The sequence below is a fragment of the Lichenostomus cassidix genome, chromosome 8, assembly GCF_008360975.1.
Source record: "Lichenostomus cassidix isolate B80296 chromosome 8, HeHo_3.0, whole genome shotgun sequence".
In the NCBI taxonomy this organism is placed as follows: Eukaryota; Metazoa; Chordata; class Aves; order Passeriformes; family Meliphagidae; genus Lichenostomus; species Lichenostomus cassidix.
In genome coordinates this window covers 13,666,169-13,794,821 of record NC_139489.1, presented here as the reverse complement: position 1 = coordinate 13,794,821, position 128,653 = coordinate 13,666,169, and the positions used below count along the sequence as shown (strand labels likewise).

The 128,653-nt window shown below is 40.6% G+C and overlaps 7 protein-coding genes and 1 long non-coding RNA gene across 15 annotated transcripts; 6 read left to right on the top strand and 2 right to left on the bottom strand.

The window, feature by feature from the left end:
* Positions 1-1,708: 1,708 nt before the first annotated feature.
* Positions 1,709-14,056, top strand: LOC146433878 (uncharacterized). 3 transcript variants are annotated; one of them, XR_014853743.1, is made up of 5 exons: positions 1,709-2,089; positions 6,044-6,153; positions 9,273-9,426; positions 12,786-12,854; positions 13,300-14,056. It is a non-coding gene; the product is annotated as an uncharacterized LOC146433878 (long non-coding RNA). The 3 variants fall into 3 exon arrangements; XR_014853742.1 differs by having other exon boundaries at positions 1,714-2,089; positions 12,786-14,056; XR_014853741.1 differs by lacking the exons at positions 12,786-12,854; positions 13,300-14,056 and having other exon boundaries at positions 1,716-2,089; positions 9,273-9,616.
* An 8,327-nt stretch (positions 14,057-22,383) lies between these two features.
* Positions 22,384-43,813, top strand: SSX2IP (SSX family member 2 interacting protein). 3 transcript variants are annotated; one of them, XM_085067960.1, is made up of 15 exons: positions 22,384-22,493; positions 22,774-22,896; positions 30,279-30,412; positions 31,151-31,317; positions 31,570-31,770; positions 33,391-33,501; positions 34,799-34,934; positions 36,535-36,610; positions 36,688-36,859; positions 37,542-37,692; positions 38,884-39,020; positions 39,399-39,566; positions 41,438-41,549; positions 42,408-42,528; positions 42,734-43,813. In XM_085067960.1, the coding sequence occupies exons 3-15, from the start codon at positions 30,370-30,372 to the stop codon at positions 42,885-42,887; spliced, it is 1,749 nt and encodes a 582-aa protein (XP_084924086.1). In that variant the 5' UTR covers positions 22,384-22,493; positions 22,774-22,896; positions 30,279-30,369; the 3' UTR covers positions 42,888-43,813. The 3 variants fall into 3 exon arrangements, with proteins under 3 accessions (XP_084924086.1, XP_084924088.1, XP_084924089.1); XM_085067962.1 differs by lacking the exon at positions 22,384-22,493 and adding an exon at positions 22,560-22,606; XM_085067963.1 differs by lacking the exons at positions 22,384-22,493; positions 22,774-22,896 and adding an exon at positions 22,967-22,986.
* A 4,046-nt stretch (positions 43,814-47,859) lies between these two features.
* LOC146433876 (vitellogenin-2-like) lies at positions 47,860-70,195 on the top strand. The gene is made up of 35 exons (XM_085067318.1): positions 47,860-47,929; positions 48,044-48,064; positions 48,169-48,320; positions 49,609-49,860; positions 50,371-50,532; positions 50,619-50,767; positions 51,366-51,516; positions 51,642-51,799; positions 51,890-52,055; positions 52,903-53,028; positions 53,376-53,594; positions 54,555-54,772; positions 54,909-55,006; positions 55,278-55,402; positions 55,513-55,614; positions 56,273-56,392; positions 56,479-56,668; positions 57,369-57,462; positions 57,574-57,759; positions 58,295-58,439; positions 58,559-58,781; positions 58,860-59,035; positions 59,393-60,196; positions 60,674-60,724; positions 61,615-61,704; positions 62,751-62,963; positions 63,060-63,202; positions 63,600-63,738; positions 64,230-64,365; positions 64,805-64,991; positions 65,321-65,409; positions 66,507-66,604; positions 67,352-67,511; positions 68,883-69,044; positions 69,915-70,195. Exons 1-35 carry the CDS (start codon positions 47,860-47,862, stop codon positions 70,031-70,033), a joined length of 5,694 nt encoding a protein of 1,897 aa, XP_084923444.1. The 3' UTR covers positions 70,034-70,195.
* Positions 70,196-73,821: 3,626 nt separating this feature from the next.
* On the top strand, positions 73,822-95,405 carry LOC146433875 (vitellogenin-2-like). Its single transcript, XM_085067954.1, has 35 exons — positions 73,822-73,890; positions 74,242-74,262; positions 74,445-74,596; positions 76,050-76,301; positions 76,444-76,605; positions 76,736-76,884; positions 77,285-77,435; positions 77,537-77,694; positions 77,775-77,940; positions 78,457-78,582; positions 79,598-79,816; positions 80,230-80,447; positions 80,562-80,659; positions 81,077-81,201; positions 81,833-81,934; positions 82,527-82,646; positions 82,741-82,930; positions 83,269-83,362; positions 84,106-84,291; positions 84,484-84,628; positions 85,404-85,632; positions 85,716-85,891; positions 86,151-86,453; positions 86,733-86,780; positions 86,941-87,027; positions 87,500-87,712; positions 87,805-87,947; positions 89,262-89,400; positions 90,077-90,212; positions 91,387-91,573; positions 92,826-92,917; positions 93,397-93,494; positions 93,574-93,733; positions 94,812-94,973; positions 95,105-95,405. The coding sequence occupies exons 1-35, from the start codon at positions 73,851-73,853 to the stop codon at positions 95,218-95,220; spliced, it is 5,163 nt and encodes a 1,720-aa protein (XP_084924080.1). The 5' UTR covers positions 73,822-73,850; the 3' UTR covers positions 95,221-95,405.
* A 45-nt stretch (positions 95,406-95,450) lies between these two features.
* Positions 95,451-101,818, top strand: CTBS (chitobiase). 2 transcript variants are annotated; one of them, XM_085067958.1, is made up of 8 exons: positions 95,451-95,648; positions 95,962-96,100; positions 97,044-97,252; positions 97,876-98,047; positions 98,632-98,729; positions 99,420-99,581; positions 100,492-100,673; positions 101,705-101,818. In XM_085067958.1, the coding sequence occupies exons 1-8, from the start codon at positions 95,523-95,525 to the stop codon at positions 101,778-101,780; spliced, it is 1,164 nt and encodes a 387-aa protein (XP_084924084.1). In that variant the 5' UTR covers positions 95,451-95,522; the 3' UTR covers positions 101,781-101,818. The 2 variants fall into 2 exon arrangements, with proteins under 2 accessions (XP_084924084.1, XP_084924083.1); XM_085067957.1 differs by lacking the exon at positions 101,705-101,818 and having other exon boundaries at positions 95,453-95,648; positions 100,492-101,672.
* A 1,168-nt stretch (positions 101,819-102,986) lies between these two features.
* On the bottom strand, positions 102,987-118,430 carry SPATA1 (spermatogenesis associated 1). Of its 2 annotated transcripts, XM_085067955.1 has the most exons (13): positions 117,318-118,430; positions 116,348-116,454; positions 112,822-112,939; positions 110,753-110,806; positions 110,331-110,655; positions 109,971-110,216; positions 109,408-109,534; positions 109,196-109,256; positions 108,494-108,611; positions 107,576-107,701; positions 105,568-105,734; positions 104,433-104,531; positions 102,987-103,638 (listed from the first exon to the last, which is right to left on the bottom strand). In XM_085067955.1, exons 1-13 carry the CDS (start codon positions 117,351-117,353, stop codon positions 103,534-103,536), a joined length of 1,689 nt encoding a protein of 562 aa, XP_084924081.1. In that variant the 5' UTR covers positions 117,354-118,430; the 3' UTR covers positions 102,987-103,533. The 2 variants fall into 2 exon arrangements, with proteins under 2 accessions (XP_084924081.1, XP_084924082.1); XM_085067956.1 differs by lacking the exon at positions 110,753-110,806.
* Positions 118,431-118,993: 563 nt separating this feature from the next.
* GNG5 (G protein subunit gamma 5) lies at positions 118,994-122,526 on the top strand. 2 transcript variants are annotated; one of them, XR_014853740.1, is made up of 4 exons: positions 118,994-119,184; positions 120,248-120,403; positions 121,049-121,136; positions 122,286-122,526. XR_014853740.1 is itself a non-coding variant. In XM_085067959.1 (3 exons), the coding sequence occupies exons 1-2, from the start codon at positions 119,104-119,106 to the stop codon at positions 120,371-120,373; spliced, it is 207 nt and encodes a 68-aa protein (XP_084924085.1). In that variant the 5' UTR covers positions 118,998-119,103; the 3' UTR covers positions 120,374-120,403; positions 122,286-122,526. The 2 variants fall into 2 exon arrangements, 1 of the variants encoding a protein (XP_084924085.1); XM_085067959.1 differs by lacking the exon at positions 121,049-121,136 and having other exon boundaries at positions 118,998-119,184.
* Positions 122,527-123,480: 954 nt separating this feature from the next.
* On the bottom strand, positions 123,481-128,400 carry RPF1 (ribosome production factor 1 homolog). The gene is made up of 9 exons (XM_085067316.1): positions 128,089-128,400; positions 127,951-128,007; positions 126,961-127,041; positions 126,489-126,584; positions 126,069-126,222; positions 125,465-125,547; positions 124,457-124,638; positions 124,244-124,370; positions 123,481-123,896 (listed from the first exon to the last, which is right to left on the bottom strand). The coding sequence occupies exons 1-9, from the start codon at positions 128,398-128,400 to the stop codon at positions 123,855-123,857; spliced, it is 1,134 nt and encodes a 377-aa protein (XP_084923442.1). The 3' UTR covers positions 123,481-123,854.
* Between the last annotated feature and the right edge of the window lie 253 nt (positions 128,401-128,653).

Sequence of the window (128,653 nt, the reverse complement as noted above, 5' to 3'; positions counted from 1 at the left end):
AGTGAAAAGGCTTGATCTCCAGAGATGGAAATGTTACTAATGCTTAAATGATTCTATTCAAATCCCAGTTAACGCATCAGTTGTTATGAATGTTAGTGTATTGGCTTGTGCAGTGCACTCTGTGATACTGGGCTGGGATTTTCCCACAGGTGTAAATGAGTTAATTTAATTAGAAACATAAGGGTTTGTGCCTGTAGGGATAAAGGAGCTGTGAACGGTGAGCTTGCAGTTGCTCACCCCATGCTTTAACTCTGTGCACAGTTCCACTGCTCTCAGTGGAGCCTTTTCTGTGAAAGGAGCCCTGTGTGTGTCAGCAGCAGTGGGGTGAAGACATTTAATGGGTGTGGTTTCAGTGGTCTCTGCTATGTGGGGAGCTGTCCCTATAGCAAGAGGCTGGCTGATAAACACACCAGCTCCTCTCAGACACAACCACTGATTTTAAACTGGAAACATTTGTGCCCATAAGAACAAATTTACAGTGCTGGATTATGTCCCAAATTTGACCTACATTGTTTTGTCCTATTTTCTCCTTTATAATCTCTTTTCGCAGTCCATGTAATTTTTTGTGTGTTCTGCTTTGTTCTTCAAAGCATGGATTAAACCACACTTCTCTCTAAACAGATAAATTCCAGCAGTATTGGGTCCTAGAGCAACCCTTCAATTTCACAGACCAGAGAGCCACAAAAATAAATAAAGATGGTTGAGCAGAGATTTCAGTCTTGAGTTTTTGCAAGGTCAGAATACCAACAATAACAAAAATAGTTATGTTTGCACATATTAGAGATGTTGGAGAAAAATACTTTGTCAAAAGAAAAGGAAACCCTGAGCTTAGGACAGATTTTTGCAGTGAAAATGTGAGTTGGGAGCTCTAACCTTTTGATTTGTGAGTTTTCTGGACAACAGAAACAAAGAAATTTCTTTTGTGATTGGCTTCTCTGAACTGGAGAGAAGATGACATGTGCATGCAGCTCCTTTCCAGCACGAGGGGATCCAGGCAGGAGGGCTTGTAAGCCCTTTTTGTCTGAATGGGATTGGGCCATCCTGGTGCTGTGGATGTTCAGGGCCTCAGCTGTCATGTTCAGGGGCAGCAGCACCAGCTACAGATGTTCAATGCCCTGACACAAGGGTAGGAAGCTGAAAAGAACAGTAGGTTGATACCTCAGTATCTCAAGGGATTTAAGCCCAAATGAATCAGTGAGGGCTGCCAGACAGGAGTTTCTGGTGGATGACAATTCATTTCTCTCTCTCTCTTCTTGTCTTTCCCTCTGTCCCTTCTCATCCTTTGCAACAGCAGTACAAGCTTCAGAGCTGCAGTGCAAAGAACTTTCAGCCAGTGAAGCCAAACGTTAATTAGAAGAGGTGCCAGGGATGAGATAACACTCGGATTTGGTATGAGTAGTTCATCCTCCCCTGAGGCAGTCAGACCGAATATTTTGACTTGCTACAATAATTTCCTGTGGGCTGATAACCACTGATTCGATACAAATTGTAGTAACAGGCTCTATCAGGAGCTGTCCTGAAGGGCTGTTGATTCATTTAATCCCACAATGAAGATTGAGTGAGCTATTATTTCGAAAGGCAAGTTGGATCCAGCATGTATTTGTATCAACACGCCAGAGATGACACAACCAGTGCCTCACCCAGCCCAGCAAAGTGGGGTTTTGCTAATGTTTTATTTGGTCTCCATGTTTGGCTGGAAGACAAGCAATGCTCTTTTGATGTGCTGTTTCTATGAACAGTAAACCAAAAACATTTTCTGTGACAGGGTGGCACTGCTGTGTTCTGCTCACTTGATTTCTGTGCACCTCCCTTCTGCACAGGTTCTAGCGGGAAATGTCACTGTGAGAATAAGGACTTAGGGCTTCCTGAGCTGCCACAGTGACTGGGACTGCCTGCCCACCAAATGCAGCTGGGAGCTCCTTACAGTTCCTGCCACATTTTGGAAGCAGTGAAGAGAGCCTGTGAGTGGTCTCGCTGAAGGAGTCCTGGTGGTCCTGGTCAGACAATGTGCAGCAGCATGTGGACTCTTGGCAGGTTCCTCATGACTGCTCTCCTTGGAGAGCCCCCAGGCAATCAGGCATCTTTCCAGGTAAGAGGTTTAAATTTTTTCCTCTTTACGTTTCAAGGAACATTTTTGACATTGTCAAAGTCAAACTGGAGCTTTCTTTGATCCAGGAGTGAAGTTGACTCAGCTCTGCTTTGCCCAGTATTATTTAAAGACCATGACTACTACTAGTGAAATATTACTCATGAATGCTGTTATTGCATTATCTGCTTTTCCATCTGTTAGATGCCATGGCCCCAGCAGCACAAATACCTAACAGTAGCAGCTGTCAAAGGTCTATTTAGGTATCTTCAAAAAGTAGTAAAACTTGATACCACTAAAGATAAGCCAAGTTTTGTTACAATGAAGTATTCTTTGGGTGTGATTTTAGAAATGTTACTATTTATAGCCCCTCTGGAATTTTAGTTTTATAGGTGGGAAGTTGTACTCATCTATCATTTTAAGTACAATTATTTGCTTATTCCTGGTTTGAACAATGTTACGTTATTGTTTATAACCCATGTACAAATATATAACCCTCTGGTATATCTGTACTCAGCCTTCTGTTTGGTTGCTTCCCAACTCTGGGAGTTCACACAGGATAAAAAATGACTTGGGCCAAACCCATGTCTCATCTTCTGAGTAACCCCCATGACTTCACGACAAATCAAAAGTCTAATTGTAAGCATAGCTCATGAAGCAGGAGATGCTCTGAGCCAAGTCCTGTGTATCATTTAGAAGTGTAAGATTACAATTCTGTAGTGAAGAGTGCATTTAAATATAAATGATAATCGGAACAACAAATCAAACAAAACCTTGTTTATATGAATTGAGTAGATCTGAAGACTCCTTGAAGCCAGGTGTCCCATTAATAAGCATTGCCTAATGGACGGTAGTTCCTTCAGAAGTCTCACAGCCCTGACTGTGCACAAGGAAACAACCAAAGAGTTCTGCAATGCCGTGGCTCCAATATGCTGCACACAGACAAGCTGAGTGTCTGCAGGAGGCCTGGGCACCCTGTCCCTGCTCCTGGCTGCTCTTGCACCCTGTCCCCACCCCTGTCCACTACTCAGCACCTGCTGGTCCTTCAGCCAGCCTGGAAAATTGTAGGAGAGCACAGCTCTTCCAGTCACAGCACAGCAGGTGCAGGGGCAAAGATTTTCTTGGGTTTAGGTCTGTCCCATGAGCAGTCACAGAGGTGAGTGGTGCCCTATGGCAGCTTCTGCTTCCCTGAGAGCTGAAAGACACGGCAGCAGCACCAGCAGCTTTTTCCTGCATCTCCTGGGCATCTCCCTGCTCACCACTGTGGATGGCTAAAATGTGCATTGGAGAAATGCATGTTTTAGGGCTAAAACCAGAGATGGGAGGTGGTTGTGCTGGGGCTCAGGCTACAGTCTGCAATCTGTCAGGTAAGGTGTACTTTCAGCGTGGATGTTTCTTTCCCCCGACAGTGCACCCTCGGTGCTGCCATGGGGCAGCCGGCAGGAGCCACTCTGGGAAGTGGCACGGCACGTTCCCTGCAAGGTACACGGCACTCCTGGTCCCCTCCTCCCCGTTGCCTGGAGTCTGCCGGGACGGCCCAGCACCTCGATGGCATCATTGTGTGGTGCCTGCTGGCCATATGCCACCCAAGGGCTCCCTCACCACCCTGGGGACTTTGCACGCAGTGCTGATCCTGCGCAGCCCTTGGAAGCCCCTCACCAGGGACTGGCCGGGGGGTGATGGGGTGGTTTAGGGGGAGGGCAGGCAGAGGAGTGTAAAGATGTGGTTGTTGATAAGACTCCAACCACCAAACCGGTCTGGAACCGTGTGATTTGGCACAGTGCAGGGAGCTGTAGCTAACAACACAAAAGATGAATAATTGCAGGTCATGGCATTCATTCTCCGAATTTAAAAATGATTAAGCTCTTGGTGAGGGCAGGCAGCTGCAGGTTCGGGCTGCCTTTGTCCCCCCAGCCATGGTTAACATGGCACTGACGTCTGGCTGGCAAGCAGGCAACTGTCCTCCTCCAGCCCTTCTCCCAGAGCAGGGCTGCTGCAGGGCCTTGCTGTGCCCCTCCTGCCCTGCCTTCAGAGGGGACTGTGCATGGCATGAACACCAAAGGTTCTTCTCCTGCTGCTCAGTTCTCCACCCGAATCAGCTGAGGTGATGTAAAGCTGTGACATGGGGTAAGTCACAGCCACTGCACGTGCCTGTCTCGAGGAGCTGGAAATGAAAGGGGCAAGAAGGACATACATCAACTCCCAACAGGCACACAACAGCCTGGTGCTCTGCTCTGCTGCTGCCATAAGTCATGTCCCAGGCCACAGAGAGAGAGCTTTAGAGGGGTTCATGGACCTGCCTACATTGAGTTTAGTTCTGTATTTAAAACTAACGCATATGTTGAGTTAAAGTGAAATAGTTAATGGCTGGGAGCAGGGAGGTTTTTATAATGTTGTTGAAGGGAAAGTAAAAATTAAAGGGCTGGTTTCCAATTAGAAAACTGTAACCTATATAAAACTACATCTTATCAGAATTGTCATATCTATTTTACATTCTCTCTCAGTGCTTGAGGGGTACCACATGTGCCGACAAGTGAATGTGTCCTTGGAAAAGAAACAGTAGCTACTGTCATTTCCTGTAGAGGGCTTGAAGAGAAATCCCGAGGATACTGCTAGTGTTAGTGTAAAAAAGTTCACTTTGGAACTGATGCTGTATGTTTTGAGCTAAGAATCTGTGTGAATTTTGCCCTCTATCTGCAGGTGCAATGCTTTGGTACAGTTAAGGTGGCACTTCAAAGCCTGTGAATCCTGTGAGCAGGAGGCTCCTTTCAGAGTTGCGGCATTGCTGACTCAGGAGAATTAATTCTTTTCTTTTGTCCTCCAATTCTTTTTCCCCATTTCACTCAGCAACCCTTTGAGAACTCCCTTACTGTCTGTCCATCTGATTTTAATGTGCCTTTGCTGCAAAGCTTGCAGATGTTTCCCCCTCCAGCTAATTCTTTACAGCAACAAGGGATGGTGTACAGTCGTGGGGAAGAGGTGAAGTCTGGGATTGTGAGCAAGGCTTAAGATTGCTATGCGTGGGGGAAAAATGATGCCTAATGGAGCAGCAGTTTCAAGTCCAGGGTGAAAGCAGACTTGCATGAGAGCAGACTTGGAGAAGTCTGTCACTTGCTTTGTCTATGTGTGGGAGAATTGGGGGATGCACCAAGTAACAGCCTCTGTACCCAGGCTGTCAAAGTGCATTTGACATTGCATAAAACTCATAAAAAAGCTTGCTTAAGGTGCTCTGTGATGCGCAGAAGCCTTGACGTAGCTATGAGTTTCTCTTGAGTGTTCCTCAGGAGAGGACCCTTCTGTATGAGATTATGGCCACAGCTTCCAAGCACTGCTGCTGTTGCAGATGTCTTTGGCTTCCCCTGGGGAAAGCTGACTGCAGTTGCATTTCAGTTTACAAAGAAAATAAAGCAAAAAGGAAAGAAAACACCCTAACAAACAAACAAACAAAAACCCAAAGAAATAATCAAATGCAAAATAGAAAGGACTGTTGCAAAAATAAATCATTGAAACCTACTGGGTTACAAACTGAATATAAACCATTGGTGTTGGGGTGTTGCAAGTAGAGAAAAAAAGGCAAGTTTTGTTCTGAGATCTGTTAATGGGATGAGTGCACTAGCAGCATGGAGGCTTGACAGTGGCAGGTCACATCCAGGACACTGGGCTGAATGTTCTGGACAAACTGGGAGGTGCCCAGCAGACAGCAACTAATCTGGCAGTTGTAGAAAATATGACCACTGGGGAAATCTGAAATGACTGAGCGGGGCACTAAGCCTTTCTCATTAGAGAGGATAAGCACCGTTACTGAGATGAGTGTGCATGCTGGAGCCTCAGGTATGGTTAGGAGTGTCTTAGAGAGAACAATCTTAGGTTTCATCCAGTACTGTGTTCTGGGATCTTCCTGTGTTATTGCAGGTGCTGAACTGGGGCTATGAAATTTTCAGTCTTCTTGTTTTGTAGGATGAAATGGGAGGAAGGCAGACTAGCAGCCACAGCACAAGACCTCACAACCACTGCTTCCAGACCACACTTCTGGTTCCACTGCTGGTCCTGAGCAGCATTATCTGCAGGTAATAATCTTACAATTCCTGTCCTTCTTGAAAGGGTTAACAGCTAAACTCTTTCCTGAAATGGGCTGAGGTCTCTGTGTGAGTGGAACTAAAGATCTGCAAAGTAATATTATGTTGCTGTTAAGGCGGCAGGAGGGATAAACTATCCTGGCTCATACATAAATATTTGCACTTATAAACAGGAGCAAGGGTAACTGGAGAAAAATGTGAAAGACTCATGTTGTTACTGTTGTTTCTTGAAGTTTGCCGTCCTGCAATGAAATACCTTTTAAATAATTCTATGGCAACAACAGCATAACAAACCCCACATTGCCTTCCACTCAGTTACTTTGACCAGCACCAAATTGCAGGTTGGTCACGGAAACTCAAAGGCTGCTGGTGCTTTAGCCAAAACACAAGTCTGCAGGAGCTGGGTCCTGCTTCTTTCTTTTCCCAGTTTAAGAAAATAAAAATCAAATAAAAGATGTTATATACCAGGCAGTTACAGCAGGGGAGATACAGAAATAACCTGTTTTATTACAAAAAGATACCTCTGAGCATCCAAATGCTAGGCCACTCAGTAATTAAAAATCATCGTAGAACCATGAAGAAAGCTGTGCCCTACACACTCCCATTTCAGACAAAACAATTATAGAAAACAGCTTAAAACAGATACTAAAACCAGCAGACAGTCGGTTAATAACCATAGGGTACATTAGGCACCTATGTACATTAGGGTACATTAGGCACATTAGGGTACATTAGAAAATGAGAGATTTGCCTGTTTATTTGCTTTTTCTTTGGTATAAAGAAATAACATAGTTCATAAGCCTCTCCTCTTCAGGGCTGACCACGTTGCTGGTGCAAGGCTAAGATGGGAAATCAGCAGAGGTTCATGACTGCCAGTTGCAAATCCTGTGGAAAAAGCACAGGCAAAAGAACTCCAAAAGTTGTTAAGGGTCATCTTCTCAGAACCAGGGCTGGGAGTGGTGAACCCTGGAGCATCCTGCTCTTTTACCAGCACCTTGTAGGTGGATGAGGTGGGGTGCAACGGGATGAATGTACACAGAGCATCCTGGAAGGAGAGGGTGCTAGGGCAGAAACTACTCCTGCACACCATGAGACTGTGGGTGCTGTGGCTCGGGTGGTGCAGAGCTGTCTTTGTGTTGCTCTCCACAGTCATGAGTGAGGTGGGTCTGGTTTTGCCAGCCAAGGGGAATGCAACTTCTCTTGGAGATTAAAATAGCTGGAGAGTGAATAGGACTTATGAACCACCACCACCACCTCTGAGGTACAGCTGCTCCTGGCAATATATTTCCAAGCATTTTATTAGATTTAGTTTTAAATGCCTCTCTCACTGTGATGTTCTCTGCTTCCTCCCAGGAGGTTTGGTTCATTAGGTCCATTAGTGCAATTAGGGATCCAACACATCAGATCACTTTGTAAAACATCAGTCCAAAGGGCATCTCACTGACAGCTGATATGGCTTCTCTCTTATTCCACCAGAAAAGCTGCAGGAAAAGAAAAGAATGTCTGAGTGTGTCCTTTTCTGGGGTGGATGTTAATCATGACCCACATCCTACCATGGCTGCTCTTGGAGAGCAGGGGGCCTGGGAGTGAATCAGGGATCAATTTTCAGCCTCCCTTAAGCATCACTTTTCTTGTCTCACACCTAGAGGGGTGCTGGTCAGGGTGTGGTGCAGTTCTGGCACCATTTTGACCAAGCTGGGAGCCAGAACTGAGTTATTTCTTGCTTTGTTCATTTGGAAGAGGCACATTCTCCAGGCTGTCCTGCTAGTAATCTGCTGAATCAGAGGACAGTCAGTGCAATGAGGGGAAAATCACTTGTCAGGGAAAGAGTGATGGCGTATGCTAGAGCTGTTAGGAGAATTTTGCCTGGCTTTGGACAACAAGTTTTTGTTTGATAATGTGGGAGATGATCAAGATCCATATTTAGATTTCAGTATGGAATAATCTAAGACAGCAACTCTTGATGTCAGTGGGAAATGAGCCTATTTATGCTAGACAGAATTTGGGCATGGCAGACCAGAACAGCCATATGTTGTACAGTATTATGCCACCCTCCCATGTACTTTTCTAGTCTGTTGCTTAAAATTCAATATGCTCAAAGTAGAAGCAGGCTGTGCTGTGTTTCGGGAACTTGTGCAAGCAGAAAATCCTGTTAGGAGAATAAAGCTGCCTAACCCACAGATTGCTTGTTGCATGCTTGGTGCCATCAATCACTGCCATGCCATGGCAGCTGGGCAAGGTGAGAGGGTGCCAGAAGTGTTTTGGCAAAGAGCAATGCCATCAGGGCTCATGGCCACAGTTCAGAGTGCTGGAGCTGCAGCCCCTGGGTGACCACCTTGCCCCTCCCATGGATGAATGTTTTTGGGGGAGATGTGGCTGAAGAGAATGTACAGCTCCCCTGAGCCACCACATTTTACAGCTTGGTGTGTTAAACTAGAGCTTGGCAGTTTTCCTCTTGTGTTAATATGCAGGGCAGTCAGCTAGGGTAGCTGTTTGGCTTCCAGGAAGGGCAGGACATTCCCCTGTGTCTGGAATGGCTCCAAGGGCCACAGCTACATCCAGCTGCTGTTCAGCCTGCAAACAGTGTGTGCAGGGCAATTACCTTTCAGAAGGCTGCACGCTTCCATTAACTAGGACACTTAAGAATCTTCCAGAGATTTGAGTATTTTTCTCACGCAAACTTTATTAAATTGCACAAATTCTTCCTGAGACCATTTGTCACATCACATCCTCAATTTATTCAATCTACTGTCAGTCACCAGCTTATTCCAGTTTATAAACCTGGCCAAACAGCTATACCCTGCACTATGTATGCACAGTGTTACACGGGCTGTCATCCCCTGCCAAAGGCTGTGGACAAGTCAGAGCTGAGGAGAAACTGAAAAAGCACTTAATTTAAAAAAACAAACAGAAAAACTGAAGAAAGAAAGAATCAGGTCAAGTTTCTATTGCAAAGGCTTGGGCTACAACTAAAATGCAGGTATTGGAACTTTCTAGACAATAAACACTCCTACAAAGACTTCTTTCATAAAATCTTTAAAAAGCTAAATTGTACAATAATACACACACACAGACAATTAATAGGATGTTTATTTTTCTATTTCATTTAGTTAAAGCCTGCAGTGGAGACTAATTCCTACAGCTGTGTGGATTGTCATCAGCCATGCTCTGCACTGGAGCCAAAAGTCACAGCCTTCTCACAACTTTTCGGACGGCTGCATCTCATGTTGCCATGGAAATGGACCTGAGCTTGCTGAAAGCTGGGTAATGGGCTCTAAAATCATTGCTGCTCATACTGAAAAATTGCTGGGGTGACCTTAGGTAGTTGTAGTAACACTTATAATGTCTAAGCTTGAGGAACCTTGGTCTTTGTTGGTTTTAGTTTGTAAAAGTGTTATGTTCATGTTTGTGTTTGAATTATCTGGTCAAATATAACCCTTCCATTTGCATTGCACTAACTGACCACTGTGTTGCAGCAGTCAGATACCATTCAGACCCAGCAACAGGGAGAGCATCACTAAGAAAATGGAATTGAGGAGGAGGATTGTTTGCTTTAACTGATCAGGCATAGGGACACAACTGACCTTTTCTTTTATCATGTCAGTCCTGTTGCACAACCATTTTCCATCAGACCAGAAGTGTTTGCTTGATCCACTGCCATTACAATATATGATAAAGTTCAGTATTATTATGTTCCACATTAATGTCCTTTCACTTTGCTGTGTTCAGCAATCTTCAGCTTTGCCCTAGTTTCACAGTGTTCTTAATTGTACTGAAAATGTTTGCCTCTAGCATCATAGTAACATCTTGCTAATCAAACAATACTGGCAAGGAAAATTATGCTATGCAGATAAATTTGACCATGAGAATTTAAACTGTAAAAAAGTTAAAGCTTTTAGGGAAAAAAATTGTGCCTGTAGTCACAGCATGAAATGCAGGGCTGCAAACAAAGAAAATCAGAGTTGGAAGCCATCTTCTCAGTCTATGGTTTTGTGGGAAAACCTTCTACACTTAGCAAGAGTCCTGCAAAAAAAAGTGCTTATATGCTACTCTTAGCCTTGACATATTTTAATAGGTTTGTCTTAAGTTATTCACCTTCACTGAATTAGCAGAAAGGTAATTTTTTACTTTTATATTAGCTCTAGAGGAACAGTATTGTCCACCAGAAAGTAGCACAGTTTTTTTTATTACTGTAGCATTTTAAGATATGATCTTGAAATGCTTTTAATTGAGTCTTGAGCATATCAATATATTATAGGAAACTGAGGTATACTCTTTTAATTCCTAGAAAAATCTGACCCCCTTGGAAGATCTGCAAACATCAAACATTGAAATACTGCTGAAAGTAGTAGTGTGTATGTACTCTCCACCTTAATATGTAATCTCATGGCGTGGTTATTTTTATTTACTGATCAGCTGATTTGTGGGTAGATTCATGGCATTTCAGGCTATTTGCTTTCAACATGTCCTTTGCCAATTCTCTGTCAAACTAAGAAAAAATTCTGTAACCATTTCAATCCATTTCCCAAATCTGACTTGTCTCCTTATGGTGCCTAACAGCACTGCTCAGTAGTATTTCCAAGCCTGTGCAGAGCATTCCTGTTGTATTCATTTAAAAAGAAGGCTGAATTTGGTCCATTATAGTTAGAAGAGCTCTGTGGCAGAGATGGGGTTTGCACATTCAGAGGGGAGACTGGTAATGAAGGTTGCTAACACTTCTGTAGGAAAAGTCATTAGGCATGCAGCCAAATTCAGATTTTATAATCTTCCTCTAGGCCAATGCTTGTGAGACTCAGGGTTGCTTTAATTATATTGGTTCTTTCAAATAGATTTTATAGGAAGAGGATTGCACTGTTTTCCTTCAGTGACTACTTTTTTTCAGAGGCTCAGAGGCTAAGGAAAAGATCTCTGATGGTTAATTAATTTCTGCAGAACCTTCACACACCCGTTCTTGTATGGGGTTCATATTTTAGAGTCAGGATTGTGACAGGGAGAGCTGAGCTCCTGCAGGCTGCCCCTTGCAGAAGAGGAAGTTCTCTGAGCCACTCTCCAACCAGCACAGTCACTGCAGCCACTACTGACAGCCACCACCAAACTGACACAGGGCTTCTTGATACTCAGAGGAAACTGAGGGACTGCCCACTGAGGAATGGACAGGCCAAGGGTGATCTCCAGAAGAGACACTCAGTGCAGAGTTCTAGCAAGGGTATTTCACAAAATTTGTCTTTCCTCAGCATGGTCGGAAAACTGCATCCCCTTTTCCTCATGTTAGCTCCCAGTTTCAGTTTGGATGAAGTTGAGGCAGATCTCCCACTGACTTCAAAGCAGCAAAGTCTAGGCATTTAGAGGAAAATCAATATGAAGAATAATGATGCAATATAACACTTCTGTTATAAATGCATAATGTAAATAAGACTCTTTTAAAGCATTTATTTAAATCCCCAGGCACTGGTGGAAAATAGGCCTCCAAATAACCTAAATAGTTTGGCACATTAAACTCTCAGCCCTTACAAATATTGGTAGTGTTTCAAAGAATGCATTTTTAAGTGAGCAATAAAAAGCAATTAGGCATGTAATTGTTGTTTTAGAGATTTAATCCAATTCCCACTGCAGTCAGTGGGAGTCTGCACTCACTTCAATGGGGACTGAGCTGGGACCTTACATATTTGAAGGCAGAGAAGGAAAAAGAAGGGGATAGGCAAACCTGATCAAAATCAGAACTGGGAATTTCATAAGCCTACATAAAATGCACAAAACATTTGAGATAGAAGACATCTTTTTGTTGGGCAGAAAGCATCTAACCACAACTGAGCAAGGTTTTCCCCTGTCCCCTGTATACAATGCCCCTCCTGTCACTTGACAGCCATATAATTAATTTATAGGATAGTAAACTTTTCTGAGCTTTTCAAAAAAGGTAACTCAGTTTCTCTGTCAGATGTCACACCACCTAATTATAATTAATTGTATATCTTTATTTGTCAAGTAGAACAAATGTTAAAAGACAATGTATAAACCTGAAATGGGCTAAACACTATGGAACTTACATTTGACATATTTAGGATAGACATGATTGCTATCAATACAGGCAGATGTAAGGCTTCAACATATTTTATGCTATTACTTTCACTGAAAGTAAAAACTGTATTTCATTTTTAAGGTGGACATTAGAAAGATATACTGTTCAGAACATTCACAATTACTTGTGAGAATCATGGGTGGTATATCAATATCTACACTGCAGAGATCTGAATCCAGGCTGTTAAGTATTTTGTTTTCCCCTTGGCTGATGTGCAAATATGACTATGAAGTTACACCACTCAAAACCAAGTTCCCTGTATGAATCTTTAAACTTTTGTCAGGATTATATCTGATGGCAAAAAATACTATGCTTGTTACAAGATGTTAGTGTAATTTTATTACATTTTCCTCCTAGGTATCCCACGATCTCATTTACAGCATTTTTTTCCCTGCAGAACTGACACTGCAGCCAAATATTTTGTCATCACTGAGTCAGAGTTAGGTTCATTGGTTTGGCTGAAATCTAAATGGAGTAAAGAGAAGATGGATGTAAATGGGCTACTCAGAGTTCTGGTGGAGGGAACAGCCCCTCTCTTTTGGTGCAGGAACAGAGGCAATGGGCATTAAGATGATCAGCCTGGTATGAATGGAAGCTCTCCATCCACAATTTAAAGGTGAGACTCTAAAACCAAATACAGTAAATCATATTATCTTAAAACTTGCTTTTAGTCTAGGAAAAAATTATATAAAGCTACATAACAAATTTTCCTAATATAAAAGATGGCTAGTAAGGAGACATGATGCAACTGACTTCAGCGACACGGAAAAATAAGTTTCCAAGGATTTACAGCAACCTAAGTATTACTCCTGGTGATTTATAAAGCTGCACACAGATTTTCTTTCAGACAGTCAGAGGAACCAAACACAGAAGATAGCTGCAATGATGTATGACTGTTTGTTTGACCTTGTTCGTCACAAGAACAGAGCCTTTAGATCAAATGTGTTCACACCAAGGCCGACTCTGCCCTCCCTACAGTTATTTGCCAACTGCAATGGGGCCTTGGAGAATTAACATTTTAATGATTGGACTTTGGAAAATGTTTTCTGCTCTTTCTACAGAAATGCAAATGCACTCGATTTCCGAGGAAAAGTACTATCTACCACCATTCAAAAAAAAAAAAAAAAAGCAATCAAGGACAGACTACAAGGTGTATGAGCAGATCACAGTCCCCCACTGAAACCCTGGAGAAGCAGTGCTTTGAATTTGCTGACTGACCACTGGATGCCACTATTGTTCCACTGAAATGAAGTGTAGTGTTATCTTCTGACTGGCTTACTATCCCACTGAGTTTAAATGGCACCACTATGTGCAATTTTCCGCAGAAAATAAGCAATTAGATTTGAAATTATTAATGCATTTTACCGTGTTCAGAAATTTGACTTTTCTCCCCACTCAGAACCCCTTCCCTGCAGGAATCACAGCACCAGTCTCTCCCTTTGAAGGCCCTGGCAGGCTACCTCTGTGTTTTGACCAAAGAGGAGCAATTCCAAATCCACAGCCTCACCATGCAGAATATTTAGGCATTATTCAGGAAAAGAGGAAGAGATGAACAACCAAGTATTAGCCTCCAAAAATTCAGAGACCTGAACTGGGGAGATGGTGATGGTACCGTGGTCCCCGGCTGGCAGAGGCTGCAGGGATGCTCAGAGCCTCTGTCAGTAACAAACTCAGTGTTGGCTTATACATTAGGTTTAGAAGACAACAATGTTAAAAAATTGTGCCATTTTCTATACATGAGTGGGTCTGGGTTATCTTCCTTTTAAAATCTCTTTACTGTTTTTAACATTTTAAACTGCATATATATATTTGAAGCCAGACCAGTTCTGCCTCTGTTTGCAGAATCACAGGACATGGATTGCTGTATTTCTCACCATCCTCAGGTCTGTGTGTGCAGCTCCTCAAGATCTGTGACCTCTAGAAGCTCACAGGGAAACCCTGCGGCTCTCAGGACATGGAGCAGCACTGAGGTTTGCCCATGAATGCTCTGAAAGGCATTAATTTCCCCCTGAAAGGTCTTTCCTTTTAGCCCTGAGATAAACACAGGGTGAAGCACTGCCCCAAGGACTCCACACACTTGCATCCCACGACACTGGATCTCTGTAGTATCTCATGCTGATGTTTTCCATGATTAAATTCCCACTTGGAGCTGGCACTGAGCCCTGCTCTAGTAACAGAAAGTGTGAGCAACGATGCCGCCTGTGAGCCTCTCTGCTCCCAGCTTTCCCTCAGCTGTTTTCCTGTGCAAGTTTTCCACACACCAACACCAGTCATCCTTTGCTGTCTCTCCCGTGCAGCCATATTGTGGTTTTTTCCATTTCCCGGAGACAACTCTGTCAGGAAGGAATAGACATTCTCCTCTTAACTGCTCTGCTTGATATTCCACAGGCAGTCACCTCCAGCAAGAGGTGAAGTACACAACTGCAGGTAGTAATGTCTTAAATCCTCTGCTCTAAAACTTTGCACTAAATCAAGGAATTATGTTACATGCTGGCACCTCACTGTACCACTAAAAAGAAGTTTCTCCCTTTCCTACAGATAGTATAAGAGGGAAATGAACATGTTTTTTTCCTTATGGAATTTGCACACACATTCCTTCTATTGGCAATTTCACACACACACACACACACACACACACACACACACACACACACACACACACACACACACTACTGGGTGTTTGAAATTAAAATCAAGATTGCTTTCTTCTAGCTGAGGAATTCCTAACCTCATTTTGCAGCTGCCTTTCAAAATCCAGCAAGTGTACTTTAGTCACCGGGGAAAGGTAACTGTCAGCTCTGTGGATATGGAGACAGAAATAACAGTATAATTTATGATTGAACCTAAAACAAATCACCTTGATTTTTTCTTTTACAGTTTTCAGAACTTCAAGTGATTTCAATATGACAACAAACCTTTCCCACCATACTTAGTGATCATTTTTATTTGAAAAAATGCCCTTTTTATTTATTGTGGATTCTCTTTATGCTCCAACGCAGATGTTAAAAAATATTTCTTTGGCTTCATTTCAAAAGAGCACTATTCAACTTTTTGTAAATCCAGTTGTACAATGCAGAATACCAGTTTTCATTCAAAAGAAACCTGATATAATAACAACAACAACAACAATGATAATAATAATAATAATAATAATAATCTAAGTGTTCTAAAGCACATGTCACAGCCCGGACAATGACTGCAGAGGTGCATAAGAGAGTTGTTACCATACCCACAGCATACAAGATTAGATGTTGTTTCTGCAGATATTCAAAGTAGTAACCTAAGCTCATGGAGTGGAATGTTCAGGTGTTTTCTGGAATGCAATTTCTGATAACAATTTTACAAAAATTATTTCACTTAAGGACATTTTTTAAGATCCATTTGTTGGCCTCAATCTGTTTTTTTTGTTAAGCAGTTCACTTTATTTCTTGAAATAACAGAAAACCATTCTTAAAATATTACCCTAGAGACATGTGAGAACAAGTTACTCATCATTGTCTTTCCAGTTCTGGACAGAAAGACATTCCACCAGCTGGACTTGTGTTTAAACTGTGAATACTGGTGAATGAGAAGTTTCTTTGTGGAGGCTTCACATTAAGAACTAAAGAGAAAACAACTCACATTACCAAGACTTTCTTATTATCTTTAAACATTTAGATTTAAAAATATTTTCTTTAGTTTTGGTTTGGATTTTGCATTTCTTTTGCAGACACAGTGTGCAAGAGGCAGGCCAGCTGTCTGCAGACACAGCATGTCTGGGCAGAGATAGCTAGGAAATACTGTTCACTTCCATATTAGTGTCCTTTAAATTTATTTTAAACTATAAGTATTTGATTATATTTTTAACATATTAATTTGAATATTGCATTTTTGCTAAATAGTTACAGAGTTTCCTTTCAGCTGGTAATCTATCTTGAAATTTCCTTTTCTTTTCCTAATGCAGGTGATGTCACTTGTGCACGTGAAGTTTAGGATGTACATAGGCACTTGAGCATGAGCACTCGCCAGACTGAAGGGTGATAGACAATCACATACACAAATGTTTCCTAATTCTTTTGCTGAGCTCATCCTAAAAGAAAAAGGAAAGGATTTTGATTTAAGTGTCTTTAACTCACCCTAGCTCATACTGTACTCCAGCAGAGTGACATGAAGCACCCCTCTAGGAAGAGGCTGGTTTCAGTTTCAACTGTTCAAAACTAGTTGCAGCTGAGAATGCTTAAAAACTGGAGTATCAGCTGTGTTCTGTGTGGACAACTGTAGTTTAATGGCTCTGCAAGCTAATCAGAGATCAGCTAAAGATACACAGGATTGGAATTATTACATTATGTTTCTTCTCTAACACTTAGTGTTGCTTTGTGGGCATCAGACTGGAAGGACTGTGTTGTGGTAAAATATCATTCTAGAAATTTTATTTTCCTAGATATTTCACTTGGTTGATAGTAGCACTGGGTGAAAGCTTTTAATTCTTCTTTTTACAGTCAATAAATTATGCTACAGTAAATTTTCTCATGGAAGGAGATTTGTATCTGCACGCAGTGTCACTCCTGGTAGCTCTGAGGCCTGTGCTGCTTCATAGGATTGAAAATTAATGGTAAACTCAGCTGAGAGTGTCAGCGACATATTTCTATTGAAATGGAATGTTCTAATAATCTGAAATTGGAGCTGAGAAAATAAATTAGAGCCCTTGGTTATGGAATGGATTTCTCTAAAGATACACTCAATACTTTGGTGCCTCAGTTCCCACGTGTTTAAAATTAACACCACTTCTGCTCCCTTTTCTCTGACAACCCTTCAGAGTTTGGGGTTCTGTGTTTTTGTGGTGCTGAACTGTGGCACATTTGCTTATTTGCTGACAGTAAAAAAGTCTTGTCTTCATGACTGCTGAGAGATCAGATAAACCACACTCTGTTTCTGCAGACACCAAACTAACACACTTCATTCATTGCTTTCCTCTGAAATGCTATTTTGCTGCTTTTCACAAGCTGTGGAGCTTCTCTTCATTTCCCTGGTGCTACCTTTGTCTCTTTCTTCTTTACAAACACACTACAACAATTTCAAACCCTTTTGAGTGGTAGTGTTTGATAAGGGCATTTGCACAAGTACCTCAGCAGCTGCTCTAATGAAGGAGAGCAGTTAGATGCACAAGATTCAGTGACATTTACCCCTGCCTATAATGTTATTTCAGAAGTGAGATGCTGAACAAATTTTTGTAAAGCTTTTTCAGATGAAGATTGAAGCAGACATGCAAAATATTGCACATATTCTCCAAAGATGGTGTATGTGTAGTACAGGACACGGTGGGAAGGAGAACAGCTGTTTCATGGCATGGGTTGCTATAGCTACTAACATCAAAATTTGTCATGAAGTATCTTCATCACTGAAACTCTTCAACATAGTTGAACTAAATGGCATTATCTGTGCTGCTCCTTGCCTCATGGAAGAGGTCCCTTGAACTACTAATAGTCTGAACGATTTCAGAAGGGAACCTGAGTTGCTGCAGGCATTGTAGCCATTTGATGTTTTATCTTCCTCCAAAGGTCTTTGGGGCAAATCCAATGAGAGCCTGCCTCCCAGAATGGAAGGAAAAACTGAGTGCCTATGGTACCCATATAATGTGTAGAGACAGTTAAATGAGGTAAATATCTGCTCCCATCTTTAATCAGAAAGAAGATTGCAGAGAGAGAAATGTGTGGGTGTAGCCCCCTGAAAGGGATTAGCATCTAATGCCTCATTGACACTAAAACTGGGGAGTCCCATTCCTCTTCCCGTTCTTTCTTTTCTCTCTCTTCTCTCCTAGATTGTTTCATACTTGCTCCAGCATATTTGGAACACTCTGTGAGCCAATTCTCTTGCTAAGCTGCTGAATTCTAGCCTAACCAAAAAATTAAAACAAATAGAATTAATGAGCTGAACTGACTCAGATGAAAGTGCAGTAAAAACCAGGTCCTGTGCAAAAGCATAACTGTGCAGACAGTTTTGGGGAGGAGCAGTGAAATAGTGGCAGTCCGTGTTTTAGTTGGCATCTTGTCACTCACCCTGAGGCAGTCTTGTTCAAAAGTTTTGGCTGTGGTTTCTTTTCTGTGGAGTCAGCATCCTCTTTGTGTTGCACCAACTTGCATCCCTGAAGCTTAGTTTGCTTTTTGTGTCTTTGGCTCATCACAAAGACTTACTACTCTGACAGGTAACAACAACATCTAATCCGTGGATATTTTGGTGACTCTTGGTGTCCTTGGCCAAACCCCTAGGGAAAGACAGGCATCTCTTTCTCTGCTTTTTTTAACCTAACAGGGAAATCTCACTGCCCAAGTGCAAGAGAAGAGGAAACTTTCAGCCAGAAGTTGAATGTCTTTTAAACACTGAGCCAAGTGACTCTCACAAAGTGGGACACTGAGGGAGAGGAGGGACTGGATCACACACGTGGGCTTAAGAATGTAAAGTCCTGTAACCTGCCACAGGTCTCTTCATCTTTGGAGCCTCCAATGGGCTCCAGAAACATCTATTAAGATCACTGCATGACTGGAGTTTCTAATGTGTGAGCTGTAACTGAGAGCAGACCTTAAAGCGCTTACTAGAGCAGAGCACAACCCACAGACTGGCTTATGAGGTTATTTTTATGCATCTCCACAAAGAGACATGAAAGCCCTATGAGCTGGGCTTTGTCGAGACACAGTTCTTACACCAAGAGACAATAAGGGAGTCACAGGCTGCCACTGGCCTATTGCATAACAGGATCAGACATTTTAATGAGCTTCTGCTAGTCCAGGGTTCGTCAGCCCTGCTGATTTGTAATCAAGCAGGACACTGCTATAGAAACCACTCCAGCAAACAGCATTTTTGAATGTACTTAAGAAGATGAGTTTGAATTCAAATGCAAACAAACTGTGGATCAGTCCATCTCTTTCTGAATTGTAGGAGGCTGTTGTCCTACCGTTCATGTTACAGTTTCATCCAGCTTGAATTTAAGCTTTTAGAGGTATTTAGTAGATTTCATTTCATAAAGCAGTTTCCTCTGGATCTTTAATATTTTTCCCATTATAATTCTTAATCCCACTTTTTAGCAAATAATTACAAAGAGGAAATGACAAACACATCTTCAAAGTTTCTCTAATTTTTTCTGTAAAATACGTTTATAAAAGAAATTGAACTAAAATTAATTTTTAGGATAACATGACAGAGCAGAACAGAGCATGACAGAGCAGAACAGCTATGAAATAACACAAGTTGTTTGATTATTTTTAAACTGAATTATAAAGTAAAATAAAAGGAATCTCTAGATAATTCAGTTGAATAGATTCAAGCAAGCCCAAGTAAAGAAGGAAAAAACTGTTAAAGGAGTTACTCTCTTAAAATCTGGGTTATTGTCAAAGACCTGACATCCACTACAGGTTATTTATGATATTACTCAAGAGAGTAAAATAAATAGTTAATGTTATCTTTTACTGTATCCCTTAGGACCCTAAACTTCCAAAGACACCACCCTTTCTCTAGACCAAAATCCTCCTTATGTCACCGTGCTATGAATCACTTTGGAAAGCTGTGTTTTACTTCTCACTGTAGTTTCCAAAGACTACATAATACCAAACTGGTGCATTATCAGTGAAGGACTATGTTGGGCTACAGTTTGTCATAAGGTAAAATTTCCTCTGATACTTTTGCCTGAATGCATCCCACAAAGACTTTTCCTTTCCTGGCTAGCCTTTTAAAAAAACATAAGCCAAACCCGATCCATGATGCACAGCAGAGTGCTTGGGGAGTTCTCCCTTGAATAGCATCAACTTCAGGAACAGCTGCTAAGATCAAATGGACAAAGGGAATTCAGCACCACCCACCCCTGTATTATGTTTTAAAGCTCCAGGAGCTTAATCCTTCCTGTGAACAAGGTCTGTTGTCCCACTCACCATTATCACTAACATATTCTGTGTAAGTCTGCTTCCTCTTCAGGGTGCACCTGTGGCAAAGCTGCAGTATAAAGGTCCAAAGTCTGCGTTAACCTGAGTGATAAAATGAAAATTTTCTTCTGCACTGTGAGGAATGATTTCCTATGACCTAAATAACACTAAAAAAATTTAGTTAATAAAAATGTTTATTAGTGCTTTTGTAAAGGTACTAAAGGCCAAAGCAACAATCAGTATTTTTGCAAGCTGACAGAATGTCCTTCTGACAGCAAGAAATTATCAGTTTACACACCCCACGTTCTTTTTCACCTGCCTGGAGAGGTAGTTATGGTCTGCTCATAAATGACAGAAACAGCTTTATTTCCAATATCTATGACAGGAGTATATTTTGCCTCTGGAAGTTAAATTTTGTTGACTTTTGAAAGACTGATTTTTTAACCTTACTCAGCATTTTTCCATTCTCAAGCTGACCTTTGAAAACCAGAAATGTTGAATGAAAAAGAATCTGGAAGCAGGGCAAGCAATGTGTGAGAGATGTAGGGAGATTTATCACGGCTGTGTTTGTGGCAGAAAATCCTACAAGGCTCATTTTCTTTCTCAGTTCTATCCCTTATTGCACACAGATCATTGCTCTGTCTACTTGGTGACCCTAACAGTGAAAATGCTAATGTACTACTTGTGTCCTATGTTATCACTTTCTAAAATTGAAAACACTCAGGAAATAAGCAAAATTGGCCAACTTGGGGAGAAAACTGAATTTAAGAAAGGATATATAACTATAATCTATTAAAAATAAGTATTTTACAGCCTAATTGCTGCTATTTCTCTGTGGTGGTGTCTTTCCAGTCATAACAGTCATTCTGTCTACTGCATTCTGTCAGTAATTTTTCTTTTTTTAAATTTCTTGGTCTGGTCTATAACACCCTAGCTTTTGAAGAAAAAATGGCAAGAATAATCATCACTCTCTTACTTAAGTCACCGAAAACCAGGAAATAAAGCACTACCAATGAATTTACTAGGTTAGAAAGATGACATTAGTTTATTAGCAGTGCTGGATGCATGGCGATTTCTCCTCAAAGCATTCATGAATAGCAACTTAACAGACAAGGTTACATCCATGGACTAATGCATATTCATCACATTTCTATTGCATATTCATTACATTTCCTGAATACATGGGTGTATGCTAATTATTTCCATTAACTTATTCGAATATGAGGTCTACTGAGGGTCTTTGGCGGTTGTTTGTGAACATCCCATGCCTCAAAATTTCCTTTTTATGGTCCTGGATTTTCTGATGAATCTCCTTTCCTTGAGATCATTTTGTTTAATGCTTGTGATTACTTGCACTGAATCCTCCAACAAAGTACTTTCCTCAAAGCTAAATGTAAAGAGAATATCAAACCTGTTGTGGTGACCTCAAAAAAAATATCACAAGAGATTAAGGTTGATAATATTGGAAATTATTGTTTATTAAGCTGGAAATGCATTAGGATGAATATTTCAAATTTTGAAAGGCAACACGTCACATATTTAGTGGTCTGGTGTTAGCACGTTTAATTGATGTTCTCTGCGCAATAAAGCATGTGCCAGGCTGGGTACGTTGGTAATCCCCCAACCATCACTCCCTGCCACAGAAAAGGCTGTCAGTCTTCCTCATTTTCAGGCATTTTTGTGACATGGGACTGGGAGAAGAACCCTTTGGGAGCAGCTGTGGAGAAGCACTTGGGGTTTCTGGTGGATGAAAAGCTGGACATGAGCCAACAGTGTGTGCCCACAGCCCAGAAAGCCAACCCTACTCTCCCAAAGAACCGTAGCCGGCAGGTCGAGGAAGGGGATTCTCCCTCTCTGCTCCCCTGAGAGCTCACCGGAGCACTGCACCCACCCTGGGGCCTCAGCACAAGCACAGTGCTGTCCCGTGACAGCAGCTCCAGAGGAGACCACCAAGGGCCGGAGCACTCTGCGATGGAGACAGGCTGGGAGAGCTGGGGCTGTTGAGCCTGGAGATGGCTCAGAGCAGACCTCATCGCACCTTCCCTTACTGGAGAGAGCTTATAAAAGAGAGAGTGACTCTTAAGACAGGCAGAGAGCGATGGCCCGAGGGGAACGAGTTTTAACTGCCGGAGGAGCCGGGCCCGTGCTGTCGGCGGGCCGCGGGCAGGTGGCGGAGGCGCGGCCAGGCCGCCCCGGGCGCGGCAGGTGCCGCTGAGGGTCTCCCGGCAACCGCGCGGCCAATGGCGGCGGGGCGGGGCGGGGCGGGGCGCGGCGCGGGTTTAACCCCGTGGGGCCCGGCCAGGGCCGCACCGGCCGCGGGGCTCGCTCGGCAGCCGCTTCCCTGCTGCTCCCTGCGGCCGCAGCAGGTGGGGGTGCGCGGTGCGCGGGCTCCTCCGCCCCGCGGCGGGCGGGGCGTTGGGCGCGGCGGGTAACGGCGGCCGCCGGCGGGGCGCGGGGGCGGCGGCGGCCGGGGGCGGAGGTAGCGGCGGTGCTAGCGGCGGTGCTGCGCTGGGCTGCCCTGCGAGCCCGGGGCTTGCGGCGCTGCCGTGTCTGGGCTCGCCCCGGGCCGGAGGAGGGCCCCGTGCGGGGGCAGCAGCCTCTGGCCCGGGCGGGGTTGCGGTGCTGACATGTGCTCCCTTCTCTCAGGCTCCGGCTGATCCGCGGGGACGAGCGAGAGCCGCGGCGGGGCTGGGCTAAGCCGGCTCTCCCCCCGGCTCCTGAGGCCCGGCGTTTGCTATCTCTGAAGCTACAAGCGGCAGATGCTCGGAGGTGAGAGCCGTAAAGCTTTCTCCTGAGTCAGGGAATTGGTGACTGCTCGGGCTGAGCTGGCGGCTCACGTGATGGGAGAGTACAGGTTCCGTAAGTGACTTGGGCGTTTTTTAAACGTGGTTTAGAATTGTATTTATTTGCAGCACAGCTCCTTTCAAATTGAAGATCAAATCGTAGTGCGAGACCAGTTTGAAGTGTTACTGCATCCCCAGATTCTGTAGAATGCTCTGCCGCTTGCTGTGCTGAGTGAAATAGTTAAGCAGGGCTCCATAAGCTGCCAAGGTATGATAGGAATTTCAGGGCAATGACTTTAAATAAGAGGCATTCGAAGTAAAATGTGAATGTATTAGGTAAGTTTTAATAATGAACTTAGAAAGGAGACCTAGAGAAATTATTTGATACAATTAATTGAGATTTAAGATTAGAAGTGTTTATGGGGGAAGGTGATGTTGTTTCTAGGGGTTTTTGGGGGGGCTATGGGGGCAGAAAGCTGAGGTACTAATATCAGTTATAATTTGGACTGGAAAGATCATAGGAGACAGTAACACCAGGCTCATGGGGTTCAATATCTTGGTTCTGAAGCTGGCAGCAGATGCCATGGAAAAGATGTTAAGTATAGTTTGGTTGTACAGCAATGCTTTTATCTGTGTATCCTCCCAAGATGCTGCAGTCTGAAGCTGAAGGATTTCTGAGCAGAGGCTGAATCTGTCTTTTTAAATGTAATAGCTGCTGATGGATGTTTTTTAAAAACTGGAGGCAGTTAATACATTTAGTATTCACAGCACCTCATGGTGATGCAAGTCCACAGTTGTGTTTTATATGGAAAAAATGCCCTTATTTTCCAGCTTTTACATTGACTGTTTCATTGCGTTCTTTTTCACTGCTGTGTTAAAAGAAGCAAACAGTATTTGTTTTCTGTGTGTTGGTCCTGTTTCTCCAGCTGTTTCCTCTTCTAGCTGAAAAGCCACAGCTTATTAGTTTATTGCATGAAAGCATTGCTTGACCTTTCTTGTACCATATTCAGGTATATTCTGTCGTTTTGTACAGGGAAGGTTGTACCTGTGTGTGATATTAAAGGTGGAGAAGCTTGGTGTTCAGAGAGAGACATTATGGTGGTCTAATCTGTCCTCTGCTCCTGTGTTCTGCTAACTCCCTGGGAGCTGTTATTTCCAGAGGACTAATCATAGGGACCTGGGATCTCTTCCTGCATGATAATGCCTAACTAGAGTCTGTTGGTTTAAGTACATAGCAGAGTTGTCTTTTTCATTGTGTTAGTTTGTGTTTATGAACAAGGAATTTCAGCTGCCGTTTTTTTATCATCCATTTGTTCCATATGAGGACCATCTTCTGCAGTTTGTCATTCAGTCTGGATTTATTTGTGTGAGTAACTCTATATAGTACATGAGTATTTTACCTGTTCATCACTTTTTTTTTAATTTACTGAACAACAGAGATGCCTGCACAGAGCCCTTTGGGACTCTGTTTTTTGTCTCTTTGGGACTTTCATACACTTTCCTCACCCTTCTATAACTTGTTCCTACACTTTACCCTTCCCTGTTTATAACTGGTGATTAACAAATTCCTTCACATCTTAGTTTAATAGCTTTTGGAGGGAGCATTGTGAAAAGCTCTTTGCAAATCCAGTTACGCTGTCTTGCCCAGGTGTGGTGGAATATTCCGTCATCCAGAGCACTGTGGCAGACTTGTTAGTGTTCGTTCCTTCCACAGAGGGTGTGCTGACATTTCACCAGTCCTATTTGTTTGCAGTTGCCAAGTTTGTTCTGTGACATGTTTTGATTAACAGAAGGCTAGAATTTACATGAGAATTATTCCTTTAATTCCCGTGTAGTCTCTAGAGAAAGGATGTACTTATCTTCTTGCATTCCATGCCTTTAACTTGCAGGTTAAATGCTACTGAAACTTGTAAGTTTCCTAATTTCTGATATCTGGAATACTAGTTCTGGCTCTGCCCAATAAGTATCTCACCAATTTTAGGAGCTAATAATATAGTGCTTTGTTTTTCTTTTTAAAAGTTGTCTGCTATAAAGTTTGGCAAAAGCTGACCTCAGGAAGAAGGGGAGGACATGTAGAAGACAGTTCATGAGGTTTTCCTCATGTCAGTGACATAGGGAGATTTGGTTACAGAATGTTCTGCTCCAGATACATATAGTAAGTGGTTTGTGAATGCAAAGAGAGAAATGCAGTTTTGAAGATTAACAATAGAGTTATTGTTTAGTGATAGGAAAATGCTAATGTGAAGTCCATCATGTTAGTTCAAAATGGGGTAGGAATTTGGGAGGCAGATAAAATGTTTCCATGTTTCAATTTTTTCAGTGATTGAATTAACAGAATTTCAGTCATCTGTGTACATAAAATTTGGCGTTGAATCTTGAGGTTTTACATCAGATTATATTCCTTATAACCTGAGTGTTTGAGACAAAGACCATGACAGCACAATCATTGAACAGAGATTTCATATCCACAGGCTGGGTGGTTTGACTTGCTTTTTTCATGTTACTTTTGACAATATTGGGTAGTTCAGCTGGAAATCTGATATTACTTCATGTTCCCATGGAATGTGGATAAGTGGAGGGTTTCCTTCACCCTCATTTTGAAGCTAATAGATTAGTGATTAAGTTGCCACAATTTTGTAAGCGTGGGAAGAAAAATCTGGGCTCAGCTTTAGTTGTAAGACCCTTCATTAAAATTACAATATTAAGTGAAGGTCGCTAAAACTGTAATAGATTTTTAGAGGAAGGAAATCTTTTTACTTTACTATTATCACTGAATAAAATATACAAATTAGTGCTAATTATAAACTTATTAAAAAGTCTGGAGAGACAATAAATGTCAGAATTTTATGGAGGAAATGCAGGGACTTTCCTGGTGATTACATGAATTGAAGCAAGTATATGTCATGACATTACCAGGGATGTGTTTGTAAACCTACAGTGTCATGACTGGAAGGTACCCTAAATTTACCTAGACTTTTGTCTCTTTGTGTCTATCCAGATAAAAGCCATCTGTGTGGCGTCTGTGGATTACTAGACAAATGTAAAAGCTTTAAACAGCTTCATAGCTCCCTTTGGGTATTATTTTAGTAGAAAAGAATCACGTTGGTCTTTAAGTAAATGCTAAGTACATACCCCCCGCAATTTCGCAAGTTGAAACACATGCATGTCACGAGTTGTAGTATTTGAAATATATACAGAAGGACTGTTAGACAATTTCTGGTTGATGCTAACTCTTCAGACTTTTTTAAGCATTGAACCTCTCCAGAGGTTCCTTTCTATATCCTCCCCACCTTGGGGAAGGTAAAAGTTTTCTGGGTTAGCAGATACATTTCCCACTTGTCATACCCTGTGTAGGTTAGGGGTAACCAGATGGTGCAATATGATCACAGCACTGTGCTGTGACAATTCTGTGCTAAATGAGTGTGTTTTACAAACCCTGTTACAACTGCTCCTTTTCAAGTTTAACTATGATACTTAGAAATTTTAAGTATGCTGTGTTGAATTTACAATTCTACTTCTTCCTGATTATGATTTTCAAGTTTTTATATGGCCTGAACTTGGGCTTACTTAATCAGATTTCTGTCTTAAATTTTGGCACAATTATTGTCAATTCCTCTCCTGTCCCCCAAAACACAAACCAGTAATTTTATGAACAGCTTCTTTCAGCTCTTTGGGCTTATGAAATATGCTATTTTGGAATTTAAATCTTGTTCTTGAAAAGAAAGATGTCTTCATTAGTGAATTGTCTAGAAGTTTCTGGAAATATTTCTGTAGGTTTTTTGTCCAAAATTCCCAAGGTGGCTTTCAAAGAAGTTCTGGTATATTATTACCATGAGAGTTCTTTGGGGTTTTTGTACTTCACTTGTTCCAACTAGCACTTGAATGCCTTGGTTTAAATACTGCTTCCTTGGTATTAATCAAGCTCTCTGTGATTTTGGTGGGATGTATGTTGGGGTTTTTGTTCAATATAAGATTTCTTTTTGCAGTGAGATGGCTCTGCTGTTATACTCACACTTCTGAAGTTGGGTTCCAGAGGCTCCTTTTTGGACAATCCATCTATGCCTTGGCCTGTCCAGGAATTTCTTGCTTAGGAGAGGAAGTGACTGCCAATTGGGGCAATTATATCTAGAAAGCACTGGATGGTTACAGGTTTTTGGGCAAGTGGTTGAACCTGCTAGAGAACTATAACAAATCCCTGTGTACAGGGAATGGGCACAGAAGGAAAATCATTAAGTGATTACAGCCATTTTGGCTGTTCAGTGATTCTTTTTTCTCACCTGCACTCAGATTTCTGGCATTAGAATGAGGTGCTGGGAAACAGCAAAATTAGATTTTTGCTTCCTGTTACATACTTTCCGTATCAGGGCTGAGGGGAAGGAACAAAGATGGACACAAAACTTTCTTGCAACTTTGTTTGGTTAAAGCCTTTTCTGTTAACTATGATAGCCTACGGAGGTCCTTAAAATACATTTCAATCTTATGTGCTGTTTTATTATTCTTCCGTAATTACATGAGCTATTGCTTCAGAGTTGTATATTTTCATCCTCTACATGAATATTGCCTGGTATATTAAGGTGGTTAAAGAGAGCATTATAGTGTACAAAAGGTGAAGGGTCCCTTCTGAATACACTGTATCTAAATTTAATTTCACATCTACTCTGTATTCATTGGGAATGTTCATCTTTTTTTCTTGCATACTTCAGAGAAGCTTTGAGATGGGTTGTTCCAGAGAAACTACCTACACTGGAAAGGAAATGCATCTCATGGATATTAATCACTAGATAGCTTTAGAGGTCATTGCTGAGGTGCTGAACTGGCAGTAGAAGCCATGGGGAGCTTATGAGATGATCTTAGCATGAGGCTAAAGGCTTGTAGCATTCTCTTTTGCAGTTGACATGGGATTGTCTTCTTCTTCACATCTGAACTTAATTCAAAATACGGTAAATAAAGATGAATCAAGTACAAAATGCTGACCATTTCTTGAAATTATTACTTCTTCAAAGCTACTGCACTTGTCTGATGACACATAATGATTCAAGATACTTTGGGTTGGTGGTCTAGCAGATGAAGGAAGTTTTTGAGTTGGGTGCTTCTCAGGTCTTGAAGTTGCTGAGGGTGGCTTTCAGTCTGTTGTATTTAACTGTGCAGTGGGCTTCTCAAGGCTTTAGAGCTTTGAAGGTTGAGAGGAGAATATGGTTGTATTACCTGGACGTTATTATACTTAAGTATTTTTGTTTTCTCTGTCTTCACTAGGCTTCCCTCTGAGCCTGAGTTTGTGTGTCAATTTTCTATGTGTCCTATTGTTAAGTGTGTCACTACAGAGTCGTCTTGCTAAAGCATTTGCACTGAATGAATCTGCATGTGACTTGCAGGGTGCAAATTTAGAGAATCATTGCGTTCCTATACCTGGATTAGTTCTGCTTCCAGTCAGACATTGTTTAGGGTGATAGATGCAGTGTCAGAATAGTATTGTCAGAGTAGAGAGACCGGTGGGTTGATAATACTGTACATTCAGTGAATGTGGGTGATAAGACCTCGTGATGGGGATGCAGTCTCTTAAAGACTAAAAGCCAGTTGTTTTGGAGGTGGCAGCATATCTGAAAGGAAATCAGTATTTTTGTGGGCTTTCCAACAGCCATTGATAGGAATTTTGTCTTGAGGTTCTTAATAGTTTGGAATATCTTATTAGAGTGCAGGACTGCAATGTCAGTAATGAGAACATACTTGTACCTTAGTTTGCTGCCTTTTCCCCTTATGTTTCTGCGTTTATCTATCTGATGGATCCAGCAGAAATTAAAGTAGCATGTAGGAAGTGTGTCCTCTTAATACTTACTGACTTTGAATTCCATTTTAAAAGCACTTTTTTAGTTAATTTGTGGACATCTTGGTTTTACGGGGGGGGGAAAAGAAAAATATGCATAAATTAATGTGTAGAAAGAAAGCAGAAAAAAACCCATTTCTTAAACAAGAACAGCAGCTAGATTGTTACATTGACTGTTCTTTTGCTGCCTTATCTGTACTTTCTGATCTGAAAGTTTTCCAAAACTGCTAAATTACAACACATGAAAAAAACTCTTTACCTTTTTTCTCATGAACATTTATGAACCTGGAGAAATGTTCATCCAGCTGGATACTTATTTAGATTATTTTTTTAGTGCTGAGCATTCTGTTATATGACCGTGCACCAGTATGATCTCTTAAAAACTTGGTGTTACTTTAGATACTCTATTTTGTTCTTTGTCATGTTGATAAGGATTTTTACTGTCTCTGTGTTCTCAAGAGGCCTTAGGGATAACAAAACATTTCCCCCCCTTCCCTCCTCCCCCCTAGTGATAGGGTTTTTTTTCCACAGTGATAAAAACACAAGGTTTTGGTATCAGAAATTTAGAAGTTGCTTATCCAGAGTGTGTTTATTGGAGCATTAGCAAGGGGCTGGGGAAGAACAACGCTGTGCTCTAAAAGTCTACTGAATCCATCTAAAGCAGACTTTAGACTTCGTTCCAAAGTGTTGGTTGAAACAAAGGGGCCTTCTTTTCTGTCAGGTGGAAAGTTTGTTTCCCTGAAGTATCATTGTTCCCATAACAGCTGATGGGTTGTGCTGTCCAAATCTTAAGCATCCAAGCTGGATTTAAAGTTTCCAGCAGAGAGATAACTAATGCTATTATGTGCCTTCTTACTGAGGGGTGGAGGTGGGGTGAGGGGACAATCAGTTTGTTCTTTCTTACGAGTGGGTGGCTTCCCTTTGGTTTCCAGAGGGACAGTGCTGTACTGAGGGGCTGTGCCAACAGGGTAAGGCTTCTCCTGTTTGTTTCCTTTGATAATTCTGGAGTTTCTGCAAGGAAGCAGGTGCCTTGCTAGCAAAAGGCAATATGACTAAATGTATAAGTAAATTTAAATGGTTAAATATTTAATAAAACTTCCTTTGTCAATATATCCTCTCTAGAGCCTTTGTAATACATCTCTTTAACAATCCTATTTAGACAGACGTGTTAAAACTTCATGCAAGTTTGCTGTTATAAAATTGCTTCCTGGTTATATGGCAGGAAAAAACTTAATATTTGGCTTGCTGTGTCTTCTCTGATGTATATTACCAGAAACAACTGAGTTATCTACAGTGTGAGTCTTTATTTTCATGTGTGCATGGCATTTTGGCTTTAGTTAATGGTTTACAAGACAGTTAAGCCTAAATATAGATGCATCATTTTTACAGTGTGCTATTTGCTGTGCTTACTGTGCTCCAAACTCAGTGTACAGAAGTAGAAGTTTTTGACGTGGTTCAAATTCAGTAGTCACTCTCTCCTGTGCCTAGTTGAACCTTCTAGCTGTATTAGCTGCTTTTGTTAATCTAAAATGCTCTTGCTATTTTAGGAGATGCCTACGTAACACACGTTGCCAGCAATTGTACTAAATACTTCACTGCTGAACCAGTTGCTCAGGTACCCAGCCTGTCTCTGTTGCTATGGGAGATTGGAAGGCTATTACTGTGCCGGTGCTGTCATCAGGTAAACTGCTAATATTCTGGATTTAGTCAATTTGCTGGTTTTTTGTCAGCGATGTTATAGCTGGTAAAGAGAGAGACTGAAGGTTGTGCATAACATATTTGAGTAGTTAAACAGCATGGTAAATAGTATAGTGCAAACAGTGCTTTGTCTCAGATTGGGTGCTTACAGAAATGCTACTGTAAAATACTGTACTTGCACATATATGGGAAGGTTTTAAGAACTTTCAGTCACATTTTATTTTTTATAATCACACCTGCCAATGTATCTTGTGTTTTCAAAGGTTTCTTTACTTGTTCTGTTGGGGTTTTTTTGCCTCAAATTGGTTACAAATTTGTTAAAAGAGGAAATATTTTCTTGCCTATTTCTGCCTAATGGAAGAGTAAATGACAGCATACACTTAAGAATAATGATGCCATACGTTCTATAAGAATTTTACTGAATGCACATTTCTTACACCTGTGTTGTAGTGACAATAAAAAGGAAGTGTGGTCAGTTTTTTCTTGATGGATGAGTAAAATTTGAAAGATACAATACTTTAAAATGTTATTGCGTCTAAATCTTCAATGCAAGTTTATAATCATTTTTATGTATTGTGAATTATTTATTGTATTGCTAGATGAAATTCTGAGCTCTAGAATCTAAATTTCTGTAAATAATAACTTGAGTACATAAGGATTTGATTTTATGTGATGTGTTAAAATAATAGCCCTGAATTCTTTCTTAATGTTTAACTTTCAGATAGCAAAAATATATTTCCATATACCTCAGAAAGAAGGAGATCTCCTACAAGCATGAACTCACAAGTGCTCCACTTGCCACTGCCTTTGTCCAAAAACATGCACAGCTTTTACAGTGCCTTCTGCACAGAAGAGAATATTGAACAGAGTATATCCTATATTGATAGGGTAAGCCAAATCCTTTTGTTTATTGGAGGTTGTGTGGAGGTGACAATCAATTTTTGTGATAAAAAGATTGCCTGCGTTAAGAAGGTTTCTTCCTCAGTGCTCAGAAGTGGAAGTTGGTGGGGGAAGTAGGATTCAGGGTTTTCCCCCTCATACTGGCTTTCACCTGATACTGTTTCTGTCTTCTGGAGAACTGTGGGAGATTTATCCAATTATTGATCTCTTTTTACCCCCCACCCCCTTGTCTTTTGCCAGGAATTAACAACATTGGGGTTTCCTTCTATTTATGCGGAGTCCAAAGGAAAAGAATTAAATTTAATATCTATCATAAATTGTATGAATGAATTGCTTGTACTGCAGCACAAGAACCTTCGAGCTCAGGAAGAAGTAGAAATGCAGCATCTGAAACTGGGAAGTGATATGGATCACTTACAGAACTGCTATGCTAAGTTAAAGGTAGAAAACAAGATCATTCCATTAGTATTATGCAGCTCTCTACATTTTTAACAGCAAGTCCTTTCTTGGGTTTTTATTTATTCTTCCCAGTACTAATTTGGAGCTGTGTTTTCACAAATATTTTGGGACCTTTTGAAGTTGTTTTTCCAGATGAAAATGCCTTAAAGCCAATGGAATATGAGTTAATAAGAAGTTCTAATTACTTAGAATTTTAGCCTCCTTAATCAAGGAAGAGGGCAGACTGTTTGAATGGGAAGTGTTTACATAAACTTTGAGTTAAAATGTTAAACACTTGAGTTCCTATCATTTAGTGTTGCTTAAAAGGGTATGCCCAGCTCTAAAAGATAAATTCCCAATGTATTTGTAACAAGTAAAACCATAGATGATTCTTCTAGTCCATTACAGGGTTTTTATCAGTCTTTTTCCATATTGTTAGCTTTTTTTTTTTGTTGTTGGATTCTTTGAATATCCAACTACAAAGTCTCTTTGAAAGAATTGCTCAGAAGCTGTTGTCAAACCAGAAGTTACTAAGCTTCATTTTATCTCAGGATAAACACATGCTCAAGGCCAGTCACTGTGGAGTAGCTGATATATTGGAAGTTTGTGGGTGCACTTGTATGTGCAGTCATATTAGAAAAGACTTGACTTTTTCTTAATTCTATCAAGAAAATAAAAGATAAAAAAAGAGAAAAGATTTCAGTGCTTTTTTAGGCTTGCTTTTCACTTGGGCTGGTTGGCACAATCTCCCTGAGAAATATTTCTGTAGATTTTCAAAATCATAGTAGTCCTTCTGCTGAGATTGGTCATCCATGTAGAAGGATATTGATGACATTGAAATTAATCTGTAACTGCACTGATTTTTATACAAACACTATAAAATGTTAGGTTCTAGTACACTCTAGTTGCTTTCCCTAGATGAATAGCTTTAAGGGGAGAGAGGGCAAACTTTTTAGTATTACATTAATCCCAGGGTATTTAATTTGGCTGTCAGCTTGTGAGGTTTCTCATGTAGATTCTTTCAGATAGCATACAGCAATCCTCTTGACTTCTACTATTATGTTACCTGTATTTTACTGTGGTTTGCTTAGTTCTTGTTGCCTAAATATATCTACACATTTGTACGTTACTATGCATATGAAGGAAAAACTTTGTAATAGTATTTGGCTGTCATTTAAGTAGCCAGTTTCAGGTCTGAGTCTCATTTGTGGACAAAACTTTCTAAAATGCTACTTTTGCCTTGTCTGTTATAATGAGATCATCTGTCTAGCCTTCTCTGTAAATGTGAAATGTTCCATTTGCATTGTTATGGTCACAGTCTGTATATCTGTGTTAATTGTACCCTTGATTATTCAACAGAAATGTTCCAGTAGAACTGTAGTTCCAAATTCATACAGGTTGCTTAGTATCCACCTCACTCTCACAGTACAGATATGCTTACAAAATCCTGACTTAATGTAAAAGCCCTAGTGGGAAAATATAATATCTGTTAAATACCAAACCAAATCACAAGTGAGGTGGTTTGGCGGTTTGGTTTACATGACTTGTTTGTTTTGGTTGGTTGGGTTTTTAAAAAATCTTTTGCTATTCTTATTGATACTGAACTATCAACACTTTTTCTAGGAACAGTTGGAATTATCTAAAAGGGAAATAGTTGGGCTTCAGGAAAGAGACAGACAACTGCAAAGCAAGAACAGAAATTTGCACCAGTTACTTAAAAATGAAAAGGATGAAGTGAGTTGTTTTGTACATTAACACAAGTCATTACATAGCTATTGAAGAATTGTTTTTTGCATGGAGTCTTGTAATTGCTCATTTTGAATGTGGTTTCTTATTATTGGTAAATGTTGTCTTTCAAGGTGATTGGCATGTTGCATATGGATAAATAGGTTCTGTAAGGGATAGGTCTAAGTTACAACAATAGTAGAGAGTGCTGCAGAAATGCAGATACGCAGTTTTCTGAGACTTCCTGTGCAGATTTATCTTAGAATGCTCAGAAATTTTAAAAAGTAGGAGGGGCAACAGGATTCAGTCACTCAAACATTTGTGTATAGAGGCTTTTCTGGGGTTTTTTTAGTTTTTGGTTTTGGTTTTTATTTTTCAGTATTATAGAGGAGAGCAAAAGACCAATAAGAAGGGAGGTGGGGGGAATCCCAGCACAAAACCAAAGTGTCACTAAACTTAAATATCTCAAAACAACAAAGATCAGAAAACACTTTGATATCCATGACACTGCTTAGTTTGGGATTTGTTTCCTGTGTGCTCCTTCCGTAGCATTGTACTTCACATGGCTCCCATGTTTTTGTGAATGTGGCTCCTAAGTTTCTGTGAATGTTCTGTGTTCATAAATGTATCCATACAGTTGGGAATCACAGCACTAACTGTATATAGTGAACTTCCTAAAGTTCCATCTTAATATATTGAGTGTGCAGTATGTGTGTAAGGTTAAATCTGAAAATTTTAAAAACCCCAAACAGTACCACCCTAGGAATTGATAGTACATGGCCAAAATTTGTTTTATGATGTTTTAATATTCTTTTAGACCAAATGGAATAGTCTCTCTTTCAATGTCCTGCTGCCCCAGGAAGAGGAGTTAATTTTTTTAGTGTAAGCCTAACAAGTATGCATTAGAATGGGAGTAGACCTAGATCCTGAACATGAATTACTAAAAGTAAAGGTATCTTTCTCTGCTCTGTTCAATAAAGATACTAAAGAAGGTTATGTGACTTACCAGAACATGAATTAAGTTGTACTTCAGAGGAATTATAGTATTGTAATCTGTTGTTTATGATGGATAATCTGATGTTTGAGGTGTGTTTCTGCTGAAAAGAAACTACCTCTCCTGAAATAAGTCTGAAATCAGAATCTGTGGGTTGGGAGGGCTCTTCTAATTCTTTTTGTCACTTCCTTTCACCCGAAGTACAGTTTAATAGAAGTGTTATTTTGCCTCATGTGTTTTCGTTTTCTGAAGAAATTCGTGTTTATACTTTATTTTAGTTGAAGAAACACCTTTTTGTGGCATTGCTTTTAGGTTCAGAAGTTACAGAACATAATTTCAAGTAGAGCTACACAATACAATCACGATATGAAGAGGAAAGAGAGAGAATATAACAAATTAAAGGAACGCTTGCATCAGTTAGTCATGAATAAAAAAGACAAAAAGCTAGGTAAGTAGCTCTTTGAATTTTACCACAGCGAAATTTTAACATAAAAAGTATGTTAACCAGAGCCAATTTTAAGCATTTTTGTCATTAAAGGCAATGTGGCCCTCTTGCAAATTTTTATTTGGATCTTAGAATGTTAAAGAAAAGATGTTATATTTCATGTTAACTGTGTAAGACTTTTCTACATTGTGTTCCATGAGATCACTTACCAAGCACAAACCAAATGCTGATCTTTACAAAATGAGGTGGGGGAATTTTTTGGGGTTTTTTTTTTCCCTTACAAAGGGAATTTATTTGAAATCAATTCCTATGCTAGAGCCATCTCTCTTCTATTTTTGTGCAATTGTTGCCATTACAGGATTTTGGATAATGTCATAAACCCTATATTGTTCCAAGTAGTTGCCTTCAGGAAGGCACACTGCATGAGCTTTTTAATCTGGAGATACTACACTCTGCTTGTTGTTAGCACAAGTAATGAGAGGTTTTAGAGAGGAAGTAACACAAGGCAGGTGTAATATCCAGTACTAGTGAAATGAGGAGAGACCAGATCTCCTTTATCATATGAGTACTTGTATGTTGTACTGCCCAAGAATTGTATTCAAGACATTCATCAGTGCTGTTTACCATAAGTACAGTTTTCTGTGAAAAATCGCTGAAAATGGGTATTGTTATATATATTTTAAAAAACAGTACCTTTTGGTTCATATATCTGGCCTTAAAGTATTTTATCTCCAGTGGAAGGGAAGTCCTGCTCTTTTCCACCTGCCACCCCCAAACTCAGCTGTCTGCCAGCTGTAGTGCATGTTTTAGTAAGCTGATTTAGTTCACTAAACCAGAAGAAAACTATTCATGTTGTTGCCAAGATGGTTCTCTGCTGATTTTAATTTTCTGAAAGTCCTTGTGGGTAAACCAAACCAGGTTAGGACACAGTAGGTGGAACACCTGCTTTGGCTACAGAAGGCCTTTAGCTATCAGTTCAATATGCTCTAGAAACTTCACCCTGAGGTCAGCAAAACTTAAATATGCTTGGCTTCAGTTGGCTAGTACTAGTCAGGGAGGTGAAAATAGCAGGATTTTAAAACTAGTTACTGTCTGCTTCGTAGCTAAGTAGCTTGGACCACTAATCTGTAGTCGTACATTGGGTTTTGGGTTTTGTTGGTGGTGGGTTTGGGGGTTTTTTGATTTTACTTTATTTTTATTCAAATGTGGACAGAGAAGTTTTTGTTTTGAGGAATACCTTATAAAGCATTAGTAAGTTCCTTCCCCTAAACAGGAGATAAAATTGGCATTACTGGCAGAATAAGCATAGAGTTGATACATTGATATAAGGGCTGAAATATGGTGAAGGTGTCATTAAAAATGCATTAAAAAGATAAGACAGGATGAGAATACATCCTTATGAGTTTCCAAACTCAACTTTTTTTTTTTCTTTGACTGTGATATTTTTTGCTTTAAACAGGGCAGTGTGGTTTCATACGGGTCTGAAGATTGAGGGGGATATTTGAGTAATGTGGTCTCTATAATAACTACGTGTAAATGCAATGTCATCTAAATATATATTTGCATATTGTTTCACATTTTGAAATATCCTTTTCATTTGTAGCTATGGAAGTTCTAAATTATGTTGGTAGAGCTGATGGGAAGAGAGGTGCATGGAGGACTGATAAGACAGAAGCCAGGTAGTTGTCTTAGAACAACATTAATTGAAGCATGTATTAGGGCTGTTATGTTGTTACTGTAAGATTATTTTTTCCAGAAATGAAGAAGAAATGTACAAAGTTCTGTTAAATGATTATGAGCAACGCCAAAAACAGCTTTTACTGGAGAATGCTGAGCTAAAGAAAGTTCTTCAGCAAATGAAGAAAGATATTATTTCACTTCTTCCGCCACAGAAACAGAAACCTAAAGAAAGATCTGAAGATGGGCTGGTGAGTATTCTTCAGTTAAAGTTAAATGGCCACAGTAGCTTGGTATAGTGCTGGAGTAATTTGATAGTTATTAAAAAAATTAAACTTCTTATGAGGCTTTCAGTTAATTGCACATCATGTGCTTTGCTTGAAATCCATCAATGTGTAAAAGTTCTGCTCTCTGCAGTATTATATGTAATTCTGTATTGCAATGTATATTGGATTTTGTCTGAATGGGGATTTGTTTGTTTGTTTCTTTACACAAGGTGTTTTTGTAGAATAGTTTACTGCCATGGCTGTGTAGAAAAGCACTAGATTCTGTCTACTTCTTTGTAAGGTGTGGATAAACTCTTCTTAACTTGACTGAATGACTTGGCCCCATACTGGGGCAGCTACTTTAAGTTTGACAGCAGAACTCAGCACTTGTCTAGTGTGAAGATGTGAGAGTGAGTGAGTCTTGCTGGCTGACCCACTGTCTCTGTGGTGGGGTTCTGAGCACTGCCTGGTCACTTGTCTCCTCAGCATTATGCTGTCAGGGAGCTGAACTCCCTAAGAGTCAAATTTCCCTGGATGGAAAAATCTTTCCTTTATGTAAGGGTTTTCACTTCTTCAGTAAATTGAATCTGTGCACATACTTAGATAAATAAATACAGACGTTTGGAGCAGTGAAGTGGTTTGCAGCTTCTTATTTCTGTTTCTACAGGTGCTGTCAGACCAGGAGGAAGATATTGGAGAGTTAAATAAAGAGAATATGTGGGAATTATCTTGTGAAACTGTGCGAGAACAGCTTACCAACAGCATTAGAAAACAGTGGCGAATGTTGAAAAATCACGTTGAAAAGCTGGATAACCAAGGTTGATGTTTACTGCATTACGTGTACATATGAAATACAGTTTAAAGAAAGTAATGCAGACGTGGTACTTTGAAATAATTAGATGCAAAATATGTAATTCCCTCTCAAGAGTCTTGTCTTGCCTCTGAGACTTCTTGTGGCATTCTAAAGCAAACTGACCGATGGTGTGGTGCTGGACTATCCTCATTTCCAGCTGTTGAACAGCATTAAGGCAGCTAAAAATATAGAGAATTCTTTCCTAGTATTATTTTCCCATGCAAGTAAATGCAGCCACTACCACAGGGATGTTTTCTGTCAAGAGCAAGAAGGCCATACATGCAATTGCAAATAAAAGAGCAGATGGCCTTTGAGAGTATGTTTACACCCTGGAAAGGATTTCAGGAATGCTTGCAATACTTTTTGTTGGAATAACTCATTCAATAATAAGCATCAGGAAAAATGTTACAATTATTTGCTCTTTTCTTGGAGTCATCTTCTAGGTTTTTTGAGTTTATAGGGATGGCCATTGTATAGTCCTTTAGGATTCTATTAATATTCAAATACTAGCATCAGGGGATCAGAACTAGGCTCATTACAGTCATTGTGATTTAGTTATGCATTAAATTAAGTAGAATAGTATGTAGTTGTAATTGTACAAAATACAACTATTCCTGTAATTCATTCCCTTACTGGAATGAAAACGTGCATCCACTGTTTGTTAGATCCATTTCTCTTTCACAGGACTTGCAGGAAAAGGCTTTCTTTTTATATCTGTGATAAATATAGTTACTGTCATATTTTTATGAACACATAAGCCCTTCAAAAATGGGCTCAGAAGAATAGGCTAACAGCACATCAGTGAAAAAAATCTGTAGTTGTCTTGTTTTCTTTTAAATGACTGCTGAAGTAAGTGAGGATTTTGTGTAACACTTGTGTAACAGTGTAGATGGTTGGTTTAGCTTGGGGAATGTGAAACAGCCATGTTTTCATTGCTTGGTTTTTTTTTCTGAACTGGATTTGGTGGGTAATTACATGTGTAGCCCCGACTTTGGATCTCTTGTCTCTGATAGAAATGCTTTTGACTACACTGTGTATTTGTCTTTCAGGATGAATCAAATAGTCTAAAACCTTTTGGTATTCCTAGGAGTCTCTGATACGAGGTATTGGAGTTTTTTAAATTTGTTTTTAATATGCTTTTTTTCCCCCCACTTAGTGTCACGTGGACATTCAGGAGCTCTGAATGAAAAAGATGTCATTTCAAGAGAGGACCATGAACTGGAAACTGAAAAGCTAGAGTTAGAGATTCAGCAGTGTAAAGAAATGATTAAAACTCAGCAACAACTCTTACAGGTAGTAGGCTTTAATTTTTCTTGGTTTTCTCGATTCAATCCAAGTGTGTTTTATTTAACATGCCGCTTTTCTTGCCTCTGAGCTCTTCTCCATTCTTTGATACTGCTTTTAAAATAAAATAACTTAGTAGGTTGTCTGAGCATAGCTGTGCTAGTGGCTTGGTTAATAATTTAATTTTTTTAATTCTGATAGAAATAATTTTGGGGGCTAAACAAAGGTGAGGCTGCCTGAACAGAGATTTTGATTGCTATCTGAGATTTGCATTGTTTACATATTAAACTTCAACCATTTTTCTGATAAAACTGAACCTGTGGAAATACTGTATGTCCTAAGTCACTCCCAAATTAACATTTGTCTTTTGTTGCTTTATATCTACAGCAACAACTTACATGTGATGATGACACCACTCTGTTACTACAAGACTGCTATTTGTTGGAAGAAAGAGAGCGTCTTCAGGAAGAATGGAGATTATTTCGAGAACAGAAAAAGAATTTTGAGAAGGAACGAAAAAGTTTTACAGAAGCTGCTATTAGATTAGGACTTGAGGTATTAGAACCATTTTTGTTTCAGCTTTTGAGAAATCTTAAGTAATTCCAAGATCAGTAATTTGACTAAATCCCTTAGATACTGCTTAAGTTTGGCTTCCTACAAAAGTAAGGCCTTTGCAAATTTCAGTCAACTCTGGCTGCAGGGTTGAGTCTCAAAGGTACTTGATTGCTAAACTTCTGTGAAAACCAGTGACTTTTGCAAAACCACCAAGTAATTGCTATGTTTCCCTTGTCTGTTCTGGTTTTGTAGTTAAACTGGCCAGTAAGCCCAGATAGTGGCAGTCAGGGTAGATGTGTCTGTGAATGAGCTCCAGCACGTATCCTTCGGTCTAGCCCGTAGTTAGGGTCAAAAACATGAAGGGGCTTACCAGTTTGGCAGGGAAGGGTCACAATGATGTGATCATGAAACTAGGTTGGTACAGATATGACAGGAAAAAAGCCATTGAAGGAAAAGAGAAATTGACTTTATTGCTTACAGAACTGTTTGCTTTGATGTGCAGAGCAGAAAGCTGGAGTAGGATGTGATTAAAATTTATAAAGCTGTGGATTCAGTTTGAGCAGACGAAAGCACTACTGTTGTTCACCAAATCCCTCAAGATTTGGACTTGAGGGAACTTGTAATTTTGAAGTTAAGTCAAAAACATACCCAAAAAGGTAACTTTTTAAAATATATATCAGGTAGTTGACTTCTGAGTTGTTTTTTTTTTCCAAAGGAAATTGTAAAGGCAATGAATACCATCAAGCTCAAAAAGCAGTTGCCTGAGCTTATTGGAAACACACAGATAATAAAAGTGGGGCCCAAGAGGATGCCTTTCAGCATCTCTAATCAAATGGCTTTTGGGACTGGAAGCCTGTGAGGGAACACACTGCAGAAAGTGGCCATGCTCATATATACTATCTTTTGGGGCTAATGCTGCAGACAGAATACAGAGCTAAATGGAAAACCTCTCTGACCCAGAATATAAAATATTTTAGATTTTACTTAAGATACCGGGATGTCAGTAGTTCACGTGATAACATATACTGACTATGACTAAGTTACTTGCATTTTAGTGAGTTGGTTAATTTCATGTTGCACCTTGAACTCAGCTTTAAAAGTCGTGAGTGATAATCAACTGTAGTTGTTGTTTGTCTAGAAATATTTAGGACTACATTGCAGCCTAAGTGTAACTGCTCATGCTTCAGCTTGTCAAAATGCTGAAGTATGAAATGAGAAGCAATGCTGTAAGTTTTGTAGGTGGTTGTGAAAGTTTGCGTTGGAGTTCAGCTTCCTCTCTTTTTCTACTGACATAGAATAGGAGCATCCTGTTTTACTGGTGGTTTTGGGGATGAAATAGCTTGTTGCTTGATTGCAGAGCCATTGGATCTCTTGGAGCTTGTCTATTAGGCATTATTTTCCTTTCCTGTGCTCAGAGGGGCTGGAAAGTGAAACTTTTTTTTTCTTCCAGTTTTAGACAGAGGCAATCAGTGCTATTTTCAATGTAATTTTTCCCTGTTTAGAGGGTTTAAGCAGTAATCCTTCCTGGCACCTGCCTTGGATGAGGGCTGCCTCCGAGAGGTAGTGCTGCACTGAGGGGGAAGGGGAGCACAGGCGATGGTGTCACTGGAGTGTAGAGCAGTAAAGTGAAAGGATTGCTCAAACTTCTGTGGAACAAACCATGGGACTTGGCTTGTAAGTGCCTCCTCAGCCAATCCTTGTTGGGCTCAAAAGCTTGCTCATAGACACTATTGGTGTGTTAAGCTGCTGGCATTCCTTAGTGACATGGGAATGTTACAACTTTGGCTTTCTGAAATAAGAGTAGCATCAGTTTCATGTGGGCTAGGCTTGTTCCTGTGGTTGTAAGTGTAACCTGTCATTTCTTTTCCTAGAGAAAGGCATTTGAAGAAGACAGAGGAACATGGCTGAAGCAACAGTTCTTAAGTATGACTGCTGATTGCAAGCAGTCTGAAAATGTGACAACTCCAAGTGCCTTCTTAAGAAGCAAGTATTTGGTTCAAATTATGTTCTTGCACAGTGTTTCTTTTTCTTCCTTTCAACTATGAAAAAAACTATTAAAAAACCAAAATGTCTCAAGAAACATTTTACCATGTATCTGTATGCCTCCACATGTCAGGGCAACTGATGGTTCAGAATTTCCTTTTAAAAAGGAAATTTCAACTCCCTTCCTGGTAATTGCTTATGTACTGAATTTATATTTGTGAAACAATCTGGTGAATGTCAAATACCTGATAGCACAGCAGGTGACTTTCAGGTGCTTCCATAAATACTGCAAAATATATAATCATTCTATTTTTCCACTTCATATGAAAGCTTTGAAATTGAAATGTGAGAAGGGGTTGATCTGACCCTGCTAAGTTTGTCATGTCTTTCCATTGACTTGAGTGATGGTTAAGTTCATGTAAATGGTAAAGACATCTAACTTACTGCATTTTAATTTTGTTTTCTATATTCTGACAAGTTTGCAGGTTTTCATGTTGGTGTTAATTACTGTCTGTGCATGCTGGAGAAGCCTTTACTTAAGGAATAAAAAGGCTTTATCAATTGTAAAGTGAGAAAGTACATTTGAGTGACTTAATGTGACTACTTGCAGTGGTGGCTGTGTATGCAAATGCTGCGTTTTCAAACTAAGAGTTCTAATTTTAACACAACTGCATTCAATAGCATTACATATACTTATAAAATGTTATAACAGGTCTGTAACAACAAGGTTTATTATTATAGTTATGCTTTAAGGTATTTGTGTATTTTTTTTTAATTTTAAAGAAAAAGACACAAACATTTGAAAGACTTGCTTGTTTCCAGTGGACTGTAGTTTAACTGATGATGTGTATCTCTTAGGCTCTGACCCAGACATTCGATTAGTGAAGTCTGCATCTCGGCAAAGAAAACCTCCCTATGTGCTGAGTGCTTCTGCTTCAGCAGAATCTTACCAGACATCTCCATATATTGCACAAAACAGGTTTGTGAGACAATGTTGTAGATGGTTTTCAGAGTGCTGAACTCTGTGCAGGTCACAGGCTAAAAGTATAATCAAAGGCTTATGGTTGGTTCATAACAAAGGATACTAAATATCATATCATAAAAACAGTACTCTGTTTCTCAAACACAGTTTGAAAATGTTTCCATTAATTTTATTTGCATTGTAATTTTTTCTCTATTTTCAGTGTTGCATCAGAAAAGCCTGCTGCAGATAACATGCCAAATCTGTGGGTGGAAAGTGATGACAAAGAAGAAAGTGAAGAATGCACAAAGTCATGGGAAGACTCTGGAGTCGGCACTCTGCTATGTAGAAACTTGCACATGGAACAGCTGCCTTAGACTTCCTAGGGTTGCCTGCTGGGTTTTTGTTAGAGACTTGTCCATAAACTTATCATTCTAAATGAAACAGAATGCTGTGAGTTTGATCATTCTTCTAGAGGATTATGTAGTGATCTGAATTGTGGTGTGTTTCTATGTGTGTGCACATGGCTTTTATTTTTAGACCATTTTTTGCCTCTTTCTTGCAACTCTTGAAAGAAGATAATTTAAAAATATATAAAAGCTTTGATATTTTTCTAGTAACAGAAGCTCTAATTCTGTGAATAAAGCAATGGTCTGAAACTGACTGTAATGAAATACTGGATCCTAAGGTTACCTTTCATCACAGACAGAGATAGCACTTTTAGAAATTGTTTAATTATTGGAAACATTCATTTATGTCTCAAGTGTAACTGGCATTAAATTCTCTTTTGCCTCAACTTGAATGTACAGTATACTGTAGATTTTTAACAAGACAGGTTCTATATTTATTGTGATTTGAAAATACCTCTTTGATATCTCAATGATTTAAAGTGCAAAATCTTTATATATTTGTAAATAGAAGAAGTGGTTATGCTGAGAAACCATGAAATTAAACACGTGCATACATATCTATTATTTTACATGGCATTTTAAATTGTTTTATAGTGATACTCAGTTTACAGATCCATTAGGACTTTCAATGGTTCAATCAGGAACCAAAGTATTTCAAATGTGAACAATAAACGTGTAATTCTATTCTAAAAAACCCTGGTTCTATGATTTGTGTGCACTAAACTTTTAAGCTACCATGGTTATAGGGCTTTATACAATGTCTATAAATCTGGTGCTGCTTTTGTATTTTGTTAGTTTTTTTGTTGTAATTGACTCCAGAATTTTATTTTTTATGTAGCCTTTGGGAAGTCTCTTTTGTTAATAATGTAATAAAAATAGCCAAGTAGAGGTAAGATGTTTCAAGGTCTTCTTCACCTTACTCAGTCATGTAATTTCTCTTGCCCAGAGCAAATCCATCTTCTCTTGTTGGGTTTTTGTGCCTATGTGATCATTTATAGCTCTGCGTATGGTATAGCTCTGGTTCTTGTGTAATTGGCCTTTTGGAAGATGTCTAAGAAACTGCCTTTTCTGGGGTCATGGGCAGCAAATTAAGTCAAGCTTAGAATCCTTCACTGAACATTGCTGCTCTGCCCATTTTCTTCAGAATTGGATGGAGTGTAGTGATTGGACTACCTGGAAAAAGAGCAGTAGGGTAATATAGGGAAGAGAAGAAACTGCAGTTCTCCAAGAAGCTGCAGTTCCTGCTGATGAATTCAGTACACTGCAGTACCCTGCAGCTTGAGACAAAGTAGTAGCCAATGTAAACTGCAGAGGACACTTGTGTGGTTTTCATATAGCACCCTTAAGGAAGCAGAAGTGGTTATAATAACACTACTAGTATCTTGGTTGGCTTTTTGCTGCATGGGTAGTCACGTTGGAAAGACATCATATTTCTGTTTCTCCTGTTCTTCCCCAATAAATGGGTGTTCATAGTCATGTCATTTGCTGCAGCTCTTTAGCAGTGTACAGTTCCTGTTGGGTTTCACCTTTCTCGGCTGTTGGGCAGCTCTTGCTTGAATTTTAGTTATGGAGGAATAAAAACACATTCATAAAACTGAGGTAAGTAAAGTGGAAAGTTTAATATATTGAAGTGAGAGAACAAAACTCTGCCCTTAGGATTATTGTCAAGCAAGTAGTGGCTGCAGAGCTCCGTGGCTGAGGCAGGATCTGGATACCACCAGGGGCTGCTGCTGCTCCAGTGTGTGCTCCTGGGTGCCCTACTGGGACTGGTTCATGTGTTTGCTTCACTTGGGCCCTCCTTCTTCAGCCAGGTTTTCTTCATAAATGTCACTTTTAGGATAATAATGCCTTGAAGAACAAAATAACTTACCTATTTAAACTCTTGTGTCTATTGAGTGATTAGCAATTAATAAACATTTTGTTCTAATTTTTTGCTTAAGAGTTCTGTAATCCATCGTACAGAGGTGGAAGTGTTTGAATGCCTCCATGGAAGAACATGTATGCAGTTGAGTCTTGAGCTGCCTCAGCCCTGCTCTGGAAGTCTGGAGTATAGAGTCAGTCCTGTCCCTGTAAAGAAGTACAACATACTAAGAGTGTTTGGATTGCTCTATATGCAGTGACTGGAAGAGAAATCTGAAGCTACTGCTAGTAATGGTTGAATTCTGCAGAGGGTGACAGTGTGGTACTTAGAGCTGTTGGGAACAACTCCAGGATCTTTCTGACTCAAAGACTGTTGAAGGGGAAAGGGGGAGGCTTCTTGCAGGAACATGAGACAGGTGTGTATCTTCTCCTACGTGTGTATTTGAAACAGTATGGTGAGTGCTCTTCTCAAGGAACAAAAAGTAGAGACTACCAGCAAGTGCTTACAGTACAGCTATTGCTAGCTACCCATGCATGGTATTGAAAAGATGAGTTATTCTCTTAAACTGTGGTGCTTCATTTCACAAAAATCTTTAAATACAATATTCATTGCTTCTTTTCCTGTCTGGTGAGAATGCTTTTACCATAAATATCAGTATAGGTATTAGGTATGTGTATTTACTTTCCAGGATTATACTGGAACTGTTCCTTTTTTTTTCCCCTCTCATTGCTAGTGGCTGAGGCTGATACAATATGGTTCCTGCAGCACAGACTGTATAGCAAAAAAACCTGATAAATAGAAATTTTTCTTAAGAGAACTTTCTCCCCACAAAATGGCAGTCTTCCTAATTTGAAAAACTGATTCCACCAGCTTCTGCAGCTGTGCTTTACTTCAGTCGCAGCAGGAAAAAAAATGAATCAGACCATATTCTAGCCTTTTTTTCTAGGGTTTATTCTATGTCCAGCTACATTTCAACCAGGTCAAGGTAACTGATAGATCTAGATAATATCAATACAAACAGGTTATTCTTGAAAATGGAAGGACATGCAGGGTAATGGCAATGCTGTGCATATTGAATTAGCTTAATTAGTTATTACATGTGCAGCTATTTTTAAAATTACAGTTATCACAAAGCTTTTGTCTGTGAAGCCCTGTAAGACATCTTTGTTTTAGTTTTTTTTTGATTTTCAAGAGAAGTTGAGAAGATATGAAAAGTTGACATAGTTGTATCAAAAAACCTCAAAACAGTTGTTCAGGTTATCTGATGATTTATTCATTGCTTTTAGACAATCTGATATCTAGTATTCACTATGCCCTACAAAACTCCACTGTAATGAAAACCTAAGCTCTCATGGTGTATATTTTGTAGTTTTCACACTGACAGTGTTCATATTTATTTTTTCAAGTTTTGAGTTGCACAAGTTGTACAACTAACTGGAATGCACAGCAGGAAAGTTTGATTGAAAGAAATGTTTACCAATAAAAATAATTACAGCTGTATGAAAGAGCTTGTCCCCTGAGGCACAGAACATGCTTGTTCCCTTGAACACTATAGTTAGATAATAATGAAAAAGGAGATATTTCTTGCAAGTGTCCACCCTTCACCCCTCAAATGTCTTCTGCAGTGAGCTGGGGGGCAGCTCCCAAAATAAGAGTTTGCACAACCCAAGGTGGATTTACAGTCCACATGGAACCTGTTTGAACAAGTCAAGACTTTTCAACTGACAATCTAGGAACAGCAGTTGCTAATGGAAGAATGTAGAAACTGTTGAAGTAGAAAATAAATGTTCATTTGTGGGTGCTAAAATAGCATTTGCCACAGGGCATGCTCCTGTGGTTAATCATACAGCTAGGAGCTGTGGGAATAGAAATAAAGTGTCTGATTGACTGGTATGCCATAGATGTTGAATTTGAATGGGATTCATAGTTTTTGTGTTATTTAAAGCCTACAGTTTATAGTGTTGACTGAAGTTGCTCCTCCAGAAACATCCTCCAACTCAGAAGCCCCTGTGCATTTTCTTGCCTTTTGTTGTTCATCCAGATTCCACCCAGCTCCCTTTGGAAGACTGTGTAGCTTGTTTGGGAGGAATGAGTGGGGTCAATCCCCCAGTCTCTTACCATAGTCCAACAGGCCAAGTGTGTTTTTGTGCATGTCTCTCCACTGCCTCCATGGCCCAGAGGTTTCTAGAAAAGAATACTTGTGTGAATGTGTTCCTGGGCTCTCACTGTAAATCAGTGGTGAAGCTGGCTGCAAGCCTGCATCTGTTCAGGTAACTGGGCTGCCTTTGGTGTTTGACTCCTTAGGAAATGCAAAAGTTCTAGCTGACCTGCACTCCCATTCCCCCTGCTTTGCTGGGAGGAGTCTCTGTGGCTTTTAATTGCTCAGATTTGGCTGTCATTTACTTTGAAAGAGAAAATATTTACTGATGGCTTATGAAATCTTTGTTCATTTAAAAAAATATTCCTGGTCAGAGTGACCAGAGCTGAAAGGACACACTGATCCTCTCATTTATTTGAATAAATATATATATTCCATATATACAGGTTTTCAGTAGAGTGTTAAATATACTCTGATGGACATAGGAATATAATAGCAAGGGGCTATCTGTCCTTGTCTGCTGTCTCCAGGAGCAGCTGTAACCAGTGCTGAGGGAAGGGGAAGAGCCCTGTCAGTGTGTGTGATACTGACTCTGTTAATTGGGTCGCTGTCAGCTAGATAACAGCTTGGGTCAGGTGCCAGGTCAGCATAACCTGGGCTAAATCTACCTAATCCATGGCAGGACCAAATATCAGCAGCCAGCTGTGACACAACATGGGAAATGAAGTCATGTGTTTATTGTAAATTTATTGTGAATTATCTAGTAAAACTTGCTAGGGTAAGTAGAAACTTTTAAATAATTCAGCAAAGGCTAGTAAGATAATCAGTGAGATGCCAAGGTATGACTTGATTTCCAATATTCCATCCGAAGAGAAAGTATGATTGCAAAAAGGAAGTGTTTACATAAACTGATAAAAAACTTGAGACTTCAGCAGAACACAGCCACGTGTTCCTGAGCTTTCTTCCATAAAAGTCTCACCATGTCTGGCAGAGCCCCATTCACCTTCACTATGAGGGGAATCATACTTGCATTAGTGCTCACCCTTGTAGGTAAGGCTACATATCCCTCGTTCACCTTTCTTTCCCAAAATTTTCTGAAGTTCAGTGGCAGTGATTGGATCTAGATTCAACATTACTTATCTGGCTCTCCATCTCTTTTTGCAGGTAGTCAGAAATTTGACATTGGTAAGTAAGTTTCCTTCTATAACCTTTTCTTCAGTGATTTTGCTGTTATTTTTATTCATTAGAATGTTTGCAAGTATTGTGAAAATGGCTATTATATTCCACAGACCCTGGATTCAGTAGCAGAAAAAGCTATTTGTACAGCTATGAAGGCTGGGTGTTGAATGGGCTTCAAGAAAAGAATTTAGGCAAAGCCGGCGTGCGCCTGAGCAGCAAACTAGAGATCAGTGGGCTGTCAGAGAGCACCTACCTCCTCAAGGTACTGTGTCTCCTAAATGTGCACCAGAAAGCGAAAATCCCAGTTGTAATTGCATCTGGCTTATCTGGGGTGTAGGAAAGCTGCAGGAAACACAACTGGGGACTTATCACTGTAGATGTCAGAGAATGATCTGCAAGCTACAGTTCCACAGAGGATGACTCCCTTGAGTGCTTGTTGTGGAAGTTCTTTGTAGCAGGTGCTCCTCAAGACTTTGTATCAGAAATTCAGCTGCCAGGGGTTCTGTTAGGAAATGGCAAATTAAGACATTTGAATCTGCCCTAAGATTTGATTCTAGTCTTAGCACACATTTCCAGCTGCTGTGGGAAGCCAGGATTTGGGTGTGTAAAATCACTGTCATGAAGGCAACTGATAAACATAGACTTAAAAAGTGGAAAGAGCTAAAAAGTGATACATGATAAAGATAAGATTTAAAAGTGAAAATCATCAAAAAGGAGCATGCAGTAACGTTTAGTGTTTGAGTAATGCAGTAAAAGATCTGTATGTGTGAAATCATGCCTCCGCTGCTCTCAGCAGTGATAGGACTTGACATATTCAAAGTAAACCTTCTCCAGAAAAATACTTTTGTCTGTTTAATTCAGTTACAAATCAGAGCTTTTTTTGAATAATGAATTCAGTGACAGCTCTCACTGTCTGTATTGAACTGTAGACCTTTCAAAATTAGGGGCTGGGGATTGCATTTCATGCTACAGTCTTTGTCCTGAAATTCTTATATGGTGCACCAGCCTGTGCTCTGAGGCACATAAGCGGACAGTAACTTTGCCAAAGTTTTATAAATATATAAAGTTTTCGTTTATAAATATGTTGTTCATTGTTAAAATATTTCACTTTATTTAAACAAGTCACAAATACAAAGCAAATATATAGTAACTAGTTTAGTAAAAAAAAGGTATACAAACGAGTTAAAATGAAACATTCTAAAACTGCATGTTTTTCTTTTTACATTTAGAATGATATAAGCTTTTTAAATGCTAAATTTCATCTAAAGCAGAATATTTATTTTAAGGCTGACAAAAAGGGAGACTGATATGTTAACTAGTTAACTGCTTCTGTAAGATAAAATAGTACTGTTGAGCTGATAGGGTTTGCACTGATTTTACAATGGTGCAAGCACGAGACAGAAGAATAAACTGCTGTATGACTTTCTAAGCCTACATTTGGAAGGAAAGAGTATCCAACTAGTGTTATGTTAATTTCTTCCAATCTGTTTGCATATTTAGCACCAAGGTGATTTTATTCACCCAAGCATCTTTGCTTACTTTCCTCCCAGATCCGCTCCCCACAATTCGAGGAATACAATGGCATCTGGCCCAGGGATCCATTCACACGATCTTCCAAAATCACCCAGATGGTTTCCTCATGCCTTACGCGGCCCTTCAAGTTTGAATACAGCAGTGGACGGATTGGAAACATTTATGGCCCAGAGGACTGCCCTGATACTTGCATTAACATAGTGAGAGGAATACTGAACTTGATACAGTTAACCGTTAAAAAGTCACAGAATGTGTACGAATTGCAAGAGGTGTGTTTCTTTCCATTCTAATACTATTTTGCTGAAAGGATGTGTTTATTCTCTTTAGTTGCTCTTCCTTTGAGTTTCTGTTTATTTTCATCTACTTTTGAATGTTTGTAGTAAGAAAAAGATGGTTTTCATTCACATAGAAGAAAATGTGTGCATGTATGTTAAACAAATTATCTGGGCTGAATTTTTTCTAAGACATCTGTCTTGAAGTCTTAACATGCAGATTTTTGGAGGAAAAAAATTAGCTATGAATCTATGTGTTGTATGGCTTCCATAATACAACTACTTGGTCTATGTTATTTGCTAATTGTTGATATTAATTAATTGATTACTTTTTATTTTTAAACTCTATCCCCTGACTGAGTATTGTTCCCATGCTTATTTTTTAGTTCAGCAGGAATAATTGTATGTAATAATAACATATAATTAATCTTCATTAAGTAAAACATCTCACACAGTGAATTCCTGATATATAATTGGGAAATCTCATTATCTGTGTTCATGTACCAGGCTGGAATTGGAGGAGTTTGCCATACAAGGTATGTCATCCAGGAAGACAAGAAGAACAACCGAGTCTCTGTTACCAAAACTGTAGACCAAAATAATTGCCAGGAAAAAGTGGTGAAGAGTCTTGGAATGGCTTACATCTACCCCTGCCCTGTTGACATTATGGTACGTGAGATGTGAAAAATCTTCCTAATTACAAGCATGGCCATTGTGCTCCCATTCACTCTTCAGGTGTCTCTGTCCTCCTACAGAAAGAAAGGCTCATCAAAGGGACTGCGGCTTTCTCCTACAAGCTGAAGCAGTCAGACAGTGGCACCCTGATCACAGAGGTGGTGGCTCAGCAGGTGTATCAGATCTCACCACTCAGTGAACCCACTGGAGTCGCTGTCACGGAAGCAAAGTAGGTGGGACATGGGTGTGCTTCACAAAGTGAGAATAATTATAGGTTCTATCAGTCCTCTTCACCCCCAGTTGAAGTGAAATGGGAATTGAGCTCCACAGCAGTTAGATAGAGCTGTGTAATCACAGTTAGGGTTTGCACAGTCCTAAAAGTTCAGCAAACCATTCTTTATTTGTACCCTGGTCAAACGACACTACAGTTAGATGGAAGCAAAGGAGAAAAGTTGTTTTGCTCACTTATGCCATAAGAATGCAACTTTACTGCTTACTGTTTGTCCTGAAAAGAAGCTAATTTATAGTGTCAGAAGGAAGATGGCGCACACAGAAATAAGACCATTCATTACACTGAGCCAGTAACTCTCATTCAGCAGACAGCAATTTTGCTTCTGTTCAGAAGCAATTTCATTGTAGATAACTCCAATACCATCTTGCTACAGATAGAAGCCTTTATTCATTAGGAAATGTATTTTTCTTTTGATAAGAAAAATCATTGAAGAGTTAAAGTGATACCGTCACAGTATCACTGAACCAACAAACAGCCAAGATGTGTGGGTGAAGAGAGATAATGCCTTTCTCCTGTGACACTTGTCTCTTGACAGACAGCAGCTCACCTTGCTTGAAGTGAGGAGTGATCGGGGGAGCTCCCCAGACATCTCCATGCAGAGCTATGGAAGCCTTCGTTACCAGTTCCCAGCAGTGCTGCCACAGATGTCAGTGCAGCTCATCAAGACAAAAAACCCTGAGCAACGGGTAGAGTATTTTTAGGTCTTCAAATTGCTTTCCTAATACACAAAAAAAAACCAAAAAAGAGAGTCATGATCATAAATTCCAAAGAATGTAATTATGTACGTCCTCTCTCTTGTGTTTTGCAACAGATAATCGAAACACTGCAACACATAGTCCTGAATAACCAACAGGATTTCCATGATGATCTTCCCTACCGTTTCCTGGAGCTTGTCCAGCTCTGCCGGGCAGTCTCTGCTGACACCCTGGAGTCCATCTGGAGACAATGTTCAGATAAACCCCGCTACAGGTATGTCATCATATCAAGCTATGGGAAACTTTTCTGGTTTTGTGAGAACTGGGAGCTAAAATGAAGGATTTTTATAAAATCTGCTTGCAGGCGATGGCTGCTGAGCGCAGTTTCTGCGACAGGCACCACAGAAGCACTCAAGTTCATTAAGAGCAGAATCCGCAGTGATGACCTTAGCTACCTTCAGGCTCTTCTAAGTGTCCCCCTTGCTCTCCATTCAACAAAAGCTGATGAACACACTGTTCCAATAGCAGCAGTGAGTAAAGCCATGTGAATCTTTCCTGTCTTACAACAAAAGGAATGATAATCAAAAACAGCATTTGATTAAGTACATTAGAGACTGAATTCTCCTCTCATCTATACTAATTTTTTGCAAACATTGGCCTATAAATTGCTTTTGGCATAGCATTTATTAGAGGACAGTTCTGTGTCTTCATTTCTCTGTATTGATATAAAGCTCTTCTCTTATAAGACCTTCTGGGAATAATTCCCATTTTAGTTTGCTGGGATCACACGCATGCCTTCTACAGACAAAACTTTGTTCCCTTTAATCTCTTCTGAAACAAATGATGATTGGTGTGTTACATCACTTGAACAGCTCTTTTAATGGCAAATTAGTCCATGAACTGGACAGTGCTGCAGGAAGCTATTAGTGCAAACATCAAATATGTTAACACAATAATGAATCATTTATTCTGAACAGGATTTTTGCCCTCTCTAGACAATATTATTCTTCTTCTTAAACAGGAAAAGAGGACATGATGTGAAAATGCATGGTTAATATAATTGAGTTGCGCATTTTTCTAGGGATATTTCATTTATACATTTATGTTTAATCCATAATCTTAATGTTTTCAGTGTTACGTTCACTTGAGGAGAATCAAAATGTAATTATGTAAGCTTATGTATGTATAAACTAGTGGGGAATTAAGCTCCTAAGTGAAGCTTCCAAACACAATGTCCACAGCCTACTTTAATTTGTTTGGATGAGAACAGTAATCATTCTGAAATTGATCCCTTCAAATAAGATCTGATGATATTCCTGCTCTGAAAGCCTTTGTAAAGCACTGTATTAAATAACAAATTAATTTTTTTCTTCACAGGACTTAGTGACAAGTTCTCGAGTCCAGAAAAATCCCATACTTCAACAACTTGCCAGCTTGGCATACAGTTCTGTGGTGAATAGATACTGTTCTCAGACCTCAATTTGTCCTAAAGAAGCTCTCCAGGTGGGTGTATTTTTGCCACACTTTCTCTTAACAGCTTAGTAATGTTCATTATATTAGCTTAATTCTTTTAAGATACAGTATAAAAATGGCGATTGGAAATACAAATACACATTTCATAGGCTTTCTTCAGAACAAACGCATCAAATCATTTTATCAGTGTAGTTATTTGCTTCATCATTGAAAACACAGTTTTCACATTGCAAGGGTAAAATCCTGAGAGAAACCACTACTGAGTGATTTTGTTAAAACCAGTTTATTTATTGCAATAGGCTCTTCAGTGGGTAAGGGGGACACTGTGGATGGTCTATACATTAGCACGAGAGGATTGAACTGTGCTTTGTCTACAGCCCATCCATGACCTGGCAGATGAAGCAATCAGCAGAGGCCGTGAGGACAAAATGAAATTAGCTCTGAAGTGCATTGGCAACATGGGAGAACCAAGCAGCATCAAGCGCATCCTGAAGTTCCTTCCCATGTTTTCATCCAGTGCTTCTGATATCCCTGTCCACATTCAGATTGATGCCATAATGGCCTTGAGAAAAATTGCTTGGAAGGACCGCAAAACAGTAAGTAGGATCTGGTAGATGTTTGTTACTTAGTGAATTAGAATATGTACCATAAAATAATTATTTTAATGGTGTCATGTGTGTGGATTCGGCATGGGGTTTTTTTTAAAGATTATTTTTAAGAACAATACCATACAGTTTTACATTCAGCTGGTGTTTCCTGCTAAGCTGTCATGTTAATTAGTCAGTGGGAAGCTTCCGGAAGATTATCAGCAGCATTGCTTTTATCATCTGCTGTAACCAACTAAGTCCTGTGCTATTTATGTACAGTGGACTCTTAGCCACCTGCAAGTCAGACATATAATTTAAATTGCCTCTGTAGTCAGGAGGAGAGACACTTTCTGTTAAATTTCTAGGCCAAATGTCGGCATTGCTCTGCCTCTTTTAGACCCTTCCCTTGAGGTTGGATGAGTCACCACAGAGCCCTCACTGAGGTGGCTGTCACAGATAGATAGCGTGGGCAAGCTTCCTGCCTCTCAGATGATTTAGGTATAGGACCTATATGAGAAACCATTCACTCAGACTGTCTTTGGTGAACTGCTGAACCCTTTTAAACCTGGTCTAAAATAGTGAAGCACGCTCACCGAGTCAGTGGAGTTTACATCAAAGTATGAATCTGTTTCATTATCTACATTTTTTGCTTTCAAATATATTTACCAATACTTGAATGTCAGTAATGTCACAAAGCAGTGCTGATACCTTTTTGATTGTCATGGGTTGAATCAACACATCAGTAGATGGACATTTATTTCAGGTTCAGTGCCTCCATGGGGCTGTTCCACCACAGCCCCTTCAGTTATACTGATAAAGTTATGTGGAACCCTGCAGCAAAAAAGATCAGGAAACCTTTCTGTAGGGATAATGATCCCCTCTCCCAAGTTTCCTGCAGGTTAGGTGTGGATCCCGTTTGCAAAATGGTTTCAGTTATTGGTAATTCCAGACACTGTTTTCTCTCTGCAGGTGCAGGGATATCTCATCCAGATCCTTGCTGACGAGTCGCTTCCCCCCGAAGTGAGGATGATGGCTTGTGCTGTTATCTTCGAGACAAGGCCTGCCCTTCCCTTAATAACAACCATTGCCAATGTGGCCATGAAGGAGAGCAGCTTGCAAGTGGCCAGTTTTGTATATTCCCACATGAAGGCTTTGTCCAAGAGCAGCTTGCCATACACGTACAACATGTGAGTAGATACAGGAACAAAGCCAGTGGTCTTCTGCAAATAATGATCTTCTGCATGTGCTGATGACTGAAGTCAGTTATTTACTGACAGGGTGCAGCTTATTTCTGAATATTATTACCTTTCTCATTTTGTTTAGATCTTCAGCTTGCAATATTGCCCTTAAGCTGCTGGCCCCCAAATTGGACAAGCTGAGCTATCGCTACAGCAAGGTCATACGTATTGGTGGTTACTTTGGTGAGTAAGTGTTTCAGTGATCAGGAAACTTTCAGTTCAGAAATCCACTCTAAAATATTAAGTCCTTTCGAGAAATACGGCGTTCTTCATTTTAGTGAGAAATTAAATGTGACACTCATGTTTAGAGTAGCCATTTAATAATTTTTGCCTAAACAGAGTTTATGCAATGATATATCTTGAAGTTGGCAGTGGGAAAAGCTGCAGAAATATGATCTTGAATGATAAGCAGAATGATTAGAAAAAAGATGTCTCTTGTTTACTTCTGCCATAGATAACTATAAAATTGGTGCTGCTGGAGATGTCTTCATTATGAACAGCCCAGGAACGATGTTCCCATCAGCAATAATTTCCAAACTGACAGCATACTCCGCAGGGTCGGTGGCTGATTTGGTGGAGGTAAATATTTACCTGAGTCAGTAATAGATCAAATTAAAATTAAAACTGCTCACAAAGTTTCCTCTCTGTAAGCACATTTCAGACTGCTCCTTCTCATGCTGTTTTGGTAGGCTGGTGTCCGTGTGGAGGGCCTGACAGACGTCATCATGAAACGAAACATCCCGTTTGCTGAATATTCCACATACAAAAAGATAAAAGAGATTGGAAAAGCTGTAGGTATTTTCAGTAATACAATGTGGGGGTTATGAGAAAGGGCATTTAGTGATGATTCTCACTCTGTTTAAGCCCTGTTTCAGAAGGTAAACTACCCTCCTAGGGGTCAGCTCAAGAATTTCTGTGAAGGAGAGATGTGCAGTGGGACTGCAGGTGATATCTCCCATGGCTGCAGCAGCTTCTGCCAGTTGTTGCTCCGGCTCTGCCTCCTCCCCACCTCAGAGATGGCTGCAGGAGCAGCACAGGAGGCCAAGGGAGTGGCAGGCACTGCAGCATGCTGTGTCACATGCCTGGCAGGCTTCCTACTCCCTCCCTTCATCTACCTCACTTAGTTTACAAGACTATGCCATTGTCTTCAAGAGAAAATAATTTTTTTGCTATGCTTTTGGAGTGGGTTTAATGGCATTAGTGCCACAGACCTCTGTGTAAATGTTATTGCATCAGAATACCAAACACTGAACTGGAGGCTATTCATCAGCATCTCAATGTTGGAAGAAAGTCTGAATGTGTGCCATCATGCTCTTTACAATTGGAAATTTTACAAAGAAAAATGGCAGCTTGGCTAGTGATGGGTTTAGTCACCTGGATGACATCATGATTATCATTTGTGAAGTGTTGCATTAAGAAACTTTGCTTATTTTTTTATCTGCTCCCCAGCTGCTGGGATGGAAGGAGCTGCCAACAGAAACCCCCTTGATATCAGCCTACTTTAAACTCTTTGGCCAAGAGCTGGCCTACATCAACATCAATAAGGAAGTGCTGCAACAGGCTGTGAAGGTACCAGGGACCTCTACTATTCTTTGCAATATTAGACAGCGTTGAACTTTCACATCCCAACCTCTTGTATCTCTGTTTTATTGCAGTCTGTTCTGGACCCTGCTGACAGGAGCACAGCGCTGAAGAAACTCGCTGGCCAGCTGCGCAGTGGCCTGGCAGGACAATGGACACAGCCAGTGTGGCTGGGAGAGCTGCGCTACATCCTTCCCACCTGCACTGGTCTGCCCCTGGAATACAGCTCCTACCTCACTGCCCTGGCCAGGGCTGCAGTCAGCGGTCAGTTGGGGGCTGGGAGTTCTGCTGGGCATGCTGTGAGCAGGGCATGAGAGCAACAGGGGCTGAGGGAGGCTGGAGAAAGAAATGGAGAGCCAGGAAGTTAGAAAAACTTTTTGTATTGGAAAGTGGGGCAGTGAAGATGTTTGAAGAGAAGCTGGGTGCAATGATTTGTGCATTGTCTTTGAATGGATTGAGGACAGAAAAGGTGAGATGAGAACCTGGGAAACCAGAGAGAGAGGTCACACATTTGTGGCTGCATCTGGAGTACAATGTGCAGTTTTGGGTCCACAGTACAAGAAAGATGTTCACACTTGATGTGAAGAAAGATTGGAAAGCAGGGGTTGTTTAGCTTGGTTCCCTTCATTCACTCTGTCTTCTGACTCCCCATGTTTCTGAAATTTTAATGTTATACTAGTTATCAAACTTTCAGTTTGGGTTAGCTCTTCATTTCCTTGTATATTTTTATTTCCATTTTCAATATGTTACATCAGAACCTTTGCCTACAGAACAATCTTCCTGTATATTTTCAGTGTTCTTCAGACTCATAAAAGGTCTCATGTGTGCCAAAGTCTGTCTTGTTTTCCAGCCATATTTGTTGAACCAACAAAATTACTACCTCCTACTGAAAACTGTGTTTGCTTATGTTTGACTCCTTTCTTTCATTTTTGCCATGTTTAAATGTTGTTCTTGAATTTTTCAGTTGATGGAAAGATAGCTCCCCCTTTAACTGGAGATTTTAAACCTTCACAGTTGCTTGAATCCACTGTGCAGATTCGTTCTGACATAAACCCCAGGTATGGCATGTTTCTAAGGCTTCACGTATGAAGGAGGTTTTTAAGACAAGTCAGAACCACATGTGTGAAAAGAGCACCTTTCTTACACCTGGCTGCTGCACTCTGTTTCAGCTTATACATACAGAAATTTGTGACAATGGGTGTCAACACAGAATACTTCCAACAAGCTGTGGAAATTCAAGGCAAGGTCCTGGCAAGACTGCCAATGAAGTTTGATGCCAAGATAGACATGAAGCAGAAAAATATTAAGATTGAAACAAGTCCATGCCATGAGGAAACTGAGATAGTGGTCGGAAGGTATGGTAGCATTATTTCAGAATATTTCATGTAGCTGAAACCTGACAAGGTTCACTATTGACTGACCTCCCACAGAGGTTTGCAGATAGGCAGAGTGACTCCAGCATGTAGCAGAACCTTTGGGATAAAGCACAAGGAAGATAAATATGGTAGCTAAAATTCAAAAGATTCCTACATTATTTAGCAGTGTAATTTTTATATGGAATTGTTTAGTATTTTGGGTTCTTAGTATCTTTTTATTATTTTATTGTCATTTAAGGATTTTGATTTTTATGTTTGAATGAGTGTTTTTAATGTTTTGGAAATATGTTTCAATTTATCCAGATTTTCATAACTTCCTGTGATATAGACAATTATTTTTGCCATGAACTCTTATTTGTTTTCAATAATATTTATATTTCTAAAATATTATAAAATCCCTGTGTTCAAATAACATATCTCTGTGCTGTCACATGATACCGACAGGGATGTATTTAATTTAATCCAAAGACAAGGGTTTGGAATAATTCACCATTTTTTGCACATATCTCAACAGACATAAGGCTTTTGCTGTATCAAGAAATTTAGGAGAATTAGGTGTTGAAAAGAGAACCTCAATTCTCCCAGGAGATGCTTCATCAAATATTGTGGAAGAACCTTTCAAACCATCAGATAAAGCTTCCGGTGAAGATTTCACAAAGGTAACCTATTTCTTTTTGCTTATGTACTAATAATTACCATCTCTGTAACAGATATCTGTAGTTTTACTCTTGCCTATGACACACTCCCAGTGGCATTCACATACTCATCTCTAATGCAGCAAGAAGCTGACAGCACTTCAAGGAAACATGCCTATAGCTCTCAAGAGGATCTTCGCCACGTCACAGGGAGAAAAACTCATAAGCGAGACATTTGCGTCAAACTGCATCATCTTGGGTGTCAGCTCTGCTTTTCCAGGAGGTCACGAGATGCCAGTTTCCTAAAAAATACGTATTTGCACAGATTAATTGGAGAACATGAAGCTAAAATAGCCCTGATCCCAGGTAAAATACTGAGCGTCTTAGGCTTGTCAGTGCTATTTGAAGCAGTATGACCTTCTAATGTGTGCCATTGGTGTGTAGTTGAAACAGATGCTGATATTGACAAAATTCAGCTGGAGATTCAGGCAGGATCCAGAGCAGCTTCCAAAATAATTCATGAAGTGAACTCGGAGTCTGAGGAAGAGGGTGAATCATCTCTGTATGAGGACATTCAAGCTAAACTGAAGAAGATTCTAGGCATTGAAAATGTGTTCAAGGCAAGTGACTTTGAGCATGGCAGTGGGGAACATTTTCCTCTAAATGAAGTTCAGTGTGGAAAACTGGCATGGCAAAGAAAGGATGGGGCTAGTTTGAAAGGTGGCAGTGCCCTGTGCTGAGGGATTGCTCCTATGGGGTGCAGCCAGCAATGTGCTCTGTGCTGGGCTAGATTTCAGCTGGGCAGAGTGGATCTCAGGCAATTCTGCAGCTGCTGCAGTGAGTGAGGCAGGGAGGTGGTTTTACCTTGAAAGGCTGGTGTGAGAACCCAGCCTTGTCTGACATGCACAGGAGTTTTACTTTGTAAAAACAGGACCAGATGTATTCTCTCTTTTGCACCTCTTGGGCTGTCTTTGCAGGTTGCAAATAAAACACGACACCAGAAGAAGAAACCTTCAAAGAAAGAAAACACTGTGCTAACAGAGCTTGGGGCAGACCCAAATACAAAACATCCCTCCAGCTCATCCTCTGCCTCCTCAGCTGTTTCCTCTTCCTCATCATCTGCTGATTCTCCTCGTGGTAAAGAGGCTGAAGATGAGACTGATCAAGAAAAGCAAGCGAGAAAAAAAGATGCAAGCAGCAAGAGCAGCAGCAGTAGTGGCAAAAGCAGCAAGAGCAGCAAGAGTAGCAACAGCAAGAGCAGTAGCAGCAAGAGTAGCAGTAGCAGCAGCAGCAGTAGTGACAAAAGTAGCAAGAGCAGCAGCAGCAGTAGTGACAAAAGTAGCAAGAGCAGCAGCAGCAGTAGCAGTGAAAAAAGTAGCAAGAGCAGTAGCAGTGGCAGAGGTAGCAAGAGCAGTAGCAGCAGTAGCAGTGGCAAAAGTAGCAAGAGCAGTAGCAGCAGTGACAGCAGTAGCAGCAGCAGCAGTAGTGACAAAAGTAGCAAGAGCAGCAGCAGTAGCAGAAGTAGCAGCAAAAGTAGTAGTAGCAGCAGAAGTAGCAGCAGCAGCAGTAGGAGCAGTAGCAGCAGCAGTAGCAGTAGGAGCAGCAGCAGCAGCAGTAGCAGCAGAAAGTCATCGAGTCATCATAGCCATGGGCATCACTCAAAGTATGTGAATGGCAGCAGCAGCAGTAGCAGCAGCAGGTCTCTGAGCCACCATAGCCATGAACATCATTCAGGTGGCAGCAGCAGCAGCAGCAGCAGCAGTGCATATTCCAAAATATGGGTAATTTTTCAGTAAATTGACACTGCTAATATTTGTGAATCACATTCCTGATGGTGGCTGGCTTTGCATGACAAATCAGGACATTATGAGTTGACCAGTAAATTTTAGCAATATAAAATTGCAAAATTTATTCTACAGACACACCTACAATCATTGGCACAGATGTCTACATCAAAGCATCTCAAAAGTTTCCATGAGTTTGTTGAAACTTTTATTACAGGCAGTAAATGTGTTTATTTGACAATTTACTGTCTATATACATTGCATATTTCTGTCTTAATTTTGTAGTAGAAACATTAATGCTTTATATAAACTACTTCATCTTGCATTATGTGCTTGTGACTAAGCATACGGAACTATGTATGAATGATAAGTAGAAAATTTCTTATTTAATTCCCAGTACTTCGATTTCCATATAATTGCAGCATTTCTTTTCATCTGAGGCTTCTAATCTTCTTGTTTTTATCATTTTCAAAGAAAGCCCATGAGATTTATCAGTACCGCTTTAAATCAGCACATAGACAAGAGGTGAGTTTTTCTTTCCTCAGCAAAAGAAGTATGGAATCTGTCCAGAGTCAAATGGAGACTTTAAAAGCAACTTCTTATCTTTGTTGAGGAAACTTACAGTACTGATAACATTAGAACTGTGGTGGTTCTTCTGAGATGTGTAAAGACAGAGAGCTGTGTTCCCTTTTGTGCTGTGCACATGGAGCCACTTGTGGCCCTGCAAAGGAGATGCAAATCCTCTACCAAAGCAATGAAAAATACTGGAGCTTCACATTTTGGAGGAACCATCAGAAGCTTGGTTCATTTGACTGGCTTTGATAATTTGGTTTCTTGGGCTGAAATCACTACTGGTACACACAAGGATGGTGATGTGGACGAACTTGGGAGGATACCTTATTCCATAGTATTTTGGTTTAGAAGATTCTTACTAGGACATGAGCCAACCAGAGCAGTGTACTTGATATTAGAGTTCCTCAAAAAATAACATTTCAGCAGTGTGTATCCATTCAGATGCTCCTTTCCATTCAGTCAGTCCATTCAGTTTGTCTTCCAGTTGAACAGGCCCATGTAGAATTTCTGGTCTTTCATACTGAAGTGAGAAGCTGATTTAATTTGACTTGCTCTGGTCCATTGTATTTTCATACAGGAAATTCTCATCTAGACATGGTCCTTATGGACCATGAGGAATCAGATATGTTTGGGCAAATGTGATTTTTCAGAGTTAGATCCTACATACTAATCAGGGAAGCCTATTCCCAGTCATTGAGCTGCTTGGGGTTGGAACTCATGCTTACCAACACCAGGTGCCATGAAACAGAGCACTGCTCAGCACTGCCCTGTGCAATTTCTTCAAGGATGTTTGAAAGTTACCCACTTGAGCATGCTGTGGTTTGTTTTTGGTTTTTTTGCAGTTCCCAAAAAGAAAACTCCCAGATGACAAAATCAGCAGCTCTCATTCCTCTGCCAGATCCAGTCGTGCCTCCTCTCGAGCTGCTTCATGGGTTAGTTGCATTTTTGGGGGATTTTTACAGCTTGGAATAATGGCAGAGTGGCTGCCCACTCACAGTAATTGTATATTTAGGATAATGGGAAGGGAAAAATGCCAACCTCTGGAGTCTCAGGTACCAGTCAAGGCATGCACCATTGTTCCCACATGCACTTTCCTCTGCAGCGAGGATCCTTCTTACTTGCATCACAACTGTTCCCTCATGGCAATCCCACCCAAAAGATGCCTGCAGAGACTGATCTTGTGACCTCTGCAACCTGGAGGGAGGTTGAGGTGCTGCAGTGCCCATGTGAGGACACTGGTGGTGGCAGCCAAGGCTGGGAGCAGCCTCAGCAAAAGGCATGTACCAGAGGGCACATGAAGCACCTGGGCTCCTCACCACCACCAGTCAGGTGTGGGCAAGCTTGAAAATGATGGAGTGGAGATATTGAAGGTCATAGTACACTCAAGGCTGTGCTCCAAGGGAAGAGGTTCTTGATGTTGAAGGAAATGTTCTGGATTTTATTCTGTGCTGGGTTGCTGTGCAAAAACAAAACCTGAGTGCCCCACAGAGCTCCCAGCTGAAGCATGAGAGAAAGCCATCACAACACCCAGACGGATAAACAAGAGGAGACGAGCTGGGGGATGTTATTGCTGTGGGAATGAGTGACGCATACAACTGACAGCTGATGTTCACACTGAGCCACTTTCTTTTATTCACAGGCTGGATACTAACAATGAAGCCCAAATCATATAGTCATTACTGTATTTTAATTATATGAGTATTTCCATGGTATCAGCTGTGGCTCAGGAAATGGCACAAATTTTGGCTCATATAAACACAGTGATAAAATCCATCTGGCGTGCAGAGGCACGTGCACATTAAAGACATATGCATGAGGTTTTATAGGCATGTATATATGTGTGACACATATGCTGGTATATATTTGTGGTTCAGTTGTTTATTTTTCATTTATCCATCTAGATCTTGCATCTAAAATGTTCCATGGTAACTCTTCTATAATATACATGCTTTGCATGCTTTTTCCCCCTTCTTCTCAGCCAAAGTTTTTGGGAGATGTTAAAACACCAGTGTTAGCTGTTTTTCTGCATGGCATCCGTGATGATAAGAAGATAGGAGGTCTCCAGCTCGTGGTATATGCTGATATTGACTCCATCAGGCCCCGGATGCAGGTATTTGTGTCAAACCTCACAGATTCAAGCAAGTGGAAGCTCTGTGCTGATGCTTCAGTCCTCAATGCTCACAAGGCAGCGGTAAGACTCAAACCCAGCTATACACTGCTGTATATGCATCACAGGAAAACTGTGCTCCAGGCACTAAAAAATGGACCATTTGTCCCTCCATTACAGGCTTACCTGAAATGGGGACGGAATTGCCAGGACTACAAGGTCTCTTCTGAGCTGGTAACTGGGCGGTTTGCTGCCCACCCTGCTGTACAAGTGAAACTGGAGTGGCCTAAAGTTCCTTCCAGTGTCAGATCCATAGCAGAATGGTGAGGATTTCGTCTTTACTGACACTTGTTCACAATATTGATCAGCTGGGAGAAATCAGCATCTGCACACCAGGTTCAAGTGACTTAAGTACTGACTGGTGTTTTATTCTCTGATCTGTCCAAGTACTGCCCTTGGACATAAAAGCTGAGTGGAATTACATCCTATTTTAATGTACAGTAATTCTTTATACTGGACATAATTACTGAAAACTGAGGAACAGATCCTTCCTTTTGCTGAACCCTTGAACAGTATAGCAGAGAGGGGGTGTGAGGACATAACCAGGGACCCTGAAGACTATTATGCTACTTACACACAGGTGTGAGACCATCTGGTTGGGATGTGTGCAGCCTTTTGTTTCTCCAACTCACCAAATCTTTCTGATTTGAACTTTTGAAGGTTTTACAAATTTGTTCCCGGGGCTGCATTTATGCTGGGGTTCTCTGAAAAAGCAGACAAGAATCCTTCTCGACAAGCCAGGGTGATCGTGGCTCTAACTTCTCCAAGGACATGTGATGTTGTTATCAAGCTTCCTGATGTAATTATGAAATATTTTTATCACTCTTCTATTTTTTTTCCTAGTAGGAAAGTGAGACTGTTTAATTACAGTGGGTCAATTCTGAGAATGAAAAATTAAGTTAGCATTAGCTTGAGTGCAAATGATGAGAACTGCTTCTATTTATTTCCAACCTTTTAATATTCCATCAAGGGATGTTCATATAGTGATTTTGTTCATAGAGAGAGAGGTGGGTGCTCATAATGACATGAGTTTCCTTCTGTAGTATCTCCATAAGTGTTCACCTCATCACCTTTGAAAGGGAGTAAATAATTCTCTCCCAAATAATACCTGAATGATTTCTCTCACACCATGAGAGAAAACTGAGCAAAATCAAAAACCTCATGGACAATGAGTCAGATGAGTTGTGTTCACATAAAATCTTTGCAATGAAAGTAGAAGAAATAGGAAAAAAATCGTAGCTCTTTCTTGGCACAGGTGCATTTTGAATGTGCTTTTGAATTCCTTTTCAGATTACCCTCTATGAAAAAGCCATGAGGCTTCCCCTATCACTTCCTGTAGGTCCAAAGATACCAGCTTCAGAACTCCAGCCTCCCATCTGGAATGTCTTTGCTGAAGCCCCTTCTGCAGTGCTCAAGAATTTGAAAGGTCAGAGTCTAATTGGGTTCAGAAGCATGACAACCTCAGTTTCACAATTTATTAGAGCACCTTCTGAATTTTGCTGGCATTATCTCCAGTTAATTAGGAAATGTTCTGTAATAATGCCAGGATGGTTCAACTAGGAGAAAATATTGCACATACAGCACAGAAATCATCAGCATTTCAGGGATCAAGATACCAATTATCTCAATTGATAACATTTAAATTTTCTGGCAATTATTTTTTGTTAGATAGACAAACATATTTTATATGTCTTATAAGAATTTATGGGTGCTTAGTAGCCAAAAGTCCCTGTAAACCATATGAAAATATCACAGCGTGGAAAAAATACAAATCTAAAATAATATGGTACTAAAAATAGAACACAACATTTAATGGCTTTCTCTCATGGAAAAGCAAATACTTACTGGCATTTTTTTTTAACCAGCTCAGTGCTCAGTTTCCTACAACAAGATCACAACATTTAATGAAGTTCAGTTTAACTACACAATGCCAGCAAAATGCTACCACATCTTGGCTCAGGACTGCAGCTCTGACCTTAAGTTCCTGGTGATGATGAAGAATGCAGAAGAAGCTGTGAACCTGAAAGCAATCAACATCAAGATTGGCAACCAGTAAGTAACTTCTGCTGGGTGCTGGGAGCATGTGGGACCTCATTGTCCACATTTAGCATGGGAGGAACTCCAATCTAAGCTTTACTGCAATGGTTAGCTGCCCACGGGGTTTCAGCACTCCCCTTATTTATTTTCCATGCATATTGAATGTGATGCTGATGCTCTTATCCTGCATCTCAGGTGACAAGAATACCCCTAATGTAATTTAAGCACTTGAAATGAGCTTGTGCTCTGACTAGTGACATTGGAAAGGAGCAGGAAAATGCCCCTTTCCCTGTGTGTGTGTGAATGTGGCACAGCCAGGGTGTGACCCCTCTTGTCCTTGGCAGTGAAGTCGATATGCGCCCTGCGAACGGACAGGTGAAGCTGCTGGTGGATGGGGCTGAGAGCCCAACCAATGTTTCATACACATCTGCTGGTGAGTGATGCAGCATATGTTGTTGAACTTTCACATATGTTTTAGGAGAAAGAAGGAAAGAGAGGGAATCTGTGAAGGAGATTTGATCTATTTGTATTCAATAAGTGTTTCTTTGGTTTTAAGGTAATATTTGAGAACATGTATTTTACTCACTTGCACAGGAGCATTTAGAAAGATTGATTAGAGTGTGGAGCTCTTGAAGTAGCCTAAATAAGCAAGATGAAATTAATATGAAGATCCCTCCTTTTTGTACATCACTGCAGGTCCTACTGCAGTTCCAAATTTGAGAAGTATTTTGGTTATGCTATCAAATTTTGCTTGATTAAAACTTTTTGAAGTAGATCTTGGCTAAAATTCACTATACATGACTTGTATATCAAAGTTTTTCCCAATTTGATTTGTAGGTATACATTTGGCTTGCATTCTGCATTGTGCCAGGGATAGGTATGGATAACTGGTGAAACAACTTGCTTGATCCTCTCAAAACAAGAATAGTTTGTTTCTGTGAAAGGTACAGGAAGACCTTGTTTCCTCCTGTGCTGTGTAGTCAGGGGCTATATACAGTGAGGTTATTCTGACTTAAAGGCTGCAACATATGAATTGGGAGAAATCTTGCTGAAATTGGGTTAGCATGTACCAGTGCTGAGCTCTATCCTATTTGTAATGTACTTGGAAGGGGATAATTGTGCTGGAAATGGCTCCAGTGACAGTCATGGTGTTCTCTGTATTTCTATATTCCAGTATAGTGTGCTCAGAGTGTTTTTTATCTGCACAACTGCACAGATACCATAGACAGCTCAGTAATAATTTCTATACATAAGTATGAATATGTTAATAACCCAAAGAAAAATTAATAAATCTGTGATCATTAACATTGTCTTCCAACCTTTTGCAATCACCTATTTTCTATGTATGCACATTTCTAGGTTTTGTTTCTTGAATAAGTTCTTCTTTTGTTCTATGTTTTGTTTCTTGAATAGAGTAACCGAGGAGTCTTAAAGAAAAGAATGTATTAGATCCATGACAGTTGCTTTTTTTTCTCCCTTAAAGAAGCTAGGTTTGGTCTGGTTTTGTTTTGCTTTGTTTTTTTCTTCTAGGTGCTTCTCTGTGGATCCACAGTGAAAACCAAGGGCTTGTACTCCTCGCCCCAGCCTATGGCATTGATAAATTGTACTTTGATGGATACACATTCAGGGTATCATTCTTCCTCTTCATAAGATTGGGTGTTAAGAAATTTCCATAGGTTTCCCTTAAGACTTGGTGTATGAGTGCAAGGGGGTACAGTGGCAAAGGCAAGTGTGTGCAGGGCCCAAGAAACCCCAAAGGGAAGATGATGCTACAGGATTGCACAGCCCTGCTCTTTATTTCTGAGTGTGAGAAATGAGAGTCTTTGACCATCAAAAGTACTCTGTTCTTGCAGTACAGGTGTGTGTTGGGAAGTTGCTCTGTGAGTGTTCATACGCTGAGTCAGCAGTGCCTTTGCAAGAAAAATGAGCTTTCAGCTCTTGATCACTGTTCTGACAGCTGTATAATTCTTCAAAATACCAAAAATGCAGCCATTCTTTTTAGACAAATGAGTCTAAAGTCTGCACTAAAATTAATACGAAGCTGGAATGTAAGAAGTGGATAAACTGTACCATGTGTGTATCCTGTGCTATCAAAACAACCACAAGAAAAAAGCTTCAGCATATTAATAGTCCAGAGCATTAATAATTTCCTAGACTCGCACAGCAGGTTATAAAGATTGTAGCAGTTATAGATGCTGCAGCCCCACAGGAGTTTGGCATCTGACTGTCAGACCCTTTTGAATTCTTATCAAAGAGATTTTAAATGTTTGTGCATTAACTTACACTGGAAGGGATCTGCATAACAAAAATCTGCTCCATAGGTGTTACTTTTTTAAAACTTGAAACACTTCTCTTTTTTTTTTTTTTCCTCAAAGATTCAAGTTGCTTTATGGATGGCAGGGAAAATGTGTGGACTATGTGGAAAATATGATGCAGAATGTGAACAGGAATTCCGGATGCCCAACGGATATGTAGCTAAAAATGCAGTGAGCTTTGGGCATTCTTGGATTTTGGAAGAGAGGCCTTGTAGAGGAGGTAAGCAAGCTCTAATAAATTTAATTTAATATTACTGCAGTTGTTCAGAAAATGTAGAATCTGTTAAGAAAAATTTAAATCTTTATATATTTTGGAAATAAAAAGCATATTAGAAGATCCATTATTAAGTTAATATATTAAGTATTAAAATTACTTGCAAGCTGAGAAAAAAAAAGAAATCACAGGTTAAATAAGCCAAAATATACAACTTAGTTGAAATTCAAAAACCAAGATGAATCAAAATCATTATTTCAGTTTTGAATTATTTTAGAAGAAGATCAAAAAGAGGATAAAATTCACATGGAATGCTTTGATTTAAGCACAACAGCATTTTCCAGACATCAATTTTCAGCAATTGGCCCATCAAAAAATCAGATGGGGATTAGTAGTTATTACCATGGCTGACCACCTGATTTTCGAACCAGTGCAACCTGTCAAACAAAGCATTCAAGTACATGAGCAGTTCCAGGGACTTAATTACATGGTTGAAATAAAAAAAGATGTGTTTTAAGTCTTTCAGTAGATTAAGATCTTAGGTGTGCTGCTGAGGTTATGACGCAACATCACACCACCGTGCTCGAGGAGAATGGGCTCATTGCATGTGCAGAGACTTGTCCTGTGGGGAGGACAAACTCAGTCCCTGGAGTTGGCTTGTGCATGTTTAGCTCTGCATTAGCTGCTGTTCTTCCATGGTTTTGTCATAAACTGCTTTAGATGGGTATGGAGTCCACATGCACATACACAGTAATATTCCTGTGGTTGGCTGTGACCACATTCTGTGTTTCCATTTAGCATACAGTATAAATTGCTGAAATTTGAGGACATAAAACTTATAGTTAGGAGTAAATTGTGGTCTGTAGCTTCTCATTTGTAACTGTTGGCCCTGGAAATCCAAAATGAGATCGATATTACTTGCTGGCAGCAATGACTGTTGCTCTCTCTCTGCACCAATTCTGTGTCTGAATGACACTGGTAATAATGCAATTCTTTAGTGATTAATTTTATTTGGTTACAAAACTCTCCTTTAATTCCACTGCTGAATATTCAACGTTTTTAAATGTGGTTTGACAGCTATTCAGTAAGCCAATTTACTTTGAAAAATGTTTATTAGAAAGTACATCAGACTATGTTTCTACATCCTGATCTAGAAATAGAGCAGTTGCATTTGAAATGAGCTTTCCAGGAGTCCATATTTAACAAGCTTATTTGAAAGGTTTACCAGCCAGTAAAGCTGCTTTGTTTATGATCAAAACACAGTTTTCACAGAGGGAAGTTGTTTGCAAATTGGCAGTGCTGGCAGATGGGTCCTCCTGGGGAGATCTGGAGCTTTTGAGTGTAAGCACATAAGCTGTCCCCACTGATTTGTTGCAGCCTGCAAGCTGCGGCGCTCCTCTGTGAAGCTCGAGAAGATAGTTCAGCTCGCCGGGGTCGAGTCCAAGTGCTATTCCACAGAGCCTGTGCTGCGCTGCACAAAAGGATGCTCTGCCACCAAGACTACTCCAGTCACTGTTGGCTTCCATTGCCTCCCTGCTGGTAAGCCAACAGAAATCCCACTGAATGGGAGCTGAGCAGAGGTATTGATGGATTGTCACTTGACTCAGTTATTCCACTTGAAAAATATTAATTATATGACATAGCCATAGGTAGGCATGGACTTATTGCCCCATTGACTGAAATCCATTCCTGGTTTTATTAATGTGTAAATCATCTGATTGTCTATTGTATAGTTATTTGTTTTCATTGTACTGGAATTTAAAATCCAAACTGAACTTACCTTCATGGTGCTTAGGGCTAAAAGGTAAGGTCAGGATAACAGCACAGTCAACACTGTGATTCAGCTGAAGAGCTGCGTGCTGCAGACTATGGAGACTGAGCCATACATGACCATGTGCAGCACCCTGAAATGGTAATGGGGATTTTTGCCTTGCAGTTTTTATATATCGCTGCCTTTGGATGTGATCCTGTTTCACTGAGCTGATTTAGGCACTAGAAAGGCAGGTGTAGACAGGATTCTTGCACACAGGCACAGTGATATAGGAGGATTTATTTTCTATAGATATATTGTAGATTGTAAGAGATTAGATAAAGTAGATATAGATTATATGCAGAATAGAATTGTATCTGCTTTCCAAGTTTTTTTTTTTTCTTAAAGATCATAATACCCTTTCCTAAATGTATTAATAAAATTCTACGTGGAAGTAGTAGCTTTCAAGGTAGAACTGGCTTTTCAATGAAGTGGGTTTCTTGGAACATCTCTGTGTGACTTAGACAAATATAAATATATAAATCAGTGAGGAACAGCCAAGCTTGCTCTTATTGATGACTAGTGCATGGTAAATGCTGTACCTTGCAGAACTACTTGTGAAGTGAACCGTTTACTTTTCATTTCTTCTTCCGCATCAGATTCAGCTACCAGCCTGACAGACAAGCAGATGAAGTTTGACCAGAAGTCAGAGGATATACAGGACACTGTTGATGCACACACAGCATGTTCTTGTGAGAACGAAGACTGCAGTGCATGAAGCTGTACATTTGCAGCATAGGAGAAAACAGAAATAGTTTCATGTTTTTATTGTGTAAAAAACCCTTGTCTTAAGGAATAATAGAGATACTAAATTAAGTACTTGAGGATGTGTGGAATCTTCCCCAGTAACTTAAAGTATTAAAGTTTATTATTGTAGAAACTGTTATGATTGCCCATAAATATCTGATTTCATAATAAATCCATGCATGGAAAAAACTGTGAAGGTTTCCTCATTTCACTGGTGGTGGAAAGAGGAGGTCTGCCTAGGTTCTCCTTATTTCCTATTTCATAGACTTCTTGAGTTTGTGACCATCTTCTGTGCACCATGGCCACACTGGGAATTGGGTTGGGTAGCTGTGGTACGATTACTTCTGCTTGTTCCCCCAGTGCTCCCTTCCCTGTGCTGGGACCCTGTGCACCTGGAGCAGGGGCTGATGGCCTCTGTGTGATCCCTCACCCTCTGCAGCAGCCATGGTGCTTGGCAATAGCTCTGGGCTGGGCCAGTGCTGCTGTGAGAGCAGCAGGCTCAGGGAATCAGCCTGAATCTCGTACCCCTAGGCAAGGCTGCTCCAAGGGAGCCAAGAACACCTTAAGAACATGTTTTTGGAGCACCACATGCAGCAGCTAAGGTGAATTGGGGTCTTGGAGCAGGACAGGGTGGGCTTACGAAAGCACAGCACCTGCCAAGGGGTCTGAAGCAGAGCCAGACCTCTGCGCTAGGGGTGGGATGACCCGGCATGAGTCCTTGCTGCAGCCCCTAACAGGTGAGCTCTGCCTCCTGCCCCCCACCACAGCTCTGTGAGGGCACAGTTGTCTGCCCTGAGCTCTGGAGCCCAAAGGATTCCAGCAGATCTGGAAGGGGTTTTCTGCTTGCCCTTAAGGCTGTGTTTGCAGGATGACTATGCATGCTGGGTAAAGGTGATTTTGAAAACACTTGAGAATATTCTGTAAAAATTGGGGTTTTTTTCTGTGTTCTTTTGCTTTCCCCAGCAGCTTTTGCACCTGCAGTGGATGCACATACGTGAGTTTTATTGTTTGGATATCAGTTTTAAAGTTTAGGAAGGTAAAGACCTTAGTACCAAAAGAAATATGTTTGAAAGGTCTAAATATACCCTTCTGTGCAGTTTAAATGCTGCCATGGTAACCTCCACTGCAAAGTGATGGGGAGCTGGCAGCAGCACTAAAGCCATGAGCTGGTGGGTTTGCTGCCCGCCTGAAAGTCACATGGAGCAGTGAAGGAAAGCCCAGACTTTTCAGGTAACCTCAGGCTGAATCCAGCAGAATCAAGGGCTTCCTGTGGCCCCCCAAGCCTGGCTCCATGGGCAATGCTGGCATACACTCCCAGCTCCGGGGTGGGCAGACCGTGGTGCTCTTCTCTTCCCAAAATGCCAAGGCTGGAGCATGGTTTTGGGGGGATTGTTGTTGTCCAGCCTCAGCATTCAGGTGTGATGAGCCCAGCAGTACCACCCTGGCAGGAGACCCCTGGGTGAGCATCACCCAACCACCGAGGCAGCCAGAGCACTGTGGGATTGCAGGGGGATGTGGGCTGTAGGTGTCCACCGCATGAAGGCCTGTGGAGAGCCTCCATCAGCCTCTGCTCCTCTCCCCCACAGCCATTGTGGGGGGAGTTGAGCACAGCTTGAGGGAAATGCTGTCCAGGGCAGCTCCTGGGCTTAGAAAAATTATAACCCTCGCAATTTTCTTAGGTTTTGGGGTTTTTTCTCTCTTTTAAATTCAGGTTGTGTCCTTCTGACTAACACTAGTGTAAACGGTTGTAAGTATATGGGGGTAAAGGTTGGGAGTTGAAATTGTTCCTGGGGTGCTGAAGAAATGACCTAGAAAATGAGAGGTTTTTATAAAGAAATCACTGAAGACAAAGCCCTTGACAGCAGTTTTAGGTGACCCTTGAAGCAGAAGAACAGATGGCTCTGCCCTGTGGCAGCAGCATGCCTGGGGTGAATGGGGATGCAGCATCTGCTGCCCAAAGTGAAGGATGAGGTGGGAATGGGGACAAGATCCTGCAGCCCCAGGCTGCAGGACTGGAGGTTTTGGGGAGACCCTGCCCTTGCAGCTGTGCACAGCCCGTACAGCTCCCAGCAAGGATCCTTATTTTGAAGAATGTGGTTTGACCCTTATTTTGAGGAGTCTTATAACGTGGTGTTTCAGTGTTATGATGTTGAGACTAAAAGCATTGTTGCATTTAATATTGCCATCACAGCAGCTCTCTGCTTGTACTGCCACTGACCTCAAGTCCTCGCTCCCTGCAAGCTGGGTTTTCTTGAAAAAACCCAAACCTCTGCAGCTGCAATAATTATGCCATAATATATAAGCTTTTGAGCCTCGAATACCAGTGGCCAGTAGCTGTATACTCAAATCCTTTAAGTACATTTACTAAATCTCCAGACAGGACAATACTCTCAAGCAAATAGCTTGGTTTTCAATCATGTGCTATCAGTTTTACAAGGGAAGGGGTTAAAACAAACAATACCTGAATATAGTGCCAGTAAAAATATGGTGAAGGTTTTGTCATGCTTCAAATTTTTTTTTTCTTTTCTTTTTCTTTTTTTTTTTTTTTTGGCCTTACAGATGCAATCCTTGATCTAGGAACAAAATCCACTGTTTGTCAGACATTATAAATTATATCCCAACTGCTAATTATAAAAAATCATCAGCTAAACAGCATTACAAAATCTAAGATATCTTGTTGACGAGAAACTGAATTCAGCCCCTTCCCACAGTGAGCTGAGCAGCAGCAGTTTGGTTCCCCACGCACAGAGAAGGTTCGCAGGCAAACAGTGGCCACCCAGTGCCAGTGTGAGCCCCTCAGTCCTGTGGCTGCCTTAGCCCCCCTTGTTTGAGTTCCTGATGGAGCAGCTCCATGACCTGACTGGAGGGAACAGGTGGACTCGGGAACAAGGCCAATCCCTGGAGCCAAGAGCAGCCTGAGAGACCTGTGGGGTTGCCTCCAAAGTGACAGGGAAAATGCCCACTGATGAGAGAAGGGGGCTCCACCATGGGGTGAAGATGCCACCCCTTGTTGTGTGACGTGAAAAGAATGTGGGTGACTTGCATGCTGTCCACCTTTGTTAAACCAAGAGGTTTGTGTTGTAACAACTGTCAGCCTCATCCCTTCCCCCTTGCCAGGCAACCCCCACCAGCACCCCTCCGTGGCTAAACACACCAGGAAAGGGGCTGGCACATCAGCCCTGGAAGAGAAGGCAGCTGGGAGAAGAATGGACGTCAGCGGCATTTAGCCATGGCCTTCGTGACTGTGCTGGGAGGTTTGTGTCATGGGGTGAAGTCCCTGTCCCCAGAGAGCAGCGCTGTCCTGACAGCCTGTCCCACTCCCAGCAGGGCAGGGGTGGGCATGGTGTCACAGGAGGGCTGCCCGGGGCTTTGCACAATCCTGCTGATAGTGATCAGTTAGATAAGCTGTGTGTGTTATGGTCAGGTCAGGATAACCTGGACAAAGTTAGCACAGACTGCAATAGCACCAGGTGCTTCCAGGCAGTAAGGATAATTAGTAGTTTTTGTTATGCAATAATAAATTTTGGCTTTAACTATGTATAAATACTTTTAAATACTTGTTTCTAAAGGTAATTTCAAGGCATTCAGTTGGTGAAGTGAGAACAACAGTACTTGCGACAGTTTTGGTTCAGCAAAAATGTCCAACCCCGTCTCCCTCAAAGGGTTTGTTGGGTGGTTGATAAGAAGTTAAATCAAGATAAGATAACTCAACAAAATTCACTGTGCCTGTTAATAATTCTTCTATAAAAGCCACAGATTTTCCCCTGTGGTCTGCAGTCACTTTTAGCATGAAGGGACTCATCCTGGCCCTGGTGTTCGCCCTCGTGGGTAAGTTGAAGCTTTACCAGCATCGCTGAGCTGTGACAGCCACTGTGATCCTGAGCAAATTGCATCTCCTTGGGGCTTTTCAGGGATATTTACAGCTTCATTTGCTGAAGCCCTTTTATAGCTTCAGCTGTAAACTATTAGATTTCTGTGCTAAGCTCAGCAGCAGGAGAAAAGCCAAGCAAGCAGCAGCTAGTGAGTAGGGCTGGCATGGGCTTGGTGTCCTGGGGGTGTGGGGGGACCCCCATTACTGATAGTTTGCCAACCATCAGCACACTGACTAAATGAATAATACATGAAAGGATGTACAGAGATGGGTTTTTTTCATGAACACTTCTCTTTCCTTTCTCACAGGGGGCCAGAAGCAGGACCTTGGTAAGTGACTCCCCTGCCAGCCAGCAGCTCCCTCACTGCCTTCCCTCACAGCCTTGCCTTGCCCACTGCTTGCACCTGTATTTTGGCAGTGGCAGCTTCACCTTTCTTGGCTGGACTGGTCCAAGTAACATCACAACAGTCATAGCCATGGAGGTGTTTCTGTTACATTTTTTTCCTGACAGAGCCTGTTTTTCATATGGGCAAGACCTACCTGTATAGCTATGAGAGTATCATTATGCATGGGCTGCCTGACAGGAGCCTTGCCATGGCAGGGGTGAGGCTGGCCAGCAAGGTGGAGATCAGCCGTGTGTCCAACAGTGACCATCTTCTGCAGGTAAATCACCATGGGCATGGGAACAGACCCATATAATGCAGTTAAAGATGCTCTGTTCATACCTTCAGGCTGGTAAAATAAGTGACAAAAAGGTTTCAACTTAGGTTCACCTCCATGAAAAATATGGCAGGCAGCTGCATTAAAGAAATTTCTTTAAAATAGTTTTACTAAGGTAACACTAATCTTGAGTACAAAAATGAGCATTCTAGCAAGAAATATCCATGTTTTTTAACCTGGTTCATAGGCTGAGAGAAGCTCAGCACTGGAATTCAGGTGTCACATGAGAGAGACCCTGTCTCCATTATTCTCCTTTTGATATTCTTCACATACGCACTAATTCAAATATGAAGAATTATAATGGTAATGCCCATGTTTACCATAATGATATCAGATCTGGGAGCACAATTACTCATCAAAAAGATTAAACCAAGCAGCTTAAAATACTGGCATGGCACGAAAGACCACAGAAAAGGGATTGAGAAGACAGCACGTGGGGGAAAAGCTGTAAGAGGTGCCCTTAGCACTCGCCCTAGGAGTTTTCTCAGTCTGTAATCCTGCACATATATTAGGGAAACAGTGTGAAGGAATACCTATTGTCAATCTTTACACACTGCTGCAATTGCAGGCTCTGTGTAACCTCACTGGAGTTGCTACAATGCTAGCAGTTGCAGACAACAGCCTTGAGTAGGATTTAATTGGAGCAAATGTGACAGGAGGCAAGCCACCCTTGCAGCATTGATCATAAATGCCTAAAATAAAATAGAGCACTAAGCCCACACCTTTTCCCTCTATGCGGGAACATGTACTTTCATGCAGGAGGGTGGGAGGTGTGTGTGTGTGTAAGTATGGGACTCGATAGGTCTGTGATGCAGGCACACACTTCCCACTAGGTAGCAGCCAAGGACTTGTGCATAAGCTTTACAGCCTGAGGAGCTTGGAGGAACCTCAGCTGCTTCCAAAGGTGTGAGCTTCTGCAGTCACCTCTGCTCCCCCATCAGTTGTGACATGGCTTTGGTGCTTGGGGACATGCTGGAGCAGCAGAAAGAATAGTCCCTGTGTGTTTAGGGAGGCAGCCTGGGCAATAATGGTTTGGCTGCCTTGCAGACTGAAGGGAGATCTCATTTGTCATCTGTGGGAAAAGGGTGAGGATCCTGTCTGTACTGGTAGCTGGTAGCTGGCATTTCACTCACCCTACAAACTTCACCAGATTTGCTGAACTTTTGAATCCTGCTCACATAATCTTATTTTTCTCACAGAAATCCTTCATGGAAGTTTGTTTTTCAAGGATGCTTCCTAGGCTGAGCACAGTAGTCTGAGTTGGAAACTGTTTCCTGCAATGTTGGACAAGTGGCTTTTTTTCTGGCCATGGATAGGAAACATCCAGTTTCCTTATTATAGCACTATTTCAAACTGATGGTAAACATTATGATGGTTTTCCTATTTTTGTTCACAGATTCGATCACCAAAGCTGGAGGAGCACAATGGCTTCTGGCCCACTGACCCCTTCACTCCATCTTCGAAGCTCACAGAAACCATTACTGAATGCCTCAGCCAGACCTTTAAGTTTGAATACACTGAAGGAAGGGTTGGAAGTATTTTTGCCCCTGAGGACTGTCCCATTCTGTGCACTAACCTAGTGAGAGGGATTCTGAACATGATGCAGATAACCATCAAAAAGTCACAAAATGTGTATGAGCTACAGGAGGTTTGTTTTTTCCATTCTGATTTTCCCTTTATTCTCATTTTACCATTAAAGAGTAAGTTCTACTTCCCAGACCATTTTCTTTGACCTTTTTATCACTGTTTCAAGTTGGAAGAAGCTCATTGTGTTTAACCAATACTTGCAGGCTGGGATTGAAGGCATCTGCCAAACCAGATACGTTATCCAGGACGACAGCAAGAATAACCGTGCCACCATTTCCAAAAGCAAGGACCTGACGGACTGCCAGGAGAAAGCAGTGAAGAACCTGGGAATGGCATACATCCGGCCCTGCCCTACCTGTCCCCTGGTAGGAGCAGCATTGGGGCCACCACTGCCACTGCCCAGCACTCACATGGCACTGGTGCTCGGAGGGGGTTTGGCTAGGCTGGGCTCACCAGCCCCTTCCTGTTTCTGAGTGGGTCTCTTTGCACTTCTAGAAAGCCAGAAACATTAAGGGCACAGTGTCGTTCACTTACAAGATGAAGTATGATGACAGCGGGGCATCATTGACATTGGCCATGTCAGACCAGGTGTACCAGATCTCTCCTTTCAATGAGCCCAATGGGGCAGCAGTCATGGAGGCAAGGTAGGCACTGTGCATGTCCTTACATTGTCAAAGCCAGGAGGAGATGCCTAAAACATATTTAGTGTTGATTTGTGAGACAGCAAGAAGCATGTTGCCTGTGGCTGCCAAGGGCCAAAACACCGTACAGCCCTTGGGATGCCCAGCCCAGGATGCCCAGGGTGTTTCAGGTGGCCTGTGCCCTGCTGTTTGGGCCACCTGAAACATCTGTCCAACCTCTCCGAGACTTTAGCAAACTCACACAAAGGCTTTTGCAGCCATATGACTTTTCCAGATCATCCTGAGCAGTGGATAAACAGAGAAGTGCGCGATCCATTTGCAGTTCTGCTCCAATGCTGTACAAGTCCTCCATGCACAGAGTGTGGTTACAGGCTACTGATGCATTTCCCTCTTTCCCTTGAAGACAAGAGCTGTCTTTGGTCGGCGTTAAAAGGCCTCCTATCAGTGCACCAACATCTCAGCTGCAAAACCAGGGGAGTCTTCGTTATCATTTCTCGGGAGAACTACTCCAGATGCCAATTCCTCTAATAAGGATTAAAAATCCAGATTTACAGGTATTAGAGGCTTACTTTCACACACGTTCATTATTTATAAGGCTAACAGATCATCACATAATTTAGGCATGGATCCTTCCAACTGTCCGTTTTTCCCACAGTTAACACAAACACTGCGGCAATTAGTTCAGAATAATGAGAAAGGAGCCACTAAAGAAGCTGCAGCCAAGTTCTTGCAAATAGTCCAGCTTTTTCGTGTAGCCACACTTGATCAAATCGAGTCTTTGTGGCTGCAGTTTGTCAATGAACTCCCCTACAGGTAAGTGTAGCCTTCAGCCAGGGTTTCTGATCAGAGGCACACTAGGCAAGGGGGATAATGAATCCTCCGTTCCCTGGCAGGCCCTGGTTCCTGAGCGCCATCTGTGCTGCTGGAGCTACTGACACGTTCAGATTCCTGAAGCAAAAAATCCATGACAAGAAGCTGAACATCTGGGAAGCAGCTGTGACTCTCCCTCTCGCCTTCCATTTTGTTACACCAAACAAACAAACCCTGGATATTGCCTCAGTGAGTACAGATCCTTCTTCCTTCTATTTGCCTCTCACTCCTTTTTAAAAGGCAATTCATAGGATTATAAGTGAATGACACACTAAATTTGTAAAATGTAAATGTAAATGTAAAATGTAAATTTGACAAATCTAAATTTGTAAAATGCAAGGTATTAACAAAAATGGGGAATGCTTCAGAAAATATTTCCAAACACTTGTTGCCAGAAGTTTGTAATTATATTTCACATTAAACCCCACAAATTTGAAGAAAACTGCTGTTGATTATTTTTGCCAAATCACAAGTTAAAAAAAGACAAACTCAAAATAATATATAATCAGTGTCTAAAGTGCATACAGCATAACTGGTGAAGTCTATTTAATTTTCTTGTAGCTGAATGCCTAGCATTTGATTTAATTTCTGAAATTATTTAGAAAAAGCACAAATCAATTTTGTCTATTTCTCAAATGCATTTATTGCTAAATACCATTTCTAATTACTACAAACAGTAAATAATGATACTTCTTCCTTCTGCAGGCTTTTCTGACCTGTCCCCAAATCCAGAAAGTACTGATGCATAGGATAATTGTTTACCTAGGATATGGTAGCATGGTGAATAAATACTGTGCTCAGGCTTTACTATGTCCAAATGAACTTCTTCAGGTAGGTGACTTTCATTTCTTATTCATAAAAGGTGAAGAAATTTTTAAAATGCCTTTAATTTAGCTCTCACAATGCTGGCAGTTAGGTAACAAACTGTTTGCACACCTCACTCTTACAGATGCAAAGACCAAATGAAACACTGAGCTGATGCTTTTGAAAGATCATGTTGTAGCAGTTCAGAATTTCAAACATAGTGCTAGAAGCCCATGGGGATAATGGATCCTATAACAAGCCTGAAACTGGGTTTAGGCGTGACAAAATTTAGATTAAAGCAAAATAATTATGAATCTATGACTCTATTTTACATTAGGTAGTGTGTACTTAAAAGATATATTAAAAAGGCAGTAAAATGTGAATATGAGCAGAGCTCTGGATATGTCATGGGTTAGGGCTTCCAAGGAGGCCCTGCTACACAATTAAATTTCACTGTCAGAAATATTCAGGACATTGTCCTTGGACTATGCAGTTCCAGCTCCTTGCTCAGCAGGACCACAGCACTGGGAAAGCCTTGCTGGTGTTTGACATGTGTTCAAAGCTTCCAAAAGAGAGTAAAATAATGCCAAGCCACCAGGATGGTAATTCTGCTTCTCAGAACAGCCAAACTGTTCAAGTAAACTTGCAATTGCAGTAGGAAGTGAAAAAAAAGCGAGTGCAGTTTGGCAGGGCTGGCAGAGGTGCCCCAGGGAACGACTGAACCTGGCATCAGCTCAGCACTACCTTTGAACATGCAACAGCCTCTCTGGTGCAGGCACCACCTGGGATTGTCTCCAATTGTCAGGCTCAGGCACAATTGAAAATCAATTATAACACTGTGCCAGAAGAAAACCAAGTTTATTTGTATGGTCCATGTTTAGCATCCTGATGATAGTGAGATTTTTCCTGGGAGAAAATCCTGAACAGCTCTATTCTGGGATTTGAAGCAGTAGTTGTTTGGCTTGCTATGGCAATGCATATTTTTATGCATTATTACAAGATCATTACCGGGTATGATTAACATGGTCTGCTTTATTTTCAGCCACTCCATGATCTTGCTACTGAAGCCATGAGCAAAGGTGATGCCAAAGACATGTCCTTGGCCCTGAAAGCCATTGGCAATGCAGGAGAGCCAGCCAGTATCAAACGCATCCTGAAGTTTTTGCCAACATTCTCCTTAGCTGCAGCTTCATTACCAAACAGAATTCATGCTGATGCTGTGTTGGCCTTAAGGAAAATTGCGAGAAAAGACCCAGCAAAAGTAACTGAAATTATTGTTTAAACAGATGTCTTTAAGGGTATGGATTGGGTTTGCTTAGTGATTCAGGAATAGTAAAACCACCAGGTAATGTTAGCCCTTCTGGGCAGGTTTCTCAATTATTGTTCTCCCTCTTGCCCCCGCTGCAAACTCCTATGTCACCCCATCCTTGCTGATATCCTGGGAAACAATTTGCTCTAGTCACTCTAATATTGGGCCCATTCCTTATGGCTGTTTCTCCCAGTCCTGTTCACTGGGCACCCAGCAATATCTTCATTTTCAGTGACAGGTCCCATGCTCAACTCTCTGTTTGGGGCTCTCTTCTCCATTCACTGCAGAGCACTCCTGCTCTGTTCTGGAAACACTGATCACTGGCAAGTTATGGGCTGCTCAGAGGTTGTACCTTTCTCCTGTAGGTAAGGGAGACTACCCTCCAGGTCTTTATGGACAGCACGCTTGCTCCAAATGTCCGAATGGTGGCCTGTGTTGTCCTCTTCGAAACCAAGCCTGCTCTTCCAACAGTAACAGCTCTGGCCAGCTCGCTGCTGACGGAGCCCAGCCTGCAAGTAGCCAGTTTTGCATATTCACACATGAAGGCTTTGGCAGCAGGCAGGATCCCACAGCTCTATAAACTGTAAGTAGGGGAAGAAGTACATTTTTAGTAGCAAATGGAGATGTTTTTCTTGCAGTTTTCTAAGAATTTGTTCACAGTCGACTCTCTTCATATGATTTTAACTCTGTTACTCAGATCTGCTGCTTGCAACCTTGCCATTAAACTCCTGGGCCCCAGACTTGACAGGCTGAGCTATCGTTACAGCAAAGTCATTCAGATCGGTGACTATTCTTGTGAGTACCAGCTGCCCTGTGCACTTCCTCAGCTTAGGTAGCCAAATGCCTCTATTGTGTTCTGTGATTTTCGTCCAAAATCCAGCCATGAGCTGTGAGATTAGTGCACCCCTAAAATAGAAAAAGTACAAGAGCCTCCTAATATGCAAAATTCCCCAAGGCTGTTCCACAAATCTCTGGTATCTGCTGGGGAAAGTGGTATTTGCACATAGATTTAGGCTCCTTCTTCAGTCCCAGGGGTTGTGTTGACTCTGCCCTAGAAAAAAGTCCTCCTCTTGGGGTTGCAAACTTGAGGAGCTGTGGGATTGAATCCTGACAGGACCCCTTGAGATCTACTATAGCACATGCCTGAGGTGGCTTAAGTGCACCAGACACCTCGGAGACCCTTATTTCTGCTGCTCTTTATTCCTGTGACAGCTCAATATCAGGCTGGTGCCATTTGGAGGGTCTATCTAATGAACAGTCCCAGCACCATGTTTCCATCTGATATAATCACAAAAGTAAGAGGATATTATGCAAACACTGCAACGGATATTATCGAGGTAAGTGTTGCACTAAGGCAGCCAGCTTTTGGACTGTGATGTAGTGTTTAATTCCATCTCTGGCTGTGAGGGTGGATGTGGAAGGGAAAATTTAGATAATGATTATGATTTTACTTAGGCTTCTTCTTTTATTTGGGCTTCTTGACACATAAATTCATCAATGAACACATCCAGTATAGGCATGTAAATCTAGGAGCAGAGGAAAGCCTATGCAGCAGAACATCCATCTGCCCACCTAAAGTCACATGGGATCCAGGGTATTTTGCATAAGTACAGGGAAATAGCAGCTGAAATTAAATTTCAGCCAGCAGTACAGCCAGAGCAGCACAAAGCTCCATGTAACAGCATGCAGGAATTTACACAGCTTCTTGGGCAAGCTTTGCAGCCTGGGCTGAGCTCTGCACTACCCTAAAATTATCCCTGTTGACTAATTCAAGGCTGGCTGGCTCAGCACATCCTCAGCATCTGCAGCCATAGCCTGCGGTCATCCGCCAGGTAGACAAGTCCTTATAACGCAATGGCTTCATGAAACAAGTATTTAGTGAGGCCTCAGTGAGTTTCATACCAGGCACAAGGGTTTTCCTGAGCTCTCTCGTGCTTGGGCTGTGACACCTGGCTCTGTTTCCTACAGGTGGCTTTCCGGTCACAAAGCCTAACCAAGCTTATCAGGAAGCAGAACATTCCCTTTGCTGAGTATGACACGTACAAGACCCTGAAGGAGATGGGCAAATCGGTACGTCTGGGCACCCTTCTGGCTTGTGTGCAACAGACAGCTCCTGACAGCACCAGAGTTGCATCACCCACCCACTGAGCCATCCCTTTGATGTTTCTGGAAGAAAGGAGTCAGTCATCCTGTTCGGTCATGGAAAGCTGTACTGACATTATACTTACACTCTCAACAGATGCCACCTTTTCACTCAACATGTGTCAGCTCTTAAAGTATAGTACAAAAGATGTGGGTGCTGCTGGGAGCCAAAATGTTTTACCTGTATGTTCGAACACACTAAGTGGTTGTTCTTCTCTTTCAAAATTATTATCTAATATGGGTTTTTTTCATGAGTCCTTGGGTGTCACCTACTACTTACTGCAGCAGATATTACCAAGTCTTACCTCGTACTTCCATGAGGAAACTCTCTCTGAACTCACCTGTGCAATGTGAGAAAGGCCATATTGGTTCAGACCTGTAAGATGTCTATTAAGCTTTTGGCTAAGGAACCATTGTTCTCATCCTTCAGATGGGATCTACTTTTACTAATACATAATTCCATTTTAAGTGACAATTTTCTGCTTCTTCCCTTTCTCCCCATCTCTCCTTAACACCACAGCTTCTAGGATGGAAAGAACTGCCACCTGAAGACCCCCTGGTATCTGCTTACATCAAAGTATTGGGTCAAGAGATTGCTTTTGTTGACATTGACAAAGATGCCATTCAACAGATGACGATGGTACTGACAAGGCTGTTGATTTTTTTGTCTGCAATGCTGAATAATTTCCCTTCCGCATGTCCTCTTACCTACTTACCTATTTCTATATTTCCAGAGTCTAACTGGATCATCAAACTGGCAGTCAGTGGTGAAAAAATTGGTGGAAGAGGTCCAGAGAGGCATTTCAGGCCGATGGACCGTGCCTGTGGTGGTGGGTGAGATGCGACACATCGTGCCCACCATTGCTGGCCTGCCGCTGGAGCTTGGGCTGTGTGGGGCTGTGGTGGCCCAGGCTGCGGCTGATGGTGAGCTTGGGATGCCAAACCGAGCAGCTTCCCCACAATAACTGTGGCTCCAATCCCTCTGCTGACATGAAATCCTTCTATGATCTTGAAAAATGCCCTGGTAATGTCAAAATATTAGTGATCAGCTACTTCCAAATGGTTAGAGAAGTAATTAGCATGTTTCACCTGGGACACATTTGTATAACTCTGGTTTGGATTAGCAACCTTTAAATAACCATGTAAAGTTTTTCAAAATGTAAAAACACTGCCTTTGCATTAATAACTATTCTTATTGAAAGCATTGTTTCCCCAGAATTTATTGTTTCGCTGTTGATATAATTTCTGTTTGTCTTTTTCAGTGGATGTACAGGTATCACCACCAGTAGATGACAATTTTAAACCCTCGCAGTTGTGGGAAACCAAGACGGATATTCATGCTGACATCAGGCCTAAGTAAAAATTACATGTATTTTCACATACACACAAAAGCAGTTATAGTTGTTATATTTGACATAGATATGTGGTGGCATGAAGCTATAGAGGGGTCTGACTTGTCCCAGATTTGGGACAAATATGCTAGTCAAGAGCAGAAAAGTTATGAAAAAGCCACACAATCCCCTGCTGCTTTACCCTGCAACTGTAGCAATGTGCATGGTATCCCACAGGATGCTCTGTTGCTCTGCCATTGATAAAAATGCTCACATTTGTACCTGTTCAACGACTAAAGATACCAAGACAGGAAAATGTATTTTCTTAGATATTAAGTTCTCTATAATTTCAGCATAGGATTGCATCTTGAACTGGCATGAGCCAGAAGGATTTCAGGGGAAAAAAGGGAAATGCTTCTGGATCTGCAAAAGCAACAGTACTAATAATGATAATAGTAACGATGATAATAATAGTAGTGATAATATTAAAAAAAAATAGGCACGATCTGAAGCGACAAGATTCTGGAGTTAGCCTGTCCTCAAGTGACAATGCAGTCAGAGAGTCCATGCTAGCTTTGTTTTTCAGACAAATCACCTTTTCCAGTGGCATTTCAGCTATTTTTTTACCCTGCTGTGATAAAACTCTTAATCCATCAGTAGTGGGTCTTCCAATAAACAGAACAGTATGAAAATGTAATTTTGCATTTCAAAGTTAAATTTCTGCATATTAATATGTAATTATGCCTGGTTTTATTTCCACTCTTTCAGAGCATATTTTCATATGATTGCAATGATGGGGATTAATACACAGTACTTGCAGAGTGGTCTTGAGTTTCACGCAGAGTTCAGTGCCAATACTACAATGAAATTTGATGCCAGGATAGATATGAAAGAGAAAAATTTGAAGATTGAAAGCCTTCCCTGTCGTCAGGAGGCTGAGCTTGCAGCTGTGAGGTACAGAAGAGGTTTTTGCATTTTGCTTGCTTGTGGGTTCCCTGTTATAAAATCAAAAGTATACACCTACTTGTTAAGGTCTGCCATACCTTGGCAGCCACATAAAGCTTGGCACTGTCTTTTTTGCACCAGCAAAGATAGGTAGAGTGAAATCAGAAGGTGTTACTTATGTGCCATTTCTCACCTGAACAGGAGTGAAATTTATGCTATTTCAAGGAACATGGAAGAAGTAGATTCTGAAAAGAAATCCCAGATTTTCCCCAAAAGAGAAACACCAAGTGTGTCTGAGCAGCTATTTCAATTAACAGAACAATCTTCAAGACCTGGTAGCTGGAAGGTAAGGAAGCCTCTCCCCTGTACTGTACTGCAGACAGCTCCTCAGAAGGGCTGGGCACCCCTGACTCAAGAGCTGGCTAACCAGACCACAAACACAGCAATGGTGAGATTCAACTGGATATTTCCCAAACCAAGCCTAAGATCCACTGGGTTCATGACGTGATCATTCACAGTCCACTCACTTTCTTCATTGCATGCAGGCTGGGCTGCTTTGGCAGCATGTCTTCCTATTTCTTTACGGTTATGGGAGGGTGTCTGAAATTCACATCCTTTGTACAATACCCTTTTTTTCCTGAATCAGAACAATGTGAAAAATATGGTTCTTGGGCAGGATATAGATTTTTCTTCCCAAATCCTGAGATAATCACTGCAGTGGATTGCAGAAGCACATGCTTTCATGCGCTCTTCAGCTCCTGAGGCTGGCGTGGGAAGGCTACACTGGCTTGCAGCAGCAGAGCTAACAGCCTGAAATGGATGCAGAGGGATAGCTCCTCCAAAGAGCCCAGCAAGTTCTCACTGGGAAGTGTGCTTGGGAAGAACTGCCTGAGAAAGGGTGGGTGGGAGAGCTGTCCTCTTCCACAGAGCACTTTGCAGGAAACTCCACTGCTTCCAGTGCCTGGATGGCTAATTTTAAGCAATGTTTTCCTATTTAAGTAGTACTGTCATCATTCTCTTTGTTAACCACAGGAGCTAGTTTAAGAGCTGGGACAATTTTTCTTTTTTTTTTTTTTTTTGGTGGAAAATGACTTTATCTGCCACATTTTTGTTTAATGCAGCAAAGCAGTATTCCTAATATGATAACCAAAGGATACCAGCAAGGTTCAGAAGAGGTGCATCACAACAGTGCACGAAGAAGACTTTACGCCCGCAGGTTCTGTAAGAAATTTGAAAGTTTGGGATGTTCTACTTGTCTCAGCCTTAAATCACAAAATTCTGCTTTCTTAAGAAATACCTATCTGCACAAATTATTTGGAGAATTTGAAGCCAAAATAATTTTGAAGCCAGGTACAGTCATAATAACAAATTTTTCTGTCAACCACTGTGTATAATGTTCAAGCAGCACAACCCTGCAATGCTTTTGCCTTTAGTTCATACAGATGCTGATATTGAAAAAATACAGCTGGAGGTCCAAGCAGGATCCAAAGCAGCTTCAAAAATAATTGAGGTATCAAGCTCAGGGTCAAAGGAAGCGGGAGAGACATCTCCGTATGAGAACATTCAAGCTAAATTGAAGAAGATTCTAGGAATTGAAAATGTGCTCACGGTAAGAGACTTTGCGCATCAGAGAGGGAAATATTTCCTATAAATGTAACCTAGGGTTTCCATTGTGGAAAACTAGCATGGGAAAGCAATTAATTGGGCTGGGAGGAATGGGCCTGAGTGAGTTCTGGAACAGCTTCTGCAGTGTGTGGGGACAGGAAGTTCTATTTCCTCGGAAGCCTGTGGTGAGCATCATGTCTGACAGCCAGGGAAATATTACAGAAGAAGCTATAAATTCATAATGCTTTCAACTGTTTTCGGAGGCTTCAAATAAAACACGGCGCCGCACAAAGCGGATTAACCGAGAGTACACGACTGCAGACACCAGCCTCTGGGCAGCCCACCTCTCCAGCTCATCCTCTTCTTCTGCTGCTTCCTCTGCTGATGGTGAAGAGCCGGGAAATTATCACAGGAGAGATGAAAGAAGCCAATCTGGGAAGAAGCGTGGCAGCAAGAGCAGGAGCAGCAGTGGCAGCTCTGCTAGCAGCACAGCATGCAGCAGTAGCCAAGAAGAGCACTCTGGGGATAGGCACTGCAGTGGGGACAGTGAATATTCCAACCAACAGGTAATTCACTCTGGCTGGACCTTTTAATATTTCTTATAGTGATTGTTTTGTACATTAGGAAATTGTGCTCATAGAGCATGGACCAAAGAAAGAGGGATTCTGGTTCTCTCAAGCATTTCAGATCAGAATTTTTACATTTCAGAATATTTCACTGTAAAATGTTTTTTTAAAATTAATTCTATTTTGCTTTTTTTTCCATACTGCAATTTTTAATGCATTTATCAAAAGTTAGTTCTTTATTTTCTCTTGGGTCTTCTTACACACTCTCTATTTTCACAGGCAAACCCACCTGTTTATCAGTTTGTGTTCAAGCCAACGGATGAACAGGTACATTTACTGCATATAGTGGGAACAGGGTATACAACTATTCTTGCTGTCTTTGCTGCAATTAGACCCTAGTTCTCTGAGAGTGAAAACATGAAAAATTAATTCTGCAACAACTTCCAGTGGTAGGCCCCTGCTTCAAGGTGATTCTCTGTTTTTGCAGGACCCAGGAGAGGAAATCCTGAACATCAGCATCAGCTCCTCATCTTCTTCAGCTAGTGATGAAGGTATCTCTACAGCCATGTCTCAGGTGAGTGTCTTAATCTGCAAGAAATCCAAACATTTACTTTGCTCTTCCAGTTGTTGGATATTTATAACAGAATAGGAAAAACATGGTGATTTAGCATATTAGGCATATAGAAAGAAACTGAACAGTTTCTTGTTTTATAAAGGTGAGCACATTGGGTAGTCATTGAATGTTATTTAATACTCACCAATACAGGCTACATTTTTTTAAATGAAACTAGAATGTATTACTGTATATGTTGAAATTTGTCTTGCTAAGTAAATAATTCACTATAAAAATCAGAACACTTTAGTGTTGAGCTGGGTGCTATCAGCTCTTTATAAGTACCATACTTCTTTTGGTTACACTGAAATTACTTTCAAAAAAGAATTCCCAACACAGTTTTACTTGCACAGGTTGTGCCAGTGGTTTTACTACAGTAATTCTAATGCTTTCTTTATGCCTTTGGTCTCTATTTTCTCTCTACTCACTGAAGTCTACATTCCTGGGAGACAGCAAGCCACCGATAGTGGCTGCAATTCTTCGTGCCATCCATAGAAACACACAGCCAACGGGATTACAGTTTGTCCTGTACACTGACACACAACCCAGGAGACTGAGAATACAGATGTTTGGTTCAACCATCACAGGACCAAGCAGATGGAAACTCTGTGCTGATGCTTCAGTAATAAACTACCGAAAAGTATCAGTAAGTTTAAAATATCAATCAGCTCAAATATAAATGAAATATAATGATCTTACTATGTTTTATACAAAAATTTATATATTCCCCTCTACTAGGGTTTTCTGAAATGGGGTAAAGATTGCCAGGACTACGAGATTGCTACTCAGATTGCAACAGGGCGATTTGCTGCTTATCCAGCTATGCAGATGAAGCTGGACTGGCTAAAAGTACCTTCAATAATCCGAACAACTGCAAGATGGTGAGATTTTATTTTAGTTTTGGAAAAATTCATATATTTCAATGCTCCAAATAATTACAGGTTCAGTTCTTCAATTTCCAAGCTGGAACAGTTCCCCTTAATCAGTGGGATATTATAAAATCAGATTACATGTGTTTGCTTTCTCTTTATTCATTCCCTCAAAGCATACTCCATTTTAGTTTGCAAGAAAACCACTTGGGATGATGGGATTAACCTAATCTGTTGTAGACTCATAATTTAAAGTGCCTGAATTAGGAGATTGGTCTCCTGATGCTTCCTGATTGATGGAGGCTGAGAGCAGAAGCCTAGCCTTGGTTCTCTGAAGAAGTCAGTCTCTTACTTAATTTCCTAATGCAGGCACCTTGCCTCTGGCTTCTGAAGTGATACAAATACTTCTTATGAGGCTTATGCACACTAAATAACAAATGCTGTATAATATTTAGTGTAAGAAAACTGTATGTGCTGGATTCAGTTCACATGTGTCTCCACATATATGAAATATCTGTTGCATTCATTCATTGAATCCCTCCATGAATTTGCCCGCAACAACATATAGATCCATATTGAAGCCTAATTTTTTGTCATAGTGCTACCAAAACACAGACACATACAGAAATTCAGTCAACTAAATATGCACATAACACTAGTTTTCACATTAAAGGCATACAGGTGATTTGGTTAACAAAAGTCTGCTGAAGAGGGTAACTTTCTACATTAGATTGAATTACCTGAAGCTGTTATCTGCTTTAGAGGAGATGAAACCATCCAATTGACTATCCTGGAGCAAAGCCACAGAACTTAGCCTTTTTTCTGCTTTGAAACTATGCCATTTTCTAAAGGAATATTTTCTGTATTTCTCTATTTGAGTCCCAAGCCAGTTTGGAAACTCATTCGTAGAGATGCCTCCATCAGCTTGTTGACAGTCTTAGTGGGCAAAGGATCCTTGCCTAAAGTAACCACTGCAGGACTGACATATTAATGTTAAGTATTAATTTATTGTTTTTAGCATGTTAGTATTTGGAGGTTTATGTAATTGATGCCTATTTTAAGTCTGAATGTGTTCAAAACAAGTTGGCCACACTTTTCTTCTCATATCACTCTCTCATCCAGTCTCTTGAGATCTTTTACACTAATTAAAAAATAAATTTGCCTGCCCCTCCTTCCATACAGAATACCATGTATCACCAAACCCTCATGCAAAAAGTTTCTAACACAGGATGCATGTTGCTTTAAGGGGGTATTTTAATGTGAACAAATAATAACCATTTTTTTCAAAGACAGATTGTTTTAACCACTTACTTTCCTTTTTTTCAGGGTTTACTCATTTCTTCCAGGAGCTGCCTATATGCTTGGATACTCCCAAAGGCAACAGCTTGGTCCCTCTCACCAGGCAACCTTGGTTATGGCTTTGACATCTCCAAGAACCTGCGATATTGTCTTTAAGTTGCCAGAGGTAACTATTTCCTCTATCTTTTATCCCAAAGCAGTCAGTACTTTGGAAAGGGATGATTAATAGTTTTTTTTAACCCACTGATTTAAAAAAAAATTATAAAACTATAAAGAAGCTGCCATCACAAGATATTATGTTCATGCAGTTGGTTTTGCTATCTTACAATACATTTGTCTTTCTCATGTAGCATGCATATGAAATAAGAAACAGGTTACAAAACAACCATCATGATTGATTGCACATTAACAATAACTTATTTAAAAGACTGCTCCCCCCTAAACCTTCAGGAAGATGACAGGTTTTCCTGTGTTCTGGAAAAGACAGTAAAACCAGCTTGTTGAGATAGCCAAACAGGAGGACTTGAGGTATAGGCAGAAAGAGGGTGTGAATCTCAGGTAAGCAAACTGTTCAGCCTGAGAGCAAATGTGATGTACAGCTGTCCAAAAAGTTGCAAACTGGTGACTATCCAAATTCATTTATAGCACTGCTGTTCCATAGGTTGCAGATGTGTCACACTGTAGAATTATTTCATGCTGTAGGACTTGATTTCTTTTTCACTCTGACCTAAATTCAGATGCTAATTTAGATTTCAGTCAGCACAATTCTCTTGGAACATTAGAGGAAAACCTTATCTGCACTTTGCATTTCCATTCACGTTTGTTTTCTGCCTCCTTTCCAGCTCACAATTTACGAGAGAGCCATCAGGCTTCCCCTGCCATTCCCTTCACATCCAGGTACACCGATGTCAACATTAGCATCCTCTGACTGGAAGGTCTTTTCCCAAGCAACACTTTCACTCATTGAAAGTCTCAAAGGTCAGCAACTAAATCTCTTCACAGGCACTGATTGACTTTGAAATTTTGTAAACACTTTATACTTTTGATGTAATTTGAAATTATTTTATTTATTTACTTAAAAATCAGTTGGACTTCAGATAGAAACAAAGCATCTGTATGAAAATCTGTGAGACTGCAAAGATGTAAAGAAAAGGAGACATATTAGGAAGATTAAACATTCAGTTCCATGCCAAATAGTGCTTCCAAAGACATCCATTCCCAAAAGAAATTGTGAAGAAAAGACATTACAAAATTTGTGTGAGAGACATCTAAATGACCTCTGATTTGGTGTGTTCTGCTTGATTAGCACTGTTACATAGAAGCTGAAACAGCTTCAAAAGTATAACCATTATTTCAAATCATGCACTTTGATTTTGAAGGGATTATTGTTTGATTAATGCTGTATTAAGAGCTAATCACATTATACTTGCTTAGGGTAAATTTTAAATTGAAAAGCTTTATGTAATCCTGCAATAAGGAGTCACGTTTTGCTTGGAATCAGTGAGCTAATATCATATTTATATGGTGTCCCTGTCCCCAGCATGGGGGTTGGAATTAGGTGATCTTTAAAGTTCATTCCAACCCAAGCCACTCTATGGTATTTCTCTGGTAAACGCCAAAATTAATCTGTATTAATTAAAATTGTTGTAAAATAATTTTTAATCAGAGCTGGTAGGATTTCCAACAAAACATCATTACAGTGAAAAATAGAAAAGCATAGTGTGGTATTCTTTCCTCCCCATCTTCTAACTATTTCTAATCCTGGTTATGACTCAACAAATGTATCAGCATTTTAGTGAACTTTCTCTGGTGTTAACAATATGTGAATTGTTATAAACCTTTGTGAAATTCTTTTGACTACAACAAAGTTAGAAAATCCAAAATGCCAAAAACAGAGAGTTGCACCAGCACCAGGTGTGTGAATTCATCTCACACAAGGACTGAATCATGGGTGGGTTGTGCTGCTGCTTGGGGACTGGCAAAGTTTTGCTTTTGTATTACTACAAATCTAATATTTCGTCTGACAGAATTAATTCACTTCTACATGGGAACATGTAGAACCAGAAGATTTTTTTTCCTTTTAATTACAAAACTAAAATAAAATAGCTGTCTTATATAAATTACAAAATGCTCACTGGTTTCTTTTTTCCAGGTCATTGTACAGTTTTCCAAAATAAGATCACAACCTTCAATGGCATTGAATTTAACTATTCAATGCCTGCAAATTGCTACCATGTCTTGGTGCAGGATTGTAGTCCAGAGCTTAAATTCCTGGTGATGGTGAAAAGACCTGAAGAGTCTGCTGACCTTACAGCAATAAATGTCAGACTTGCCAGCCAGTAAGTAATTGAAAACTTCATAAAAAATAGATGCCAAGCAGAATATGCTATAAATGAAGATCAAATTGGTCAGGCAGATTGGCGCTTGCATTAAACTCATGCAGAAAGTACCAATGTCAATGGAAAGATAACTAGGAGTGTCACTGGGGTTTGGGACTTTGTCTTTTAAAAATGCTTCTGAAATATATCTGAGGTTCACAGTAACCTACTGCCCCAAATTCTTCATTAATTCATTGGAATTCAACCATCTCATTTCAGTACTTAGTGATTAGGTGGACATATAAACTATAAATCCAAAAGGAGTTATTGTAATCATTAGTCTGGCCTTCTACACTAAGCTAATAATTAGAACAAATTAGAACCCACATTCATTACAGCAGGGTTGTTGAGAAGTGGACACAGGGAAAAAGGGCATTACTTATCCCAGATTAGAGGCACTCTCTTAGGACATCTCTTAGTTGGTACATAATGTTCTAATCTATTTGAAATTAATTTAAGATAAACTTTGTTTCAGCCTGGAGCAATCACCCCTAAATTGTATCGGATTGTGCATACCAAAATCATTGTAGTGAGTGTTCTTCAAAGAACATAAATAGACTTTGATCTATAAGGTTTCATTACAAGTAATTATTTCTGAAAAAATGTGTGACAAACTGTGCCATAATGTTAGAGAAACAGAGGGAATCTAGTATTCCCTGCACCTGTTTTGTGGAAAAACACAAGGATGCTTGTTTTATAGACTGTGTCTTTCATGATAAAGACATTCCTCATCACTGAATCATTCCTGATTGTTTCATACAATTGTATGGATGTGCTTTTGATGTGCGTGAGCTTCGTGTTTCTTGATTAGAGCAAACACCGATCTGAAGAAAATACTACAATACACAGACTGTTCAGGCTGTAGGAGAACTGCCGTAGGGAACCCAATCTTCCTTTGAAATGTAAAGCACCTTCAGTTGATGTGAAGGTAATAGCAATGATGTTCTGCAGCAAGGCTCCTGTAGCCTTGTGTCTTCCTGCCAGAACTGTGGCCACAAGCAGACAGAGACGAGCACAGCCAGGGAAAGGTGTACTGGGAGCACTCCTCCTGGGGGGTCCTGGGCCCCCTCAATCTTCCTCCTAAAAGGCAGAAGGTGATTCATGCCAGAGTGATATGAGCATCCTGCAGTGATGGTTCTACCAGAACTGGAAATTGAGAGCTGAGTAGGGCAAAGGAGAAGCATTTGTTTACACTGATTTCCTTTATTTAAAGTGAGGTTGACATGTATGTTTCCAATGGACTCATCCAGTTGAAGATCAATGGTGTCCAAGCCCCAAGAGATCTTCCATACACATCTAATACTGGTAAGAGATGCATCTCTATATTTCATTTACTCTTTCCTGATCTTTTGAAGAAGGGAAGGACACAATCCTGTAAACACCTCAAAAGATAAAGATCATCCTAATTTGAAAAACAATTATGTGATGTTAACATACCTGCATGCAAGTTTTTATAGTGAGAGGCAAGAAAGATGAGCAAAGAAAGAGATGCTGATCCTGTACATCTCTGCATAGACCAAAAAAATGCAGGGTTTTGGTACATTTTGTTGATCCCAGAGACCCACAGAACGAGCATCTAGATGTCCCCTGTCCCAGCCACCCTTGTGACAGGGCTTCAGCTTTTCCCAGGGCAGGAAGCAGTAGTCTTTCTCCTTTTCCCCCATCTCTTTCAAGATTCTTTAGAGGGTGCATTATGTCCCCAGGAACTTAACAAATGGTTCAGGGTGGACTCTAAAACAGTAATTTCATTTTAGAAAAGATCTTACTTTGCTTTTTTGTTGCAGCTGCAAGCATGCTGATCAGCAGTGAAAAGAAAGGACTGGCACTAAAAGCCCCAGATTATGGCATAGATAACCTATATTATGATGGGCATAGACTTGAGGTAATTTTTGAGTTACTTTCAGTGGGTTTATTTTTAGAAGAAAAGCATTTACAGGCAACTTTTCTGTATTTCCAAAAAGATTCAAGTTGCTTTCTGGATGGCTGGAAAAACATGTGGTATTTGTGGAAAATACGATGCTGAGACGAAAAGAGAATATCAAACACCCAGTGGATATTTAGCTAAAGATGCTGTGAGTTTTGGTCACTCTTGGATCATCTCAGAAGACCCCTGTGCTGGAGGTACTAAGATTCTAACATATATCTGTATCAACTAATTAAATAGTCACATGACTAGGTGATTTATATTAATTGTAGCACAGTCATCTCATTTTTTGCTGTTTTTGTGAATAGTAGCCGCAGACTAAAAGAAGAAAAAAATCTGGTTTTCCAGGGTTTGGTAGTTCACTGCAAGTTCTGGTTTTGTTGTGGTTTTTTATCAACAGTTTATGCATTGTGTAGTTACCTGGAGTTTGTGTAGTCAACTTAAAACTTCCTAAGATGATAACACAGTATGAAAAAGAAGTAGTTTGATGGTTGACAAAAGCAGTTTTATGTCATCTTTATTTTAATTCTGTTATTTCCAGGCTTTTAGTTTAGATAAAACATCCACATCTACTCCTGACTATCAAACTAAATGGCATTTGAGGTGGGAAAAACTTGTTTTAATTTCCTCAGGCTGAAGTTTACCAAAATTTAAAGACTCCAGCCTGGAAATGACTGATTGTTCTTGCCATCCAGGTCCTACATAAAAACAAGAAGAATGTGTTGGTAACATTAGGGTGCATTACACATTTTGTGTGGAGCACAACTCTCTGGGCATGTTTTGGCCTTTTTGTAATGTATTCTCAGATCAAGCTTCCCTGGGGTGACTGGGCCAGGAAAGCCTGGATCATAGGCTTAAGGACTAAGCTACTCAGCCACAGCAAGGCAGATGTGATGCTACTCACAGTGCAGAAATGGATATACAGATGTCTGGGAGCCACTACTGCCCTGAATTGAAGTGCTGTCTTAGTTTAGGTAAAGTTGAGTGTCAGCTGACCAAGGTTTCACATGTATCTTTTTGGATTTGGACATCAGTGTCCCACCTAGATCCCATTTGACAAGGCTCTGTCCTTGTGACTGTGCTCCACGTGCCTTATTTTCTCACAGCCTGAGCTCTTTGACAAAAAATTGATTCACTTCAACCAGATTTGCTTCATCTAGCTTGTGTCACTTTGTTCATCCATTGGTCTTAGTGTTTACTAATTCTACAGATTAAGTCCAGAAACTTTATTTATCCAAACTCTGTGCACGCTTTAAGAAGCCTCGTGTTTTGTAGCTTGTAAGCTGCAGCGCAGATTTGTCAAAAGTGAGAAGCCGGTTTCATTTGAGAAGACAGCAGTAAAATGCTTCTCTGTGGAGCCAGTTCTTCGCTGTGTAAAAGGCTGTTCAGCAACCCGGACTGTTCCCGTCTCCGTGGGCTTCCACTGCGTTCCAGCCGGTGAGTCTCTGAGCACAACAAGACCAGTGTGTGTGACTGGGATTCTGTGCAAAACCGTGGGTTTGCCGCACTAACACAGGAGTACCCCGTTGTATAACCAACCCCGCTCTTCTTCCTTCTTTCTCGTTTAGACTCCGCGCTCAGCCTGGACGGGCAGCCTAGGCTGGACCAGAAATCCGAGGACGTCGTGAGCTCGGTGTCCGCTGACACGGCGTGTTCGTGCCAGCAGCAGTCGTGCCCGGCCTGAGCCCCGCACGAACCCGCTCCGAGCCGGCTGGGCCCGGCCGCCCGCGGGCACTGCGGGATCGGGCAGGGGGATGAGCCCCGTTCCCGCCGGGAGCCCGCTCCGCTCTGGTTCCTCTCCTGGAGACCTTGGAAACAACCCGGGCACCCCTCCCGGGCTGACCTTTCAATAAACACGTGCTCTGTGAACTCGGCCCAGCTCATTTGTCCCTGCACCCGCGGCGCGCTGGGAGCGGCTCCGCCGGGCCCGCCCCGGCCTCAGCCCGCCCCGGGTCGAGGCTGCGCGGCCGGGCCGGCACCAGGGCCATGGGGCGGCCGTGGGGCGGCTGGCTGCTGCCCATCGGCCTGCTGCAGCTGCTGGGCCCCGCCGGCGCCTGCCCGTGCCGGGAGCCGCGGCTGTGCCAGCCCGTCACGGCCCCGGCGGGCTCCGAGGTGCGGGCCCCGGGCACGGGCGGCACGGGCGGGGCCGGGCCCGGCGGCAGCGCCGTTCGCGGCACGTTCAGCCGCCTGCGCTCGGCCCGAGCCGGGCAGTTTCTCCCGGGCTGGGGGCGTGCGGGGAGTGCCCGGGCCGGGCGTGCTGCTCGGGGCTGGCTCCGCACGGCTGGCTCCGCACGGCTCCCCGGCAGCCATCCCTCCATCCTTCCCCGCGGCGCCGGGGCTGTGCCTGTTGGAGTGCCGCGGGGAAATAATTGTCCCGCTGAGAAGGGTTCTCGGCTAACGAGGGTGCTTTTTGCCCCTTTTCCAGGTCTTTGTGTTTGATGTGGGCAAGGAAAGCTGGAAGTCCTACGACTGGTCAAAAATTACCACAGTGGCAGCTTTTGGGAAGTACGATGCTGAGCTCATGTGCTATGCTCACTCTAAAGGCTCCAGGGTGGTACTGAAAGGTTGGTTACATTGGAAAAATGTGGATGTTTGTGATACAGGAATAAGAAGATAAGGTACATAGGGCTGTATACCTTGACATTTTACATTACTTGAATGCAGAATATTAAAATCAGTGAGAGAATTAATTAATAAGGCTTTAATGAACCCAGGACTATAATACGTTGACATTTTGCATGTGCTGGTGTGCAGGTTATTGAAACCAGCAGTGGCTTGTGCCACAGTAGTAACAAAACCATCCCATTGGCATCTAAATCAAAGTTCTTTAACAGGGAACATGGAGGAAGAGGGAGGAAAGAAATGGCCTGTAGAAGATAGTTATTTGGGTCTGTATTCTGGATGTTATGTGGAGTACCCAAAAGACAAAGTAAGGAAAGGATTTGAAGTAATTTTTAGGATTTTGCACTTAAAACAGTCCCTCTGTATTAGGAGTGGTTGAATTTTAAAACATGAGCACTCGGGAATTTTGTGCAGGCACAAATGCTGATTAGAAAGACAAAGTCCATTACTGCTTACATGTTGTAATTACCTTTTGGCTCAGTTGAGAAAAAACAGAATCCAAGACTACAGTGTGGAAAGCAACAAAGGTTAAAGTATTTTGCTCTAAATATGACTGGTGGAAATGCTAAAAGTACTTTGATTTCAAGAAAAGTAGTTTACAGTGGCTAAAATAATATTAAGCGGAAGTAAGAAGACTAAAATTATAGAAAACCCAAAGGAACTTAATTATAACGCAACTGTCTCAAAGAAGCTTGGTAGTCTCTTCTGGGGTGGTTTCTCAAAATTATGCCTGGGGAAAAAGTTAACTCCTTTGTATTTTCCCAGTATTGGTATGGGCACTTTTTATGTTGTGTTTATATTTGTTGGTTAATTAAAGACAAACCTTTCCTCCTTACTATTACTGTGCTGCAAATGCATGTTAACTCTTGAAGGTCTCTTGTCTAGGTGATGTACCTCTCAAGGAAATTGTTGATCCTGCTAAAAGAGCAGCGTGGATATCCCAACAGGTGGACCTTGCAAAAAACCAGTATATGGATGGAATTAACATAGATATAGAGCAAGAAGTTAATGAAACCTCCCCTGAGTACTATGCATTGACAGACCTTGTCAGAGAAACTACAGATGCTTTTCACAGAGAAATACCAGGATCACAGGTAATAATAATGTGCTTCACACAAGCATTACATTTAACCTTATGAAATGTAAGGACTTTTGGTGGTGCTGTTTAGCATATGAATATGAAATAATTCTAAATAATAAATCTAAATATAATATCCTGGTGAATGCTTAATTATGAATGTTAGCTGTGATATGATCTTGTAAGAATCACTCTTTTTGACCTGTGTGAGTTTAAATGAGAGAGGGGCTTCTCTGAGATTTAATAGATACAATATTACTGTCATGTGTGAGCTGGCAGTTATTAGTGTGGCTTAATGAATCTTTGAAAGTAGGGCAAATACAGCCTTCTGGGGCAAAAGCTTGACAGTGTTTTGGAAAACCCACCACTAAAGTTTTAAGGGTTTGCATCATACTTCATATTTTTGGCGGTTTTCATATTATAGTTTCTTTGGTGCTATATATTCAGTAATGGGGTACTCACTTTATTGTCTTGTGTTTATCAGATGAGCAGCTTCTCCCATAGTTCATTACTATCATGGTGTATTAAACTGCAGCATTTGGGAAATACTGTCATTCAAAGTTACAGGTTTTATTTTAAAGAGAAAACAAGAGCACCCGAAGGCCATACATGATACTAAGTTGTGCATTTTTCCTTCAGGTAACATTTGATGTGGCTTGGTCTCCAGCATGCATAGATAGAAGGTGCTACAACTACACTGGGATTGCAGATGCCTGTGACTTCTTATTTGTGATGTCATATGATGAACAGAGCCAGATCTGGACAGACTGTATTGCAAAAGCCAATGCTCCTTACCTGCAAACTTTAGTTGGTGAGGACAAAATGCCTCCTCAGGAGTCAGAATATTTCCATTTGTTCAGATTAGTAGATAGAAAAGATTGCCTTTTCTTAGACAGGTTTATTTTGTTACTGTTGTTGCAGTGAGGCTTTTGAGTGTGTTCAAATATGTATTGTCCTGATGTGACAACAGAATCCCTGATCCTTATGACAATACAGGCAGACCTTTAGCAGTTGTGTTGTTACTTGTAATGTCTAGCCCTCACAAGTGTGAAGAACGTCTTTAGAATGACAAAGAACAGCAATGGTGTCTGCTGAGGATTACAAATAACCTGAAATCTTTCTCTCATCTTTGTGAACCTCTGCTCAGGGCAGATGGTTTTGAGTATGAGCAACTAGAACAGTTACTGGGGTCTCTGCAGAGCAAGCCTGTCACTCAGTAGAATGTGCAGGTGAAGGCAAAGGACAATTTACACCTTGGCCTCTGTCTGGGGGTCATGCAAGTCCTATAGTGGCTCTGACTCTAGATTAGTAGTAAGAATAAAAAGCATAGGAAAATGCTTTTTATGCATTTATGCATAAATGATGCATGTTAATTTTTATTTCCCTCAAAACTAGGGTATGAAGAGTACATTGCTATGGGCATTGATCCTAAGAAGCTTGTGATGGGTGTCCCCTGGTATGGCTATGACTATGTCTGCCAAAACCTATCCACGGTAAGGTGAAGATTATTCCTTTGCAATCATACTGTAATTTTTTCCTTGGAAAGATACAACTATATTTTGATAATCTTGTTTTGGACTAGGAGATAGTGTGGTCTGATGGATAAGAGCATAAAGCTGGGACACAAGACAAGAGTTTTTTGCTTGGCTGATAATCAATGAACAGAGTGCTACAAGACAAGGCATTTTAGCTCCTTACGCAGCCTGGACCCTATGGTATCCAGGCACTAGGTTTGACTAAGGAACTATAAATGTTCTCTGTACAAGAAGAGATGATGTCCAAAGGCCCCACAACACTTGAGAAGTGTCTGCCTTCTCAACACCTTTGGTCAGCTCACTGCTCAAAAACAGGTGCAACAAACCATAGCAAACCTATGACTGTTACAGCACAGTAGTTTATCACATCTCAAATATTATACTTACAAAAAATGAAAGGATCAATTAAAGGTGGAAAAGACAGCTGCATAAGCTGAATGATATCCATCCAATCCTGTATTACTGCAGAATAAAGAAAACTTAGCTGGTTTAATTTGTTTTTCTCTGCAAATAGTATCTGCCAGAGTTGCTTGAAGATTTGGGATTTTTGAAGCCCTAATGCCTTTTGTGAATTGTTCTTGGCTGTACTTCTATTTTGGAGTTCAGTATATCTAACATGAAACTCATGCCTTCTGGTTTTTTTTTCAGGATCACATTTGTTCCCTTCCCAAAGTCCCTTTCCGTGGGGCTCCTTGCAGTGATGCTGCAGGGAGCCAGGTTCCCTACGGAACCATGATGAAGCAGGTGAACAGCTCTCTTTCAGGGGTGCTGTGGGATGAGCTACAGAAGTCTCCATTTTATGAGTACAAGGTAAGAGTCTTTTTCCAAGATACCATGGTGTGAAGTAAACATTCATGAACCATAAATCTTTGACTATAAAGTTATCAGGATTAGATTCTTCCTTTTATGTTTTCTACTATTTTTTTTTTTAATTCCTAGTCTGAAAGAGGGGTGCGGTGCCTGAAGGCTACAGGAGTCATGAAGATCTTTATTACTTTGCAGTCTTCTTGAGATACTGTATCATGTCAAAAAGGACATTTTGGCACAAAAACATTGTATAGCTCCTTCCTTCCCTGTTATAGTTACTTTTATGAGTTGATAAATGATTTAAACTAAAAAAAATTCTGAGATGCTCTTAAGTCTTTCTAGCTCAGTGCCTTTGCATGTGCATTCTCTTCTGCATTTGTTTTCTACACAGACACACTAAAAGAGTCCATAAATGACTGTGCTTACAAGAACACCACAGTGTATGCATTTTGTCTTGCTCCTGTAGACATGATTTAAGTTTCACATGTAGATGATTAAAAGATGTTGTAAACAATGACCAAATAAAAGCAGCACAACCTTGATAAAATTTTATAACCTCCTCTAAAACTGTCTATTGCCTTTAAAACCCCACAATCTCTAACTAAATTCACCTGTTAGGTTAAATATTTTATCTGAAATTTTAGCCATATTTAAAAAAATATTAAAATACAAATTAGCTACATCTGTTCATCTAACTTCAGTTAAATCGTGTCACTGTTTTATAAGTAAGATTCTACAAGTAAAAAAATGGCCAAGTGGCTTAGAATTTGTAATTATTCCGTGTGACAATTGGTAAATCAGGAAAATATTATGTAAGTCTACATAGCTTGGATATCTTCGTTTTTAATTGTACTTTTAAGTGTGTTCAAGAGCAAATGTAATCACTGACACTAGTGTGTAAACGTTTTTCTAGGATTCTGTTGGTCAATTCCACCAAGTATGGTTTGATGACCCTCGCAGCATCTCTCTGAAAGCAGCATATGTGAAGAACCGAGGTTTGAGGGGCATTGGCATGTGGAATGGAAATAGTCTTGACTATTCCGGGGAAGCTGTAGCAGAACAACAAACTCAAGCAATGTGGCAAGCTCTGACACCATAAGAACTATGTGAACCCTTCTTTTAGAATGATGAAAATTGGTGATATTTTAATTTTGGCTTACACAATCACAGATTTTGACTTTATATAAATATACTGTGATTACAAAAACTTTCAAAACTAGGCAAACTAATCTTGTTATTTTATATGCAAAGCTGTATTTTCATTCGTCAGAAAGTTCCAATGTTGCTTTGTCAGTAGGGGTTTTTTCAAGATTGCTCGTCTTTTTCATTTTTTACAATTACCATTGGTTGATTCTTGATCCCAGTGTGTATCTGGTAACAAGACCATTGATGGATTTATAGGGGCAATCTCATAATGATGTTTTGCTAAAGCTGCCAGGTGCAGCAAACATTCAATCTGGGGTTACATGGTGCGGTCTCAGCCTTCTGATTTCCCAACCCAACCTGTATTTTAGTTAAGTCACTCTACAATCAGATTAAACAAAATCCTGGAGAGACAGATTGTTGATTACATGCAACTTGGTTACTCTTCTAGATTAAAAGATTTTTATAGACTGAAGATATTACATAACGTGAAGTAGTTGCTATTAAGATTTATATAAAACTTGTTGTTAAAAAGGAATATTCAATAAACTCCAGTTTCACTGTGCTTATGTATCACATAAATTCCTTAGTTTCAAAAGCAAAAGATTTCAGAGCTTATCTTAAAGCATTACTATGGAGAGGTCTTGGATGATGTTTCCTTCCATTTCAAACTACTTTACTTCCTGAAATCTAGAATTCAGAAGCTTATTTAATGAACTGCTTATCTATTTTTTCACACACCCTAAGATTCATTCAGTAGCCTGTTTTTTATGGGGTGTTGCCTCGGAGATAATAGGAGGCAACTTCTTTGTAGTTCATATTTTCATAAAATCATTTGCCTGGAGAAATTGTGTAACTTTTTTAAATAGCCATAGTGATGTAAAGACTGGCTGGTGTTTACAGGATTTTTTTGTTAAATAAACTGCTGTTCTTGGTAAGGCTTGTGAACAATGTTGCCTGTGTGTGCTTTACTTGTTCTACAGCTTACATCCCACACTGCTTGTCTGCTCCTCAGAACTGTTTCACAACCAGATTAAAGTGCAACTGGGCCCTGCTTAAGTGACTCCATCAATTAAAAAAAATTATTTAATTACGTAGATGTAGTCAGTTGTGGGTTTGGTGGGTTGTTTGGTTTGGTTTGGGTGGGGGGTTTTTGGGGTTTTTTTTGTTTGATTGGTTGTTTTTTTTCTGCTTGCTAAAGAGTTACCATAGTATGGCAGCACTACCATAATGGCTACTGAAGAAAAGAATTGAAGACTTCATCTAAGTTGTCTCCTTGAGACTACAGGTGATGGAAAGCAGAAGGTGAAGCCTGCTGCTCTTGCAGAAACTAAAAAAGTCCCTTGACAAATCAGAAAGCTTTTCATTAGAACCCAAGTCTATTAGTCTTAAGATAAACTGCCGAATTTTATACTATATATATATATATATCTACACACATGTATTTACTTCAAAATGTTCATTACTACTTATATGCTTAAATACTGAGATGGATATTTGCTGAATTGAGAGTCTTCTGGAATGAATATCTGACCTGCAAAATTCTAACTGAGGGCCAGATGATTTAATAATAAAACTCTTTCCTGTTGCAGTCAAGCATCATGAACTGTTAATATTTTATTTTAAATTCAGGTTCTGATTTTCCAGTACGTAGTAGCCTGCTCTTGTATTCTTAAATAAGACACAATTCTGAAATAGAAAATGTGAGCTTCAACCCTGAATTAAACAAAAGTGGGTGTAATTTTAATAATTTATTTAATACTTTAGCACTAAAATCTTTGTTAAGTCCTGTCTTTAAGAAAATAAATTGGATAATGGGCGGTTTGACTCAAGATATTTCTAAGTTAGTCTTTTTGAGAGCTGCATAATTTTCTTATCATATAACTTATTTCTCATGAGTGTTTCACTTCCAGTAATAAATACAGCCTTGACAGCTTTTTAGCTGAGATTAATTCCTAGCACGTTATTCTTCTGCTTAATACAATAACATCTGGTTTGCAAAGAGGCAAACAGAAGAGCTAGAAAAAAATTCCTATGAAGAGGTTTCTGATTCCTCTTTCAGAGAATTGTTAATCTCAGCACATGCATGACCTTGGAATTAAGGAAAGACAGAATATGTAATCGTGTTTGTTAGAGCAAGCTGATCATTATCCTGGTCCAAGAGAAAGCCTTCAAGAAAGCTTTCAAACTACAGAAGACATTTAATGTCCAGGTGGCTTTGCTAATAAAAGAGGGAACAAATCCAGCTAGATATGAAATAAAGTTAGATTATCTGAGATTTTGTTTATTCTTTATAGTAATATGGTAATAATACATTGTTAATTTATAGCTAGGCATACTTATAATGTCAAAAACATACTTCAGTAAATAGCTAAATAAAGGATTACTGTTGCTGTAGTTCTACAGGTGTTGTATTTTAATAATTTCCAAAAAATGTAATGTGCGTGCCTGAAAATAGGAACAGGAGGTTACAGATTTTAGGTTTATTTGCTTTGTAGCTATTTAATTAATCAAAGAACATCAGCATACCACTGGGATATCACACAACTAATTTGCACTTTAAAAATAACAACTTAATTTTAGACACATTACTAGCTTAAACTGTGTGTTTAAGTAGCTGACTAATCTTATAGTGAGATTTAAAAAGAAGTGAGCTGCACTACCTCAACAGCCTAGTATACAAATTCCACAACATTTATATAGTTGATGTCTTTTTACAAGGTACCTTCAAGAATATACTAACAAATGCTCTGAAATTTTCTTCTATACACACTAGAGAGCTGCTGTAGACTTTACAGATGTTAGTCATATCTTAAATTCCTGATTTTCTGGACTGAAGCATTAAAGTTGAATGAATTTTCTTCTGCGTCAGTTCTGCTCTCAGTGCTCGTAAATCAGATGCTGCCTGCTTTCTCATCTGCAAAAGAACCCATAATTTAAGGAATGGCAATTTAAGGAAGCTTTTTTGGAGCTGACATGCATATAGGTTTATATAACCAAGACAGAATTTTATACAGGATGGCTGAATACAGGATACATCTTCCATTTTTAAAATTTTATGTGTCTAATTAGATAGCCTTGTTCTAGCACTAATTTGTTCTGTACTTTGCCTTGATGTTTTTGAGACAACTGCAAAATTAATTGTTCTTTCCACTCCTTGCTAGACAAAGGAGGAGTCATAATGAGTACATCCACCCTGGAGTACCCCATGAACAGGGGTATGGGCAATCTCTGTGACGTAGAACACTCCTATTTCAAGCTTTGAGTGCTGGAAAGCTATCCAGTGTGAAAGCCTATAATATCATTTTCCTTCCAAAAAGAGTCATAGGCAGCACTGCTATGGAATAAAGCAGATGAAGAGGTCTGCCATTTCTTTTTCTTTAGCCACGGTCTGTTTATTACTGATCAGTGCCTCACCAAACCAGGTGTATTTCTTCAATTACCTTTTGAATGAAATGGGAATTTTATGAACAAGACTGTGAACCTTAGCTTACACAGTACATTGATTATCTAAATTGTTTGAATGCCATACATTCCAAATCATCTGATAGCCTGGTGTTCAGGAGCAATTTGGCTCAAGTGATAAAGTTACAAAACCTAAGACCTTAAAACTAACAGCATAAAACAAGAACAGTTTAGCAACAACTGGAAAGTTCTGATTTTTTTAATACACTGTCACATTTTGACTGTTCTAATTAAAAAGCAGAGTACCTTAATTTCTATTATGAGTTTCATTTTTGTATCATCTAGCTTCCTCCTCAGCTGATCGAGTTCATGTTGCACTGTAGTAATCCGGATGATTGTGTAATTCTGTGTGAAACAACAGCAACAAAACTTGAAGTGCAGCATCAGTGCATCTCTTCACTCACTGGGTGCAACTTCACCGCTCAGAAACAATCCTCTAACCTCTTTCCAACTCCCCTGCTTTCCCATCTGGCTGATGCCTGCCTGGCCAGCACATTGCTCATGAGGGGTGGGGAGCAGGCTGGGGAGCACCCTTGTGCTCAGCCTAACAGCTCATTAAACCCCAGCTGCCTTCTCTGGTGCTGGCCAGGACAGAACTGCTGTAGGAATGGTAACTTGTGCATATCCTTCCTGTAAGGCCTCTTTGTGCCCAGCCAGGGAGACCTAAAAAGCCCCACCCTGAAATGCCCCTCGAAAGGAGCAATAACGTATCTGAACATAGCCAGTAATACAATGTCAACCCCATTCATATTTATATTTTGTAGATATTTCAAGATAGCTCAAATAATGTTTTTATATTATATACACTCTTAGATTGTTACATACATGCACTTTTCAGATGCAAGAAAGGGACATTTTCCTAGGCTAGCTTCAGTTTTGTCAACAGACTTACTTCCATTAATGCATTTAGAAAGCTACCAGACACAACTGTTGGAAAGGGTGTTTCCCCCTTTTCTTTTATCTTTCCTCATTTTTAATCCTTCTCTGAACTTCCTATGAAACTCACAGTTGCACAATGGTTCAGGTGCAACCACTTCAAAAGCTACAGATACGTTTCTTGTGCTCCAAACATTCATTAGCTCCCTGCATGAAATCTGGGATGATGGAAACACTGTAGAACTGATCCATTCATACTGAACAGAAGGGGATTTTGTTACACTAAGGTACAAACACAAAGCTGAAAGAATCAAAGGCTCAGACTCAAGCACTTCTGCAGTCTTTTTGAGACAAATGGCCTGAAGGAATTCTGTCCTTCAGATCACTGAGTTAAAGCTAGTTTACAAGTCATTGGTTGGCAATAAATTTGTTTCTTTAATTCATATTTCATACAAAAAAAATTGAGGCTGTGTAAAAAGAGATAATAAATCATACAAGCAAATACCTTGGAGTTTGTTGTGTTTGGTCGTTTTCGGCTCTCTCTGGCTTCCAATTGCAAGAGCAATTTCTGGTGGTAAAGTTCTAAATCTTGTCGCAGTTTGTTTAAAGTGTCCTCCAGTGAAGCTGTAACTTTCTTAGTTTCAAAATACTTCTTTTTCCATTCCTCACGAACTGCACAAGAAAACAGGAATAGTGGTTGGTCTTGTTTACCTCACCATAAAGTCTATTGAAGACAGTCACGGCCAGCTGGTCTCACAAGATTCAGCTGCCCAATGCACACATTGAAACATGGCAGTAAGTTTCTTTAAAATAAGCATTTCGTGAAAAAATCTTCATTAAAATTACAATAACTGTAAATGCAATTGAATTGTCACACAAACACCTACAACAAAAGGTTCTATATGTCCACTGAGATAGAACAGAGTCCAAACCCAAAGTTTTATTCAGCCTGGCTGTTCTGCAGGTTCTGCTGCACATAAATGCTCCTAGCCTGTGAAGACTGGTATGCCCAGCACAGTCTGAAGTCCACAGCTCTACTGTAGCAGAAAACGTAGCACAGTAGATTTAGGCAAAATTTATGCTCTTCATGGCCAGAGATTTTGAACAGCTTCATTTTATACTGAGATCCCAAATGATGGGAAACAGTTAGTTACCTTTACACTTAACTATGATTCCTCCTATGTTGTTCATGTGCTAGAAACAGCTGGCACATAAATGCCTCTGTATGTGCTGTGGCAGTCTACATATGTCCCCTATACACACTGCATACGTGCAGTGTCTTAAATGAACCCCTTCTTTCAAGGCATATTTTATGGAACCAGGACTACTGAAACTCACCCAAAAGAACTCAGCTGTTGGAGGACTCTATGCTATGTGACTGAGAGTGCCTGTCAGTGTGGCAGTGTTGGAGGGTATTTAATACAGAGTGGATAGCTGTTCCTGCAGGAAATCCTCTTTCCTGAATACCTGGTAAAGAAACATGCTTGCAACATGCCCTTACTTACGAAACTCTACAGGTCTGATAAAAAAAGTTCAGAGGTACAGACGCTTCTTAAAGAACCTGCAGAAGCTGTTTGAATGCTTGTGAAATAACCTTTATTTCACCTAACTGGATAACATAACTTAAGACAATGCAGGAGCTATTTAGGGCTTATCTCAGCAAGGTAAATTAGCTTGCATTGCAGCTCCATATTTGCTACCACTTGAAGCATGTTACTGCTTCAAGTACCCAACCTTGGGGTCTTTTTAAATACAGTGTCCCCATGCTGAGGAGAGCAGTGCAGCCACATCCTTAGAGAACAACTGAAAGAACTGGCTTCTTGTCTCCTTTCAATGATCTACAAGTAATATTTGAGACTCCTAATGACTTAGCCACATTTAAGCACAAAGAGAAAGCTCTCAAAACATCAAAATGATTAAATCTCATCTCTGTATAACTGCGATGTGACTTAGAGAGGATAAAGTATAAACTTGAAAATAATTTAACTACAAAAATCCATGTGAGATTTCAATGAGATTTGACCTTGTTAAAAACCAAGGTCTGTCAAGCTTGTTATAACAGGCTTGTAACTTCCATGTCATAAACTGAATACCATTAGATAGGAGGAAAAAAAATTATTATGCTGCAATTTACCTGAAGCCCTATGAACACAGTACAAGCCTCTGTAAGCACCAGCCAAAGGCAGGATTAGAATATGTTGGCTGCCCTCAGGGAGAAGCAGCCTGCAGTAGCTCTCTGAACATGGCATGTACAGGGGACACAACTTGGATAGTTCATAAAAGCCAAAATAATCTTAATTTCATAAAATATGCCACCAAAAAAAGTAGAAGGAAATGTTGCAAACTTGAATTTTTCTAGCACACTATTACACAAAATGAGTCTGCTTGGAGCTATTGGTTAGCAAACTGCTCTCTCTGTAATTAAGCTCACTGACAAGGAGACAAATATTTTCACACTGGTTTCAGTGTAATTTCTCAATCATTCCAAATTCCAAAAGAAATTAAAAGTGTACCATGGTATCTCCTCAGTTTATTTTGTTCCAGTAGCCCTTTGGCTTTTTTGATCAGTTCTTCTCTAGTTTTCTCCATGTGCCTTCTGTCTTTCTTCATTTGTTGCAATTGTTCTACCATCTTGTTTTCTAAAGATATTACAATTATACTTAGCAAACATCTGAATACTCTAAGTAGGAAGGATCAGTCAAGATTTTTGTAATGCACTCATCACAAATTATGCCAAAAGCTCTGTCAGAACAAGCAGTAGAAACAATTTCATTTTAATCAAGTATCTCTAACTTTTCAAAACAGCTGGTGCTTTAGAAAAAGGAAGAAATCCAGCATCCATCCAGGCATTCATACACACATACAAACAAACACTCTTTTGTATGTTTATACAATGTATCACTAAAACTATATAATCAAGAAATATATATACACTCCATACATTGAAAACTCTTGCCAATGAAGCAAAAAAAGCCACCAAAAGACCATTTCCTGCTTAAAATCCATTATAATATAAAGTGTAGAGAAATTTTGCCTTAAACTCCATCTGGTAGGACAATATCTCAAACTTTCACTAGTCTGCAACAATAGGTCAAACACTTCTTGCTATCCTCCTCCTCAACAATACTACTTGTGGTTTTCTTTGCTACATTCTCACTTGAGCCTGCAGTATTTCATCTGATCTCCCTCCTTTTCTCCTTCCATCCACCACTCCACTGCGTTTTCCAGTGCTGGGAACTGCCAAGCTCTAGGACAAGCCCATGCATTCATAAATGCCGGGAATTTTCTAACCATAAATTAAACTTCATAACAATACTGTGAATGAATGTATGCTCAGATCCTTTCATAAAGTAGGCATTTACATCTTCATTAGCTCTTCAGTCTTGATTAAATGTTCACTTCCTTGCAATTTCTTGGAATCATGTACTCACTTGCTGCCTGAATTACAGGAACTTGAGCTGGACTTAGAGTAAGTGCCAAAAAAGGTGGACTAGGAGGTGAAATATACTCTTTAGGACAAGTAAGATGATTTTGCTTGTTTCCATCTGCCTAGAGCCAAAAGAAGGAACTATAAGTACACAATCATAATGCTGAACAGGTACATTAGACATGCCCTGAAAGTGGCCTGACTGAATGGCAGGGCTGCATTTGACTTCTGCACATAAGCTTTTTTATTCTGTTACCAGTACATGATTACTAAATTACAAACACCTGGACCTCTGCAAATAAAATGAGAATACTGAACACTTACATCACAGAGAACATACAGACAAAACCATAGATTATTGCTAATTGTTCTCATCCATGTCTGTAACCCCACAAGTTACTGACATTCCCATGCAAGACCAGGAACTAAGGGCCTTAAAACAGCCACCTGGTTCATTGATTATGAAATCAAAAACTGCCAACTTCTCAACTAAAATTTGTAGTTCCAGATTTTAATTGTTTAGAAATATAGTTGATATTCAGTAGAAAATCTGCAAAGTAGCAGTGCATGAATTAACTTCTTTCAGTTTTACTCAAATCTTTCATATTTATAATGAGTCACCAATCCTACAAAATTAGACTGTTTCTAGGTGGAAGACTATATTTATTGCACAAGATTATTAGGAATGTTACCTTGAAAAACATACCTGATTATCCAGTTTTTCACCAAGATCAGCTTTAGTCTTCCTAGCCCTGTTTTGTTGCAAGCTAAAGATAAAATCAAAAAAAAAAGTGAAAATTCATTGAACGAAATGGGTTTTTTCCCTCCTTTTCTTTCATTTATTTGAAGTCTGTAAAGTAAGTTTGTATCAGTGAATTAATATTATCCATTATTTTAGAAGATTCATTATTTGCTAACCTTTGTCTTTTGTGGATATAATCTGTAGTTTGGTCTTCCATTATTTTAAGAATTTCAGCATCCTGTTTTCTGTCTCTTCTTAATTTGGTATCTTTCTGGTCCTCATTATTTTCCATGTTTGTTAGTTCTGTGACAGGATAGTGATGAAAAAAATATATAGATTATACTCATAGAAAGCAAGCTGGTTTTACTGTTAATGACTGGACTTTCCAACCTGTATTGGAAATTCAGTGAATCAACACAGCAAGTGGTGTTATCTCTAGGATTTGGAAATGTTCCATGAATAACAGAGGAAAGAAATAATGAAAAAAACCAGGTATTTTTGTTTTAAGAATTTACATTTGACCAATTCCGGTGATTAGACAAATGTATCAACTATAGTAAAGCATTTCTCTATAATGAAGGGCTCTTAAGATAAAACTGTATCTCTTTGAAAGGTATTATCATTATTTTTAAAAACAGAATATTGTTCTGATAGTTACAGATTTCTTAAAAGTTAGCTTTACTTTGCCAATTTTCTAGAACTCTTGCTTTAGTAAAAAGACAATGACAAACATTTGTACCCTTTAGATATTTAATGTGATTTTGGGGTCTTTGGTTACCCTGGCCTTGCTCATCACTATGGTTAACATGAGTTAGAGAAGTGCCTTTGGCTTTGTCATTCCACTTAGGAGCATTGCAGTCTCCCTGATCTCGGCTGAGATGATTTTGCTCAGAGGTCTGTAATACCAGGTCATGCTTTCCAGACTCCCAATCTGCAGGATTTGAATGACTTGGTGTGCAGGGAGATCTATCAGATCCACTTTGATCTGCATAATAATAGACATTATAAAACAGAGATATTATTTTATTGTAAATGTTAACAATAATATTTATTTTTCTTCTCATTCATCATCCTCCTTCACTACACTGGTTAAGCTTACCTCTTTCCCCCAGCTGTTTTTCTTGAATTCTGTTGTTATTGTCTTGATTATTGTTTGTGTGTGAAACTGGAACAGGTTCTTTCTCACCCCATTCCACAGGACTGTGCCCTTCCAGATTTTCTGCCTGGTGCCTGCTTTGTATACTTTCTAAAAATGGTTTGCTTCTTTCAGGTTTCTGTTGGGAAAGACTGGATAATCTTGATCCATGACCAAACCTACTAGCTTCTTCAACAAAGTGATGTTTTTGTTGCATTGATGATGGTAATGGATACACATCTTCAAAATATTCCACTCCAGGTAATAAATATAATTCAGGATAAAGTGCCTGAAAATACACAGTATGTTCATCAGACAGGACAAAAGAGAAAATGTGCAGTGTAAAGTTTCTGAAAATGGTACCTTACAAGCCATTTAATACATACATAAGGAGGAGCAAATGACTTCAGTTCCAGCTCTGTTTCTTGCTTTGCTTTCACCTTGGAAGATAAAGAATGGAGGTGTAACAAATACAATGCTTTTTATCAATAATGTTGCATATGACATATGTATTCCATTGTCATTTTTATATAGCGCATTTTTTCATAACCAGCACTATCATCTGTAGTGGCCTTATGGGGAAAAGAATCTTAGACTACAATTGTATTTTCTGACATAATTCTGAAACTTTGTCTGTTTTTTAAAATCTTAATCAGACCCACAAGATTACATGCATGTACTGAATATTTTTTTAATGTTTTGCACTTTCTCTTATGATTCAAAGGACCGGATCCAACAGTCACAGGAAAATAAAGTTTTCAACTTGCTTCAAGCTGAATCTGGATAGAAATGCTGAGTCTCACATAATTTTCTCTATTCACTTAATACAATACTGCAAAATATTTAATGTATATGGAAAAAAATATAGTATTATCCTATGTCTTCTTGTATTTCTCATTTTTCTTCATATTCCTTTTTTGGTATACACTTTCACATTTCAACAGTTGTCCTAAAAGCAAAGTCTGAAACAGTCCATGTGTATTTGAAAGATGTGCTCCAACATAAGGAAAAGCAAAGAAATCTGATCTTACATTTAAATAATTATATTGAATAAAACACACAAGTTATATGCAAAAAAAGGAAGAGGAAATTAACATGATTTTGGTTTATGTTTATTTTTTAATTTAAAACATGCTTGCAAATAGGGCACAGCTTTTAGTTCTGCTTACATTGTTAGTGTTGTGAAACAGAAGGCTGAGGGGGGAGAACACTCAACAAATATTTGAGCATAGAGATGTAATTCTGTGAGGTTACCATGACCCTAAACAACAAATAAACCACTTGGTTTATTGCTTTACACTTTGTTATAAAGTTAAACATCAAGCAACAGTAAATACCTCAAAGTAAAACTATATTTTTAATTTGTGTCTATAAATCTTTATGTATATTACTAGTATCTTTAACTCTCTATTAACACTAACTATTTTATTCATTTGCTGACATTATAAAGGAGGCTGGAAAATTTCACCGTTTATCTCTGAACTATGTGGGGAGATCTTACTTATTATCATCCAGTTAAAAAGGCCTGAATTCATTGAAAACATATGCATGCTTTCCAATTTAGATTGTATCAGTCTTTTAAGTTTCTTTTAATGTTTTTCCACCTAGTTTTTTCATATTACTTAGTATTTATTCTAGTCTTTTGTGGCAGCAATTTTAGTGATAATTCAATTAGAAATGAAATTAAATAAAGAAAGGCACCACATTTCCTGCTTGTAGTTAATTTCCAAATCCATGAGAAACAGGTGAAAGGAGACATGGAAAAAGTATTCTACACTTACATAAATGACTTAAATCTTTGTGTATTACATGAACAAACTTTCAGGTGGACTTATTTTTGAGTTCATTTAATCTTTAGCTATGCTTTGTAAGATATAAATATATATATATATATAAAATCAATGTGAGGAACAGTTATGACTCACACATGTAAGGGTTTCATTACTTACATCTCAGGCTATATTTCTGGACTAAACAGTGGAACATCCAGAGAAGTTTTCATTCAGAGAAGGATCTCTTAAATGCTTTTGGACAGGTCACAGCAGTAGCCATTAGAGGAATTCTGACTTAGCTTCCATTGCAAATTCATCAACTGCAATATTCCCAACCATGTGCAGGTAATAATGACCTTATGGGTTTGGGGGTTTTTCAGCAACCAGATTTATCATATTTAATCCATGGATTTATCAAAACCAGCATCTTTTCACTGGATGGCAACTAATTACACCTGTTGCTTTAAAGGATATTTCTAATATAGCTGCCCACCTGTGCCTTTGCACGTGGGGAAGCAGATGTGCTCAGACAGGAGCTTATGCTGCTGCATGTTTAAAACACATGCTAACACGTGCTCCTAAAGTTATCTCCACTTTATGTGATGTGATCTCATCTGCAGGAATGAAATCTCTGGTTTACATTATAAAAAAATAGAGCACTAAAGAAAAAGGTGTTAACTTACCAGTGCTAGTTTTTTCCCGATGCATTTTAAAAATCTGAATTTATCTGCAACTGTCACTCCACCCAGGTATTCTCCAAGCTTCTCCCGCAGAGCTCTTAATGTGATGTGAGGAGACACCCTAGAATGTTGTCATTCATTAATACATCTGTAAGATCAAATAATGATGGCTAGTTAGTAGGAGGGGGAAGATAATGCTCTGGACGTGCTGGCTTGCACAGACAGAATGACCAAAAGTGGGAACTATGTCCTAGAACTGAACCCAATTACAGATAGGCCAGAGAGTCTTGCATGGCAGTCAGAACACTGCACTGTAAGGGCTGTCATCACATTTACTAGCAACACTCACATCAGCCTCATACAAAGGGAGAATACGGAAGCAGACAAAATTTGGAAATTACTCCTTCAGAATACTGTTGCTCGTCTACAGATGAATAACAACACCACTGGAAATTACAGCGGTGCACTTCCACAGAAGTGACAAAGTTTCATGGGGCTGATCCAGGACTGCTGAGCATTCCCTTCAGGCACCCAAGGCCAGAGCAGACTTCAGCACTGTCCACTCTAAGGAGCAGGCACATTCCTTTGCTTTTGTCTTCTCCAACACAAATTTACAGTTGGGTGTGTGCATGTGTGCATGCAAAGCTGTTTTAAATAAAAACCAAACACTGAAGTGTGAACATTTCCACCATGGTTTGAGGATGAGAATGCTGACACACATATGAATTTCATCATTTAATGTACTACTTGAAAGTATGCAAATGTTAAAGTAACGAGCTCAGTAGAAAAATCACTACAGAACAAAAAGCATCTCTGCACAATAAACCCAAATGTGCCAGAGGCACACCAAAGCTCTGCAGCACAGCATAGGCAATTCTAATTGTTCTATGCTGCCATGTAAGATAAACCAAGGAACAAATCCAGGCCCAGGACTGTCAATCACCCACTGATTAAGCGCTAGGATGATTTTGGCCCAGGCAGCTCTCACTCCTCAAGCAGTGCACAGACACAGTTTGGGGGATAGCACATGCCATTCTCAGCAAACAGTATAGAGAAGAACCTGCCATGTGCTCCATTTGAACAGGTCTTCAACACTAACCTGTCAAGGTTTGTTTGCACTTGTGAGCAGCCCTATAGGCCTTCAGTTCACACCTCAACTATGTAGTAAAAACACTGCCATTTTGATCTCATGAACACAATATTTCAGTGGGCTACAGCACTTCCCTTGTATTATTTCAAATATCTTGGACCTCGAGGACTCTCCTCAAGATCATGAAGCTGCCTGGAGCACAGGCATGCAGCAGAGGAGGCCAAAGTCTGCAGAGTGGACACATCTAGGCCACATTACTTAGTCCCTGTACATTTGGCTCCCGCTTATTTCTTCCCCAGCCATTATTTTGCCCACATTTGCTGCAGATATTAGTCTTAACATCCTTTATTTTAAATGTATGACGACATATGTGAACAATTGATGCACAATTCAATACACATCCTTACATGACTTATGCGAGAACAGAGATGATCTGTAATTTAAATCTCTCATTTACTATAATTTCTTCAAGATGATGTCTCAGAGAAGAAGGTCTTCTTCCAAATAAATGTAAGCTCTTTCAGAGGCAATTCTGCCACTGCCCACCCTTCACTGATAAGGCCTGTCCAAAGCAGCAGAGAAACCTAAAACTAAGGCATTTATGAACAGCAGGGAAAAAAACTAAGTAATGACAATGTATAATGGGAGAAAAGTATCTAGGTATCCAGATCCTGAGATATAGGGCAGAAATTTATCTAAAGACTATTTGCAGCTGCTAGGAAAATACAATATCAGTTTGTTACTTGCTGCCACTGGCTGGCAGAAAAGAGTCACATACGAGTCACTTGCTTCAGGGTGTCCCTTTTCAAGTAATGCAAACTAAAGTTCATTGCAGACATCTCATCTAGAAATGACAAAAGTTTGGCTTCTGTGGTGAGGAATGAGGAATTAAAAAAAAAAAGATCACAGAGACTGAGAAATCAAGTTCATGGGAACAAGAACTCAGGGCAATAGACAATTACTCCCTTAATATCTTCCTCTAATTTCACAGCTAATGGAAGTGGCCTGTACTTTGACCTAGGAGTCCTTTGTACAGCTGACTCAGACAGTACTGGGATTGTCAAGCTGACTGAACAACAGAGCTATCAACAACGTCCAAGCCACAGGAGTACCAGCAAGGCTGCTGTTCCCTCTCCTGGGTTATAATAAGAGAAGTTTTTACAAAAAGTTGTTTTTTTTAAAGACAGTGATTCACTGGCCAGGTGCTAGTTAATGCTAATGTACTGCAGCATTGCACAGTACCCAAAAAATAATGAATTAGCAATTATTTAAGAGTCATTAGCAAGCAACAACACCCAGGCAGATATAAACCCACTGAAATCAGTGAGGATTCTAATTTAATTTTATGCCTCAATGAAACAAATTTACACTAGAAAATATAGGGCAGTGACAGATGTCCATGACATGAAATGAAGTTACCACTTCAGACGTGTATTCCGCACCTCTGCTGCAGACTAGAACAGCAAACAAAATGGGTATAAGCACTATTTTCTCTGGTTTTGAGCAGCCTTTGAACAAAAACAGCTGTGAGAATGAATACATTCTGGTCTACATGTTCACACCTGTCAATCTTTTCAGCTACACTGTATATTGCCTTAAATGGATAATACAAGACTCAATACAAAATAATTAAAACCTCTATTCCCTGCAGTTTAAACTGAATTGACAGGTTTTGCACAGGTGTAGACAAGGTGCATGTAAAAGCTCCATTTCCATACACCTCTTTACATTATTTGATTTTTCCACAACTTCTTACCACACTAGATACACACAGATTTTGTGAGTAAAGTGTTTAGGAGTATAAGTAAAACTTTCAAAGTTACGAAAGATTAAAAATGCAACTCTGTGCCAGGTTTGAGCCTAGGACTGGGACCCAGGGTGTTCTTTCATTAATTCCTTTAAGCAGCTACCTGGAAGCACACATTGTTGTGCACAGCCTTTCAGAACTGCTGCTGAAGAAGAAAGAGGAAATGATGCTGGTTCATGGGCTGTAATGCTTAACCTTGAGAAACAAGGCTTCAGCTCCTTCTCTGGACTGAGGAACTGTTCCCAGGAACTGACAGGCTATACTATCTTCATCAAGCCACTGTCTTGAAGCTGGCCCATTGCCCAAAAGAATTCCAGCTTTTGATAATCAGGCTCAAGGAGACAGAAAGAAGATAAAAGATACGATTTTACAATATAAATTATTCTGCAAAAATACTAGCACTGCTCTGGAATGCTTTTCAATGGTCTACACCATGGGCTGCAAGGGAGCTAAGCCTGATGCAGTAAAAATTCATATAATGCTAGTTATGGCCACCACTTACCCTCCAGAAATTTAATTAGCCAACAAGTTTCTGCTGACAGATGTAATTGTACTCCCTACAGCAACAGCTGGACTAAAAGACAAAAGGACAGTGTGAAAGACCTACCATGCAAACCTAAGACTACACTCACCTTATAAATCCAGCTGAGATGAATTTGCTAGTAAGAGCTACAGGAACTGTATTCAGCTTGAAGTCCCACACTTCTGCTGGGACATAAAAAACATGAAGCTCCACCAGCTAAAAAAAGAACAGATATAAATACATTATAATCCTCTTCCTAACATGCTTTGTTTTGTTTAGGTGGACTTCCAGTTTGTGTAGGCAGGAATAGTTCCTTTGCTATTAGCACAGGGACTAGAACAGTGAGGCCCTGTCTCACAGTGATGACTAGATAGTGAGAACAGTGACAGCAGAGCAATTTGTGACTGAATGCCAGCTGACAGCACCAAAATAAGTCACATTAGAACAAGCTCCACAATGGAAGTGAGATAATAGAGAGCCTCTTCTACTGCTGTGTATCACTGTGACAGCAATGGAGAGATCTTACCAAAACCAGCTGATACTCTGAAGAGTGTCATGACTACAAGAATCCCTCAGCTGAAATCCTACCTTTGTTCATCTCATAAAAAATGCAAAGCCCTGAAAGCTTGTTTCAAACAGCACCACCACTTGATCTTGTCATCAAGAAAAAAAATTCAAAATATTTCTGACTGTCGTTAATAATATTAGCTACCTTGGAAACACAAAAATGCTCCTGCTAATTTTCTGCAAGAATAACTAAGCTGGCTGTGAGCAAGGTTCACTTTGACTGTGTTCTGACCTGTGGTAGTTGTTGCACTGATAGTATCCAGGTCTTGATATCAGAAAGTGTTGACAAGGATGATACACTTCCCTATAACTAGAAGCTATGCAAATAAGCTACATTAAATACTTCTGCAAGTGTTGAGTTATGTAATATGAACTAGAAAATAATGCTTTCTATATATACTATTTTTAAAGCACATGTTTTTTTTCCTCTTAGGTCTCCTAGTACCTTATTTTGATCTATTTTTATCTGTGAAATCTAAAAAATCTTTAAGGAAAAGTACAAAAACACTCACCTGCGATGTTCGAGGTCTCATTTGACTGAATGACATGTTGGTCCCTCTATTTGACCACAGCAAATGCCAGGTGGGCTTTCTAATTTCCTTTTTGATCGAAGCATTCTTTAAGAATGAGTTTCATTATAATCTCTTATGAGAGAAGTTACTCCATGATGTCCTTTATTTTCATTTACTGATCTTTGTTCCACTTATGAAAAATGGAAGTCATGTCTGTGCTGAGGCAGAAAGCTTCCAGCTAACTGCAAACAGAACCAACCACACCTTCTACACAAGTATCACCTAAGTAACTGGGGGAATTGCTAAGTCATAGCCCTGCAGCTCTAAGATATCTGCCCTAAAGCATTTCCTTTTAACATTTGCTCCCCTTCCAAAAAAATTGTTCAGTTGTGTATAGTTTTCTACACAATTCCACTGTTTTCCTAAAGACACAGACCTAAATCCCCATAAAAGGAGATTCTTGCAGGGCCTGGATCTGATAAAGTGATGATTATTGTGAACTGCAGCAAACAACACACTGTGCTGGCCAAACGCAGTGTTCCGAGGAAACCTGACTGTGCTGGGCAACCACGTCAGAAAAACACTTCCCTAAATTACAACCATGGCTCTGTCCTAACATTGTTACAGTTACGGAATGGTTTGGGTTGAAGGGACATTTGAAGGTCAGCTAGTCCAACACCCTGCAGCGAGCAAGGACACCTCCCACTCGGCCAGGTTGTCCAGACCCCAAATTCAACCTGACCCCGAATGTTTGCAGGGATGGGGCATCTCCCACCTCTCTGCTCAACCCGTTCCAGGGTCTTTACACATCTTTAGTGTAAAAAACTTCTTCCTTATATCTCTAACCAGCCCTCTTTTAGTTTAAAAACATTCCCCCCATCCTACTACAACAGGTCCTGCTAAAAGGTTTGTTTCCATTGTTCTCTTTTTGTTGGGACTTTCCTTGGCATTCTCACCTAGAAGGCTCTTCCAGCCCCTCTGAGGTTACAAACCTCTGGATTTTCAGCCTGTTGAACTCCCTTGCTGTTCTCCTGATCTCCACAACAGATCTCCTCCTCCTGCCAGTATCCCATCTACTTCTAATTCATCACCTCTTCTTGAGCTTGAGTGACCAAACCCCAGGTGTTACCCTGTCTCTGTGGCATTAAGGTTTCCTCATGTCAGCGGGAAGCACCTTCTTAACAGGGCCTGTATCTTTACTTGCAGGTTCCCACAGATGACCTGAGTGTCACACCCCATCACCGCCCCGGTGATTCCCTGCCACAGCACAGCGGCTCACAGCGCGGGGCTCTGCCTTTGGTCCTAAGGACGTAAAAGATGCTGCACTTTGCAGAGCCTGATGTCACCCCATGCTCCGGGCTTCACCGCCATTCCCGGGCACTTTCTGCGCTGAACAACGACTAGTAAATTCATCCTCAGCCTATAGTCAACACTCAAACTCCTAGCAAGAGCAAAGTTAGGAACTTCGTTCATTGCATCTCAAAATAACTTTCAAGCTTGGAACTCACGGGACATTATCACCAAGACTGGCCCCATGGGTGTTAACGCAGACCCCTCTCAGAGCGCACATCACGAACGCGCGGGCGGCTCCGTGCCCGCGGGCGGCTCCGTGCCCGCGGGCGGCTCCGTGCCCGCGGGCGGCTCCATCGCGGGCACTCGGAGCGCCCCGCCCGCCACGCCTGCGCAGGCGCCGCGGTGCGCGGAGTTGTGGCCGCTCCGGGAAGTTGTGCTCAAGTGCCGGGAGTGCCGCGCCGAGCCAGCCGCCAGCCCCGCCAGCATCCCCGCCATGTCGGGCTCCTCCAACGTGGCGGCCATGAAGAAGGTGGTGCAGCAGCTGCGCCTGGAGGCGAGTGTGACCCGCGTGAAGGTGAGCGCGGAGCCGCGACGGGACGGGACGGGACAGGACGGGACAAGACGGGGCGGACGCGCCGCCATTTCACCGCCCCGGGCCGCGGGCTCTGACCCGCCCCGCCCCGCGGGCCCGGCTGGTCGGCCGCGCCCGAGCTTCTCCCGGGGCTCCGTCGGGGCTCCCCGGCCCAGGCGAGCCCGGAACGGCAGCGCAGCCACGTCCGCTCCGCCGCCGCCCCTGCCCGCGGCTCGGCCTCTCGCTCCCCGCAGCCTCTCGGGCCCCGCGGCCTCTCCCCGGCCGAACGCTCCCCCGGGGCCATGGGCGCAGCCCGCCCGTGCCCTGGGTGTGCGGAGCGCCCTTCCGGCGGGCTGCGGGCAGAGGCGGCCTGGCGGGGCGCGCAACAGGCTGCGCTGCCCCAGCACGGCAAAATGGAGATGTCGCTGCCAGGCACACAAAGTGCATTCAACTTGAGCCGTGCCGGGGGGAGACTGCGCCTGGCACGGCACAGAAACTCCGGGCAAACTGCACATACGAAGTGTCAGTGGAAGAAGCAACTTTTTGAAACTTCGATCGTTCTATTTTACGAGTTCAGAGTTACAGCAAAGAAAAGCAAGACAAAGACTTGTTCACTGTTCAGTTTTTAGGAAGGTATAGCATGCCAAAAACCCCATATAAGGGTGCTCAGAACCCCATTATCTCATCATAAAGATGGCTTGCCAAGGGAGGATAAAATGCCAGTTCAGTCGAGTAGAACATGTTAAACCATAGACTGTATTTTTGAATTGTTTATGCTAGAATAAGGACCTTTATATATTTAATAAAGCCATCTCCAAGATATTGCTTATGTGTCACCCTTCATACTTAGAAGTTTAACATGGAAATTAAAACATCCAAATTAGTTATTATCTTGTACAACTTCTTGTTTTTAAGAAACAAAAAAACTACAATGAAATGATTGCATAAAATCTACATAAGCTGTATTGCAGAATCATTTACTAGTATTCTTTATACTTCTCAATGTAATTACATCCTCAGTAAAAAGTGTTCAGTGAATTCTAATGTCAGCTTTTATTATAACTAGGTTTCTCAAGCTGCAGCTGACTTGAAGCAATTCTGCCTGCAGAATGCGCAACACGATCCCCTACTTACGGGAGTGTCATCAAGTACAAATCCATTCAGACCCCAGAAAGTTTGTTCATTTTTGTAATTATGTGAACTTCTTCAGTATCTTTCAGTGGTAAGTTCTTGAATTGCAGTTCATAAACTCTTTTGTCATTTAAATGAGACAGGCTTTATAAAAGGCACTCAGAAACATCTGATTTGTGCAGCTGGTGTTAGTCTAGATCCCCATTTTTGATCCTTTCTCCCCTTTTGTGGTTACAACTCTGTACTGGACACATGCTGTCCATAAGTATTATGAGTAGCACTTTGCTGTTGTAGAGCTTCCACCAGTTTCTGTTTCTGTAGCAAAGTAGTGGGGCCACCTACTACTGAGCTGCTATTTGGACTAACCTATGTGTACAGTAATTCTGCTGTATCTTCCTCTCTGTAAGGGTGTTGTTTCCCTTTTCTGACACAGAATTAATTGCCTGACAGTGTATGTGGTGAATCCTGATTGTGGCAGATAAAGCAAACTTTAGTTCTTTAGCTTTTAAAGAACAGTTCCAAAACCAGATCAGTGGTGGTGGTCCCCAAGAAGAGCACTGTCTGCTGTGGGGAGGGAGATGCCCTCTACACCAAAAGTAAAAAGTATATATTTTTTAAAAATTATTTACTTTTAAAAGCCCATACTCCACTCAAGTAAGCTACTACAGGGGTAGCAGTTTAAATAACTAAAAACAGTGGAATACTCATTTGGATTTTCATTCCAAAACTTTCATAGGTTCATTAGCACTACTGCTATCACCAGGAAGACTACTCACTCATCTGGCATTTTGGTGATTAGATTTTAGGCTAACCTCTTTAGAAAGGTGAGTTTTAGATCCACAATAGTTTCACCAAAACTCTGAGAGTCACAACAACTTGGTTATTTTGACCACAGTAAATGCATTATAATTTTACCATGTTCTCTTTTCCTGTTGTGCCTTGGCTTGGATCTGTTGGAGATGAGAGCACAGATGTTATTTCAAAGCATCTGATGCACAGTTAACCATAGTTTACAGTCCTTAGAGATCTCACAGTGAGTCTTAACCTTGAAAATTCTGGTTGTGTAGCTGACATTTATCATCCAAAGAACTGTAATCTGCTAGATTTAAATTGTGCTGTTAGGCAGGTTTATAGAAATGTGACCACTGTCAGACTGATTTAGATGCTACATGACTGTAGTTTCACCTATAAGCACTAATCCAAGGAAGAGATCAGATCATCTGTAAGCATTATAGACTCCTAACTTATACAAAGCCAAATACACTGTACTTAATCATTGGCATATACAATTCCCCATCAATTTTTGCCAAGGTAGAGTAATTCCTGGATTCTTGGGTGTGGATGTCAGGAAACAATGTTTCCTTTGTCTCACACCACAGGTGCATACACAGGGCATATAAGGCGCTATATTTTCTTCCTCAGTTATAGTTTATGGAATGGAACTCTTATTTCTCTTTTAGTTACACTACCTGTATGTGAAACTCCTTCACTTTGCACTATCTGTTGCAAGGACTTCCTGAAAAAGAGGCAGTTTCTTAGTTGTAATTCCTTTGTTTTCTTGATGAGCCAATAGCGTTCATGTTTGCAAAGTCAGCACCACCTCGGTGAAGAGGAACTCTAATTTGTTAGTTATATAACGAATTCCCTTTTCAAAGGCAGAATAGATACCTGGTGTTTTGGCAAGTACAAAGTGACTGGGAACAACTTTTTCTATCCTTCCACTTAGCAGTTTGGTTTTCAGGAGACACTGAGCTTCAGTTTTTTGTAAGAGCTTTGATTATCTTATTGTGTCTTTGGGGGTGGCTTCATTAAAAGTTTACTTTTTAAACTAATGTTTTATAAAACAGCTGTGGAAAAAGAGGGTATTTTTTCCTAAACAGTTGTCCATGGTATACTCTGAAGATGTGTGTTTTTAAGAGTTGCTTCATTTAGCAGTGATACATTTCTAACTGGATTTTGGTTTTGTTTTTCAGATCTTTTAGCATCTTTTCCTTCCTGCTGATGTGTGTATGGACAGCATGCCTCAAGGAGTGGCCTGGTTTGAAGTCTGTACAAAAGCTTAGCTTTAACGTGCCAAATCTAACTCTAAAAGTGCTACTGTCGTCAAACTTCTTACCATCTACCTCTCCAAATGAACTGTATGCTAGTTACGTTCTTCTTTTTCATAAGGGAATCAGTTTTATACGCCAAGCGAAAAATAAAAGTGTCTTGATTTAGTCTGGTCTTGAAATTACTGTAAGAAGTTGATTAACTTCTGGGTATGGTGGCACCTCAGTCAGCGCATCGCTCTGTAGCAGCTGGAGAGCAGAGAGAGGAGTGTAAATATTTGTGCTGCTGCAAGTCTGCCTCAGGTTAACAGTCCTACAGAACAATGAGGCTCCAGCAGTACCACAGTTAGAAGCATAAGAGAAATAGAACAGAAAAAAATTTTGGACTGTTTATAATCCAGATATACAGCTGTCCCATATCACAGACATCAAATAAAGACAGTTATTATTCTTTATTGTAACGAGTAATTCTACCCTAGGAGATAACTTACTCTATGAGCCTTCTTATTCATTAGGTAAATATGAAAAAGCACTTACAGCTGTACATGAAAAGAAAGTAACTCAAAGAAAACTTGACCTTTTAGCTGCCAGTGAATGTGCCAACTTAAGGCAAAACAGTAGTTTATATGCAGATAATACCAACTCGAGTGTTGCTGTGAGGCTGAAGAAGCATTTTTAAAATTTTTATCGGAAAAACCCTGCTCAGAGACCTCATACAGTCACTGAACAGCATTTTTAGATTATAGCTTTATGTACTTCCTGTAAAAGGGGTTTTATGAATTCCTTCCTGTATTTGTTTCTTTTCAACTGCTTTGGGTATATGCACCTCCTGTCAATATGATATTTACAGAAGAGATACTGCTGGGAGTTATGCATATTGTATTTGTAACTTCAGCAACACGCCTCCTTTATGCAAGATGCTAATGAAATAAAATACCATGGATTTCGTGGATTGCAAACTGCCTTCTCCCTATTCTCTGGATAGGAGAACCTTTTTGGAAAACTATCCCCATAATGTCAGGGAACAACATACTGTAAGTTAGAAATAACTTTAAAATGTTTTTATCTCTTACCTGATTAACTGAAGATTTCTGGGTTAATGGAAAAAATAAAGCAAAACTGTAAAACTAGAAATACTTTATTTTGAAAATTTCTTTTAAACAACATATTTGCTGTCTTTGATGTTGTGAAGCATAATGTTTCTGCAACACTTTTGACAAATCCTTAGTGATAGCTAAATGACAGGTTGATCAAACATGGCCATAGTTTTTCCTGCTAAACTGGAAAAAGTCACTGTCCTTGTCATGTGGGCTACAAACAGGAAGAAAGGCACATCCTACTTGATCTGCTGCTGTAGAAAGTTTTAATGTTTGCTGTTTGCCTTTCTGCAGACAGATACTGTTCAGTATCTTTGTCATTAGTTAGGAGTCCAAGATAATCCATAGTCCAAAGCAGCTGCTGTATTCCTGGTGACCAGCAATTGGCAGATTTCACTTATAAGTGGAATTTTCTTCTACTTGTGTCCATTTCTCGACGCTGAAATTTAAAAGAAAAGCTGTTTACCAACAAGTTCATGCAACGGGATACAGACAAGGATGACCACACCATTTTTAGCAAGGTAGACAGTGAAATGTAATTATGGTAGAGTTGCAAATAAGTAGTCATGGTATATTGACATTCATCATCCTTGCTATTTTTGACTTGCTATACAGCAGAATGTTTCTGCTTTGCATATTTCTCAAAATATATCTCTGAATACTTCAGTTAAACACTTCCATACTAAGAACTGCATTTAAGCTGCTTTTCTAGGGCAAGATTTTTGGTTACATTTCATGTCAGATTTAGTCTTCTGAAGCAGGGCTATTAACATTACTAGGACATACCTTATGAATCCACTCATATTCTCCAAATTTGGAATCAAAGGTTCCTTTTTGAAGTGACCTCAGCTTTAATGTGAAACGTGGTCCCAGTTCTTGAATTCCCACTTTCTTTTCACTCTTGAAGATATATCTTGGGGAAGAAAAGAATTAAAATTAGGAATTAATTTACAAGATTATTCTCTTTCACTTGTAAATGAGTTTTGTGGAAAACATCACCTGTGGAATCTGAAAAAGATGTAGTCTCTCTGGTTGTGAAATGTAGCTACTTGTCTTCCAATGAACTGAGGATCGTGTGGGAAGAGAGCAGCAAACATGCGGCCAATGGAGTGGCCGAGGCGCGTTGTGAAATTATTCAGGATCACTTCGGGGACGTGTTCTGTGGGCTCCTTCCCTTTTCGCTGAAAAAGTAGTAAGAATGCAAAAAGATTTTAATGTATTACCAAAAAAGTATTTGCAAGAGGAAGACAGGGCCACTAACATGCCCTAATAATTTTTTCAAACACAACCTAAATTCATAAACAAGTAAAGGAGTAGCTGGTAACATAAGGATCTTTGGTTCAACAATATAAATTAAATGAAAAAGCACAAATAATTTTGCATTTTCTCTTGCACATTTTATTACTCTTGGCAGAGCCTGTTACAGCAGATAATGCACTCTACCTATCCTAAGAGTATTCCCTCTGTACTAATATTAACTAAGGATATATGGGATTCTTCTTTAATAAAAATAGATTAAAGAATACTTATTTCAAAGAAGAAAACCCATTTTATTGCAAATTACTAAGGGCTAGGTAAGCAATACTACAGAAGAGGTGACAGGACTATAGAAATAAGAACTAGATCTTATTCAAGATTTACTACTTCTATTGAAGCCTTTTATACTACTGATTTTATATCTCCTACTGTGTGTATGCTAGACTTGGGGTATTTCCTATTGATGTAGGTTATCATCTGTTTAATTACATGATTTTACAAGTACTTGTCAGACTTAGATAATAAAATACTTGGCGGTTAAACTCAGCAAATAAGCCTGAAAATGGAAATATGCTGCTTGTGAAGTAGAATACACTAGTCCTTAGCCTCCTATTAGCTTACCAAAAAAACACCTGTACAAAATCAGCTGAATCATATCAAAATGCAGTTCTGACAGTTGAAGTAGACTGGATGTATTTATCATGTATTTAAGCAACAAATGACCCATTTTTGAAATTTTTTTAGTCTCACCTTTATTTCTTTACGCAAACGCACACTACTCATTCTAAAATGAGCAGTTGGACCATCAGGCAGATGACTTAAAACAAGACCATCTGTGCACCAAGTTAAAAAAAAAGGCTGGTAAAATTCAACATGTAATTTACAGAGGAACATTCTATGCAAAATGCAGTATTACATTAGAGATTTAGATCCATAATCTATGCCCAAGGTTTTGTTATATTTTCAGACATACATTCCCCAACTAGTTAACTAGCTTTCCCAAATATGTCCATTATATTTTGTTTCAATTGCTAACAAGAGTTATCCTCTACTGCTTTATTATGTAGTCAGAAAAATAAAATGGGACTTCCTGGTCAGAAAAACTTGTTAATTTATCAATGAGTTAAATTCACTGAAATAATAACGGTGCTTATCCATGTATTACAACAGAAAAGCACCAACATATCTACACACTTTCTTTAATAATTTCAAGTTCCATTAGCCATCAGACACTCAAGTTGGCACAGCAGTTTTTAACTCTATCATTTGCACTGAGAAGAAAAGAGACTGAAGTAGATCTCTGATGCACATTACAGAATTGTTTGCTTTCCCTGGTAAATACGTAAAAGGATACTAGGTATTTTGCGATCTTCATTAATGACAATTAAATCTGTGAAGTCCCTCGCAATACACTGTGGAATGATTCTTTTCAAAGCCAGTCCTCTTCGATAGTAGACATGTGAGTTAGGTATAACAGTAGCCAGCTGCTCACAGAATCTCACAGTTCTCTGCAAAACAGGGGAGTTAAATTGCAGTGTGGGGAATTCAGCGCTGAATTCAATCATTAGGTTGTTTTTTGTTACGCAGGAAACAAACAGTGCTAGAGAAATCAACAGGTTACATACACATATATTGTTGGGCACTAAGTAAAATGACAGAAAATATCCACATGAATGCTATTATTTTCAGTTTTAATGTATCAATCATAGTATGAAAACCCTGGTATCTTGTAACCAGTTGGTTGCTCAGAACTTTCCAAGTAAAATATACGTACCCCACGAGGTCGGTCTGATGTTGTAATAAGAATTTTGGGAACTGTCTGTCTGTTGAAGTATGGTGCAAATTCATCAGTTGCTTCATCAAAAGCAACCTGGAAGAACACAAGTCTTGTTAATCCACCATGAATGAAGTAGTTGAAGAACAATTACTCAATCTGACCTAAATTGCAATTCCCAAGATCTATTTTGTAATTAGTGATCCGATGGCATGAGGTTTTTACATTTTTAAGAATCTAATGTGATGAAGATAGGCAACTTTTACTCAATATCAGTAATGCAAAAGGCAATTATTTAATACAGATAATGAAAGAATGACATCACTTCATAGTAAGCCAATGGTGTAAAAAGTAATTAATGAACAGATTAATGGGAAAGTGGTAAATGTTCAGTTTCATCAGTCAGTTTATGTCCCTTCTTAGAAAAAAAAATTGGTAACTTAATAGCATATGCAGAAATTAAAGCAGTTACCTCTTCATCATTGGGATCTACAGTGGTTTCATCATACACTCGCTGATTTTCAATAGTCTTTGGTATGGCTTTTGGAGGTGCCTAAAATACATAAAGCTTATTAATATAACACATTCATGTAATTATTAAATGCATTGCAAATACCACACTCATACTACCACAATATTGTGTATATTTCCATACAGAATTGGAAGTATTACTTATTTGATGCCGCTATTTAATGACTAATCGCCTTCAATGTTTACCCTGTTACTTGTGAGACTGTTGCAATACAGGAAGTCACATTGACTATCTTCAATCAGTTCAGGAAAGGAAGCAAAACTGTTCACAACTAGGCTTGGAATCCAGGAGATAACTGGTCTGGGCATGGTTTGATCAGATCTGATTATTTAAATTTATACAGAAATTACTATTAGAGTACAGTTCCTAACAATATCACACAAATGCCATAGCAGTCACTTCAGAGACAACTTTTCAGGAGTGGCCTGCTTTTATGTCATTATCATAAACGAAAAAGCTCACCCTGCCCATTTACAGCATCATTTAACGTCGGAGCAACAATGTTTCTAAAGTCAGCTGTTTGATACCTCTGCTAGACAACAGTGTCTGAAGGCTCCCACAGCCAGCGGGCACAGAGAGTGTACAATCACAGAATTGTTTGGCTGGAAGGGACCTTTAAAGGCCATCTAGTCCAACCCCCGTGCAGTGGGCAGGGACATTTTCCACCAGATCAGGTTGCTCTGAGCCACTCCAACCTAGCATTGACTGTTTCCAGGCACGGGGCATCCATCACCTCTCTGGGCAACCTGTTGCAGTGTTTTCACTGTATTCACTGCTCCGCTTCTCTGCAGTCTGTGCAGAAGCCCTTTCGCTCACGCAGATGAGCAGCCCCAGCTCGGGCAGAGCTGCAGACCCTCGCCCTGGCGAGCCAGGCCCCGTTCGCCGCGGGGCAGGGGCCGCCACACCGGCTCCTCCGGCCGGAGCCTTCACCTTGTCCCCGAGAGCCTCTCGCTCCTTCCTCCGCTTCTTCTTGAGGGCCAACTTCTCCTGCGAGAGAGGGACAGCGCTCCGTTAGCCAGACCCGCCAGAGCCGGCCCGCCCCCGCCCCCCGGCAACAGCCCGCCCCACCTTCCGCTGCTGCTGCTTCCAGCGAAGGAACATGAAGTGCCGCCGCTGCTTGTTCTTGATCTCGGACACGCTGAACGTGGGCGGGAAGAGCACGCGCTCCGGGGCGGGCGGGCCGGAACCCTCACCCGGCACGGGGCCGCTGCCATCCCCCGCCACGGCCTTGCTGCCACCCGCCGCCACGGCCTTGCTGCCACCCGCCGCCACGGCCTTGCTGCCGTTCCCCGCCATGTTCCCCGGCATGGCCTTGCTGCCGTTCCCCGCCATGTTCCCCGGCATGGCCTTGCTGCCGTTCCCCGGCATGTTCCCCGGCATGGCCGCTGCCGCGGGCGGGGCGGGGCTGGCCCCTCACCCTTGGCCCCTGACCCGCCGGGCGGTGCCGCGCATGCGCAGGGCCGGGGCTGGCGGGCGGCTGAGGGCGGTGCGGTCAGGGAGGTGCGGAGCGCAGGGACGGTGCTGACAGAGTCACGGAACGTGCCGAGTTGCAAGGGACCGGCAAACACCGTCCGCTCCAACTCCTGGCCTTGCACAGCACCACCCCCAAGAGCCTCAGAGCATTGTCCAAACG

Excerpts from the sequence above, each read along its gene's own strand:
- LOC146433876 (XM_085067318.1), top strand. The coding sequence starts at position 47,860 with ATGTCTGGCAGAGCCCCATTCACCTTCACTATGAGGGGAATCATACTT. Across the intron at positions 48,065-48,168 it reads TAGTCAGAAATTTGACATTG|ACCCTGGATTCAGTAGCAGA; the intron begins GTAAGTAAGTTT and ends TATATTCCACAG. Across the intron at positions 53,029-53,375 it reads GTCCTAAAGAAGCTCTCCAG|CCCATCCATGACCTGGCAGA; the intron begins GTGGGTGTATTT and ends CTTTGTCTACAG.
- SSX2IP (XM_085067960.1), top strand. The coding sequence starts at position 30,370 with ATGGGAGATTGGAAGGCTATTACTGTGCCGGTGCTGTCATCAG. Across the intron at positions 33,502-34,798 it reads TTAAAAATGAAAAGGATGAA|GTTCAGAAGTTACAGAACAT; the intron begins GTGAGTTGTTTT and ends CATTGCTTTTAG. Across the intron at positions 41,550-42,407 it reads TCCAAGTGCCTTCTTAAGAA|GCTCTGACCCAGACATTCGA; the intron begins GCAAGTATTTGG and ends TGTATCTCTTAG.
- SPATA1 (XM_085067955.1), bottom strand. The coding sequence starts at position 117,353 with ATGTCATTCAGTCAAATGAGACCTCGAACATCGCAG. Across the intron at positions 110,656-110,752 it reads AGTCATTTGCTCCTCCTTAT|GCACTTTATCCTGAATTATA; the intron begins GTATGTATTAAA and ends GTGTATTTTCAG. Across the intron at positions 107,702-108,493 it reads TCCTGTAATTCAGGCAGCAA|AAAACAAGATGGTAGAACAA; the intron begins GTGAGTACATGA and ends TAATATCTTTAG.
- CTBS (XM_085067958.1), top strand. The coding sequence starts at position 95,523 with ATGGGGCGGCCGTGGGGCGGCTGGCTGCTGCCCATCGGCCTGCTGCAG. Across the intron at positions 96,101-97,043 it reads CTCCAGGGTGGTACTGAAAG|GTGATGTACCTCTCAAGGAA; the intron begins GTTGGTTACATT and ends TCTCTTGTCTAG. Across the intron at positions 99,582-100,491 it reads CTCCATTTTATGAGTACAAG|GATTCTGTTGGTCAATTCCA; the intron begins GTAAGAGTCTTT and ends ACGTTTTTCTAG.
- RPF1 (XM_085067316.1), bottom strand. The coding sequence starts at position 128,400 with ATGCCGGGGAACATGCCGGGGAACGGCAGCAAGGCCATGCCGGGGAAC. Across the intron at positions 128,008-128,088 it reads GGAAGCAGCAGCAGCGGAAG|GAGAAGTTGGCCCTCAAGAA; the intron begins GTGGGGCGGGCT and ends CCTCTCTCGCAG. Across the intron at positions 127,042-127,950 it reads GAGAGGCTCTCGGGGACAAG|GCACCTCCAAAAGCCATACC; the intron begins GTGAAGGCTCCG and ends TATGTATTTTAG.
- LOC146433875 (XM_085067954.1), top strand. The coding sequence starts at position 73,851 with ATGAAGGGACTCATCCTGGCCCTGGTGTTCGCCCTCGTGG. Across the intron at positions 77,941-78,456 it reads AAACCCTGGATATTGCCTCA|GCTTTTCTGACCTGTCCCCA; the intron begins GTGAGTACAGAT and ends TTCCTTCTGCAG. Across the intron at positions 90,213-91,386 it reads ACTCATTGAAAGTCTCAAAG|GTCATTGTACAGTTTTCCAA; the intron begins GTCAGCAACTAA and ends TCTTTTTTCCAG.
- GNG5 (XM_085067959.1), top strand. The coding sequence starts at position 119,104 with ATGTCGGGCTCCTCCAACGTGGCGGCCATGAAGAAGGTGGTGCAGCAG. Across the intron at positions 119,185-120,247 it reads CGAGTGTGACCCGCGTGAAG|GTTTCTCAAGCTGCAGCTGA; the intron begins GTGAGCGCGGAG and ends TATTATAACTAG.